The sequence below is a fragment of the Beta vulgaris genome, chromosome 3 (genome assembly GCF_026745355.1).
Source record: "Beta vulgaris subsp. vulgaris cultivar EL10 chromosome 3, EL10.2, whole genome shotgun sequence".
NCBI lineage: Eukaryota > Viridiplantae > Streptophyta > Magnoliopsida > Caryophyllales > Amaranthaceae > Beta > Beta vulgaris.
The window spans coordinates 3,071,083-3,197,226 of NC_079204.1; the positions used below are offsets into that span (position 1 = coordinate 3,071,083).

At 34.2% G+C, this 126,144-nt stretch overlaps 9 protein-coding genes across 12 annotated transcripts in view; 4 read left to right on the forward strand and 5 right to left on the reverse strand.

Annotated features, from left to right (window-relative positions):
- LOC104888150 (caffeic acid 3-O-methyltransferase 2) overlaps positions 1-1,134 on the forward strand; it is a 3,569-nt gene extending 2,435 nt beyond the window's left edge. The window contains exons 3-4 of the mRNA XM_010673031.4: positions 401-465; positions 602-1,134. Coding sequence (XP_010671333.2) covers positions 401-465; positions 602-910 — 374 coding nt within the window. The 3' untranslated portion in view covers positions 911-1,134. The remainder of the gene's footprint in view (positions 1-400; positions 466-601) is intronic.
- A 2,628-nt stretch (positions 1,135-3,762) lies between these two features.
- On the reverse strand, positions 3,763-18,261 carry LOC104888151 (protein DOWNY MILDEW RESISTANCE 6). Its single transcript, XM_010673032.4, has 4 exons — positions 17,879-18,261; positions 17,386-17,633; positions 6,383-6,707; positions 3,763-4,937 (listed from the first exon to the last, which is right to left on the reverse strand). Exons 1-4 carry the CDS (start codon positions 18,074-18,076, stop codon positions 4,689-4,691), a joined length of 1,020 nt encoding a protein of 339 aa, XP_010671334.1. The 5' UTR covers positions 18,077-18,261; the 3' UTR covers positions 3,763-4,688.
- A 9,340-nt stretch (positions 18,262-27,601) lies between these two features.
- On the forward strand, positions 27,602-46,580 carry LOC104888153 (protein TRANSPARENT TESTA GLABRA 1). Its single transcript, XM_010673033.4, has 2 exons — positions 27,602-28,840; positions 32,202-46,580. The coding sequence occupies exon 1, from the start codon at positions 27,790-27,792 to the stop codon at positions 28,837-28,839; it is 1,050 nt and encodes a 349-aa protein (XP_010671335.1). The 5' UTR covers positions 27,602-27,789; the 3' UTR covers position 28,840; positions 32,202-46,580.
- Positions 45,247-46,746, reverse strand: LOC104888155 (bZIP transcription factor 11). Its single transcript, XM_010673035.4, has one exon. It carries the CDS (start codon positions 46,044-46,046, stop codon positions 45,525-45,527), a length of 522 nt encoding a protein of 173 aa, XP_010671337.1. The 5' UTR covers positions 46,047-46,746; the 3' UTR covers positions 45,247-45,524.
- Positions 46,747-71,062: 24,316 nt separating this feature from the next.
- LOC104888156 (uncharacterized) lies at positions 71,063-78,968 on the forward strand. Of its 2 annotated transcripts, none has more exons than XM_010673037.2 (14): positions 71,063-71,206; positions 71,579-71,677; positions 71,792-72,099; positions 72,179-72,257; positions 72,409-72,620; positions 72,723-72,786; positions 72,871-73,154; positions 73,266-73,647; positions 73,719-73,819; positions 73,933-73,976; positions 74,748-74,937; positions 75,564-75,708; positions 78,258-78,388; positions 78,557-78,968. In XM_010673037.2, exons 1-14 carry the CDS (start codon positions 71,098-71,100, stop codon positions 78,698-78,700), a joined length of 2,292 nt encoding a protein of 763 aa, XP_010671339.2. In that variant the 5' UTR covers positions 71,063-71,097; the 3' UTR covers positions 78,701-78,968. The 2 variants fall into 2 exon arrangements, with proteins under 2 accessions (XP_010671339.2, XP_048496804.1); XM_048640847.2 differs by having other exon boundaries at positions 71,070-71,206; positions 71,545-71,677.
- Positions 78,969-79,381: 413 nt separating this feature from the next.
- Positions 79,382-83,200, forward strand: LOC104888157 (hypothetical protein). Of its 2 annotated transcripts, none has more exons than XM_010673038.3 (2): positions 79,382-80,641; positions 81,678-83,200. In XM_010673038.3, the coding sequence occupies exon 1, from the start codon at positions 79,665-79,667 to the stop codon at positions 80,565-80,567; it is 903 nt and encodes a 300-aa protein (XP_010671340.1). In that variant the 5' UTR covers positions 79,382-79,664; the 3' UTR covers positions 80,568-80,641; positions 81,678-83,200. The 2 variants fall into 2 exon arrangements, with proteins under 2 accessions (XP_010671340.1, XP_048496805.1); XM_048640848.2 differs by having other exon boundaries at positions 81,748-83,200.
- Positions 82,594-83,879, reverse strand: LOC104888158 (acidic endochitinase SE2). The gene has a single exon (XM_010673039.4). It carries the CDS (start codon positions 83,679-83,681, stop codon positions 82,800-82,802), a length of 882 nt encoding a protein of 293 aa, XP_010671341.1. The 5' UTR covers positions 83,682-83,879; the 3' UTR covers positions 82,594-82,799.
- A 7,772-nt stretch (positions 83,880-91,651) lies between these two features.
- On the reverse strand, positions 91,652-93,431 carry LOC130590871 (NDR1/HIN1-like protein 26). The gene has a single exon (XM_057393481.1). The coding sequence runs from the start codon at positions 93,332-93,334 to the stop codon at positions 92,702-92,704; it is 633 nt and encodes a 210-aa protein (XP_057249464.1). The 5' UTR covers positions 93,335-93,431; the 3' UTR covers positions 91,652-92,701.
- A 20,683-nt stretch (positions 93,432-114,114) lies between these two features.
- Positions 114,115-118,051, reverse strand: LOC104888159 (two-component response regulator-like APRR5). Of its 2 annotated transcripts, none has more exons than XM_010673041.4 (8): positions 117,711-118,051; positions 116,545-116,706; positions 116,319-116,449; positions 116,074-116,229; positions 115,817-115,979; positions 115,281-115,614; positions 114,613-115,186; positions 114,115-114,479 (listed from the first exon to the last, which is right to left on the reverse strand). In XM_010673041.4, the coding sequence occupies exons 1-8, from the start codon at positions 117,898-117,900 to the stop codon at positions 114,348-114,350; spliced, it is 1,842 nt and encodes a 613-aa protein (XP_010671343.1). In that variant the 5' UTR covers positions 117,901-118,051; the 3' UTR covers positions 114,115-114,347. The 2 variants fall into 2 exon arrangements, with proteins under 2 accessions (XP_010671343.1, XP_010671342.1); XM_010673040.4 differs by having other exon boundaries at positions 116,074-116,232.
- Between the last annotated feature and the right edge of the window lie 8,093 nt (positions 118,052-126,144).

The following is a 126,144-nucleotide window of genomic DNA, read 5'->3' on the forward strand; positions in this document are numbered from 1 at the left end:
GTTAGTAAATTATAATATGTTCTCTAAACATGCAAACAAACGAGACAACTCATAAGTTATCGAGACCAATGTTGTTAGGATCGGGATCTCACTTTGGATTGGTAAAGGGGACGGGATCGAATCGGTAGAATCGAATCGTAGGATCGTAAGATCTTACCAAATTGCAAAAAAGAGTAACAAGAATGCTTCCAAATGAATAAGTACACATCTTTCAAAAAAATATGAAATACGTATATTTGTTTTCTCGCAAAAAGTGGTACTAAAAACTCATAAACTGTGGTTCAACACCAAAAAAAGTTATAAAAGTTTTCTCGCAAAGAGTGGTATATAAAAGGTTTGTTTTGACAAATTATCGTTATTATTAATATTAATTAATACTAATTATTGTATTTGTGTTTAGGTGTGGAACAAGTTGGAGGAAGCATATTTGAGAAGATCCCCAAAGGTGATGCCATGTTCATGAAGGTGAGATAATCTTAAATTGTATCACCAGATTATATCACAATGTTCTTATTAGAAACACTCCGTCACTCGTGTAATGATATGTTGTTGTTACTGTATATCCTTCGTAGTAGTATACTAACTATTTCGTTACATATAGTGGATTTGTCATTGTTTCAATGATGAAGCATGCATAACCATCCTGAAGAACTGCTACGATGCCCTTCCAGAGGACCATGGCAAGGTTATAATATGTGAAGCTCTTCTTCCAGATCAAAGTGAAACCACCTTTAACTTAGCTGCCAAAGCAGCCTACCAGTTCGATGCGTTGATGATGGCTACGACCGGCGGCCGAGAAAGGACAGAGAAGGAGTTCGAAGTGTTAGTCTTTGCTGCTGGGTTTCAAAGCTTTGATGTTGTTTGCTCTGTTCATAATTCAAAGATCATGGAGTTAATCAAGAAAAACTAGGCCTTACAAATCCTTCTTTAATTCCAGTATATCATTCAGACATTCACTATCAAGAATAAGACCGATTATATGTATTGGTCACTTAGGATTTCTGTTTCTTTCATTTCTTGAAAGTTGTGTGCATTTATTCTATTTTTATGATTGCTCAACAATTAGTATGAATAATGTATGATGTTATGTGTTTAGCGTCGTCTAAAATGTTAAGTGAGGTTTTACATTATTCACTTGCTCGCATTTTAACTTATCATCCAAGTTATTTTGACCACTTGAAAATTTATTTTAGGTACTTCCCAAACATTATTAATCATTTTAGTATCTAAAATATTTTACTATTAATCTTTATGCTCAAATTAGTTTATACACACGTCTGTACGATGAGCTAGCACCAGACATACAATGAATATCAAACATTAGATTATGAACATAAAAATCAATGCTAATAAAAATGTACAGACGTAGATATGTCAGAAGTTTTTAGAAAAGTTTAAAAGCTAAGTCATGAAGTTTTAGAAAAGTTAATTGAAGATAAGACAAGTTTAGGCAAAAATAAGTTGAATAGAACATAGTCTAAGCGTAGATATGTCAAGACATTGTCTACTAGTTCAGTAACACATCTGACACGCTCCTAGCCCTTGGTGAATATTCGATTAATACCGAAATAGACACACTGCAAGTAATTAGTGAGTAGACTTGAGCATGGGACAGGCCTGTTCACAGGCTCGACACACCACGGGGCGGACTAGTCTTGAGCCTATGAGTGACGGACTGTGCGGTGCCAAGCCTGAAATTACCAGATTTTGTCTACAACTCGACTCAGACTCACAAGCAGGCGAGCCTAACCTGTGTTTTATGTAGTTTTTTTCGATTTTTGTTAGTTTTAGATTTATAAACAAAGAGAAAGGACGTTGGGCCCACAGACTATATAGGCAGGCTCGTGCCAGACCGAACATGAAATAAAATTTATTGACCGTGGCAGACGCACGGCCCACATAGCTGGCCAGACTTATTCGAGCCTAAGTCGTGCCAGGCCGAGCGGGCCCGCGTGCTAGCCCGACCCACACCCACGTCTACTAGTGAGCACTAATTATTTTCTTCTTTTTTTTATTGTCACATTGGTGTGCCGCTTGTAGAAGTTAAGAACTCGTAGACTCAACGTGAGCAGTTATTTGTCACCTTGCATTTATTTATTAGTTTATCCTTTTACCTTTTTACAATCTCTAAAATATACATTTGATCTTCAATACCTTTTATCGTTAATTAGATATTAATTGAGAATAATCGCATATTATAAATCTACGCATGAAAATGAAACTATGAACGTCACAGCTAAAAATGTTGAGTCTTAGAGATTAGTCAAATAACACGACAAAGTTAGTAAATTTTGATTTAAATCAAAAAGATTTGTAAGAAAAAATATATTTTGATAAGGTCTAATAAAATAAGTTAAACAAAAATAAGGTTCGACACACTGATAAAAATAAAATCTAATAAGTTCATATAAATTCAGATATAGACGTATAATAAATAATAAAGTATAATAAGTTCAGATAAATTCAAATAAGCATTAAAAACGGACCGATAATCATTATAAATGCTAACTTGCTAAGTAAGGCCTAAGAGTGGCGATCGATTGCGTTGGCGGGTCGTCTAAGGGTATCATTATCGCAAGCCTTGTAAGGAGTCTTGCATAGAGTCTTGCAAGAAGTCTTTACAAGACTCAGCGTTATTGTTGGAACAAAAAGCAACAAATTCTCATGCCGGCCTGCCACTCCGGTCCAACCCACTAAACCCACGAACCGCCAGAACCGCTTCCAGAACTGTGAAAACCAGTAACAAACTGGTGTGGTCCAAGATTTTTCAGCCCGCGAACCAGCACGTCCAGCCATGAATTTCATGGTACGGTCCTGGACGGTAATATATCATCCCAGCCCACTATGACCCACGATCCGACCCGCCCAGCCCGCACCAATGACCATCACTATCCTAAGTTACGCGCTTGTCGCACGCACCCCATAAGGGCCACTTTGGTGATCGTAAGGCGATTGATATTAAAATCCTTTATGTCCCAGTCATGCTCAAACTCAGGCCCAATATGAGATTTATTATCGATAGAAATTAAATTGAATTTATGGCAGCATGGGAGTACCTAGTCGTGATAATAAATAAAAAAGAGATCCAAACCTAACTATGCATCCATAAACACATAATAGAGATTAGAGGAAAAAAAATTAGGATACAAATAAGTGGATCATTTTGGCAAACATCTGAAAAAATGTATACGAAGTTCAATTTCAAGGGTAATTTTATATCAAAAATTATTAAAATACGCGGTTTTAGTTTTAATATAAAAGTTGACCTAGTCACTAAATGGATTAAACTAGTTAACGAAGGACATAAACCTAGTCATTGTTAAGCTAATATTCTTTTTAATATTGGACTTACCATCGTCTAATTTTAATTTAAAAGTAGGCGGTCTCTTACAAGATAGACTTTTTCTATATTGGTCGACGATAGTTGGTAGAGGCAGTGGATCATCGCTAAATTTAATATCTCACTATCAAAGGCATCAACCTCCTATATTATAGCCTATGCTACATCATACCATGGCAAGTAATTTTATTCTCATACACATTTATTTTTGGCCAAAAAAGTCATTTGTATATTTTAATTGTCAACCTGTCTTTTCATTTTTCCCAATTGGCAAAATAAAAAGTATTCCCAATAATTTTTCTTTACAATCATCGTGAATATATTGGAACTTATTCAAATTATATAATTTAGGTTCCAAAAAGATATTTAATCGATTATCAACAAACAAAATAGAGCATAAATTCACGTCTACTTATGAGAAATGGAGCTCAAAGAGAATACTATTATATAATCACTAACAAATAGTTCTTTATTTTTTGAAAGGAAACAAATTTTTTATTCAAACATTAAGACTTACGTCTACTTATCAACGTACAACACAAATTTAACCAATGAACATAATTATTGGTAATAATTCACAAAGAACATAACACAACATAACCTAGATACACTTATCAATAAGAAAAGCATTAAACTTACACTAAATATATAGTAACCATCAACTTTTGCATTTTTTATTTGTTACCCAAAAAACATTAAACTTTACAAAACAGCCTCATGTTTTAGTTTAACAATTTTCGTACTTACGTTATGAAAAAGGTTGAACGTCTAATTGTTAGATATCTAAATGTAAAATAGATAGTATGGTGGATTTCACACTTAATGCATATATATAAATGCACTATAGATTCATATTTCAAATTTAGACACCTAACAATTAGATATTTAGCCATTCCCAAAAAGTATAATTTTGTTGAAACGAACATTATTGAAAACCCCTTTACCGATCCCTCCCACCATCCATCACAGCAACACAATCAGTCACCACCCACCCCTTCCCCTGATCACCTCCACTACCCCCCTTGTCCGCTGACGACACCCCGCGACGCTACCTTAACGTTCGTTCGGGGAGGTGGGGTGGTGGATAGGGTGCGGTGGTAGAAAGGTAGCCAAGACATATAGTAGGAAAGATTTTTCTTTTCAGGAAAAGACTTAAAACGTTTGCAAAACAGATTTGGCATTTTAAAGTCACGTAAATTGTTAAACAAATTGAAAAGGCTCATTTGTGAAATTAATTTTTCTTTTGGACACCAAACAAAAAGTGCAACAGTTGATGGTTATATTATTATATAGTACCATTATTTATTGATAATTATGTAGAAGACTAGAAGCTAAGGAGGTGATATACTTAGTTTTGGTTCTTAAAAAGCTCCAAGCAGTGTTCCTGGTCCAAGTTCCTACTCCAGAACGTCTTGTAGTACTCCGGGTATGTAAAGTCCCTGTAAACGGCCGATGATCCTTCGGCAGTCAGACGTCGCGGCGCGCTGATCAATGCACTATCAGCAGGGCAAAGGAAAGAAGCTATTGATAATCTGGGCTTATCTGCATTCACAACTGCTCTGTGCCATACACTCTTGTATAACCCATTGCTCAATGCCTGAAAATAGCTAGTCACTAGTTACTATTCAAGTTGATCACACCACATGTTAGAATTTGCATTAGAGGGTAAAATTTAGCAAGGTGAACCGGTAAACAGGGGTGGCCTAATTAAGGCCATGGGTAGGGTGAGCAATTGCATAGAGCTCCCAAAATATAAGAGTCCAGTTCTCCGCCCAAATAAAAAAAAAAAGAAATAAATCTAATTACAAGGGTTCGTTTCCAATTTATTGAGTCTAATATTGGATGCAAATTCAAATAAATTAATCTCATTTTGGTGTTTTGCTTCGTTCATCCTATTCTCCCAAAAAAAACCATTGATGATTCTTCGTCTCTTTCCATTCACAAAAAATTTCAATCCTTATAATTTAATTTAGCACAGGATCCCTAAATTGTAGGAGATAGCCCCACCGTTAAATAATTAAAGACAAAATTTCCTCTAGTTTCTAGATGTCTTATGACACTATTTTTGGTCATATGGAGAGGACTAGAGGGCCATGATGTGTAGTAATGTAGTAAAAAAATTAATCTCATGGGTGCTAATAATAAAGCTGAGTTGAGTACAAGTTGTCACATGCCCAATTTTGCTTGAAAATCATTTGACATAAGGTTAACTGCCTCAATTTTCAAGAGTTTGAAATTCTCTTGCTCGGCTCAAATCGATAAGGTTTCAAGTCAAGTTCAAGTCATGATTTGATCGAGTTAAGTCCTAGTTCTTGAATATCTAATTTTTATCAAGAGAAAAAAATTAAAGATTGTTGTATGCTTTACTACTATCACTGTATGTGGGTCAACTAGCTCTGATATTAATTGACAACTGACAAGAAAATTAGTTTAAAGGTTTGCTTGAGCTTGACTAACTAGGCACCGTATAAATTGTCACATGAGTCACGCTTATCTTTTCCTCTTAATAATAGAGGGCTACAATTGTTTGCTACAATGTTTTTTGGTCATGTCTTCTAGGGAGCACGAATTTCGGATTCCATGTCATGATTGTGATGGTTCTTGCCTTTTTAATCCAATCTTAATAAAACTCAAATTTTGAAAAAGATAAAGTTTGCTTCAATGGAATTTTACTTCAGTGGCCATTTCAAGCTCACTTCTTGAAATGGTTCCTATTAGGTTTCCACAACCAAGATGGAACCTCTTTATACTTCACCATACATTCTCGATGTTCTAGAGAAATTATTTAACTTTGTTTTGTTGAGTATCAAGACACGATCTTTTCAAATTTCTTGTTCTCGTCTTTCCATTGTTGCCCCCCGTAAAAATTGAGGGGGTGTATTACAGTCTACAGAATAGTAAATATGCTAAAAAACGATAAGCCATAATAATCCTAGTTATCGTACAATAGTTAGTCAATAAAATGTGTAGGTTGGATACCGTGAAAAAACAAATACTTAAGAAAAAAAAAACAGATAAACAAATACTTAAAAAAATTATTACCTGCAACTGATCACCAATATTAATAACAAAAGCATCAGGTTGAGGCTTGACAGCAAGCCATATACCATCCTTTAAGATTTGAAGGCCAGATACATGCAAGTCTTGAAGAAGGATTGTAAGGGCATTCGGGTCAGTATGACCCGGTAACCCGTATGTCATCTCAGGCTCCGGGCACTCCGGGTAATAGTTAACAGCCATGTGTTGTGCTTGATCTCTTAGGGCATTCTTAAGGTAATCTTTCTCCAACCCTAAGCTCTCTGATATTAGTTCCTGTATTCTGAACCCAAGTTCCCGAACTTCTTTAATGTACATGCTTACTATTTCCCTGTCAAAGTAAATAAATTTTACATGTAAAATATCATTTTTCCATATGATGTAAGCCAAATTAAAGCTTCAGTATGTTCGGGTATCTTGTTAGTTGTTAAATATTGATTATTGACTAATCATAGTTGTGTATATAATTTGTATGCTACTCTAATTTTTTCAAGGAAATAATTGATGACAGATAATCTAGGTGAATTTGTGTGCTACAATTAGGCTCATTTCTTTTCGGCTGAGAGAATCTAAATTGAACGGATCAAAATGGAACAGAACTAAGATAAACTGGACTGTAAAGAGAAACTGAATTGAAAATAAGTCTAAAAGAACATGGCCTTAATCTCCTTATATAGCGTTTGGAATATGCTGGATATCATCAAGGAGCACTTGTAGATTCCAAGGACTCCGACAATAAATGACCATTATGAAATAATTGGTGTTACCTAATTCGCAAATTTCTGCAGACGGTAGACGAAAACATGTAAATTGATATGTGCTAATGGTACACTCCTGCAGTTATCTAAAACAGAGAAGCGAATTGTGTTCCTATATCCACTCTCCATTTCTCCTAACACAAATTAAGTAGTAGTTTAGAATTCAAGATAAGATATTACTGCATTTCGAAGTAAGCGTTTGCAAATAATCCTTCTATTGTTGGTAGAAGAAGCTACTCCAATTTGGACGTAACACCCATAGGTATGCAACTTGGGTTATAATCTGCAAGGATTTGCTTTCGTGCAGGATCGAAATACTATTCAAAAAGGCTTCTACTAGGTTGAGGTATCCACCTCTATATATAGGTGGTTTCATTCTCCTCAACTTTCGATGTAGGATAACCAAGATCTGATGCACTTTCTCCCCTCCTTCAAAGAGTCCGTGTCCCTGTAGGCACTAGAGGACACTAAAATGGGTATTCAATACCATGAGGGTAAGGCCAACGTTGTTTCTGATGCACTTAGCAGGAAATCCTCTCATTGTTTGCAGACCATGCGTTCGAGGAATCATTTTCAAGAGCAGTTTCAATCTTGATGTGGATATTGTGAAGTCGGGAACTCAACTTAATTCTCTTATGATCCAATTCACTTTGTATGATGAGATTAAAAACGCACAAGTACATGATTGGTTCTTGAAGGACAAGCAAGTTAATGAGCCCCTCAATTTTACAGTGGCTGAGGATGGTAGCGTGAGATTCAAGGGGAGATGGTGTGTTCCTAATGTTTCTGAGTTGAAGGAAAAGATCATAGAAGAAGCTTTTCAGCACAATATTCAATGCATCCTGGAGGAGATAAGATGTACAAGGATCTCAAGCAGACTTTTTGGTGGTCGCATATGAAGACAGATGTTGCTAAGTATGTCTCGAGATGCTTAACTTGTCAGAAGGTAAAGAGTGAGCACAAGAGGCCTCAAGGGATGATTCAACCTCTAGAGGTTCCTGCATCGAAATGGGACTTGATCTCAGTGGATTTCATTTGCGTACTTCCGAGAACACCAAAGGGGAATTATATGATTTGGGTTATTATGGATCTTCTTATCAAGTATGCTCATTTCGTTCCCGTGAATGATACTTGGAAGCATGAAAGATTGGTCACTGCTTATAGAGAGCGCGCATGTGATTATACTTCATGGTTTTTGAGAGTAATATTGTTTCAGATAGTAATTGCAGGTTCTTGTCTAATTCTTAGCAAAAAGCTTGAGGAAACTTTGGGACGCACTAAGTTAAAAATTAGTACAACTTTTCATCTGGCTACAGATGGCCAGACGAAACGCACTATTCAAACATTGGAGGATATGATGAGGGTGTGTGCCTTAGAGTTCCATGGCCCATTTCGATGTCCCGTAATGTCTATGGGACGCAAGCTCTTTAAATGAGGGGGGGAAGATGCCTAAAACCTTGGCTATCCCATATAAGAAGTTGAGGAGAACATAACCTACTTTATTAACAGGTGGACACATCAACCTAATATATGTCTTTTGGGTATGACTTCGATTCTGCATCAATGCAAAACATTGCGGGCTAGGTCCAAAGAGGACAATATGTACTAGTGGGCTCATGCACACCTAGGTCTCTTACAAGAGACAACTGAGTTGGTTAGAGTTTTCCTCCCTATTTTAAGATATCTTCGACTTGATTCTCATCACACGCCCTAGTGGCTCTCTAGCACCAATAAGATATCGAAGTGTTTGAAAGTGTCTGCTTTGGCATAGTCAAATTAAAAGGTTACGTTCACTAAATCCCTATTTAATCGAGATTGAGGTAATAAACAAAAAAAATTCTTCCATTTCTCAAATTTTATCAGTTCACCCCTTGATGTGAGACAACTATTTTCAATATTTATGTACACAAATTTTAGTACGTAGTATAAAATAGAAATGTGACAGAAATTAGTCAACCTATATTAAAAAGAAAAACAAAAAAAATCGAACAAAATATGTGTATATTATATACATACCACATGGAATAATTTCTTTTTAGTTTTATTTTAAGGTTATTGAATAACTTTTTACTTTTATTTTAAGGTTATTGAATAAGGCTTGTAAAGTGATGTACTGTAAGTGGCTCCTCACTTAAGAAAATCAAGGAATTTGAAATTCATTCTTTTATATTAGACACATTAATCGTAATCCATTAAGTTATGTGCTTTAAAGTGTAATATTCAATTTCAACATAGTAATTCCATTAATATATTTTTCTAAATTCCAAAATTTTGGAATAATTTTTATTTGTTTAGGGCTCAAATTTATAATTAGTACTGAGATTTCTAAGACGACCTTGGTTTCATTACTTAGCAACATTTTGTGAGGAAGGCTGGTGAACCAAGCAAAAAGGGATACAATATACACTATAATACTTTACATACTAGAAAATTATACGGTCAATTTTAATTATGACTTGTAATTTTGAAGAATCGCTTCCTAAAACGGTTACCTTAAAAACCCGCTAAATATTGATAATCTATCAATCCTTTTTTTCAATTAGCATAACTCAATTACTTTTAGGTAGAGGTGATCACGAGTCAGACTTAGCCTAAAAAAGTGCCCCATTTTGAGCTAAAGCCTCAAGCCGGGTCATGTCGCGGGCCAAAATCACGCATCATAACCCATAATTCGAGCCAAGCGTGCTTTTCGAGCCATTTTCATACCAGACCAATATTTAAACTGGCTTTGCATATTTAAGTTGTCTGCGGCTCTTTTTTTCCCATAATTGGGTTGGACTCAAATCATAGGTTAAAAGTTGTTTCCAAAACCCAGCTATTTTCAAATCGGGCCCATATTGATCGCCTCTGCCTCTAAATTAAGCGGCTTGAAAATGATTAAAATTTAACACCTTTTAAGTACCCCCATGGCCCATGTATAGTTAGAGTGGGTGATGTCATTATTTTGATACTATCATACATGAGGCAAACAGTATTGTTCACGTAAGTTGGATTCTTGGATATAATGAATTAATGATTAAAGACAGGTGGTCCAAAGATTTAGACTTTAGAGATAGGAACGTATTGACAATTCGCATGTGGTTATAAGGCCGACATTTTCTATCGACGTTAAACCTACGTTGCAACTTCTTTTTATTAAGAGGTCCTACAATGGGCCTTTTTCATTGGGGTCCTTATGGGCCACAGAGTAGACTACTATTCTCTTCTTCTAATAGACCCAAAACAATGCAGAAACCGCGTAAATATGGGCCATGTATTTACCATCCTTGCCAAAAGTGCCAAGTTTTACGAGGGGATAGATTGCTAGTGGTTGGATATTTTGAAATATCTTTGATGACGGTAGCTCCACGATATGTTGTCCCTTGACTAAATATATATGGTGTTTTTTTTGTTTGTCGCAAATTAGATGGTACACGCGGTTATAGGATAACTGTTATGTGACAAATCGAAATATGTGAAAACAAAGAAAATAAGCGAGTTGATTTAGAAAGGCAAAACAAAAGATTGAACATTTGAAAGTTCTTCAAAAATCAATTACGGTGAATTTGTTTTTAGATTATAATTGAATATTTGAATTTATATTTTGATAATTAATTTATTTACAAAATTCGTTTATTAAGTGGAAAATAAGAATATTATTTTAGATTTTTCTCATTTCAATAAGATAGTTTTCTTAAGTAGAAGATCTTGTTTGTTGTAACATTACACAAATCATTAGGGCAGGGATAATTTTGAAGGAGAAAGTAACATGAGAAATCCTTGGTTTTTTTTGCTTTACTATACTGTTTTACAGCTTGATCTCAAACCAAATACAACACTTAAATCTGTATAACTATAACAATACCTTATAAAATTGACACATACTCTTCACATAGTTTACTTAGATGTTAGCAAAGGTAAAGAGTATGTTTTAATTTATACCCAACATCATTAGCCAACCAAGCTTACCACATGACCCGCTTTATTAGTTTATTATACAAAATAACTCAGGTCAAGGTCAACGTCGATGCAAGTCAACAATTGATCGGGTCGTAAACGGATCGAGTCATAAGGGGTTATAGCGAGCCGGGTCAAAATTATTGGGACATGTTATTGATCCTACAATGACTTTGTCCATTGATTCTTATTCAATAAAAGCCATATAAAATTAACTTTAACCCGTTATCCATTAGACGATTATGTTCAATAACTAGGTCTATTTAGAAGAACTCGCGGTTCAAATCTCATTGGTAGGGAGATACTTCAAAGTCGTGACACAAAAATGGAAATTGGTGCAAGTTCCATAAAGCTATGCCAAATTCACTATGTTTAACTAATATTTTAATATTAAGATATTAGCAAATTACAAAAAAAAATCGATCTGTTTATTATAAAATTATACAAACATAAACGGTAAACCTACAATCACTTAAGCCTATTTCATTTCACTTTAATTTAAACCATCTCTAAATATCTCGCACCAATTTAATTGTCCCTTTTCTTTTCCTTTCCTGATTTTCCTTTAAATTTAAAATAACAACCGACGATTTTTAAAAAATATACAAACAGTCTTAACGAATATATTAAACTTCTGACTAAATGGATTAAAAAAATATAATTATTAAAAGGATAAAACTGATCCTTAAACTAAACAGATCACTAAATCTAATCCATTAAACTAGTATTTAATTTTAAAAAGGTGTTCAATTTTCTTCTTGATATTGGATCTTGATTGTTCTCTAATTTAAATCAAAAATAAGTAATCTCTTACAAAACCATAGTAGAATATTAGGATCAAAATACCAAAAAAAAAAAAAAAGAAGTGCTACTCTCGTATCTCCTTTGTTCTACAACTTGCTTATTCTTCGATGCAGAAACACTTATTTGTTGATATTATCTAATTACATGTATATCACTTGCCCTTTAGTTCAACATGCATACTCTTTTGAGGACATTAATCCTTATCTTTTGAGTGTAAAAATCAAACGGCAAATCTTATCGGAAAAAGACTTGCTTGTGTTGAATTTTTCAACAACTGTGGTGAACTGAATGGTGATTGGACCCTACCCAATCTCCTATGTGATCCAATTCCACGTCTTGTCACAATTTAATCTTGCACTTCGCACCCTCAACAAGAAATTTTGATCTTGCAATGGGTCCAAACAAAAAAAGGCATGACTTTTTGACCAACCTTCTAGAATTGGGTGTTCATATTTGACAATAAAATATGCCGTTTTAATTTATTTATCATTTGATAAAATGTAAGAAGTATAACTTCTTAAAAAGTGTGAATATTTAGAAATTTTTACTTAATTGGATCTAGGAAAAGTTGTTTGATTGTATATGAAAAATAAAAGTTCTCATATGCAAGCTACTTTTTTTTTTGAAAGGATATGCAAGCTACTTACTTGAAGTAGGTAAGTGAAATAATTCATTTTGTGAGAAATTAAAATATTATGTTAGTGAAATAATTCATTTTTTGAGAAATTAAAATTATGTTGATGTGTAACTTCCTCTACTTATGTCAATCAAATTAAACAACTCTACAAATTTTCATTTTTTATGTTTTTTTATGTCAATCAAACACATTACATATGTGATACGGCATTTTTTGCTTTTATTCTTAACTATTAATATTTTAAAATATCTATTAGTAGAATTAAAAATTGTTGATATTCAAGCATACATAGTATGTATAAATCCAACATCTTCTTTCAATAAGATTTGTCGGTTGATTTTCATACTCAAGAGATGATGATAAAAGTCCTCGATGTTGACATTGAGGCCAAGTGTTATATCATAATTCATAATACTAATCAACTATCAAAAGCTAGCAAAAGGAGAAGAAAGAAAGGGGATAAAAGTATAAGTAGCACTTTTCCGATATTTTGATCATTAATATTTACAATTATTTATTAATGAAGTCTATATAAATATAATATCTTGTAAAATTCCATAGAGATAAATCGAACGACACCTTACCTACTTTATGTTTTATAAAGTAGTAAATATTCAAACATTCGATATCATTGCTAGCTAGCACACGCATGATATATTTGAAAAGAATGCCTTATTAGTTATTACTTATTACCGTCTAAATTACATGGATAATGTTATATCTACCCGTTGGGTAGTTAACCCACTAAAAATAGAGCATTAAAAAACTATTAAAATTAATATTGGATTCCACTACTTTTTTGTTTCTATTAGTAATGGGTCAACCATCCACGAGATAGATAAAGTTTTTTCTAATATACATCAATAGAAAATTGATAGTAATTTAGAAGTATACCTACGTCATTTTACCGATTAAATCATGGACATTGACTAATCTTTAGTTGACCTATCGCCTCACACACATAACATTCTAGATTCTGGCCTCAAGTCAGTTATTATAAAGTGACTTACATCTTTCCTTATTTAATGTACGACAACTCAGCATGGGACTTATGGAACCCAACAAACACCCACTCGGTAGAGTACATTGCCATTGATATTTGAATTGATATGAAAGTAGGACTGTAGGAGTACGATTTCGGAAACTTCATGTTCATATTGTTTTAGTCTTTTAGAGATCAAGTGGTTGAAAGTAATATTTCTTCCGTTTCATAATAAGTGAAACACTTACTATTTTAGAACGTTTTAAAATAAGTAAAATATACCTTAAATGGAAAAAAGAAAGTGACAAAATGACAAGAGTACCCATCATAAACTTGTGTAATTTGCTTTTCTCTCTCCTACTTTTGATAACATAAAAGAGTATTTTATGACTTTTTGGCTTTTGAAAGTGATGTTTATTAAATCTTGTGCCTAATGCTTATGTTTCACTTATTATGGAACGGAGGAAGTAAAAGAAAAAGGGTACATCTTGTACGTAGGCCAAGTATTAGAGCCACCTAACTAAATGTATACTTCTAAGTTTTAATTTCATAAACCTCCAAATCAGAGAATCATGTAGAAATTCAATGATTGGAGCTTCCACCTCCCAACTTCATGGTCGGGAGTTCGACTCTCATCAATCTCATATTTGAGGTGTTTGTGAAAATTTATGCTTCTGGGTATAAATCCTTAGCTTTAATTCTCTGAAAGTTTTCTTATGAGTTGGGATCCCCTTCTTACCCCATAATTTATGAGAGCTGATGAGCCTGCTTGAGCCAATAAAAACCTCGAAATTAAATAAAAAATATATGATCTAGTCGTTAAGATTGAAATACTGTACACAATAGGTCACAGATTCGAATCCTCTTTCCCAGTTTTGTACTATCTTTATGGTTCATATAGATCAAAATCCATAAAATGCGTTAAGACCCTTCATGCATCTAGCAGATACAGATAAATACTAACTAGTCAAGTTCCGTTACGCTATTTTAGTGATTGCTAACTTCGAGGGTTTGGCAGTACTAGTAGACAAGACATTTGGCATAACTAAAAAATTGCCGAACTTTCAAGTTTCAAAGCACATACCCCAAAGCTTACGTCATACGTAAAACGTCATATGTTATCATAATGCTTACGTTTTTATATGATGTCATGAGTGACATGGTTAGTTCCTTGAGATCGTAAGATTGATCCACGGCTAGAATGGTGGATAGTAGGTGTATCGTGTATAATGTATTCAGGTCGGTGGGAAATAAGAGGCAAAGACATGTGTACTGGTAAAAATGAAACGAGGCATATCATGCAGTGATGCAACTAATACTTTATGATTGCACTAATCAAAATTCCACCAATTACTCCACGTGGAAAAGACGTGTAAAAATAGGTTGGTAAAATTAATATTATATGTCCCTAAGTAAACCTAAGCCACATATATAATGTACTACCTTCGTTCTTAATTAAATTAATTATCTTCTTAGTTCTGAACAATTATATTAGAGTAATAAGTAATTAAGATCAAAATACTATACTGAACAATTATTTAAGGATGAAGGAAATAATTATGTATCTCATTAAATTACTATTAAAATGGTTTGCATGTACTTATGTCTATGTATATAGGTAAGGATGCATGATTTATCAAAACCTTGCTTAAGTAATTAGTTAATTCGGCTTAACATATTTTCAACGTTTCAAAATATAAGATATGTACGATGTTCGAGGTTGAATTTTAATAGTTAATTACTCTCCATTTAGGTTGATTGAAAATTGAAGAAAATAATGTTACTATAGTATTTTTCAAGACAAATTCATTGGTATAATTTTTATAATTTCTATTTATCAAATTATGAGAGATATTCGTAATTAAAGCAAATTTTCATAAACTTGAACGCCTTATATTTGAGAAGTGGCTTAAAACGAAGTAATAGGACTCAAGCCTTCATTACATACACTTTAAATTGTCTAAAATTGAGTATTTATTTTTCTCGCCCTAAACGATTTGTAAAATCAAAGCTTATTTATGACTTTTTAGCAATTTTAGAAGAGTGGAAGGTCGTCTAATTGCCTAGCTTAGAAAGGCATTCGTGTTAAATGACTATCACATGGGTGATGGGTTGGGTAATAGGCACATCCAATCCTTCCAAAGATAACTACTTTTCCACAACCCATAACTTGTATATCAACCACTAATTTACAAAGTTTGTTCGGACTTAATTATCATATATCATTGCTTTAATTATGCAAAATAGCTACAATAATCGCGAGACTAAGAGTTAAATTGTTTTTCATCAAGAAAAGAAAAAGAATACCCTCGAAAATTCTCAACATGATCAATATAATATGATCATTATAGAAGTCATTTTTAGCAATTTGTAATTAATGACTAAGTCTACTTTTATATTAAAATTAGACCGTCTCGTTTAATAATTTTTGGAAACATAACATAACTTTTTAGTCCTACGACTTATTTTACTCTTATTTGCGAAAAGTACATGTTAAAAATAGCTACTCTTCTAAGGTGAAATTTATAGAACTCATTTTACTAATGATCATCTTTATAATGAGCAGTACAAATTCACTAATTTGATATCCCAGATAATGGGAGTTGAAAGTGTAAAGTAGGGCCAAACTTATGATTATGAGTATAGTAGATGAACATTTGCTAGATTGAAAGTGTAAATTAAGGGGCCCAATTAATGTCAATATACTACTCATTAGTATAAGCACTTTAGCACTATATATATACTAGAAGTCTAGAAGATCTATGTTGCTAATTTGCTATGCTATTGTGCTAAAGTCAACGTTATTTTAGCGTTTGTCTTTTACAATCAACTTGGTCAGTATATTATATTCTATAGTATGTGATTCTTATGTATTTAAGAATAAACAATCAAAAACTATATATACAAAGAAAAAGAAATGATAACGTAACAAATCCCTCACTAGCCTGACGTGAATATAGGATCTCTCATTTAATAATATATCTCCTCGTCATACATGTGTCATATGGTTATCTTAAATAATGGGATATTGTACCTCTTGTGAATTAATGTTTTTTTGTTCTTTGTCTTTATAAAGGTTAAAAGTAAATATATTTAACCATAAATTTATTGTGTAAGAAAAAATAAAATCTTCTTAGATCATGTTTATGATGTATTTTAAAACATCAACTTATTATTATATTTGAACTTTGATAAATAATAATATAAATTATATATTTATTCTATTAATGTACATTTCTGACTGCTGGATAAGAAACTTATTTTAGGAAAAACTCCTGAAAATCTTGAACATCCCTAAAAGGGATAATTAAGATATGACAGAATAATGGCAGTTAATTTTAAAAGTACAAAGATTCTCTAGTTACCTTTAGTTACTGGACCCCATTTACTATATTAAGTTCAAAAAAAAAAAACCGTTTGTAAACGTTCTTTTATAATAGTAATCTATTCTCTTCAGTCTTTATTAGTTATTCGTTTTTTTTAAATGTCTCTTGTTAGTTTATTTATATCATTTTATTTCTATTTTTAAAACGAGACCACTAACTTTTCATCACACATATATTTAACTTTAATATAAAATAATAGTTTTTCTTTCTATTTATGTCTCACAATATTATTTCTCCTAAAGGTTTATGCAAAAGAAACAGATAAACTAATAAAGATCGAAGAGAGTACTATGACAAGGACATATCTCTTAATTTAAACATGTATTATGTACTTGCATAAGTAATTAAGTACTCTTCTAGAATCATTTTCACTTGTGAAATAACATGGAACCGTGGAAGGCAAAACCAAAACTAGCAACAAACTTGCCTTCTTATAATTAAAAAATTAAATTTCACCCATAATTTGATTATATTAAAACTAATAAAATTAAAGATGGATTACTTACTTGAATGAAGGAGGATTAGAAGGCCACTCAGGCACATATTTCTCAAGAGGCCAACAATGAAGTCTAAGATAATCTCTCCAATTATGAACTTCCTCTTTTTTAACGTTAAAACTTGTTGATAACCTCAATGTTTTTGTCGGATCATCACTATACAACTTCATTTTCTCCTCTACTGGTAACTTAAAGAACTCTTGAGCCACCTTTTGCATCTCCTCCGTCAATTTTTTGGACACCCCATGATTCTTTACCTACCAATAATTTTTAAATGGTAAATATCAAATAAACGAATATATATATATATTTTTATTATTCATACGAGTCACGAAGACATTACAAACTACGAAGAAGATGAGGGGATTTGAACTTGTAACCTAACGTTCACATCACTTCAATCTTAACCATTAGTTCAAGACATCGTTGATAATAAACGAATAAATATATACTTAGTGCGAGCACCACATGCATACATTATAGCGTCGGAAAAAAAGTTTACCTGGAAAAACCCGTAATGTGTACAAGCATGAGAGACTTGTTGGAGTATTTGAGAATGATCCTCAGCAGCTAAGTTAATAACTGGGACATCTTCACAATCTGAGACTTGTGATAAATTGGGTCTCTGAGATTCGGGTCGGGTATAATTATCGGGGAGGGTTTTGTGAGGAATTCCGGTGGATAAAAGTTTATGATCCATTCCTTCATAAGGGTAAAACTGTTAAAAAAAAAAGTAAATAAAAGAACGAAAGCGACTGTGGATACTTTAGCAGCTTCGAGGAAGATGGCAAATGTTTGTAACGCTGCTTCAAGTATTTATAAGTATTACATAGAAGTTTTTTTTAAAAAAAAAATTGACTTCGACAAGTCTTCTATAATAATTAGTTCAACATAAGTGAAAAGTCCAAAATACCCCTCTATATACATAAGTACTTGCAAGGTCATACACTACTAGTACTAATTAAAAGGTAAAGGGAGTTCATCTAAACATTTAAGTTAGTTGAACTCAGTTGTAATTTGTAAGAGTGTGGTTGAACTATTTGTATGAGTGAACTAGAATGAGCTAAAATTGTAATAAAATAGAGGATAAAAAATATTATTAAAAAAAAGAAAGAGGGGAAAGGGAGGAAAATGATTGATCAATGGGTTGATTACCATGACTTAAAAAAGGGGTTTGCCTTATGCCTGTGCTCTAATCATCTTTGAGTGACTAAGTCAACAATGAGTGACAAATTGTGAGTAAGATATATAATGAAGATCTCATAAAGGAGCAAAGAGAAGTTTCCAAAGCATGAATGGTTGAAAGTGGATGGGAGATGATAAGAAATAGGGACAATATGAGTTCACTCATAGTCATGGTACACTCGGGTGTACCATGTCGAGTGTACCATGAACATGGTACACCCAGGGGTATTTTTGTAATAAATTAGAATATCAGGTGTTCATTTGACACCAAATTTGCTATATGGACATTTTGCTCATTTACTCATTTGCTCATTTTGTAATAAAAGTGTTTGCTCATTTTCTTAAATGAGTAGAATTGTTTGTTCATTTGTTCATTTTGCTCATTTACTCATTCGCTCAGTTTGCTCATTTGGAGAAAATAGTCTTGGGTGTATCATGAGCATGGTACACCCAGGTGTACTATATATATTCTCGGGACAATATCTAATATAACTCGTGACATTTAGGCCATTTTTTAAATAACTCTGGTATTTTCACTTATATCGCAGATAATCTTAATCAAAATGTATTTATTTGTCATTAGAATTGACTAAATGGTTTTTGGGTGGGGGGTTGGGGAGGTTTCTGGGTGGCATGTAGGGTGGTTTTGGTGGAAGGAAATGGGGTGGCTAGTGGGTGGTTATGGAAGAAAGGTTAGTTAGAGTTAATTAGTTAGGGTTATTAGGTTAGTTAGGTTTAATTTAGGTTTAAGAGTTAATGACTAACGAAGTTAGCCTTCCGTTATTCAAAAGGTTATGCTGCGTTATTTTTGTAAAAGTCGAGGATATTTGGTAAATTTTTGAATGTTTGGGGATATATTTCTATTATATAAGGGAAGGGCCAAGGGGAGTCATGGTGTCCCCAAATGAACAGACTATTTTACCCCCCTTTCTTTTTGTAAATTACAAATTCGCTTATAAATCAAAGGGGCTTCAAAAAATACTGGGAAATAAAATTACAACAATCACTCACAAGTCAACTAAAATCATAGAATTGCATAATTTTACATTATACAAATCACTCAAACGAGGAAACCTTACAAAAACTAAAAAGTCACTTACAAACTATAACCAATACACAACAACGTCAATACATACTTATAAAAATATTCACAAAAATTTGACTTGCAATCAAATGTCCACTTTTTTGAATTTTTTCACAATCTGTGAAGTAGTGTACTTAATTCAAAAATCAACTAAAAAATTATAATAATAAAAATCATAAATAAATTCAATAAAATTTCTATTTTTTTTTCCATAGAATTTAACTTTGAAAAGTAAAAAAAAAATATTGGTGAGAGACTTAAGTGACATAAACTAAATCAATCAAATTTTATAACTAAAAACAATTATATATGTCTAATGTTCAAATTTTGACTCTTACTTATGTCGAATAAAATCGAGTTTCTGTCTTGAAAAAAATCCAAGCACGCATCACGTGCAAAAAATGCTAGTTGTGAAGTAACGTGAAGACTCGGGAATATATTGAAATATAAAAGGTCGATATATTGAAAGTGTATATATATCGAGATGAATCTAATAAGACCACATATGACTATATTTTTCCGTACATAAAAATCACAATTGACGTGATCAGGCTGTGTGTGTACAATGTAAAAATCAAATTGTTGCTATTAATAAAAATTGGAGGAATTATAATAGATTTCGAACTTAGGCTCCGTTTGATTGGGTGTAAAACATTTCAGCATAAAATAGTTTTCATGGAAAACAATTTACAATGGAAATTACAATCCCTAAATTAGTTTTTCATTGTTTGGTTGAATGTAAGAAAAATGATGAAACTAAAGGAAAGTGAAATGGAAAGTAAAGGTGTAGTGGGAGGAGTGTATAAGAGAGGTAAGGAAAAGGAAGGAAAACGTTTTCCCTTCATTTTAAAGGGAAAATGATTTTCCATCATTAGGATAACAATTTTACTCCTAGAAAAAATGAATTTACAGTATTTTACAATCAAACAATGTAAAATTTTAAAATAAAAGAAAACATATTTTCAAGAAAACGTTTTACACCCTATCAAATGGAGGCTTAACTCAGATAAAAAATTAGTAAAATATAAAGAGAAGTCGCCCATCCCACGTTTTTGCACGATAATGAAGTTTTCGGAAAGTGCCGCACCGCCGCAAATCACTGCCATAACGTCTCGGTCGGGGCAAATAGTGGTCGGCACTCGGCCGGATTACCGCACAATCGTTTTGTGACACTAACGCGCACCGGCCCAACAAAAGTTATTCCCTTTCTTATCGGTAATAACTAATACCCATCTAGGATTATGACTTACAAGTTCCTAGTTTGTAAGTTTGTAAGAGAATTTTATTATCCATTTCATCTTTGTGCTTTGACTAGATTTTCTCTGTTTTTGGATATATAATGTTTTAGTTTTTCTTACTTATAGATTTGACGTTATATTTCTCTAAAAAAACGATGATAAACATACGAGTATCTAGACTATTATGATCATGATAGAATTTTCTAAGACGTATCTAATTATGTAATTTTGATGTCTCCTAAACTAACATGTAAGTTAAGATTTTATTAGAATCAATGTTGTCCTATTTGGTTGAATGCCCTCCTTCCATGGCGAAGGTTTGATCCTTACTCCTTATAAAGTGGGATCCCCAAATTGCCCAGCCTCCACATGTTCATATTACCTTTAAAAAAAATTAAGAATTTGTTGTAATTGAAGGAAGGCTTATAAGTTTAAACAATCATATTGATTATCAAAGGAAAATTAGTTTATATGGTACGAAATTAAAAAATTTATCCTTTGAAATTTACTTATACGAACTAATAAACTAAATAGAACATATTAAAGTTTCTTGAATTTTATGTAAACTTATCTTAACATACATATGAGATGATTGAAATTTATTACATCTATGGATCATCAAACATTAGTAACCCTTGTAAGAACAAAATGTAAGCAATGGGTAATAGAACAAGATTTCAAGGTTGTGCTGTAGTAGGAGACCACTCACTTCTTGAAAGCAATTACGGCCCAGACAACCGGGCCCGAAAACTATTGACAAGCCCAAACATTTTAAACGGAGGACGGACTACACTTGATAAGCTCTATTTTTTGGCACAAAACTACATTTTATGATTTTTTTTTATAGATAAACCTGTTGTCAGATTACGACAACTAACTTTCATATTTTAAGTGTTGACTGACAGACACACCTCAAATGACCCACTTGAACTCCAGTTTCATTTCTTTTTTACCCTGATTTTCCCCATTCTCATTTTATATCCTTACTTTCATAACTCAGAGTTCTTCCTCTTGGAAAAAAAAAAGAAATTGAGAGGTTAAGTGGGTCAGGTGAGGTGCGGGTACGAGTTAACACCTAAAAATGAAAGTCAATGACCAAAGTTCGACAACAAGTAAACATAAAAGTTGGCTTTGTGATACAAAAAAAAATTTAACTCTTACAAATAAGTAACACTTATAATTTGGTTTTTGATAAAAAAAATTCCAAGCTTAATGATTATTTTGAGGTGAAGTGATTGTTTTTGGTGTTAGAGAGCTACTTAGTGCAGAAATAGAAAAAATTTGATCCCATCACTTAATGATTATCTCTTACGAATAAGTAACACTTATAATTTGGTTTTTGATAAAAAAAAATTCAAACTTCATGATATTTTGAGGTGAAGTGATTGTTTTTGGTGTTAGAGACTAAGTGCAGAAGTAGAAAAAATTCGATCCCATCACTTAATTCAGTACCACCTTTTCAACACTTTACCAACTAATCTAGATAGCAACATTCACAAAAATAAAATATAAATATAGTATAAACTAAGATTACTTAATAATTCAATCACCTTATTATATATATACTCCTCGAATTCTTTTAATAAAAAGACTTGGTTAAAGTCTCCCTCATATTCCAGAAAAAAAAAAAAGGTATCAATCTATCTCACAATAAAATAGTAGTTAAGTGTACTTTGGCATGTAAAGGCCATGATGATGACGTCCTCTTTGATTCAAAACTCATGAAAAATGAAGGTATAGTGAAAATCTTCATAGACTTCAACCATGCATGGATAAAAATGTTAAATTCTAAATTCTGACCCAATCAAACTGAGTTTAAATGAGTGCTAAATTCTCAATTTCTCATACTTGATTATTCTCGTCACATACTCATAATCTTCTTCGAGAGTTGATCAAATCAGATTTGAATCTTTTGAAATGTTTTGTCCTTGCTAAGATTAGTGCACTTTTTGCACTAATATTGTTTAAGAAAACTTTGGGCCTCGCTGTCTCCATTACTTATAAAACACAAAATACTAAACATGGACTGTCCAATATGGTCTCCTAATGTATGTTCCTTTCTTTAACTTAACTTATAATATAGGAGTAAACCAAAAACAAAAGAGGTGCTTCTGAAAATAGCATTGAATTAACTAGTGAAAAGTTCAGATATCGGTTGATCTAGTATATTGGTGCTTTTTTTAGGAAGTGGGTGCGTGTTTTTTTGAAAAAGTAAATGGAAAGGCTAGTAATATAGGTGCTTTTGAAAATAATTATTTTTTTAAGGTAGGAAGAAGGCGTCCTAATCGGATTGAAATCTCGCACAGGTTAATTCGATCCAGATTTGTAGGCAAGGTCCCTTGGGAGTAGGGGGGAAGGGTAAGGGAAAAATCCCCAGCCTCAAAGTGTCTCTACCTCAAGGTTGTGAGATACAAACCAAACTACTGACCAAGTAATCATAAGAGGGAGAAAAAGTTCAGTATTCTGGGGATTTTTATTTTTTAGGAAATATTATTTTTGTAATTTGACGGACCAATGAGTAGGTATTGAGGATGTTGGAGAATTTTTTTATAGGAACTATCAAAATTGAATAATTAGAGAGAAATTGATCAATATATAAATTGATGGGTTACTCCATTGATCACCAATTGGTTGTATGATGGAATTCTATCAATCTTGTATGTGATCAAACTCTTCTCCGGATGGTAAGAAGGGACCCAGTTGACCTCATGCTGGAAGTCTAGCAATGGCCCAACGAGGATGTTGTGAATTATGATGGATTGAAAGACCCCCGATCTTTCATTAATATCTTATGATTCGTACGATATGAAACACTATGATTCATACGATTATGAAACACTACATCCGTTTCTCAATAAGTAAAACACTTCCCTCATTACAAATATCACACCAAAAAGCAAGAGGTGATCACAATTTTTTTTTATTTCATCACTTGGATTACTCTACTTTATTTTGATCCTAACTTTTTCTCTCTACATTTCTTGATATTCCTCACTTTCTCCATGTTGCATTTATTGAGAATCAGATGAATGTATTATAAATTTGAAGTGTTTTGTAGGCTTGTATCTTTCATCAAGACAAAATGCACATGAATTTCTTTTTGGTCGGGCACCGGCCACTGAGAAAGGGAGAATCTTTCATAGATAAATTAATGGAGATTGGAGTCTCTCTTATTCCATGGATGCTCAATAAATTCTCCACCAACAAATACAAGACTTGATTTATACATAAATAATGTTGTCCAATATGGCAATGTGCATCCAAATTATTCTTAGCGTAACAATGGGGTTCGGGCCTCATTCGGCGGTACACATTAACGTGTCTGATAAGTTTATAAAAACATTGCGGCCCATATGCATCACAAGTCAGTCAATGGTGTGATGGTATGAGGCGTGAGCTTGGGTTTAGAAGTGAACGTTTTTTGTTGGCATGTGCAATAATTACAATCGTAAGGGCCCAGAATAAAAGGGCCGAAAACTATGTAAAAAAAGTTATCCTCAGAATAATGAGCTCCACATTTAATGTCAAGTACCACTTTTTACCATTTCTTTACCACTTTTTACCATTTCTTTAGAAAATTGAATAGTAATCTTGTATTATGGAATATTTGTAATGATAAATTATTTTTTTAGTTGAAAAAATAAGTTTATAATTTAGTAATATTATAAATCTTGATATTAATAATGATTAAACCGTTAATTCAATAATTAGTTTATTGATTTATCTAATCCAGGTTAACTCCGAACCCCAACCATCACCTTACCCACCGTAACCTAACCCCAACACCAGTGTTCCACCTCTCTACCTAAACCCCCTCCACCACCAATGTCCTACCCCTCCACCTAAACCCCACCCTACCACCATGTCCAACCCCTGCACTTGAGCCCCACTCCGGCCACCAAAACCACCAGTTTACCACTTGGAACCACCAAATGTACAACAGAGACGAGAAAGAGGATCAACAACGACGCAAGTAGAGGAGGGAGAAAGACTCGAGAAAGAAAGAGCATCAACCCCGACACCACAGAGCACCACTAATAGCAGCAAGGTGAAGAGGGAAGGGAACAAAGCGGCGACGCAGGACATGAAAGCTCCAGCGAGTGAGGAAAATAGCGCTGGAGATCTGTGGAGGCAACAATAAAGAAGAAAGAGATAAAAAGTCACGGGGATGGAGATAGTGACATGGAGAGAGAGAATTCTATGGGGAGGGAGATAGTGGCGAGGAGAGAAAGAAAGTCACGAGGAGGGAGAGAGTGACAGAGGTATGGTGTTTTCGGTGGAAGGGTGGTGGTGGGGTAATAGTATCAGTGGGTTAGGTGGTGGGGTATTAGTGGGTTAGGTGATGGTTTAGGGTTAACTTAGGTCAGGATAGCAAATGAGGTTAGCAGTTGAATTAACAGTTTAAGAATCATTAATATCACGGTCGTATAATATTACTAAGTATATGGTTAATTTTGAAACTAAAAAAGGGTTTACAATTCCAAATATTTCATAGTACACTGTTACCAATGGAACTTTCCTTCAAAATTATTACTCACTATTTATATCATATAATAATGTAGAAGCTATTAAAATAAGTTTTTTCTCATAAATTTCTTTCAGAAATATATCAATAAATGTTTGGAACGGAATTCTAAATGAAGTTTTTATTGAACCTTAATTGAGTACATGTGCTTTGTAAATTACATTTAGATATATAACAATTATTCAATAGCTATACTGAAAACAAGAGTTTTTTTTATGTTTTGAACTTATATTTATTTCAGACTAGTTGTATATATTTTTTTCTCAAAGTTATATACTTCTTCCATTATAAAATAAATGTTACACTTACTATTTTAGACCGTTTCAAAATAGATGAAACATTACTTTATTTGGTACGTACTTACTTCTCTCTATCTCTCTCCTCATCACATGAGTCTCTCTTTTTCTTTCTCTTGATCTCTCCCTTGTCCTAAATCCTCGTACCAAAAGCCCATGTTTCATTTAAAACAAAACAGACGAAGTATATTTATGTGGAGTAAATAGCACATCAAATAGTTGGTTAAGATGGTAAGATATGTCGACTTTACAACTTATTGTTCACATGTTCGAACCTTACTACACAAAGTCTTGTAGTACATATTCCTTGTTAAGCACACGACATTAAATATTTCTAGTGAATAGGGGATTACACTTGACAACATTATTTTATCAGAAACTCCTTTTAATATATTAGTACTAGCCTTCATATGCATGCGATGCGTGCGTTAATTTCAAAATTTGTTATTCTATTAGATACTCCATTTGTACTTTATTTATGATTAAACTTAAAGTGAAAAATTCAACAGTTAGATGAATATTAGATATATTAATTTGCTAATGTAAGAAAATAAAAAGGTTGTGAGTGATTGTTAACATTAATTTTTTGTGAATGAATATTGAACAGAAAGAACAAAATAATGAGTTGGTTTAACTGAATTAAAGAGTATCAAAGGTAGTGAATGTTCAGACTTTTCTGTGCACGTTATGTATGCCATCTTTTTTTTATAAGGTATAAATATTTTGTCCATTTAATTTTTTGATTGAAGTTTTGATGCATATACCATTTTAAACTTGTTTTAAATGGCAAGTTGGAATGAGAATTTTTAATGATTTGCTTTTGTAATTTTTTTCATTATTAATTAGATAATTAAGGGTATTTTAGTCACTTCAAAAGAGGACACCACACCTCCTCCCTTGGCTTATATAATAGAGATAGATAATGAATGAAATAAAAATTTCTCTAAATTGTTCCCTTTAGGCTTCAACTATTCAACTCATTATTACATGCTCTTTCTGCGTTGTCTTCGCAAATGTCTAATCGCCACCATCGACTTGGTCCTCTCAATTAAGAAACGTGTAATGCTTATGTCTTTATAAATTGGATTGACATATGTGGTATAACGGTAGTTTGATCTTGAAGATGATTTAAAAATAAATTTTAATCTCTATTTAATTTTAGTTGCGTGTTATTTGGTTACACCAAAAGTCGAAAAATAGTTGGGCCATTATGTTATCCTTGACTTGACTTGGTCCTTTCAATTAAGAAACGTGTAATGATTATGTCTTTATAAATTGGATTGACATATGCGGTACAACGGTAGTTTGATCTTGAAGATGCATGATTTAAAAATAAATTTTAATCTCTATTTACTTTTGTTGCGTGTTTTTTGGTCACACCAAACGTCGAAAACAGTTGGGTCATTATGTTATCCTTGACTTGTTGTTCTTTATTTTCTAGACAAATTGTACAACTAAATTATATGGTGTGTGTTTTAAGTGAAACATGACATAATAAACTAATGAATAAAATAGGTTGTTTAAAGTTTAAGTTCCCCTAAAATGTCTATTTTTTGGATAGAAATTTTTGCTTAAATTATTTTATGATATATGTCTATAAATATGTATAATAATACACATGTAATGAGGTATGACTAACCTCGTTCCTAAAAAAAAGGTTATCACTAACCTATTACATCGCCCTACACGGCTACACCCATAAAATATCATCATCGAACCTACTGTTAGTTGTGTCCACATAATTTAAAAATATTTTGCATGCCTCATATGTAGAAGTAGTATTTGCTCATCCAACTCTTATTGGTGACAATTCATGTATCGTCCTTTTGCTGTGAACCCAAGCTGTGAGCTGGGCTTGGTCCATTACCAAGTCCAAACTTCACATACCCAACAAAACAAAGACTCTCTAGCGTTGACTATTGACCAGTAGGTAACCGTTACTCTCCTCCCTCCAAAAATCACCAACTCTGACCGTTGACCATCATCGTCTACATTTCTCAGTCCTCCTCCTCCTCTTTCCTTCCTCCAGAAATCCCCATTTTCTCTCTCCAAAAACCCTCGAAATTTCAAAATTGATTCTCAGAAATGGAGAATTCAATCGAAGAATCTCATCAATTCTCAAACAACAACAACAACAATCTCGTAACCTACGATTCACCATACCCTCTCTACGCCATGTCATTTTCTCTCTCATCCGCCGGAATTTGTCGCCGGAGCTCCGATCAAATCATCGCCGTCGGAAGTTTCATTGAAGAGTATAACAATCGCGTCGATTTATTAACCTTCGATAAAGAAACCCTAACCCTAAATTTAACCCCAAATCTCTCCTTCTCACATCCTTATCCTTCGACAAAACTCATGTTTCAACCTTCTTCTTCATCATCATCATCATCATCTCCGCCACTTTTAGCTTCTTCCGCGGATTATCTCCGACTGTATTCTGTTAAGAATGATTCAATTGAGCTTGTTTCTCTTCTCAACAACTCGAAATCGAGCGATTTCTGCGCGCCGTTGACTTCTTTTGACTGGAATGACGTCGTTCCACAACGAATTGGGACTTCGAGCATTGATACAACATGTACAATTTGGGATGTTGAGAAATGTGTGGTGGAAACTCAGTTGATTGCTCATGATAAGGAGGTTTACGACATTGCTTGGGGTGAAGCGGGGGTTTTTGCTTCGGTTTCTGCTGATGGAAGTGTTAGGATATTTGATTTGAGAGATAAGGAGCATTCGACAATTGTATATGAGTCGCCGGAGCCTGATACGTCGCTGCTTAGGTTAGCTTGGAATAAGCAGGATTTGAGGTATATGGCAACGACTTTGATGGATAGTAATAAGGTTGTGATATTAGATATTCGGTCCCCGACAATGCCGGTGGCTGAGTTTGAGAGGCACCAGGCGTGTGTTAACGCTGTGGCATGGGCTCCTCAGAGTGGACGCCATATTTGCTCTGCTGGAGATGATGCTCAGGCGCTTATTTGGGAGCTTCCCTCAATGCCAGCTCCCAGTGGGATTGATCCTTTGTCTGTGTACAATGCCACATCAGAGATTAACCAGTTGCAGTGGTCTGCTGCTCAGCCCGACTGGATTGGTATCGCCTTCTCCAATAAGTTGCAGCTGCTGAGAGTTTAAGGTGTGCTGAATCTTTTTTGTTTTGGTTACATTTGTGCCTGTTTCGTTTAGTATCTGGTTTTGCTTGAAATTTTGTTGTGGTTACTTGACACATTGTAGGTATTAGCTTTGAGTGATTGTTGGAGAATAGTTCGCGAAATAGAGTTACTCATGTTTTTCTTTTGGATGAAGTTTGAGTAGATGTAGGAATTGTGTGAAAATACTTTTACCATGTAGGGTGATGCAGGGGTGATTATATAGTAAGTTGAATAAGTCGTTGATGAACGCAAGGGGGAAGCAGGGTAGGATAAGCTAAGGACTGATTGCCATACATATATTTTGTACATTTATCACTCAGTGAAGAGGGAAAGGAAATAATTTTTTGCTGTTTTGAGATGCAATTAGAGACCTGTTTGTTATCTATAGATACCTAAATGGTATAACCGTATAAATTATAATTATATATGCTTGATTGTGTTTGGGCTGAGAATGCTGAGAAGACTTTCTAGAAAACGTTCTTCATCGTCAGGTTCTCATTACTGAAGATGTTATGCCTTTGTAAATGCTCTTTTTGCTTTCCTTGTTTGCACTTTGCAATGGTACAACTGTACTAGAAGTTGTTGATGGAATTTCTAGTTATCCAAAGTATTTGTAGGAAGTTAATTGTGGTGCAATTGCTTTTAAATAATATTTTGACATAAAAACTCATCAAGGCTAAATTTGCCTTGTGTAAATGTAAGCTGGGTATTAGTATGAACTTTTTTTGAATTGTCAGTCAGGTTTTGGAGTTACGTGTAACCTTCTCATAGAACAATTTTGTGAGAGGGATTGGTTAAAAGATAACCATAATCTTAGAAAGCCTTTTGGAAAATCGCGAAAAGTAAATTACTCCGAAAAAGTTAGAATTCACCGAGAAAATAACTTTTTCTTATTGGGCTAGCGATGAATCAACTTGCCATGCATTGATTGTCTGCATCTCATACAAAATTCTAATGGGAGTTGGGACCATCTCATAGCAAAGGTGGCATGCAAGCATTGGTGTTTACTTACAAGAGAACTTCAAGGTGAAGGATGTATAGGTACACTATGTGTGTTTGAATGAAGATTCTGTGATATGATTCCTGTAGAGGTGACAAATGTGCAAGTTTGGATCTAGCAGATTGAACAATCTCGATCAAAGCCCATGTTGAAACTTGATAGTTCGGTTTCCTTATAAAAGTGATAAGTCTGGTTAGTTGAATAGGTTTTCTTAAGCACAATTGCAGAATATTTGAAAAGCATGACCTAGTATTGCTCAGTAATTGGCCCACATATGGCTTAATGCTCGGCCAAGCCTAGATCCAATCCGTCCTGCCTGGCCTAACATGTGATTGACGCTAGTTCCTTGTTTGAGCAATTAGGTTTGTGTTAAAAATGGAAGTGACTGGACTCGTGACGAGCACTTTTCAAAGCTTAAAGGTGCATAGTTTTTTTTTGTCATTCATCCTTCTCGTTATTGTACAGAGATTACGGAAAAGTTCATAATGTCATACAACATAAATATGGTATATTGTGCTTAATCTCTTTCTCCCTTTTTTTTTGGCTGCTCATCGTCTCATTTCAATATTATATCTATGCTAAGATAAAGGAAATGTAAAGAAGTTATTGTTGACAAGCAGCCACCTACAAACGATTTACGCCCAATCATTCCGGATAACGCTTGCATCATCTGTCTTACCGCAGCTGCTGGCACATTTGTGAGGTTGAAAATAGCAAGTTTCAAAAAACAAACGCAATTCAAATCAAAAAGAACAATATTCGTTAATCCATGAATAGACACCTAGGTCCATGGATCCATACATCTCGATCGGAAAAGAATCAATATAAAAAGAAAGAATCGGAATTGCTCAATATATATTTTTCTTTTCTCGAAACAAATGAAAGATAAACCATGGATCAACTAGGCCCTTTTGGGAACCGGCTCAAGAATAAGAACGAGGAATCTCATGTATACCATGCTATTCATGGCGGTTTCGTAAATATTCCATTTTATTGAGATTTTTTTGGAGATTGGGTGCAGTACTAATTCATGATCTCCAAAAACTCCATCTACTTGATTTATCTCAAAAACTCAGAGATGAATATGTATGGAATAGAGAGATTCCAATCACCTAGGTAAAGAACGATTACGATCTTTAGGCTTCTATGCTGTTAACATTAAGATTGGTCTTTACTCCTACTTTTGTGGTGCTGTGGGCCACCTATCTAAAAGACAATGCCAAACAGGGAACTTTTTTCTTATGGTTTGGACTTTTTCCTAGGAATCTGATACGGATACATCCTTTCCAAGTCCGAGTTCAAAGCTGTAAAATGGGCAAACTTGATGCTTTCGATTTTTGGTTCTGCCGCTCAATCACTTCAATAGTTCAATAATACTTCCTCAGTTTTGAGTGATAATGATTTGCTTACGGAATCAGTTCTTGTGTAGTTTTCTATCTGTTTGTGGCTGAAGTCCGTACAAGGATGCCAATTTGAGACACGGACATTTTGTTTCTAAGGGCTTATGTGATTGTTGATACGTTGAGAGTGTTTAATGCTGAGTATTTATCAAAATAATATCAGGTTTCAGAAAGTACTTTCTTTAGTTTTTAGTTATTTATTAGTAGTCGCTAATTTAGAGGGCTGATATAAGTGAAAATTATTTGGAGTCAGCTATGTCAAACCACAGCACACCACTGCATTTGTTAAATCAGTTACTGGAAACTCAGAATGGAGTCCGATTTGCCTTAAGAATGCATTGGCTGCATGCAACCATCAATGTCTCTGCTTCTAATCTGCTAAGACCCGAAGGTTAGAGATGCAAATTAAATCCAATAAACAGAGAAATTAAGCTATAAGATAGTCAGTTGTATGTTCAGGGTAAATCAATCAATTACTACCCCTCATTCTTTCGAGAGGATGATGACTCTGCCACTTAACTTCTCTCTACTTTCTGAATGATCTCATCCCTATACATCTGCTGCTATCTATTGCAACTTTTCCCTTTCTCTCTCTTTTAGCAAACTAACTGAGACCAGAATGTTCTTCCCGATCATTACCTACTCACTCTCTTCTATTCAGTAAATGACAACAGTACTCTTTCTTATGCCTTCTAGAATGTGTAGAGTAAGGGAGGTGTAGCTGAGACTTAGAATAGTCTCTGTACAGCTATTATCCTTAGTATTGGCTACTAAAGTTTGAGGAGTCAAAATGCCTGTAGGTGTTTTGTGTAATTTGGAGATTAGTTGATTTCGCAATTTGGTAACATATGTGCTCTAAGACTACACTTTTGGTGGTTTTCATGGTAGTCGAGATGATATATTGATATCTGATGATGCCAACCTTTTATTTGTTCCTATGTGCAGATTTCTTGCTGGCCATAAACCTACAACTTTGTATAGCTGAAACTTGCTTTTTCTAGCTGCTCACTATCTTCCTTCTGCTTCGCGGAGTGCTGGAGCTCTCTTTAGCTGGGTTAGTTTGTCTCTGACTTCACATATATATCTTGGAAGCAATTGCTATGTTAAGATACTTGTGGATAACCTGAAGTCTCTTTCTCAAACTGTGGCTGCTGTGTGATTATATTAGGATATAGGACTTCATAACTCTAAGAAGCTTTAGCTTAAAAGAAAGGCTAAAGTTAAACTATGTTGTTGTTTTTCCCTTTTCTTCATTTCCCCTGGGGGGTGGTGGCAACCTTGGTTGCCAGTATTGTATTATTATTAGAACTTCAAGCTTGTGTATTTCTTGTTAATAAGGAAATGAAAACTGAACTTTTAGGTAACAAAAATTAGCATTTTGGAAGCATGTTTACTTCCAAGTTTTTGTGGATAACCAGCAGGCTGTTTCTCAAACTCTGGCTACTATGTGTTGAATTAGGATATACACGGACATCAGGCTAGTCTATTTAATGTTTAGATAAGCTATAGTTGTGTGAAACAATTTATATTTTCTAATTTGATCGCCCAGTGGGATCAGAAACTTCAGCTGCTACAATTGTCCTAGTACTGAAAATTAGAGAGCTTGTGTATCTCCATGTTATGGAGGAGATCAAGAACCACTTTACTTCGAGAAGCAAATTTCGACAGCGCTAAAATCTGTATACTGGAGCTTCGCCCGTTGTCGAAGATCTTCACCCAGTCTCTGGCATATGCTTGGAGCCTAAAGGTAATAACAAACATACCTGACTTAACTGTTCTAGGCCGACTCAAGATTATAATAAGCTAAGCCAAGCGGAGCTAAGCTCGACTGGATAGGCTTAAATTATATTCATTACTTGTATGTACGGATTATTAGTTTTCTATGTAGTTACTAGTTTGCACTATACCCTATGAAAGATCTCTACATATCAACAAAAAGTTCTAATATGAATGTTATAACCTAAAAGAATCTCTAAATATTAACAAATGTTTTATGGACTGAAAATTTCAAGATCTGGCCTGAGCCTGGATCCTTTGCCTTGGCTTAGGGTTGAGGATGAGAGATAGATGCACATTTGCTTTCTATCTTTTAGAGGGTAAGAATTTTGGGTAGTGTTTTGCTTAAGGTGCCTTCTGTGCACTATTTTAGGAACAGTAATATGTCTCTTTCAGCTTCAAGAGGCTCATGTATATCTGTGAGAAGCCAACAAACGTATCTTTCTAGCTATTGTTTCCAGAACAGGAAGCTGGGGATTAGCTTCTATGACTATCTCCTTAGGTTAGGTATCCTTTTGAACAGTATGAAAATCAAAAAGATAAATCAAATCATATGGTTTGGAGTTTCTGAATATTGACTTCTCCTATGCATAAATATTCCATTTGAAGAATTTATAGCTTCTTTTTAGTGGCATGATTGCATACATAGGCCTTAGAGCATCTGCAATCATGATATTTTTGATCACAAGAATATGTAATGAACCTTAACTTTAAAAAATTACCCACTCATGATCCTTTTAGTCATTAGAATAACTAATGGTATGACCAATGGGAAAAAAATTCATTCCCATACAAAAAGATCTTGGTGATCATGAAAATATGTAATGTACAATGACTTTAAAAAACTCAACCACTCTGTGATGAACTGACATCTTTAGGCAAATTAAAGAAGAAGTTTATGGACTTAAAGGGAACTTGATTGATAGTTTTCTGAAAAACAGTAAAACAAAGATAGTGATTACAAGCTTTTGAGTGTCTGTTCTCGCTCATTGAACTCTTAAAAGTTCATCCAAAATACTACTCAATATTCAACATAATTTCTCTCCCTATTTCATTTTATTTATAGAGATATATCCTCCCAAACTCCCTAACTTATTCTTCTAGCTACTACTAAAAACTAACTAATTATAGTAATACCAAAAGTACCCCTCTCCCTAGGTTGATTCATTGCATTACCGGCCACCCAAACATTCACCATGTCCTCAAGGTGGATAGTAATTTGCACTTAATAGTAAGCATTCTAGAGCCCATTTCTTTTTTGACTCATTCTTTTTCCAACCAAAATATTATTCTGTCGACTCAGTTTTCTAAACCCAAACCATTGAACACTTTTATTTTTAATGTCCTCTTCCCACAACTTACCATCTTACATCAGAAAGTCCAACTCCAACCCACAAATTTTTAAAACCCCAAATTTCCTATCATGATCCTGCCCAACACCCCTCAACTCACAACACGACACACCAAATGTCACCCAAGCTAGCAAGAGGTCTATCTCACAAGGAGTTGCAACTGGCTCTTTGATCTGTGCATGAAGAACTGAACAGAGGCCAATAATCCAGGTGCTAATTATGATCCACCTTGAGACAAGGTAGAAGTTTGGCGGTCCGGTATTATAATAGACTAGCCTAGCAGGGCATAGGTATTTTAGTAATATACATTAGTTAATATATCAGCTTGGGGAGTAAGACAAATACACTATGAATAGAGGAGAGGATATGAAGAATATATTTGAGAGTTCATTTTAGTGATTAGCTTTGCGAGTGTGTCAAGACACTCGAACACTTGATAATTATTCTTTTATTTTCTATAATTCGCATTTCAATCAATCAAATATCATCATCTTCTTCCTTTATGTCTCTCCCAACAAACTCGGTTCATTACACACTCGTGATTTTTTTGTCAATAGTATAACTAATGGCGTGATAAATAGGAAAAAAAATTCATCTCGTGATCTTTTTTCATGGTTAGTCATGTGGTGTTTTGTTATTTTGTAATCAATTTATCCGATTAATTACAAAGTAAAAAAAATATAAAAAAATACCAATAATCATAACCTTTTGAGGTCTATCGATAGACCCCCAATTTGCTATATTTTGAAACCATTCTAAGAATCATTAATTTCTCTCTAGATATAGTGAAGAAGTAGGAGAAAGATGGATGTTAATTTTTTTTTCTTATGAGTCATCAATGGGATGCTTTTGGCAAAGCCATGACAAATTCCGTGAGTATGAGAGAGGAAGTGGTAGAGAGAGAAGGGGATGAATAATTATTTTAGTCACATGGGTGAGACCGTGAGAGTGCTCTCACAACTTTACCCATGACAAGATCCATATAATATTGGGTGGTATTCTTGTAGTGTGAATCCTAGAAATCCGAAACTCAAATTTACCGTTTAGGCCAGGGATCAAAAACTCGTCCGTTTCGTTACGGAATGGTTGTTCAGTAACGGATTTAAGACCCATCGTTCCGAGAAACGCCATTATAATGCCGGGAGTTGGAATTCACACCAAACTCCCCGCGACGTCGTTCCGTAATGGTGGAACGCCGTTGTGTAACGGTTTTTTATATAAGAAAGTCCGTTATTTCTGAAAAAAGATAAAGGAAGAAGAAGCGAAAGAAATAAGAGGCTCATGATCATTTGATAACTTAAACTGAAAATTTAAATCTTACATGATTATTAAATCTTAATTTTGATCAAAACCCCTTTATTAATTTCTTTGAAATACTTCTTATAAACCCTAAATTAGATCCCACTTTCATAAAAACCCTAATATATGTGTGACATTGAGGGATGCAATTGACGGCCACTATGTCGTCGGTGAAGGGAGAATATGCCAGCAAGAGATGTGTGGTCGGTTCTGGCACCATCTCTGCCGGTGAGAGTTTTTTCAGGTAAGTTTGCTTCTCCCACTCATATATCGATCTTTTCTCCTTCTCTCTCTTCTTTTTTTCCTTTTTTGTTTTATTACTCCATAGTCCGTAACTTGATAATTATTACTCAGGTAATATGATAATTAGATATAATTATCACTCCACAGTATCCACTATCATAATCATAGAGTTCTATCACTCCATAGTATCCGCTATCATAATAATTAGATATAATTATCACTTCATAGTATCCGCTAAAGGGACTATGATATACTCAGGTATATGATATTATTATCACTCCCCTTGATAAAGCATAATTATTACTCCATAGTCCATAGCATGAAGTATCTGCTATCATAATCAAATATTAGAGCATAATTATGCTGTGAGTATTGAATGATATACAATTAAATAGGAATATTGGATAGTCCAGATGAGGGTGCTCGGCTTGAGCTCAATCTCGAGTCCGAGTGCGATTTTGGGCTCGAGTTCGATTTTGGAGTAAACTTGCTTCCAATATTACCCAAATCATATAAACCACATTCATCCATGGTATCTTTATACTTATGCATCTTGTATTCTTTAGGAGCGTTGCCAATAATTTTTTTATGAGAGTATGTTACTTCATCGAAGTCACCAAGAACCAAGGGAGATGAATATTATGGCTCATGTTAACCAGATTATTCCACATTTCCAAACTACCATGATACTAAGTATTATCATACAATGCAGAAATAGAAGGGGGGGGGATTTTGAACCTCTATTACTCCATGGATGGCTCTAGGCTCTTTAGTTATGGAGGTGAAAGAGTTGAGTCCTTCATTCCATAACATAAGAATGCCACCAGAATATCCTTGCGGCTCCACGGTCTAAAAGGAATTGAATGGCACGCTACTCACTATTTCCTAGATGCTTTCCCGGGCCACCTTCGTTTCATTGATGATAATGATCATTGGGTCATGGGATGAGTTGACGAATGTTTTGCCGGAACCCTGCCTAGCAAACCCCTTGTATTCCATAAGAGTATCGACATTCCCGGGTTGAGGGGGAAAGGCTCGTGAGTTCCTCTAGCACTTCCGGGTGAGTGTTTTGGTCCGAGGTCACCGTTCTTTGTGCTTTCAAACCGAAGAGGATATCGCTGTTTACTTTCGTTTTGACCCCCGATATCGTTCCCCCGTCCTTTTTCGAGGTTCCCCACGCTAGCTTGAAGGTGATTTGGGTGCAAACCTTTATAAGACAAAGCCATTTGACTTTGTTGGTTTCGCTTCCCACTTGCACCATTAGCCAATTCTTGGTAATTGATGGGGCTTTTCGCTCTCGCGGAAGCAGGGGTACGGGGTCAGAGAGGAACTGAAGCTCCCATGATAGTGCCTCGTCCGAGAACTCGTCGATCGTTTTCTTCATCCACATCTTTTCACATGGGAAGAGGAGAGATAGAGTTAAATAAAAAGTAAGACCCATGTAATAGGAGAGAGATAGAGAGAAGATATTACCAAATAAAGAAATTTTACAATCAATATGAAATTCGCAAATAAGGGAAATGTTGCAATTAAAAACGAATTGGTGAAATATTTTTTAACGAAAATTGGCTTCTTTTTCTAGAAGTGCTAAATAAAAGTGAAATTTCTATAGATACAAGAACAAGTAATGATATTAAAAATTGAAAATACATTACCCTTTCATAATCTTATAGCAACCTCAAAAAAAAATCTCTTCACCCTAGTTCCACTAATTTTGTTTCTCTTTCTTTCTCACACTTTTCTTTGAAAGGATAGCTTACTCTCAATTCTAATGCAACGTCAATTTCTTTCTCTTTGTGAATTTGTTATGTGGCTATGGCCTATGTGTTCAGCTTATTGGTTTGCTAAACTATACTACTTGCTTGTGATATGTTTCTTTCTAAAAGTTCATGTTGGTTGTTCTTGTTGGCGTTGATTGTTTATCTGTTGTCATTAGAGAGGAGCTCTACGTGTTAGGTAGCGCTGCTCGTTTTCTAGAAGTACATATTCCTCCGGCCTGTAAGCAAGCAGTAGCATTGATCTATGGTTATCTGAACCAGTAATGAAAACTACTGGTTCTCCTTACCGGTAGTTGTAATGCTTTGGCAGTTTAAACTGCTAGTTTTCCTTAAAAATGTCTTGTAAGAATAATTAGCATGAAAGAATTCATAATCATATCTATATACTTTTCCTGTCCATTCATCAAACTCAACTTACCAGTCCAACTTCTACGTTGAAACTAGAGATGTTCAGAGATCAAAAAAGGTTTTGAAAAAACTTTAAGTTAATGTGGCCATGTAGGGGGAAGAGGTGGGAGAAGGAAGGGAAACTAAAACAAGGGCTACTGGAGAAAGTATTATTATAATAATCATTAAACTATCCTGTGTGTAGAGAAACTTGAAAATGTATATAGGACCACTTTTTCTTCTCATGCTAGAAAGAGTTTAAAACCAAAGATCATTCATTATGTTTCAGTTTTACCCTGTTGTGTTTTGATATCTTTAGTTGCTCTTTCTAATTTTTTTATCTCTTCTTGTGGTCCCAGATATGTTTGGATTCTTTCTTAAAGGAACATTCGGAATGTCATAACTCATAAATTAATTATAGGCCTTTCAAATCTAGGTTATTCTCTGTAAGTAGTAGACTAGGGTAGCTGTGCATCTAATGTATTTGGACGCGTTAATAAGTAATTTATTGGCTAGAAACAAGTCCAAAACAAGCATGATTATATATGAGAAACACTATGTTAATGCACCAACTCTGGGCTTCTTTTGTATGTTGTTGCTACTAGTAGTGAAATGCTATATGTGAGATTACATGTTCTTGGTAGTCCGAATCTCCTCTCCATACCCAACCTAGAGAAATAGTGTACACAAAAGAATAGAGGAACCTAAGTGATTCTTGAACAATAGTAACAACAAGAGAGCCATAATCTCAATATACTAAGTTTTGCGCCGTCACCTTCCGTAATCCTCTTCCTTTATCTAGTAGAAGTTTAAGTGATTCTATTGTTACATTTTTGCCTTTGATCTTCCCAATCAAGTAGAGTTTATGGTTTCTAATTCATGGCTTCAATCAAGTGGAGTTCTTGTCTATGTTCTGTGTTTCAAGTCCCCACCTTAACTTGAAAAGCGAAAAGAAGGAAAAAGATATTATTGTCTGTGATCTTACTCTCAGTCTGTGCGCTGAGATGCTCTTTCTTATAGTTTTTTGTCTCTCTGTCTCAGTGATGTCTACCTATTAATATTTTGTTATTGCAGTTCTCCTCACCTACCATTTTGTGCCCTTTGCTGGAAAAGACAACATTCTCAATCTAACCCCATTTTTCATTTCTTAGAATAATCATTTCAGGAACACATCTAGATGCCAATTCCATCCTGCAGCTAATTGCATTACTAATCACATCTTTAATTAATAATACTTCGTTATTAAACAAAGGTTATGCTGCTTTTTGCCTTACTTCATGTGAGCCATTCAATTAGCTTGGCTGGCCACATGCTCTCTCTATCACCCAACTAATCACTCTAATTATATGAAAATATTTCCTGATTTTCTTTGCTCTGATGTACCACATATTTAAAAGAGCAAAGAAATGATGATGTGAGATTTCATCACCCTTGTCATCCCCACTTCTAAAGTATCTAAAATACAAAAAGTAAAGTTCGGCATACCTAGTAGTTCCACTTCTTTGATGGTGAACTCCAAGCAGAAAAGATAAAAAGGCATGTCATTTGGGAAAAGTAGATAGTAGAAAATCACTGCTACTTTTTTTTTTTTGCTTTCCTCTTAGCACCAATGCCTTGATTTTGGTTTCCCCTATAATGTTTGCATTCTCTAATATGACTTGCAATGTAACTTTCAAGTCCCTGTTTGTCTGGTGAATATGTTTATGCTATTTAGGACTCGTCTTCACCCTTCTTAGATAAGTTTTCTAATGCTTTTGATAAGCATTGTTTAGTCTAATGAGAATGCAAACTTTACTCTTTCAGTAGAAAAACCAACTTCAGCAATTCAAATTCTGTAGTGTTAAGATACTTAAGGACCTAGATTATTGTATGTAGTTTTGTATGCTAATCAAAACTCGTTTTCCTTTTCCTAAACGAAGTTCCTATTTTGGCCGATACCATTATTTTCTATGTAATGATAATGCAAACAATATAAAGATTTAGTGCATGTTTAATTCGTATCATGGAATGGGAAGGGAATAAAATCAAATTGAGTGGAGGAATACTGGATGCTTGTTTCACTATGGAAATACTCATAACTAGCTATGGGATCACTTAAGGATGTAATGAGTTACGTTAGGGTTTAGGAATGTAATAACTAGGTGGAAATACATGAAATGGAAACCATTACCCTACCCTCATGTACAGACTACTTGAACATCATTTAATTGTAATAAATTCGTAGCATCTTGGTAAAACAGAGACCTATTCTATTACTTTACTTTAAAAACATATCTAGTGGCAAAGGATGTGTGCATATATAAGGACATCTGCCCTACAGTAATTCCCTTGCTGTTCTGTAGTCATGAGACTCTGCAATGACATTTTAGAATATTGGGTTTTTAAGTTTTTATTGAACTTTTTTGGTGCTAGTTTTTATTTTTTTTTGGTTTTTACATGAGACTTGACTCTTGAATAGTTTGGTTCATATTCAGAGCCACTCATTCTCCAAATAAGCTGAAATCTTGTCATGTTAGTATTTTGTAGTATACAGGAAAGACAGCTTTTCTATTGTATACTCCTTGCTGATTTAATTTGATGCTACTCTGGTAAACTTAGTACTGAAGTTTTTGACTTTACTTCCTTTTTCTGAGAATTAATAATGGCCTTTTACTTGGATGAACTTGGGTAGGCTGTAAGGAGATTTAAATTGTCTTGCTTAGTGAGTTAATTTGAAATATTGTAGATAAATTTTGACTCAGTGACTGGGAAAGAAGGATTAATAATTATCTTTAGGAAATTAAACACAACTATGACCTGCGGGCTTGTTAGTGATGTAGTTACCGTCTACTGCTTAGACTCGGATACTCTTGTCACACGTAAATGCATCTTTAAGTTTACGACTTAGCTATTTTATGGAACTAAATTCATAATTTTTACCCAAATTGAAGTATTAAAGTGTATACCTATGTTGTAATGTCGAGGATCCGATATATAATTTTGAGGTAAAATAAGGAGTGCATATAACATAGTTTACCATCCAAAAATCGACACCTAATGGTATATGCCTGATTAAGAGGGCGGCTATATATTTTGATGTAGTTGTTTTTTCAATTTCGGTGCATTATTCTGTGGACACTTTGAGCTGTGATCATTGACTTCCTTACATGGTACAAAATAGAAAAGATAAACAAGAAAGCGAGCTTCATAATTGCTTACGGAACTATTTTTCGTATAAAACTAGATTGTGACTAATTAGGATTCTTTTGTCTGATAGCAGTGTGTGTATTTTCTGTAGAAGGAAATGATAGAATTCATGACCAAGTGGGTCTGGTGGGTGATTGAGATCTCTACACTAATTATTATGTTTCGTTGGTTTTCTCTATTTGAAATGGAGGTACAGTAGTTACTGGCATCTTGTAGGAAATGAAACCTTGAATTTTCTCTTCATTCATCAAATTTGTACTATTTTTTCTTTTTTCTGCTTTTTCCTATGAAAAACTGACACAGGATCAAGTTGGACACCATATATGATTTACCCTTTTCTTGGCTTTTTCTTCACATGAACATTATGGAAAGTTTTTACTATCCCTTTTCTTTTGCTTCCCTCCAAGGCTCTTTCACTTGGTCCATCTAGACATGTTTGATAGGTGCTTTTACAGTTTTACTCCTAAACATGGGAAATTCGCTTTCATTTTCTTGCTAATACATTCTTACATTTTTGTATGCTGTGTGTTTTTCAAGTTAGTTTTTTTCCTATAGCATTGAATAGGTACAACTATCAAGGGTGCTTACTCTTCACGGAAACTCCTCGTAGTAAACTTATTAGACCTAGTTGCTCCTATGAAGTATGGATCCTTTGTTGGCACAGTCTTATCGTACATTACTCGGATTCTTCATTACACATAATGACATAAGTACTCGTGATAACTCCTCGACACTCAAACGTGGGAATAGATACTTGACACTTTATTGTAGACCAAATCATAAAAGTTTCCATTAAATGGTGAGTGTGAGTCTTGTAGACATACCTGAATATGACAAGTACCCAAGTCTAAATAACATAAGTTTTATATTAAATGACCTCATGAGTTATGTCAATTAATTGGAAAGAGCAGTAAAAGACTATGTTTATAAGACCTCAATGAAAAAGACACAGTTCTCTGTTCCTAGGGGGTATAATATATCATTATACTTGTACTTACATTATTTTGTCAATAGTTTAACAAGATAGGACCCTTCTTAAGCTAGGAACTGGAATTATGGAATCTTGGGTTTGCAGTGTTTGCTCTCAGAATATGGTTCCCCTTGCACGTGGGATCTTTCATGGTTTCATTCTCTTCCCACCACCCTTGAAAGTTATCTTGGAACCTTTTGTTTTAAATTTAATCAGATCTTTGATTGCCCCTTTTAATCTGATCTTCACTTCCTTCGATGTGGTAGCTTTTTACTAAAATTGCTTTCTAATTAATAATATACTTACGTATGAATGTGTTCTTTTAACTTTTCTATGTAATTGGTGAAATAAAGTTTCACCTTTACTTTTTTTTGTTGCCCTTTTTTGTGCCTGGCTTGATTTCTGTAGGACATTCTAGCAATCAGGCTGGTCAGTAAAATTTGTAACTTTGATCGTGTCTTCCTTGATTCATGCTGAAGAATAGAAGTAAAAGGAATCCTATGCTAAGTTGCTAAGATTTAGGGATGGCATCAGTTTCATGTATGGATCTAGAGGATCCCATCTATCAGTTACATGTTGGGATCTATCATGTAATAATTGACGAAACTGTCAATACCTCTAAATTACTGAATGGTATTATTAACTCGTCAATTGTTACTATAAACCCTTTCAATGCTACTACGAGACCTACAAAATGGTACTAATATATGTACCAATGAGACCCTTCTAGAGTACCATGGGAGGAATATCAGTACCAATATTAAGCCGTCTATGGATCCAATGGTTTGTCTCAACTTTTAGCGAATTCAGTGTTACCTATTTCACAGTGTGAGAAGGGTACAAATTGTAATTCGCTATCTAATCTTGCTAAATTAGCCTCAGTGTACTACACTTGCATGTAGTGATTTGCCTTATTCATATTGCATTGGATATCACTGATGTCTGATATGATTTGAGGAGTAACAAAACTTAGAGTATAGTTCTCTTCCCATCCCCTAACTCATTATTATGCCAGTTTATGGTGCTGTCATTCTGTTACTTCTCTTGGCAATATTAAGGATCTAATTTGATGTAGGACAAAATTTTGTTAACATGACGAACTCGAAGATTTCCTGGCATAATTTCTAGTTTTTGCCTTATAGAACCATATTGTAAGCTTTTATGATCATTTAGAACTAGCTGAGATTGGAAGATTGATGTGACGAGATTGGAGTTTCTTAAGAAGGCGCGGTTATGAAAGGGGATTGGTTTAAGCTCTTGTAATCTTTCTTGACAGTCTAAATTAGCTTTTCAGCCACTGCGTTTGACTTCCGTATCCTGGGGGGTGCTAGAATTCCTAAGAACACAGTAGAAATTCAGTGATTGTGTCTTTAAGTAGCAGGAAAGGAGGAGGAAAGCAGGAAAGACACCTGTTTTATCATAGATGACAAAAGGGGGAGGAAGGGAACTGTGGAGAAAATAAAGACTACAATATGCTGCAATCACTATCATGGTGGTGTCTTTATATTTTTTGTCTTATTTGGTAAATGTTTCTAGGTTTTAGTTGAGGTCATGCTTCTACTAATGGTGGAGTCGTGTAGATCTGGACCTCCCCACACCCCCATCCAACGGCGGGTTCAGTGCTAGGTGGCTGTTGTTGCTGTTGGTAATAGAATATAACACCAAACTGTTCGGCATCGAACAACTAATTGCAAGGACATTAAAACCCTTCCTTTTTTTTTTACTATTTCCTCCGGTTTTTTTTAACTTGCAACACTTTTTTTTTTTTTATGAACTTTAATGCAAAATTTAGGTAGGAGAGAGGTAGAGAGGGAAAAAAGAGAGGTCCCATATGATTGGGAGAGATAGAGAGAAAGGAAAAACAAAAGTAAAATGTATTGCAAGCAATTAATTATTTCCCTTTTAGAAAAGTGTTAGCAAGTAAAAAAAACGGAGGAAGTATAACTTTTGAGCGTAGGGGTACGCAACTTTTCACATTCTTGTTCGCCATCTAACGGTTTAGTGTTTAGCTATACTCTTGTTGAGGTTATGTATAGTCAATATGCATGGAGTATTTGTAGGTTGGACTTGAATTAGACTTCTATCACTGTGTCTTCTGTGCAGAAATATCTGAAACTAGATTTACATTTCTGTCATGCAAGGGAGGATGAATTGGAGTAACTTTTCTTTATCTAGGCTTTGAAAGATTCTTTTTTTCTTGTAGTTGGAAGTTTGGAGTCAAATCGAACACTCCATCCCAGTCCGATACCTGAGTATTGCATGAGCATTGAGCAGTCTTGTGAGACCATAGATAGCAGTACAAGACTAGCTTCACACTTTCATGATCTGTTGATCGAATTATGTCGTGTATCTCTGTGGTTTGACCATACCCAAATCATTCATTTGGTAGCTAATTGTTCTTTCTTGGAGAAATTACTTCACTTTATACAATTTTCACTTATTACAAGGATCTGTTACAAGGGTAGATTTTAACTTTTGAGATCAATGGACACCTTGGGTTTTGTCTGATTTTTCATCTAATTTTCTACTATTAGGTGCCGGATTATGTTCAGTGCAGAATGCAGATATCTTTGAAATCAATGATACCTAATTCATGGTACAAAATTGTTACGGTAACGCAATACGTTACCTAATTTTTTTAAATATCCTTTGATCGATTTGGCAAATTAGGTAACATTGGATCAATTAGTGGGTGCATACGTTCTTGAGAATACTAGCATAGCTTTTGAGGTAAGAGCATAGCATACTGTTTGTTAGTCATAGGAATCAAAGGTTCACAAGTTTTTGTTTTGTGTAGGATTTTTATTTAGATAGCTCCTAGAGTGGTTAGCCATGATTCAAGTACTTTTAGACTTTGGTGGACAAACAAGGAAAAATGATGCTGTCAAACCAAAATGAGTAAATGACATTGGTAAAATAGGGAAAACTTTTGATAGGCAATTTTCACCTGAGTTTTGCTGGGAAATGAGTAAATCAGAAAATGACAAAGTGGAACCACATTAAACCTAAATTAAAGATCTTGAAGATATAACATGCAAGCTTATACATAACATAGCTACAATGAGGACCCTTGAATAACCAAACTTGCATAAATTAATCCCATTTACAGAAAGATCATACCATAAATCCATAATAACCATATACCCCCCTTGTAGTAACAAGCTACTTATTTGATTATTAACCCTCCCCAGAAAAACCCCAAAAGGAAAATTAGAAGGATTAATAGTGAAAAATACCTCCCTATTTTCTCTCTCCTAAGAGTTAAGTAGCATGTCCACTAATACTGGAACATGTTAGCTGAAGCCATGATAGGCTGGTTTACATAGGTAGCAGAATCCCATGGATTAATCATGAAGCTATCACTTGTAAAAGGCTCTGGAATGATAGGAAATAGGCCTTCTCCTTGATCATCACCCCCATAAACTCCCATAGTTTGATTGTTAGTGCAGGAATTTAGTGCATTGATGATCTCATTGAGTGACTGCAACCTGCTGCTGAGCTCTGACATTTGTGCTCTGAGTACTGAGTTTTCTGCTTCAATTTTCACATACTGCTGTGAGGTGATGTTTATGCTGTTCAACAGCTGATGATTTGTTTTCCTCACATTGGAAACTTGAACCATTAGATCATCCAAATGCTTCTGCTTCCTCATCCTTGACCTCCTTGCCGATTCGCGGTTCGACAGCATCCGCTTCCGCTTCCTTTCATCCATAATCTGCATCTGCATCTCCTCCTCCGAACTCGAGTTCTGTTGTAGAGATGATGTCCCAGAAGATGTAACTCCCCCAGGTGAAGCCATTTTTACGTGAGTGAAAATTTTTAGTTTGCTGTAGCCTAGCAGTACCACAGATACCCAGAAACCTAGCCAATCACTTACCTTACTCTGAAGATGAAAAACCAGGGATTTTTATTTGCGACTATATTGGTATATATTTATATATATATATTCTGTTTTGAGTATATAGATTATAGTAGTAGTAGCTAATTCTAGTTAGATGGATGAGAAATATGTAGAACTATGAGATGAAGTAGAACCAGTAGAGAAATACAACTGAGAAAGATTGAACAAGATGAGTCCTGCGCCTATATGTGGAATTTATCATCAACCCAGAAACATAGAGTTCACTGAGAATTGGAGACATGAATCTCAAACATCAAAACCCACAAATTAAGCATCAAGGTTTTTTTTGTGAAAGATAACAACTAAAACCAACCTCTTAATCTAGTTTATGTCCCAAAAAAGGGATGAACTACTAGAAAGAAACACACAAGATTGAAGAAACAAGGAGAGCAGAATTAGGACAGAGAAGAGAGGAAGAAGAAGAGAAGGGGGGAAGAAACCTGTGTTTTGGGTGGGAACTTATAGAGCTAAAAAAATGATTAAAAAAAAAGTGAAATGATGAAATAAAGAATTTAAAAGAGAAAGTGATATCAGAATCAGAATGGAAATGGACTAGTGGGAATTGAGCAGAACAGAAACAGAGTGAGGAAGAGGGAGGAAAAAAAAAGAATAGTTAAGAACTTTATTTTTTTTTTTAAAGAAATTTGGTAAAGAGGAAAACTTTGCCATGGGGAATCTCTCACTGTAAAAGAAAAGTATAATAAGTTAGTACTTGTGTTAGAAAAGATGATGGAGACATGTGAGGCTGCTGGAGAGAATTTCTGGACCGTCCAAAATTTTCCCAGCTGGGGAGTTTGGCAACTTGGAGCTCACAATTTAACTCTCATGACTTGTAATAGTAAATTACGTAAAAATATCTATGTACGAGTATTTACGACTAATCTCTATTATATAAGACAACTTTCGAGGAATTTGATGTCCATCTGAAATACCTTAAAGTGTTTTTTATGTTTTTTCAAAATATTTTATAATTTGATATTAATATATTGTGATTGTTGTATATCTTATACTCCCTCCGTCTTTTTTTATTTGCTACAAGCACTTTTTCACAAAGACCAAGGAGGGAGTGGGGACCATTGACATAAATGGAATTAACAAAAAAGCAAATAGGTAAATTGTGGGACCTATGTATTATATATGGAAACATTTACAAAATCAAGAAGGAAGTGATGGCAAATTTGTAAATAAAGTGTGGGACCTATGTACTATATATGGAAATATTTGCAAATGTAGCAAATAAATTGAAACACCCCTAAATGGCAAAATGTAGCAAATAAAAAAAGACGGAGGGAGTAATAATTTAAAACACGCATTGCGTGTATTTGAATCTAATTACTTAATGTAGCGACGTTATTATACAAGAGAGTATTTCTACCAAATAGAAGTATAGTATTTCTTGTTATTGGTTTGTGAGTGGTCGTCAACATTAAGCCAAATAACCCAATGTTATAGACTATAGTTATTCAAGGTTTAGACTTTCGACTGTTTTCAAGTAACTGCTATTCTCTGGCATGCAAGATGCAACCACCATCTATGAAAGATTGCTTGATTTTATTTAATTTTTCTTGATGTTAACAATATCGTATTCAGTGAAGAGGTGTCTTGTCATCTTTTTTACTGCCAATAATCTAACAGTCTTAGGAGTACAAACTAGTAGTAATTTTTTTTTTTTCTTCAGATTTTCACCTTCTGTAAAGGTAACATTTTTTGACACGCCTGAAAAAGAATCTAGCGGAATATTTTAAGTGTGGCATGGGGGGTACTTGGGAAATGGAAACCATTGATTTTTTTAAGTCTAGCATCATTTTTAGCATCCTTCTCTTTAATTGCTTGCCATTACTTTGATTTGCCTTGAATCTTGATATTCCTTGTCAAAATTGGTCGTGGAGTACCATTTTAAGCTGTGGCATCCTTTTAGCATAAGGTTAAGATTATTTGGCAAAAATTTAACTAGCTAATTTTTAATTTTATGAATTAAAGGAGGGGATATTTGTGGCAGTTGTTGTCTTATTAATTAAAGATATGTCATTAGTTATTTATAGGGTTATGCTATATGCAGCCCTTAGGACTGCATATAAGACATAAATACATTGTTTAAAATGGAAATTAGTTGTTAATTTATGACAAAAGTTTGCATTAATCTATGTAATAAATGATCAATTAATGCTTGTTTTTTCCATTTTTAGCTTTTATATGCAGCCCTTAGGGCTGCATTTAGCTTTTCCCTTATTTATAAAGTTGGTAAATGGGAGGAAGAGTTGCTAGCTCATTGTAGTATCATTTCGAATTACAGGGCATTGCATAGGGTTTGGATCTTCATCCCAACAATAGGTTGGGATATTTACTTCTAGACTGTTTATCTTTGTACCCAACTTTTTAGTTGGTATGCTCTGCAGGTTAGTAGCCAAGCAAGGGTTGGTCTTGAAATCAATTAATTAAAAAAATGCAATTAGTTATTTATAAAGTTGGTAAATAAGAGGGAGAGCTAGTAGCCCATTGGAGTATTACCCCGAATTTCAGGGGATTGCACAGGGTTTGAATCCTCATCCCAACAATATGTTAGGGCATTTAATTCTAGACTGTTTAGTCTTTACCCAACCTTTGAACTGGTATGCCTTACACGCTAATAGCCTAACAGGCGTTGGTTTTGAGATCAATTATCTCTCCTAATAAAAAAAAATATTTGGTAAATGGGTCATGTTGTGTCAACTTTGTGTCGAGTCTACCGGAATGCACACCTTAAATTCTAAACCGACCCGTTTATTAAACGGGTTATCCGGCCCGTTTAATAAACGGGTTATCCGACCCGTTTATCAAGTGCGTGTATGCACAAAACTAAACAAATGTACATCATATATTTCTTAACCCGCGTCTTATATTAATATCCTACTTAAATAAACCAAATAGAACAATCAAAGAATAAATTTTACATGTTTAGGAAAAATATTCAAATTATTTAAAGCCCAACTAAGGGCTTGTTCTCTTCGGCATAAAACAGCTGAACTGAACTGAACTGAACTTATTAGAGCTGAACTGAACTGAACTTATTGGAGCTGAACTGAACTGAATTGAATTGAACTGAATTGAATTGAATTAAATTGAATTGAATTGAATTAAATTGAATTGAATTGAATCTAATTAAATTAAATTAAACTGAATGTAATAAATATATAAATAATATTTTAAACAATAATAATATGAATATTAAATAATAATTATAATGATAAGTAATAATAATAATAATAATAATAATAATAATAATAATAATAATAATAATAATATTTTGGATATTTTTAAATGATAGTTATAAAGAAATAATATTAATAATCATAAATTAATAATAATAATAATAATTAATGATAATAATGATAATTAATAATACTTATTTTATATTATTTGTATTAATATATTAATACTTGATGATGATATATAATAACAATAATATTAAGAAGTAAATTAATATTACTATTTTAATAATTAGATTTAATAACATAAAATATTTAGTAATAAAAATAATGATTGGGTTGGACCGCGAAAATTACATCATAAACCGTCTTGACGCAATTTGATTGGTTTATGGGCTAAAAAAAGTGGGTTTATTTGTACTTTGACCTAAACCATGTTCTTCCTAATAATAATAGTAATAATATTGAGTAAAGCTATAATAAACAAAATAATATATAGAAACAACAACAATAATAATAATACTTAATAGTAATGATATATATTTAAATAATAATAATAATAATCATAATAATAATGATAATAATAATAATAATAATAATAATAATAATAATAATAAGAGTAATTAGTAAAATAAATTATACCAACATAATAATAGTATTTAACAAAATTGTTATAAAAGAATGGAGCTGAACTGAACTGATCTGAACTGAACTGAACTGATTGGAGCTGAACTGAACTGAACTGAACTTATTGGAGCTGAACTGAACTGAACTGAAAATAAGTTGGGGAGAACAGACCCTAATAATATTGATAGTAGGATATTAGCTAAACGAATTATCATGTCGAATTTAGGTTAAAATGTTCAATCTTAACCTAATCCATTTAGTAAACGTGTCGTGTTAGGTCAACACACTTACTTAAACGGACTGAAAACCTTAACTTGAACCCACTAATATCATGTTAGATTCTGGTTAAGTTAGTTGATCGTGTCAATTTGTACCACCTTTAGTTATTTAGCTAGCTCAAATTTAGTAAAAAAAATTCTTTTAACAATAAAGATAGTATAAAAATTATGGAGGGCTCCATAGAAATTTGTTCTTTTTTGGCGGGGGCGTGTACTTTCTTGACATCAATTTCCTGTTGGTTGGTATTATGTGCTAGTTGCCATATTGTATTGAATATCTAGATAGATTATTAGAACAAGAAAACATCCAAATTTAGTCAATAAAATATAATATGGCTCAATATAATTCAATCTAATCAACACAAGTGTTTTCTGATAGTGCTATTCAGTAAATATTAGAAGAGTTTTAAGTTTTAACAAGTAAAAAAAAAGTATCTTGACTCAAAACTAACCACTCTAATAAAGTAATAATAACAAGCTGATATTTTTTTTGGAAAAATGGGGTTAAAGTGTATCAAATCCTATCAAAAAAATGTTCCTCTCTAGTTTTACTTGTAAACTTTTTTATATTTGAAATACTCATTCGATTGTAATTAGTTATACTTTACCTAACTAATTTATTCATGTGTCAATTCAATTGCCATCACAAAATTAATGATAGTATGACACCAAGTAGTTCTTAAAAAGAAGCTCCAACTCTACTTTGGTGGAGAGTAATCTAGATCAATCACTAGTTAACATGATGGGAGATTCAAGACATGTTTGGATTTTTCAATTTGTAATAATCTACAAAACAAAAAATTAATTTGTCTGTCTAATTTCTATTGGTTGATTCTGTGGACCTTCTCAATCTCTTTAATTGAATATGGATCTTTCATAATTAGCTTGTTCTAGTTGAAGTCTTCTTACTTTGACAAGTAAACAGTCCCATAAACCAATACCATAATTATATAATTAATTAATTATGTATTTTTTAGATTTTAATCTATACAAATATATTAAAAGGCGTGCATAAACAAGAAATTGTGCCACGTGGCGCTCTCCTTATGAAGTTTTAGTTCATGTAATCCATGTACAATAAAAAATTTAGAAAATACGTAGTATAGGATTTGATCCCAAAACTTTAAGTACATATACTAAAATCTTAACCACGAGGCGAAGTTGTATTTAGTGTTATTATCATAAATTATTACATTGATAAATGATTTTTTTTTCTTACCCGGGATATAACTCAGACTTAAACTAGTTATTATTATATTTACCGTTTAGCTTATTATTAATCATATATTTTCTTAACATTAAAAAAGAAAAACCAACTCATAAGCCAATACCATAATCATATACTTCCTCCGTTTTTTTTTAGATGTTACACTTTTGAAAAATGTGGTTCCCTAGGCAAAAATTGAAGAAGGGATTAAGAGAGGATTAATATGGGGTTAAAGGAAAGGGAGGAGAGAGAAAAGAGGACCCCAACAGCCCATAGAACTGCCACCACCACCCCACCACCCCACCACCCACCCAAAATTCGAACCACCCACCCAGCCACCCAAAACCCCACCCCACCCACCCGAAAATCCCACCCAGCCACCGAAAACCCCACCCCACCCGCCGAAATCCTCACCCAGCCACCGAAATCCCTCCCCCAGCCGTCGAAATCCCCACCCCACCCGTCGAAATCCCCACCCACCACCCGAAAACCCACCCAGCCCGTCAAAATCCCTACCCACCACCCGAAAACCCCACCCCACAGCCGAAATCCCACCACCACCCGAAAACCCTAAACACGCGCCGAAAACTCACCCCAGTCTTGCAAAACCCCACTTCTACCGCCGCAAAATTCCACCATAGCCTCGAAAACCTCACCTCTACCGCCGAAAATGGAGGATATGTGGTTTTGCGCGAAGAAAATTGCATGATTTTCGGTGGGTGGGGGTGGTGGGGAAGGTTTCGTGGGTGGGGTCGGGTTTTCGGGTCGGTGGGTGGGTTTTGGTGGCTGGTGGGGTTTTGGGGTGGCTGGGTGGCGATTTTGGAGTGTGGGGTGGTGGTGGTTCGCTGGGCTTATGTGGTGATGGGTAAGGAGGCTGCAAGGTGGGGGAAGAGATGGGGCAGCTGAGGTGGTGGGGGGGGTGGTGGAAGAGAAGGGAGGAGGTTAATTAATTTAAATTAGTATATAATAAGGTTAAATTAAGTGAGTTTAATTTTGATTAACCCTTATAAGTAAGGGTAAGTGAGTAATTTTACAGCATAAAACTTTCCAATTTAGGAAATAAAAAAAAAGTGTAACATCTATTTAAAACCATGCAATTTTAGGAAAGTGTAACATCTAAAAAAACGGAGGAAGTAGTTGATATGTACAGCTTGTTAAACTTACCATTAATATTATGAGTATGAACACATCAAACCCTAAAATGATTTGGTAAATCAATGGTTGCAGACAACTGTAGATTTTTGCCTTTACCTAATAGTGAAACGCTTGGCACATTCTGGTTGATGAATATATTGTTGAGGCTGACAGCAGTTAACAAAAAGCACACCTTTAATACAAGAAACCAGCACAATCAAATACTATATTGCTTCGTTAGACTTGTACGATGAAGACAAGCAAAACATTATTAGGTTTGTTTTATATTGTGAAAGGTAAAATATCTACCCCTCTGTTTCAAAATTACTGCAACATAAACATATAGTATTAATATTTTTTTTAAAAAAATTGATAAGAAGAATTTCTTTGGACTGTCTTCGCACAGGATCTCCATTTAGAGGCTTATTACAAACCAGACCTCTAGGTTCCAACCCTCCTTCTCCTTTGAATTCTTGGGGTAGGAATTGAACCCTAGATCTTATTAGGGAAAATGAAAAAGCTCGCCACTCAAGCCAACCTCAATTTCTAAATATAGTATTAATATGGGCCTATGGCACGTTTCAAGATTTCATAGGATAGTGTAAATGCTAGCAAAAGTTAGTATATGCAATTTAATTTGTACTACTTGTGTTTTGAATATGTGTACGGTGTACCTCAATGCTCTAGTCTCATTTAAATGGTTTTGAATGAGCAAACTTAGCCTCAATTGTGCAATATACAAAAGATTTAGGTGCTGCACCAAAAAAAGAAAGGGTTAGGAACGTCTAATTTAGGTGTAACCACTCCATATGATAAGCTACCTAGTTTTTCAATTGCTTTTCATTTTTTTCCATCTACTACCATCTTAATGGTAAAAGATTAATTTTCAAACTACCATTCTATTTTTCCTTTTTATACATTTTCTCAACAATTGATTGAGGAAATCGACCATTCCTTTATATTAATGGAGTGGATTTCAATTAGTTTTTTAGAGATCAAATAGAAAACGTATTGCTAGAGATGACAACATGTCGAATTTGGATTGAATAGTGCATAATCCGACTCCGATCATACAAGAAATCGGATTTAAATTTGACTCTGACTCCCGACTTAAAATCATAACATCCGACTCCCCATCCAACTTTTTTTTTGTCCTTTTTAAATAGAAAAATCTTATATAACATAAATAATCTAATCATCACTATAATTTTGACAATCATATGGCAATAGTTTAACTTAACTAAGCATTACTTATATAGGACTCGGAATCAAAATTGGACCGAATGAGTAAGATTTTTATGAAATTCGACTCCGACTCTCCCTTAAATTGAATTCAAACTTTTTGAACTGAATCAGATTCGGATTATTTTTCAAAGTTGGCTTAGACTTGTTCCTTCCGATTAGATCGGGTTCGGACTAGATTGACATCCCTACACATTTCACGCAGACACACACTTATTTTGGGTAAGGTGGAGTAACATGAAATGTCAATTTTTTGATTCATATAAGCCACGGAGGCGGTACAAAGTACATTTAACCTCTTTTATATGCTTTCGCTTCTCATACTAGTTTCATCTCCTTGTCCTAGAACTTAAATAAGGGCATTCCTATCAATTTCGTTTATAAATATGGTAGGCTCTCAACAATTCTTGCTACTGGTGAAAGGAAGATTAGCAGTTTGCTCTTGAATGTTGCTTGTTGCTGTTACATTAAACTTCTACTTCATATGTTTGGTATAATGTAGGACCTTTTGAGAAAGGTTCTTTAAGTAGTAGTTCTATTTTATTTTATTTTTATTTTTTTTTTTATTTTTATTTTTAGGTATGTTGCAGTAATTGATGGTTTCCTTTTATGGCGCGAGGAACCAACTTGGTCATGGGGTTTAAATATGAATCACTCAAATATATTTTCTTTCTACCCCATTCCCATATGATATTTGTCAATTGTCAATGTGTTTTCAATGTCTATTGGAGATTGTATATACTTTTGATAAGGTTGTCTGAAATGTGTCGGATGGTCCATGACCTTTACTTAGTGATGGGAATTGGTGATGTACTACTATTTGATGTGAGATGATATATAAAAGATAGCAATTGTATGTATTATTTACTGTCTTGTTTGATTTGTCTTATGATATATATTAAAAAATCAATTTTTTATAATTTTTACTAATACTTTCTCTATTATTTTTTATTTGCAATATTCTTTTTCATAAATTCTAATAATGTAATTTTCGGGTATGAGAAAGGTAGGAAGGAAAAAAAAAGAGAGGACTCGTGTAATTGGAGAGAGATAGAGGGAAAGGAAAAGCAAAAATAAAAAGTGTTGCAAGTAATTAATTATTTCTCTTTTAGGAAAGTTTTACGGGTAAAAAAAATGGAGGAAACTATGTAATTAAATATATTAACGATACAGAATGTGCATTGGCAGACGTGCATTATAAAAATTAAAAATCTTATACAGGAATAAGGTCGTTGCTGTGGGTGTGCAAAGAGCCCCTTTGCATAGGCCCCAGCCCAAATATTTTTGGTTTTATTTGAAATGGCCAAATTTGAAAAAAGTATGATGCTTTCGTAAAGGGCAAACGCTCACATCACCATTATCCGAACTCCATAATTCACGCCATCACCTATTATCTTCTTCAATCTCTTTCACCAAAAATTCAACCTTCCATATTTTTAACTTTCTAATTAACTTATTCCATCAATTACTGTCATCAATACTTTTTCATAATTATTAAAAATAAAATCAATTCATCAATTAGTATTGATTCTCTTTACTCTCTATGACAAGTTGTGATCTTCTTCTCTCATTAACGGAAAAGAAACGGTCCAATCTCCATTTTAAAACAAGCCCCATAAATCTCCAAGACGGTCTTGTACAAGAGGGTGTTGTGCATTAATAAGTGTTTACAAGATAGCTGATGCAATAATATGCATTAATACTCTTGATCCTGGACTTTTGAGGAGGTGGCTTGAACTTCATATAAATTTGTTTAAGTTTTATTAGGATTTTGTTTCTGAGAAAATTTGTCAAAAAAATCTTTTAATTTAAAGTATTTTTAAAAAAAAACTCAATTTTTTTTTTTACAAGATGAAACTTTTATTTTTCGGTGTGGTTTTTGAGATGCTAAGGATGGTGCTGCAATTAATGGAAATAGGAGGCTCAAGGAAGATAAAAGGGTCAATATCGAAATTGAGATGGTCAACACCGTAATTGAGATGGTTAATACCGAAAAATAAGAATATATTTTATCTTGCAAAAAAAAATTAAGTTCGTGGTATTTTTTTATTTTTTTTTACAAAGAATGCTTCGAAAGGATTTTATTTTCGAAAATTGAACTTTAATTTTTTTTCTAAATTTTTCTTGTTTTTATTCACTTCTTTGAACCTACCTTTTTTAGAATAAGTTCTGAGTTTTGATATGTGGTCCCAAACAAAAGGTAAGGCTTAAGTTCACTCAGGGTGCGTTCTATTCAACTTATTGGACCTGAACTTATTGGAACTTATCTGAACTGAACTTATTGAACCTGAACTGAACTTATTGGAACTTATTAAACCTGATTGGACCTGATTGGACCTGATTCAACTTATTGGACCTGATTGAACCTGATTGGAACTTATTGGACCTGATTGAACCTGATTGACCTTATTGGAACTTATTGACCCTGATTGAAACTTATTAGACCTTATTGGACCTGATTGAAACTTATTAGACCTTATTGAACCTGATTGAAAATTATTTGACCTTATTAGACAAAAACATTGACGATGAATAACATAAATATTACCACTAACGTAAATACTACCCCTCAAAATTTTTTATGGAATAATAATTATTATAATTCGTCCTTTAAAAAATAATGATTATTAATTATCTCTTATGATAATTAATTTAACAAAAAAATTACTATTTATATATTTGCCTATACATAACTTTCATCACTAATGTATCTAATAGTGTTGTTTTAATTTTATAAAACACTAGTAGAAAATCAAAAAATTAATTTTATAAAGTACATAGCTCAGATATGTCTGGCTCCTTTCACATTGCTAGTTATTGGTGATTTTGTTTGCATAAATTTTGTAGGGGTTGTTCTGTGATGGTTAATCATCACAGAAATATGATTTTTTTTTTGTGATGGTTAATCATCACAGAAATATGAATGAGTTCGTAAAAATATGAATGAGCTTCTTGTTCTTTTGATATGCTTTTCATGTACATTTGTGTCGGGTTCGAAGGAACTGCACATGACACAGTGGTACTTTAATTAAAATAATAGACACTAATACAAGTATAATACTATATAATCATTGTGGTACTTTAATTAAAATTCTAATAATAACATAATCCGCTAATAGTGATATGAAATTATGAATAACAAAATAGTGGACAATAATACAAATGTTTATTAAACATTGACTATTTGGACCTACAAATGTTTATTAAACATTGACTATTTGGACCTTATTGGACCTTATTAGACCTGATTGGAACTTATTGGAACTTATTGGAACTTATTGGAACTTATTGCACCTGATTGGAACTTATTGCACCTGATTGGAACTTATTGGACCTTATTAGACCTTATTGGAACTTATTGCACTTATTAGACCTTATTGCAACTTATCTGAACTTATCTGAACTTATCTGAACTTATTGGACCTGAAACTTAATTTTTTAAGTTGAACAGAACGCACCCTCAATGCTCCATGATTTACAATTGTTACTTGTTGGGATTTGATTTATGCCTAAATTGTTGAAAATTGTTAAATTGCTACAAACGCATGAATGCATAGTTAATGACTACTTCATGTTAAAATTGCATTTTCATTTAGGCTCCGTTTGGTAGGGCGTAAAACATTTTCAGTGTAAAATGATTTTCATGGAAAACAATTTACAATGGAAAACACAATTCCAAAATTAGTTTTCCGTTGTTTGGTTCGATGTAAGAAAAATGATGAAATGAAAGGAAAATGAAAGGGAAAGTAAGGAGGTAGTGAGAGGAGTGTACAAGAGAGATATGGAAAATAGTTTTCCCTTCATTTTGAAAGGAAAATGGTTTTCCATCATTAGGAGAGTAATTTTACCCCAAGGAAAAATGGTTTTACACTCTTTTACCAACCAAACAATGTAAAACTAAAAATAGAGGAAAACAGTTTTCCCGAAAAACATTTTACGCCCTACCAAACGGAGCCTTACTTCAATACTTAATCATATTTAATTATCATCATTTTATGTTATTAATGTAAAATTATGCTGTTAAAATTGCATTTTTATGTACTTCAATAACTATATTTTTCTTTGAGGGAAATACTTCAATAACTATATATCATGTTACTTTTTGTCCAAAAAATAAAATATATCATGCTACTTTTCCAATTCTTTGTTTATTTTGTAATATTAACACTCCGACTACAAAATCCTATATCCGCCACTAGCAGCGAGTTCAATTGGTGGAAAAGAAAATTAAAAATCCCAAAAACCCTAATCGCGGCAACGAAGGAGGAGAAGGAGGAGGAGAAGGAGAAAAGGCCGGAATGTGACAAGGCATAGCATCAAGATTTTCCTTAGCCAACATCAACAGATTCAACACCAATCCATACAGAAGAAGATCATTATGGTATTGTTTCGGCCGTAATGGTGATCCACAACTCCTTGAATTTATCATCCTCTTCGAATTCACTATTTTCCAAACATTACACACAAATTCATTCCCATTACTACCATTTATGACCAACTACCAAACGGGCCGTTAAAGTTCATCTAAGCAGGTTTATGTCCAACTCTACTACTACAATACTACTTGTCATGGTTGTCGAAACAAAAGAAAAAACAAGTAGAAGGAATTTCAGAGGAGAAAGTCGGAAAAACATTGTCTTTGCCCGAAAGTGGTGGTTTTTTTTAGAAATAATTCCGATGAGAATGATAATGATGTTTGTCACACAATACTGCTTTTCAGATAAGCCTCCTAAACTGGCCCATGCTATATATGTTGCTGCTAAAGAAAAAGTTCCTGTCAAGGGTGTTTTATCATATGATACTACGTTCTCTATTGAAGCAGGATGATTAATGATACCTTATGCTTAGCTATGGATATGCTATCTCAACTGTCTTGTGAAGCTCGCAACAATAATCTGTCATTAGGCTTTGTGTCGAAAGAGCGATATTGATGCTAGTTGCAAACAAGTTGTTGCTAGAGATGATAGCCAAAGGCCCGTCTCCTGAGCTTATTAGAGTCGTGGTAAGTATATTGTATTAGAGTCCTGGACTGATAAGGGAACGAGCTAATGCTTTTATTTACTGATATCATCAATTCTATATGTAAACTCCGGAGATTTGGAAGATGGCTTAGAGATGTTAGAACTTATGGAAAGTATGGGACTTAAGCCCAATGTGATGCTCATTGTCGGCACCAATCGGCTCATATTCAAGGTATGATGGAACTAGCTTGTAAAGTTGTTTCGATGGCCGGAAACAAACATCCCATGGATCAATATGTGACAAGCATGTTCACTTTGGATGTCATGTAGCTTAGTTGGTAAAGTCTTGTGAGGTGGTACACGAGACATGAGATTGGATCCCATCTACATCACTGCGCTTAAAAAAGAAAAGAAAGCAGGTTTACTGAGATAGAAGACTATATATGGAATATCTTTAGGAAAACTAATAAGTTTGTTCATTATCAATCTTATTGTTGTCCATTTTTTTTTTCTTTTGTTTATATAATTACATATAAGATAGTTTTAAATTTCTATCTAAAAATTTGCTTAGCTATCTGCCACGTTTGGTGTTTCTTTCGTTTGTTCTCGATCTCTTCTTTGAGGTGTGAATGTAGGTTCAATAATGTGTTTCGAGAATCACGTCAATCATCAAATGTCCTCTATGATAATAATAGTCACAAGATCCGGATATTTCATAAGTAAGAATTTTTTTAACAATTAATCCAATGATTCATATTAATAATGTACTATGTATGGCTATTATTTACGGATGGACGAGAGGGAAATTTTATAGGAGAGATGGAACATGTGACTTGTGAGCAATAAGAGACTAAGAGGACATAAATTATTGGTTGATTGAATGTTGAAATAAATTATTAAGAGAGAGCCTTTTTTTCCCAAAGGATTTATTGTACTTGGAGATGATGATCAACTCTTACATTATCTCAATACACCAATACTCGATAATATAGGAATTGGGGTTGACTCAAGTGGTGAGTTTTCCCATCTTTTCTAGCAAGGTTTAGGGTTCAATTCCTACCCCAAACATTTGCTTCGAATTTAAGAGGTGGAGGGAGTTGGGGGTGTTTAGCTTGTAATAATGAGCCTCTGGGTGGGGGCCTTGTACGAGGCAGCCCAAAGGAATTTTTATTACCAAAAAAAAAAATACTCGATAGAATTTGTGTGATTTTTTGTTATCAGTTAACTAGTGATATAATTATTATTAGCTACACATAAATCATAATAATTAGTATAGTTTATTTGCTGACGAATACCTACAAACTATGAATGAGAATTCTATCATGGTGAAAAATCATGACCATGAAAATCTAGTGATTCAAAATGATTTTAGGTTTTAGAATGTGAACTCAAAATGATTCCGATCCACTAGATTTTCATGGTCATCTTTATTATGACCATGATAGAAACATTCGGCTATGAAAATTCATTGACAGATTAATGCAAGTGTTTACCTACCGTTTTAAGGGATTGTAGTGGTGTCATGCTGAGAGATACAAGCTACGAAGGGATATTTATGAGTGGATATGTACTCTCCAAGCTTGGTCTAGTGGTTTGGTTTAGAGGCACTTTGGGGTGGGGATTTCCTCTTACCGTCCTCCCCTACTTTCAAGGGGCGTTGTCTGACAGGTCCGATTAGAGCGCCTTCTCCTTACTTTTTAAAAAAAATTATTGTACTCTCCTAGCTGCTATAAACCACTAACCCCTAAAAAATGCCAAACTTTCCATCATCCAGTATTCCAGTGGGAGCTTGGAAACCTTCAAGATGAAGGAAACAAAAGTGGAGACCCTACTACATACAGTCCCACAACTTGGGAATAGGGTTTGCAATTTGCAAAGTATAATGTCCTTTAAAATCCAAGCAGGGTCCCGTTTAGGTGACAACCATTTCAATCCTAGAAGGGAAATTAGATATTATAGTAGAGCTACTTGTGATATTGCCTATTGGTGTTAAACTGGTGAAATCCACCAGACCTGAGGCCACCACTCGTGATTAATACCAGCTTATAAGGGTCTGTTCTCTTCGGCATAAAACAGCTGAACTGAACTGAGTTGAACTAAATTGAATTGAACTGAACTGATCTGAACTGGACTGAACTGAATTGAACTGAACTGAAATGAATAGTGATATGTGAGAGTAAAAGTATTGTCAAGAGCTGAACTGAACTGGTCTGAACTGAACTGAATTGAACTGAATTGAACTGAACTGAACTGAACTGAATTGAACTGAACTGAAAATAAGTTGGGGAGAACAGACCCTAAGTAAAACTAGTTATTAGGCTTGGGTTATGCTATGGATAAGAAAAAAAATTCATTTATTAGTATAATACTTTATGATAATAACACTAAACATAACTTAGTCTAAGGACTTTATTATATGTACTTGAGGTCTCGGGATCAAACCTTGTACTATACAATTTCTAAATTTTTTTTATTGTACATAGATTACATGAACTAAAACTCCCTAGGGAGAGCGTCACGTGGCACAATTTCTTATTTTCGCACACCTTTTAATATATTTGTATAGATGGTAATGCTTAGGGATGGCAATGGGTCCCGGACCCGACCCAGACCCGCTAGGACCCGACCCATTTATAAGGGTCTGGGTCTAGAAATTTTAGACCCAATGGGTCCGGGTCGGGTCTGGGTCCCGAAGAACGTGGGTCGGGTCTGGGTCCGGGTCCACATATGCTAGACCTAGACCCGCCCTGCGGACCCATTTACATATTAGAATTTTTTTTTTTTTACCTAAACTCTAAAATTTTATGAGAGACATTAACTTTATAAGTTGTAACATTTTAATATTTTATCAGTTAATTCTTAAAATTTTATTTAGAGAATGCTTTAACCATGGATACAAGAACCTATATATATTAGGGGGAAAATTTTTAATTACATATATTTAGAAATGTGATGAAAACTTAAAACTAAGAAGGACCCATTTAGGACCCAGTAAGGACCCATGGACCCGCTAGACCCAGCGGGTCTGGGTCTGGGTCTGAAAAATTTAGACCCAACAGGTCTGGGGCGGGTCTGGGTCTGTGAAAAATAAACGGGTCTGGGTCTGGGTCCAAGTGGACCCGACCCAGACCCGCCCCATTGCCATACTAATGCTCGATTTATGCATGTTTGCTACTTAATCTAGTACCAAAGATCATCCGATCCTTTAATTCGGTACCAATTTATCATGGTCCTTTTTTGCTTTTGATTTCTAATGTCTTATAGGTCGATCGTATGATATATATTTTCTCGGTTATTTATTAAAATAATATAATTACTCATTAGCGTATGACTTGAGCATACATATATATACACTAAATTTTAGGATCCGCTAAAACGTTCTTACAAGCTTGAATTCTGTTTTACCCTTAATTATTACTGCTTTCACCTCAATTTGTTAATGGAGGTCATGAATCAAGCTAGAATGATACTGATCCAACGTACTTTTTTGTGTGAAAAAAATTCTTTATTCGTAAGCTACATGCATTTATATATATATATATTTTAGGGGATTGGGTAGGTTTTATTTTGTCTTCCCATCATGACATCAGGACGATGTAACTTGTTTGGACGGTGGTGGACCCATAACCCTAACCCGCATACTTAGGAATAGATCTATATTTTATCAGTTTTGTTTTCTTTTTGCTAATAAGTCAAAAGTACCTGAAGTTTTTCCACAAAGGATCTCTTATTGTTTGATGTTCTGAAGTATTTTTTTAAAATGGTAACCTCATGTTCTAAATTTCTTAGCATTATTTCTCGTTGTGTAGGATTAAGTCTATCCTCACACTCGGTGTGCGTAGTCCATGCTTTGATGAGTAAAGTGGCTTTGTTAAATTTTTGGAATGAAATAGAAAGACAATTTATAGGATTTTTAACCTTTTTAACTAGAACTTAGGTTATAAATTTCTTTTTCGAGAACATACTGAACAGTCAACATCCACTATCAATATAAGCACATAGTTCATATTTACTTAACTACTTTATTTCTTTGTTGTCTAAACATATCAATTTACTATTCTTACATGTATATTTACGTGAAGATTATACATCATACATTCATACATGGTTAGGTTTCAAATCTTTTCCATGTAAACCATATTCTTTTTTATTTTTAAAACATATAGAGACACTTGTAAAAATAGTCCCCCAAGTGTCCATTCGTGAATGAATTTATTCGGCTATTATATATATTATATACACTATCCAGTCTATTCTTGTGATCCATGTATTACACTGGTCAACATTAATTTGTTATAAGATTAATATATTTCTTTGTAGATTTTTTGAGAAAAAATCCTTTAAGTAAATAGCTGTAAGTACTTTTTATATAATACAACAATTATTGATCAAAAAATCATGTCATGAAAAGATTATTATTCAGAGTGAGATATTTTGGCTTCACTATAAATTTTTTACGAGCATAGAAAAACAATTGTTACTACGACATAAATTACTATATTCTATATCAACTTTTTATAATTTTTACTATAGTTAAAATTTAAAAAAAAATTATAAGTTATCGAAGTTATATACTCCTTTCGTTTCTTTTTAATCTACACACTTTTCTTTTCAGTCTGTTTCTTTTTAATTTACTAACTATTGCTTTTTCTATTTTTGGTAACATATCACATCTACTTTCTCCTCTTTTTCCACTCATGTCATTTACTTTTTAATATTTTAACCTATTCTTTTGTTTCTCTCTATACTTTTTTAGTTTCTCTCTCATATTTTTGTACTTCCTCCTTGATTCTTCCCAAAGTAAAGTGAGTAAATTAAAAAGAAATGGAAAGAGTATTAACTATCAAACAGTAAAAAAAAAAAACCTACAACTTATGGTAAATGGAGTACTTTATGTTATGTGCATGGTTTCAAACATTAATAACATCTTGAATGAGCAACAAGTGATAGTCTCGTGATATTGTCATCACTTCCGATCCCAGAGGTCACGGAATCGAGTCTCACCCCTTGCAAAGATGGATCTTCCCCCCTTCCTTGCAAGGGACTTCATATTACCTTTAAAAAAAACTAACATCCTGAATACTTCATACTTATGATACTAAGATAGTCTAAAGGTGAAGACATTTAGACAAAGAAAAAGAAAAAAAAAGCTCTGATAAGGTGGTTCTGTTATACTGTTGTGTGCCCATTTTCAAGTTATAAGCATAATAGCATATGCTGACTGCCTATAAAGTAACCACTGTGCTTACTTTTGTTTCTTTCTTTTCTATCATATGGTGATTGGTGAGATTAAAATTGCCAACCATAAAACAATTCTTCGAGTTTTGAATGTGACATTTGTGGTGGCTATAGCTTGGAGATCAGAGAAAAGATCTGGATTCTCATTTTTTCTTGTTTTTTTAAAGAAGGATTATCGTGATTTCTAAAAAGTCCTTGAATTATTATTTGATTAACAGAGATTCTGAGAATGTATCAAACTAAATTTCTGCTTCTTAAAGATGAAAAAGATAATTAAAAAAAAAGAGACGACAATTATAGGTTAGAACAAGAGAAAGTATTTGAAAGCCATCAAAAAACAAAAGAAGCATGGTTTGTGAAGAGGAAATTCAAAAAGCACGTACAACTTTATGGACTATCCTTCGTCTAATTATTGCTGATTGAGTTTTATCATAACTTGGTCATATAATATGTTTAAGGCTTATCTTAATGGAAAATTTGGCGCAAACAACACCGACTATTGGTTTGGTGTACAGGTGACAGGACAACACAAATTAAACGATGGGTGATGCACAACACAAACTTTATGGCATAGCTACGCAAATCAACTAGAGGTGATCATGGACCGGACCGGGCCTTAAAAATGTCTATTGGTCGGGCCAAGCCAAAATTCGGTTCAAAATGAGTGCGCTTTTCGGGACAAAATATAGACTAAAAAGTCATTTTTAGCTTGCTCGAAGTTCGGCCGAAAGCAAAAAAAAATCGGGTTGGGGCCTATCGCGGGCCAAAAATTCTGCCCAAACCCGCCAAAAAATCGAGTCGGGTTGATTTGATCAGCTCTAGAATCATAATATGACGATTTTGGACACTGATACGTTTACCCAAGCCTTAAAGTTTGTGCCATGAAACCACGCCAAAATCGTTGTTTATGTTGATTCATGCACTCATGCTATAAAGTTTGTGTTGTACATCATACCTTCTTTAGTTTGTGCTGTTTTGTGCACCAAACCAATAGTTAGTGTTGTTCATGCCAATTTTTCCTATCTTAATTAGTTGGTAAGAACTTCAATATGTTGGAACTTTACACTTCTATAACTTTATATTGTTGGAATTTTTATTTATTTAGCTTTATTAAAACTTATTGAAATGTATTTGAATTTTTTTTTCTTGAATCAAGTCAAAAAAAAATTGAGTGAAACTATTACACCTTGTTAGAATTATCAAAATATATATGAACTTTTCGAAACTTAACTAAACTTTTTACACTAACTTATAACTTATTATAACTCCTCTAAAAAAATTAATTTATTGTAGCTAAACATATTAAACTTATTAAAATATAGTATATTGAATTTCAAGTTCTTGAAACCTTTATTAAGATAAACAACAAACTATAAGTGAAAAGACAAAGACAAAGACCGCTTTAAACAATTTAAAAGGAAGAGGTAGAAGCTGCATATGGAGCACCACCCCAGATATCGATACGTCTTCAATGTTCGAATCCTTATCCTTATGTTATGTTGCGAAATTTCTCTCATGTTGTGGTGTAATTGAGCATTTAGATATATTGTCTTTTCAACTATAAAGTCTTTTACCCAACTTTGTATGTGCTTTGCGGCCTCATGTCCTAACAAGGGTTAACCCTTGGGTCAATTGTCTTGCCAAATAAGGCTATGTTTGGCAAAATTGATTGAGATGGAGCTGAAACTGATTAGATAGCAGCTGAAACTGTTAAGGTGCTGAAACTGATAAACTAGTTGATTACATAACCTGTTTGGTAATATTATTTATGACTGTAGCTGAAATATCTTTTTAGACTTAAAAACATAAAAAGAAAAATATTTTTTTAGGCTTAGAAAGATAAAAAGAAAATAATAATAATAAAAAATTTCAGCACCTGATCTCACAAGCTATATTTTACTCCAACTCAATTTCAGTCAAATTTTGGACTTAAATTTTATTTAAGTTCCCCCACCAAACACCACTAATCATATAAGGTGACTTAAAATTGTAGCACCTTATCATTTAAGTCACCTGAAATGCTTCCCCAAACAGAGCCTAAAAGAATTGGTAAAAAAAAGTAAGACAATAATACCATCCTCTCAATATCGGACTCCGACACACGAGTACACGACACCCTAACTCTTGCATTGAATATTGGACAACTGGGCTTTTAACAATCAAATTCCAAGTACTAATTTAGTGGAAAGGCCTAGCGAACTAGATTAACCCAACTGACAAATTATATTAGTAGAGCCCAGCCCAAAATGAAGAATCCAACATATCTTCGTGTCTAAGCACTATTCAACATATCCTTAGTAGTAGTACTTTTTTTTTAGTAGTGACTTGTTTGAAAATTATAGGTGAAAAATATGAGTTTTAAGCTTGAATGCTTGATGTGTTTATTATGTAAGGTGATGGATATTATGGAGGAAGGAAAAAGTTTCAAATTTTATGGTGTGATTCTTGTTTTTGTATGGTTGTTTACTTGTTATTCAATTAAAAGAATCTTCGTTTCAAAACACTAAAACAGTATGTGAAATTCATACGACTCCTCCTTTAAATATACATAATTAATTTCTTTCAAAACAAAAAAAAAATACATAATTAATGAGAACTAAAAGTAAATGAAATAATAACAAAACATTGTCATTATGGACTGGCAAGGCTAGTGGGATTGTGAGATGAGTTTAAATTTCTAACAACTTGTTTGGTAGAAAGAAAGAAAGTGAAAGGAATTTTATTACTTTTCAATGTTTGATTTATTAAAAAAAAATAAGTGAAAGGAAATGTAAGGAAAGACTCTCTTTAATAAAATTTCTCTTTTCTTTCCTAAAAGTGGGGAAAATTTGGAGAAAAGAAAAAAATTATACCAACATGAGAAGTTAAGGTTTTTTTTTTTTTTTTTTTTTTTTTTATGTACATAAGCATTACTCAACCTTAATTGTTCATGTGAAAAAAAAAAACGCCTCCTCTCTCCTTCTTTTTCTCTCTTTTCTCTTCTCTCTCCTCTTCCACAAAACCCTAATTTTCAACCTAGGGGCTACCACCACCCCTTTTGGGCGGTGGTAAGCCCCTTTTCTCATTTTATTTCTAGCTTTTTAGGTTTATGTTTTCAATAAATCTCAGTCTCTTTCTAATGGAGAGTTTTTCTACCCATATATTGGGTTATGTCTACCCATATATTGGGTTTTATCTCTCTCCATGTGAGAGTTTAGAGAATTTGTTTTTAGGTTTTTGTGTATTTCAAAATGTTGATTTGTTGATCGAAATTTGTACGGAGTTGCAACAGATGTCAAGACTTCGTTTACAATCACTTGAATTGAATTCGGTTCTACTTCAAAACTACAAAAGATCGACAGACCCCCTTGCAGAAGGCTGCATCAGACAGCGATGTGAAAGACAAGGGTTTTCAGAAGTGTTAGATCTACTCAACGATCGTGGTTTTATCATATTAGAATTGTATTTCTTTCATTTGATATGTATTTGTGTAGTTTTGACTTTTATTGTAGATGTCGTATGACTTTGAATCAATGGATTAATATTAATTTCAAAAAAAAAAAAAGAAGTAAGGTTTTTTTTTACTTTATCTTCTCTTCCTTTCCTTTACTAAAAGTTAACCAAACATATTGTAACTTTGTAAGTGAAAGATACAACTTTATTTAAGGGTAGAAGAAAATCAAGTGCTATTGTCAAAACGAGTAAAGAAGGAGATAAATCTTAAACCTTTGACCTCTTACTTTAAATCTCGTGATCTTACAACCAATTACATTCTTATACAATTATATAACCAAAATCAATTATTATGTCATAAGAATTTTTTTTTAAAAAAAAAAATACAAAAAAGCAATTAAATGAGCAATACGATTTACGAAGTATTTGCAATGATTATTATAAATGTGGGTAAGAAATGTAGGCTTCCAATTGTAATTGTTGGTTAACTAGGTTTTAGGTAGTACAGTACAGTACAATACAATACAATACAATACAATACAATACAATACAATACAATAAAATACAATACAATACAATACAATACAATACAATACAATACAATTATGTTTTCTTTTGTTAGTCCTGTATTACTCATCGGAATATGTCAATATGTTGTTCCTATTTTGAATCTTTCCATAAATAATGCTCAGGGGTGGGGGCAAACATAGCAGGGGCCCTATACGCTCTTTTAAAATTGGGCCCTTCATATTTAGTTCATAAAAGATATTAGATTCTCAATTTTAAAAAAATACTTTTATATTGAAAATAATATCTAATTACATCATATTAAAATAATTTAAATAATCTAAATAAGCAAATTTGTTGAATTGAAGTTTAAGAGTAAATTTTATTGGAAAATTGCAAAAAAAATATAAGAGTATGAATAGAAATTAATGAGAGAGAGAGAATTGGGAAGAGAGAGAAGAGAGTAACAGTAATGGAAAATTATTGGGGATTTGAAGCGCCAAAGAAAAAAAGCATGCGTTGTTATTAATGTGAGTGGTGATCACTGATGAGTCAGCAGTCGAAACAACAAAAAGTTAAAAAAATCTGCTTCTAACTGGAATCGAACCAGTGCCCCTTCCCCATCCTCTACCACTTTACCACTGATCCAAATGCTTTCCTTTTGTTTTTCTTTCAAACATTTAATACATATCATATATTTCGGCCGGGCCCCCTCTATTTTTGGGGACCTATCCCGTCGCCTATACTGCATGGGCCAAGAACCGCCCCTGATAATGCTTCATTTGTCCCTAAATAGAGTGTCCATTTTTCCATGTATGTTTGTCCCAAATAGATTTCCCATTTTCTTATTTAGGATGCGTTCTTTTCACCTGAATAATCCTAAACTTACCTGAACTGAACTTATTGAACCTGAACTGAACTTATTATACATGATTGGACATGATTCAACTTATTGGACCTGATTGAACCTTATTAACTTGATTGATTATTGACATGATTGAAACTTATTAGAACTTATTAGACCTTATTGGACCTGATTGAAACTTATTAGACCTTATTGGACCTGATTAAAACTTATTAGATCTTATTGGATCTAATTGGAACTTATTTGACTTTGTTAGACAAAAATATTGATGAGTTATAACATAAATATTACCCATAACGTAAATACTACCCCCTCAAAATTTATTATGAAATAATAATTATTAAAATTTGCCCTTTAAAGAATGATAATTATTAATTATCTCGTATGATAAACAATTTAACAAAAAACAATCACAACTTTCACCACTAAGACATCTAATAGTCTTGTTAATAGTAATATAAATAATAAACCAATAAACAATAATACAAGTAAAATATTATACATTGTGGTATTTTAATTAAAATTTGTAATAATGACATAATAAACTAATAGTAATATGAATAATAGACAATAATACAAAAATTTAATAAAATAATAGACAATAATACAAGTATAATACAATATAATCATTGTGGTACTTTAATTAAAATCTTAATAATAACATAACCAGCTAATAGTGATATGAATAATCAAATAATGGACAATAATACAAATGTTTATTGATCATTGACTATTTGAAACTGATTAGACCTAATTGGAATTTATTGCACCTTATTGGAACTTATTGCACCTGATTGTAACTTATTGGACCTTATTATACCTGATTGGAACTTATTGCACTGATTGGACCTGATTGAAACTTATCTGAACTGAACTTATTAGACCTGAAATTTAATATTATTAAGGTGAAGAGGATGCACCCTTAGTGTGGGTCCATCAATTAAAATATTAGTTTACTTTCAATTTTTTTTGTATCACCCATTTTCTCATATGGTCCACATTATCTCTCCTTAATAAACAATTCATAAAAGGTGTACCAACTTCTATATTTATTTAATACAACTAGGTACTATACATAATTTCTTCTTAATATTTGTTCCCAAAAGAAATGAGCACTATTTTTAGGGACGGAGGGAGTATAATTTATGAATTAAATTTCCTATTTCTATTATGTTGCAATAAATGTGTTAATACTATTTAGTAGTCATTTTTTTTTACCTTTTAACCCCTTAAACTTTTGTCTAATTGGTTGTCTAACATAGAGTAACTCAAAGAGCATTAGACGTGTTCACACTAGTTTGTAGCTATTTACTCTTTTTGTAAAGCCTCGGCTTTTAAGCATTCTTATCAACTAAATTAATCAAGATTAGCAACGGAAGACCTAACTTAGTTGGCGCGTTACCACCGTACTTAACACTTAGGGAAACTACAAGGTGACATTCAACATGTTATATAGTGACATTACTTTAATTTTCCACTTATTTAAAGAAACATTTCAAAAATGAAATAATATATTCTAAAAATTCTGACAGAGTTTCATTTGTAAAGTGGACAACCCAAAATGGAAAAATGTTTAGAAAACCTGTTACAATTAAAAATATTTTCAAATCCAGATTTCAACACTTTCGTGGAGCAACCGCTAAAGAGAATCAAGTAAGAGTTGAATAACCAAGAAAGGAAATATTATAGAAAAAAATAACAAAAGAAGAAATTTGACAAAAAGAAAACATAAATAGAGAGAATTCAGAGAGGATTTAGAAGAGCTTACAAGTTACGAGTTGAATAGTTGATGAAGACTCGAGGAATTTCGCACACCTTGAAGAAATTTGCACGAATACAACAAGAAAATCACCCTTTTCCTACGGTCAAAATCCGTCGGTAAAGGTGAGAAGTGAGTTGAAAAGTGGAAAACGGTGGATTGAGTAGGGTTTTATATTTTATATGTTTAGAAATCCTTAAGATCCAAAAACCGAGCTTGACCCAATAGAATTAAGAACAATATTATAACCTAACCCAACATGATATAAGTTATTTTTAAATTAGGTCATTTTTTATTTTCAGGTTGAAAAAGTCAACCTGAATCTAACTCATTATATTTTCAGATCGAATTGAATCCACTATTTTTTTTTTTTTAGATCAAGAATTTCAACCCAAACTCGGAATTTTCAGGTGAGTTTCAAGTCGAGTTATCAGTTTGGGCAGTTTTTACCAGCCCTAGTATAATTGTACAATTACAACACCCTCACGGACTCACGGTGACGAGCCCAACTCATATGCAAATTCCTTTAGAACCTCTAAAACCTCTCATACGCAAATTCGTCACTCATCGGCAAATTCCAAAGCTCGAATTGCAGAAGCTTGAACTGCAGAAGCTCGTTCCAGGTTCTTGTTTTGTTACTTAGATGAATCTACTTGTTTTGTTGCGGATTTTGGTGTGGAATTGCGATTTTTAAGACCTACTTCATGTGATTATTCATGCGATTGGTTTTATGCGGTTGTTATTGTTTGTTTCATGAATTCAACTTATTTTTTCTTTATCTCATATATGTTATTAATGTTTTTAGGGATGGATAATTTACATGTTATAAACTTATGATTCTAATTTCTGGTATAACTTGTTAATTCATGTTTGTTTCATGAAACTAAATGATAAGAAAATTTATGTTACAATTCGTAGATGCGCATATTTGTGTTCACTTGTTCTTGTTTAATTTCATCAGTATCAATTTTTCAAGTGTTGTGGCCGGAAATCAGGGCGGCCTCCCCTCCTGCCCTGGCTCAGGGACGGGCCTGATGCTCTTATGAGAATGGACTTTCTAGATGATCCCTTTTCGGAACCAACGGTCGTCAAAGGTAATTTAATGACCCGTGTCTTTCGTGTAATGAGTTCGTTGTGTCCTCGTGTGGTTTTTGTTGTGTAATGTAGAAATCAGGAGATTGAGAAAAGGTATATTTGATGTATTGCAGCTCCAACTGCTGGCAGGTTTCAGCCCAAGGCCAAACCAAGACCCAAGAGAGGACCATTGCCCGCTGTAAAATCTACCAAGGAGCCTTCTGTAACGTCGATTTCACAAGATTCTGTGTCAGTTCAGTCAAATGGGAATGTGGAAAAGAAGTCAGATGCTCCTATCAGTTCATCTTTTACAGTCGTTGATAGTTTGGGAAAGCCCCCTAAAGATGGGAACTTATCAACTGAAGCAAGAGAAGTGTCGGGCTCAGCTGTTACCGGGGATTTAGAAATTGATGTTTCCATTCCTGTTGGAGGCATTAATTTGGTAATAGCATTTTGCTTGTTAGCTTGGTAAATTGTGATTCATGTATCTTTTCCCCCCTTCTGAAATCTGTTGTTTTTAGAGTGTGGATTCCTCAACGGAGTTGCAACTGCCCCCCAATATTGTTGGCCTGTCACCTAATGCAGCTGGATTCCCTGCTGGTAATATGATTAAAATCTTCTTCCTAGCTATTATTTTTGAAGAACTTTAGTTATTTAAAAACGCTCTTGAATATCTGCAGTTATTTTTTTTTTATATGTAAGATGTTCTAGGCTATTGGTACTGACTGAGATCATCCCCGCTGAACTTTAGAGACTCCCACACTCGATGCATCCAATGTCCAGAATGAAGGGGAGCTATCAGGCTTTCCTGATGTTTCTTTTATCGATGCTCCGTCTCTCAAACCCTGTAAGCCTCAAACAGTTCATGATCAGTCTATAGATAAGACATTGCAAGATTCAGAAAGCTACAAGGGCTCCTTTGTTTGTGACGATGCAGACATTCAGATAGATGTGGAGCAGTTGGTAATAACCACCTTGCTATCAGTTTTGATTTTGTTTCAGTTTTTGCAGTTTTCTTGGATGTGTGATGTTTCGCTTATGTTTCTGTTGTGTCAAATGAAACAGGGAGTGGGTGATTTTTCTTGCTTCGATAGTATCGATATGATGAGCGAGGGTGCTGCTGCTTCTGGTATTGCCAAATGGTAACTTTATAGTTCTGCTTTCTCCTTCAAAAATTTTCTCATTCTTATTGTTGGTGGGATTATGGTGGCAGGAAAAAGAGCTGTTAAGTTCCAGCCCAAGCCTAAGGCACAAAGTGATAGACTGAAAGCTCCCACTGAGGCTGGTTCTCATCATCCACATGGGTCAGAGCTTCATTCTGAAACTCTTCATTTGGCCAGGGATAGTTCAATTCATGCTGGACAGCCTGACACCGTTTCTGATCTTTCGCATATGAGGCTTGACAGCGAGTTTTCTATACATTCTTCTGTGTATCAGGCTGATTTTGTAGGCTCTGAAGAAACAGATCAGTTTATGACAGCTGATTTACCCCAACAGGTATCGAGACTGTTTTAAGCTGTAAACAATAATCATTGTAAATTTCTGATTGTGATGTTTTTGAAAATATGGTTCTTGCATTTTCAACATTTTGTATTTGGTGTGTCTTAGGGCGAGGAGCATCATGGGGAAGATAAGTCATATGATGCGTTAGACTCTTCTGCCAAATCGGTAGATGAAGGATTCTTGTCGGGTTTTGATGTAAATGAGAATGGGTATGAACTGTTTGATGGAATAAATGGTGAATTTCATGACAATATTAATTCTCACAATGAAGCACCTTATGGATCAGCCTCAAATCGAGACGAAAATAATGATGTTGTTCACTTAGCAGAAGAGTCTTCTCAAAAGAAAAGACCACGAAAATCTAAGAAAGTTGCTTCTGAAAATGATAAACCAGCTAGAAGAAGGAGAAAAGCCACTCAGAATCCTGCTGAATCTACTGAAAAACCTCCCAAGAAGTTTCCTCGTGGAACTAGGCGAAAAAGATGTGGTAATTACCTCTGCCGATAATATGTTTTTAGTATTAGCAATGTATACACACTGATGGATGCTCTGATGTAGTGGACAAGTCCTTGCTCGAAGCACCAGAAGATGAACTTGACCTTCAAAGGGTGCCAATCAGGGAATTGATCCTACTAGCAGAGCATAAAGAGCGCCAAGCAGTATATACTCTCTCTTTCTCCAACTGCTTTGGTTGTTTGTTTTCTTTATGTGGTAAATATGTGGTATGATCTAATTTTTTTTTCTCATCTTCTGTGTTGGTTACTCATTGCAGAAGAAAGAAGCAGCAACTACTCTACCATCGTTAACTAGTGAGAGGTAACAGAATAAGGGCCTGGTCAACTTGGATGTAACTCTAAACAGTAACTTGTTTGGTTTTCATCTTATCGTTTCTTTTTTCTTTTTAAATTCACTCGTTGATTTACTAGCTTGCATTTTCTAGTTAGTTTTTTTCGCCTTTGAAGGTGACTTTTTTAACAGCTTTCTTGGTTTATTTGATGTGTATGACTACTATCACTTAGTCTTTCTCGCCTCTGCACGTTTTTCCTGAACATCCTTCTTTGTTGTAGTTGACAAATGTATGACGAGTGTCATAACTTAGCCTGACTATATTTTACAGCTTCAAGCCATATCCAGAAATGGTGTTCATATATTAGCTGCTTAATGCCTATACGCTAGTTGAGCTTTGTATGTATCTCTTTCTATTTGATCCTGTCGAGCAGCTATTATCTGTAGCTGCTGTAGTCTCCAGGCATCTTATCACAATTAGTTGAAGCATTAGTTGTTCAAGATAAGAGTCTCATTACTTTTATAAGCCCTCGTTTATCAAGTTTATGGCCTTATTCCTGAAGATGTTGGTTAATAGTCGAAAGGTCTCATTGTCTTGTATTTAGATTCCTAGTGTTAATATTTTTGGATTTTCTTTACATTCTGTTTTTTTAATCTTTCAGCTTATAAATATTAATTATTGTTGGGACCAAGGGCCGGACAAGTTAATGCTTAAGCTGTCATTGGGTTTGATTCCCCCTCTCCTTCTTCTAGGATTGCCTTTTCCTGTGCACCTCTGATCTCACGAATTCTCCTCTGCAGGACTGACAACACATTGTCAGAGGACCGTCCTTATGATGATGAGGGATATGGGTTTGACCAAGATGATGCTTTTGATAATCCATCAACTTCAGAGGTTCAGAAAGATACCGGCTACTTTAATTATCAGTCATTCATGCAAAGAGAACCCAGAGCGAGGTGGACAAAGCAGGACACCGAATTGTTTTACAAGGTGCTTAATATTACTCTCTCCACCCCTAATTATATGCTCCATTAATCCATTTTCTTAGCTGGAGTCAAAAATTTATCAACTTTGGCTACTTAATCTCATGAATATATAGGGAAAATATTATCATGTTGGATCTTGTTAGATACATCATGACATCTACTTTCAAAATATTAAATTCTTATAATATCTGTTAATGTGTACAATATAGATATTAATGGTCAAACATACACTTTGAAGACCGCTAAAAAGCAAATGGAACGTATAATTAGGGATGGAGAGAGTAATACTTTTAGATGTTGAAGCTATATTTCCTCTCAAGTTCTCGTAATCATTGAAGCTAGGAAAACTGTTGTAAGGAGACCTGGCCTGTAGACACCATACAACAGACTAAGAATTATTGTATTTTGCAGCTTTGCCATGTTCATTATGCTCTTGCTGACTAAGCAACAATCTCTACCTGAAAAAAATCTAAATAGAAAGGGATGCAAAATTAAACTCCTCTATAAGATTAGAGAGTTATATTGTGTATTTTCTTTTTGACATTTTCCAACAAGCCCTGAACTCTTAGTTTTATGTTTTTGACTTCTTTTATTGCATATGCATTAACTCTGTCTCGATTTTTGTTGTAGGGGATCAGTCAATTTGGGTCAGACTTATCAATGGTACAACAACTATTCCCTGGGCTTACTAGGCATCATATAAAATTGAAGTATAAAAAGGAAGAACGTCAAAACCCTATGAGGCTTCATGATGCTTTGTGTAGTAGGACACAAGGTAAGTTTGTCTGCATTTGTCTTTTGTGCATCCAGCTTTGATCTTGTTTCTCATCTTGCCTGCTTATGCTGATCTATTAATTCTTAAGTCTGAAACTTCAGTGTCCATATTCTTAAGGTTTTACGTGCGAAGTCATCTGCCATGCTTTATTGTGGAGAGTAAGAGCATATGGAATAAGTCTTTAACTTTAACCCCCTCTTTTCAAACATTTCAGGTCCTTTTGTTGTTGTTGTCCATGTGATGTTTAGTACTAAGTTCACGAAACCAAATGTTTTGTTTTTTTAGGGTGCAGTGTTGCATGAATTCAGGAAAAAAGGTTTGCGTAGCCTGTTCTTGTTGATTAATTAGAACATGAGGACACTAGAGTTTAAGAAAGAAAAATCTTCATGTTACCTCTGCTGTGAGTATGAAATCCTAGTATATACAGTATATCCCAAGTCTAAGAAGCAAATGGAGTATTAGTGGGGAACTATGAAGTGTTAGGGTATCGCCTGAACAAAAACTGACACCTTTCATTTCTGGAAAGGGTATCCCTTTAAATTTCACGAGGGCTGGTATCTTAGGTGCGTCTAGAGGTGGTATACTAGAAGATCTGTCTTATTAAGAAGCTTCATGCTTCCCTAGGTCCCAGTTAATGCGTCCTATAGCTTCTTTTGATGTATGGTGATGTTGACTTTTAATTTGTTTAAAAGAAGTCCATTTAAATTAGACATGTCTTAACATTTTTGGCGAGGGGTAAAATAATTGTCAAAGTTTGGGCTGAAACTCCCAAAAGGGATAGAGAGGACAACTTACTTTTGGCCACCAAGAAAAAATGCCTTCTCTATGTGGTGGTGTCCCATTGCCCAGGATGAGGATTGAGGAAATAGGGGTTGTCTGGTGTATTCCAGCCTTCCAGGATTAAGGAGTGATGGATTTGGCTAATAGGTCAGACTGCAATGAGTAGAAGCAGTGGGAGGAGCTTTTATATGTAATATAGAACAAGGAATGAAGAATTAGAATAACGAGTTTCAGAATTTGAAGTCAATACAGGGATTCAGCCTGAAAAAGAGCTTTCCCAATAGGAATACGTTCTTTAGGTTGTTATGCACTGGAATTGTTGTCTCAGGAACTGGTATTCTCATCTGGTATTTGTTTCCTTTTGTTACCATACTTGTTGAATAAGTGCTGTCTGGCATTTGATTCTCATGCACAGGGAATCCTCAAATATTTAATTATTACTTCCTCTGTTTTATCATTTCCCTAAAATGGATATTGCATGTTACTTGGATTGTTTCCGAAATTGGCAATATGTTCTCTCTATCTCTCTCGTAGCACATGAGGTCTCCTTCTCATCTCTCTCTATCTTTCTCCTTCCTTATATAATGTTCCCATGCTAGATGATGCAAATATAAAAAAAAACTTAGGAAGTATTCGTATTGAAAAGTGCTGTCTGGCAATTGCATTAGTTGTGTTTCCGGAACTTTGTTTGTGGCGTCTTTTAGAATTTAAGAGTGTCTCCTAGAATGGGAAAATCCATAGTCTTTCTACAGTAGTCCATCTGTTAGTGAAAGTTAGACATACTTCAGGAGATAATGAAGAGCAGATGCAGGTCTGTTTGTTGGTAAGTTATACTTGTATTTTATCGAAGCATTCTGCTGATCAAGCAAAGTATATGGATGATAGTTGTAGAGTGTATCTTTCTAAAATTTAGTAACCGAGAGCAGCAAATAGATGAAGACAAAATTTGGGTATTATGTATTGACAAGTTGAGATTGATTTGACTTGCGTTGTTGTAATTTTGTAAATGCTGGGCATCATGTTAGCCTCATTATGATTTAACAATCTTGAACTTGGTGAATATTAGCAACATCAGACCCAGAACTTCTTATCATGCTATTCACATTGGCTGGCACCTTTGTATTTCTTGTCTGATTTGAAATAAAACAATGGGAAACCTTGAGTGTGATTTTACTCTGGTTTCTGTTGTGATTTTCATATCCTGCCTTCTTGACTTAGAAAGATTATAGCCAGTTAATTATAAACATATAGAAGTATGTTATTTGCCGAAAGCTACGAGTATTGTCCAAGGAACTAGAAAATACGTTGTTGTGATGTATCATGAAGTGATCTAAACAACCTCACCAGTCTGTATATGCAGTTGGTAAGATCATATTTCAACCAGATTCCAAGGTTTTTAGTACTATTTCTAGTTAGCGCGCGGGCATGTTTCTCCATAGAAGAGCACAGGCTGCAGGGATCCTTCTATGAATAGAAGACCTCTTTTGCTGTATAGTTCTGAGCAAGCAGTTAACTTTAGAAAATAGTGAGATTGTCAATGTAATCTATTTCTGAGAACCAAGTTCTTCTCTTTTATCTGTCCAATATTGATGTACTTTATCAATGAAAACAAAGCAAAGATGACTCCAGTAATTAGTGAGCCTTCCAATATGTGAAAGAAAGAGGAAACAGGGCCAACTGTCGAAAATCTAGGAATTCACCAATCTGTGTGCTCTTTCTGATGCTTTGAGTTGGATCATATTGTGATATATAATTCCATTAATGTGCAGATCTTTCACATTTTGAACTCGTGATTGGAAGGCTGAAAGAACAAGCTGCACGAGATGGAAAGGCTGATATAGATGATTCCGTTTACGAAGCAGGCGAGGCCGAAGGGCCAGAGGAAGTTGTCAACTCTCATGTATGGACTTCTTTTAAGTTTCCTATTCATTGTATCTTAAGTGGTGTAGTTTGTCTCATTTTTGGCCAGCTTGCAGTATACTTGGACGTTCTAATCTTGACTCTTGATGCTTGCATTTTAATATCTTATACTCTTTTGAGCTTTCGCTTATTTTGTTGGTGATCTCAGGAGGATGTTGCAAAACCCGAGCAGAATGAAGAAGATAAAGTTGCTGATCAAGAGCCAGATAAGCATCTAGCCGAAAGTCCTCCCAAGTCCTATCACAGTGAAGAAGAGGACTTTGATTGGAGTGAATATAAAAGTGAATTGTAGCATCTAAACAACCACTCCCTTTTCTTCTTATCTTATGATTTGATTTTTCAGATTTTTCCTACACCTAGAAACCACATACTCCATGTTAGTTCCGGGGAAATTCCGATGATTATCCCCTTTCATAGTTTCTATAGTTTTTATGGCTAATAATTGTGCCTCTATCCGTGAGAGCTCTTGTAGTCTCTCATTGATGGAGAATTTTGTTTATTGTATTTTGTAGGCATCATGATATCTTGTTAATGATAATGGCAAGTATTTTAGACTGGAATCTGGTTCTACTTAGTTGATTCTTTCTCGCATCTCTATTTTATCTTTGACAAATTCTTGCAATCTTTTGGAGGTCTGAAAGGCCTATGACTTTGGCATTGATGCAAAGTGGAAACTGGCAACCAAAGTATCAAACCTCCTGCTATTATTTTTTTGTTGGTGAAGAGAAATCTTAATCTCAACTTATCAAGAACGAGAATTGATCTTAAGTCATCTTACAAGCGAGAGAGATGCCATAATCACCAAGTTAGCAAAATTTTATACTATACTTATACACTCAGGGTGTAATTTTTTATAAAATAAAAGTAAAGAGAAATAAAGTTGGAAAATTATTCGCACGAGGGAAACTCCAAACCTATTATTGTCCCTATTTGGTATCTCAATTTTTTTTTGATTCGTTTATTCGAAGTGGGAGAGCTCCATATGAGCAACGAAATACTCCTCGTCGTCGCGACACACAAATCTTAAGATAAGCCAAAAGCCAGAACGCATATGTTGCGAGTTGTGACCAGATAACACAAAAAAGGAATATGTGATTCTGAATTCCTCAATCACTACGTGCAACCACTAATTTCCACATCTTTTTGTGTACACAATCTTACCCAAAACTCTCTACAAAGTACAAAATCTAAAGTCTTACCACTTTCTCCATTTTCACCCCCAAAATTCAAAAACATGCCACCACCAAATCACTAACATGCCCCACCAACCACCACCGCAACAACCACCGTCAAATCCAACGGTCACAAATCAACTAACGAAATCTGCTAACTTACCCGACTTTCTCCTCACCGCACTCTCTCTCTTCCTTTTCATCACCGCCCCCAAACACCACCTTCCTCCGCGCGCACTTTCTCTCTCCTCCCCTCCTTCCTCAACTAATCGTCGCTTTATTCGTCTAACTTCCACAATGTCCCAAAATTTCAACTCAAACCCTAACCCTAATTTTAATTTCCGCGCTTTTCCGACGCCTCAGTCTCTCTCCGATTGGCTTAAACCAAGATTACCCTCTGATTCATTTGCTTCTTGGGGAACAAAACCCGGCACAAAAAACGTCCATAATCTTTGGCTTGAGCTTGCAGATGGTGAAACTTCACTCGTCGATGAAGTTCCCCCAATTCGTAATTTGGAGGTTGTTTGTGTTAGAATTTTGGGTAGAAATAACAAATTGTTGATTGAGTCTCATCAGGAGTTATCTGATGGGTCGATACGTAAAAGGGATCGTCCTTTATCGGAGAAATTGAAGTCTGGTGAGGATATAGAAGGTGCTGTTAAACGGGCGATTAAAGAGGAATTGGGGTCTTTGATTTTTAGGGTTAATGATAATGAAGAGAAGAATGTGGATTTTGATGAGATTGTAAGGGTTGTGATGGATTCATATGAGAAGAAGGTTGAAGAGAGGGTTTCGTTGTCGTACCCGGGTTTGCCGGCTTGTTATGTGTTGCATATAGTGGATGCTTTTGTGGAGGGGTTGCCTGAGGATGAGTTTGTGACTGAGGAGGGGATGGAGTATGAAGGTTTTGATAGTAGTGGGTTTGCTGATGAGGCGGTTGCTGTGAAGAAGCATTTTTGGAAATGGGTTGATATTGATTCGTTGTGATACTCCGGTGAGCAAGATACGAAACCATCGAATACGAGGAAACCAGGGTGTGGTCATTGCTTGTGGGGGACTTGGTGAGTTTTGAGAACCCTCTCTATTGTTGTTTGAATTTGATTTTAACTAATACAGTAGGAAGTAGTTGTTTGTTTTGGTGATTGTGAGGAGGAGTGATAATACCATATTCTTTTGTGCTCTATATTTGGTATGGGATGTATGTCATTTACAGTTTTGATCCCTTATGTGTAAATATCAGGTGTTTGCATTGTGGAGATTGAGTTACTTATACTGAATGAAATGAAAATGAAATAAATTTGTTTCTTGGTGTCAATCTTTGGAACTTTTGTTGTCTTCAATGGTGAATCATACTTTTCTTCTTCTTATGCAATTTTGTGTTCATATGTATAGTCTATGACATATGAATAATGGTTATTCGGAGAAGACATTGATGTAATTAGTAGTATATCAGAATAGTTTTGACGGTATACCCAAGAGTTAAATCGTCTCTTTCTCTTGTGCTTATGTTTCATTCTCTGTCAGAGGCTCGTCTTTTATGTCTTGAGCTTATTTGGCATTTTTCTTCATTTCTTTTTGCTTTTACTAATCTGGTATGACTGCCTTTACCGATTCAATTGCTTTTCGCTCCTCTGTTTATTTACTAGGCTTAGTCTAATGATGCATTATTCTTGGCTTTGGTTGAAATGTATGTACTAAGGCCCTGTTCTTTGGACTGAATTAACAAAATTCCAGTTCAGTTCAGTTGAGGAAAATTCAATTCAGTTCAGTTAGTTTCCTCTCACCATTTCGATTCAGTTCAGTCAAATTAAGTAGTTCAGTTCAGTTTAGACAAATTAAGTTCACTTCAGTCCAGTCCAGTCCAAAAGAACAGAGCCTAGTCTAGGCCTTCTAGGGAAGTTAGGAGCCTATTTAATTAGGGGAGGAAGTGGCTTAAGAAAAGTCTCCGGCTCAGGTGGAACTACTATGTGTTTGGGGGTTTCATAAAGTACTATTTATATAAGTTTGCTCATGATCATGGTTTGTGAAATGCCTTGAGAAGATTTTAAAAGCATATTTGATCTCTTAATTCGTGGTTGGTTTTTTCACTTCTGCTAGCTTGTTTCATTCTGTTGGTGGGATTCAACAATTGTTTTTTCTCCATGGGCTATATATCTCACCCGGACAGGTGATTGTAAATCTACTTAATCACTGTGCGGTGGGTTCTTTGAGTTCCCTGGACGTATCTGATCTTGCATCCGCATAGCCTTTGATCAGTGATTTTGTTGTTCCTTGCCAAATCAAGTTTTCAGCTTCAAGGAAGTAAAGGGGTTATGCATAGGCAGGGAAGTGTGATTGATAAATTTTCCCTGTCATAAATTGGTGAAATTGGAGGTCATTACAATAATTGCATAATGCTCTTTGCTGGTTGAATGGATTCTTGATGCACCTTAAATATCTTTCAATTTTGGCAATAAAGAGTAGAAAAGAAAAAAATTATTGAACAGATCATATGTGCTAGCATGATACTCCCGAGGATGTGAATTGCAGATTGCTGATATAAATGCATATTTGCATATATGTATTTTTGGTGGTTTAATACTTGTTAAATAGTGAATTCATTTTGAGTTAGCACTTAGAGGCCGGTTTTCTCGTGCTCTATTGTCTCCCGAGGATGTTATGCAGTTAAGTATTTTTTTTTTAAAAGAAAAGGTAAGGAGAATTTCCTTGCAAAAAGAGGGGAAACTGGGAATCTTTTTTGCAAGGGGGTGAGTATCGAACCCCTATCACAAGGGTGGAAGGAGGGTTGATCCTCACTTATACTGAAGTAAATGCTGAAGTTAGAGTTAATATATTTGAATGCGGCTTGAAAACTTCAAGTTTGTATCTCTTCCACTTATATCTAGTATAAGTATATAGATTTGCAGTTTCAACTTTCAACTACAAGCAAATCATATGTATCTGGCCTTGGTGGGCTTTCTAGATGTCTAGATGTATATAAAATACTCTAGTCAGTAGATAGTGCAAACCTTGCTTTAGAAAGACTCGCATAATTGCGAAGTTGTAACTGTGTATATAATAATCACCAAAATATAGCGAGGCAATAAGCCATTTATGATAATAGTATATTAGTATTACAAGCTTTTGTGGTGCATAAAAAATTTAAAACTAAGATGGTTTTTTGATGTATCTCTATAACTTATTTTGTACCTATATCTTTGGATACACTAGTAATTTAAATTAAACACTGCTTTTAATAGCACTGCTGTACCCACTGTCATATGCCTTTGACCATAGCATGACTCCTCCATATTTAGCAGAACCCTTGATAGTGGGAAGGACTTGAGATGTAAGAGCATCTGCTGGAATAAAACCACTGCCGGCAGCATCAGTTGATGCTGGTAGTCCGAGGAAGATCTGGTTAGCTTGTACTGTAGTCCACTGGTTCCACGAGCTCAAGAGATTATCAGCGCTGGTATCATATTGACAAGGGGGGTTGTTGTAGAACTGAACCCATACATAGTCGAATAGGCCTGTGGCTATGGCAGTGCTTAAGCTGGCATCTGGGAAGGGACATTGAGGAGCTGCTGATAAGTACACTGTTTTCTGACCATTGTTATGACCTGCCAATGCTCTAGCTAGGTCATCCCAAAATCTGCCATCACCACTCTCGATATCGAAATCAATACCATCCAAAACTGCATCTCCAAGGGGTCGGGTGCTGGACTGACCCCCAAGATAAGTGTTCCAGAGGTAATCAGCAAATGTGTTTGCATCATCGGTTGAGGAAAGAGAATAGCCTCCGGCACCACCTCCTATAGAGAGGAGTACCTTAATGCCTGCCTGTTGGCATGTTTTGATGTCACTGCTCAGACTGTTACAATTTGTAGCAGGGTCACAGTGCCCAGCTAAGTTCAGCGCCGGGGTTTGCCCGTTACCAAAGGTAGCTACGAAAGCTAGGATCACGGTACCGTAGTTTCCGGAGTTACAAGTGTCAGCAAGACTTCCTTCATCACCATTTTGGCCCCAGTATATGACAATTTGGGAGCCATGAGAGGACTCGAATGAAGCAAAGATTAAGAGAGAAATCAGGAATAGAACTGACACTATTTTGGCTGCCATGCTTGTTTTGGGTACGTATGTGCAACTATGCAATGCAGTGCTTGGGTTGTGAGATTTAAGGTTGGGTAAGTAGGAAATTTATAGATGTTAGAGTCAATGAGTCAATGAGTTTTGCGTATTCGAAAGGCTGTAAAGTGGGAGGAAATTGTCTAAAAGAGTTTGCTTGGAAAGTCTAGTCAAAGAGGCTCTTTTTCTACAAATGGGAATGCAGAAGCTTAAATGCTGTAGGGATACTTTCTGGAATTGGGCTCTACAGTATGCTGAACAAAAATAAGGATCCTCCTACCAATGAGTTGTAGGCCTCTAGCTCAGTTGGCAGCATTGCTCTTCCTCTTCACGGAAGGACATGCTGGGCGTAGTCTTAGTACCCGAAGGGTAGACAGAAAATTCTTGTACCTGTTAAAAAAACGCGTGATCTATGTATGCTATTTATATCCTAAACTTAAACAGTGTTTCATGTAGCAATATATTTTGTCCATCCTAAATTGCACAATAACGATTTTCGGTACTAGTCATTTTTACTACACCAATATAGTATTTTTTAGAGCTTGCCACATCAAAATCACTTACCTATATCGACTCGTGCCTGCACTTAGTTTTAGACTTGTGAGCCAATTTATCTTTTTGGTTGTTATAATAACTGGTTCACCACATTATTTGAATTCTGAACACTTGATACAATCAATCGATAAGGAAAAGTGGCACATAAGTATTAAGTGCTACACAAATTGTGGGAACTGGGGATAAGATTTGAGTTCATTTATTAGAGGGCTTTAGTTCTTGATATATCTTGTACCTGTATTTGTTTTGTTTTGTGGGAATGTTCTACCAAGGTGAATTTGCGCATAATTTTGTTTTCATGTGTTGCTGCTAGATTAAATTTCTCTAAATTTGTTGGAAATTTCTGATCTTATTCATTTTTCGCTTTGCAATTTGAAAATGTTGCCACTGCCTATGACAAATAATGGATATTCTGCACTTTGGAAATTCTATACTGCCTAACTGCCTAACAGCTCCAAAATTTAAGAAGTGGGGTTGAGGAAAGGCATCTTCTTGGAAACAAGTGACAACATTTTTCCACTTTTTTGGGTTCACATTAATCGCAAATTTGTTAAGTGGAAAATTGATCTACTCTTTGGCCTTTGTTGTGTTTTGGTGTAATAGCTAGATAAGATTGAAATCAATTTTTTTTGAAAATAAACAGAGTTTAGAACTAGCTATGCACATAGACTAGACTTATGAGTTCTGATGTAGATCAGTTTGTCCATTCTTAGACGAGGCAATGCTTAGAGATGAAGCATCAAGTGTTCTAGCAATTCTGATCTTTTAGAAAGAAACATAGGAAATCCTTGGACACTGTAGAATGGCAATATCGTTAACTATCCATATCGCTTACTTATCATCGAACTATTTGTTAGTATATACTCCCTCTGTCTCCGTCCCTTAATATTTGCGTCATTCCTTTTTGTTTACTTTTCTAAGAGTTGTATTGAATAGGTAGGTATATTTGCTAGTATGTGAGGTATAGTAAAAATAGTAAGACGCGGTAGGGACCAGGATAGTAAAAAAATGGAAATAAAACAATTATTCAGGGACAAATCAAAAAATGAAAGTGATGCAATATTTTAGGAATAGAGAGAGTGAGAAAGAAAAAAATGGTAAGAAATGGTTCGTCATTTAGTTTCTTAATATAATTGCTTGTAGCTGTTTTGTATTGCTTACTCTCTGTTTAAGTTACGCAGCATAAGTCTGCTAGCCATTTCTTTTGCTGTCAACATCAGGTTTACTGCTAACATCTTTGCTTATTGCCTTTATAATGGATTATAATCCTAGAATAAGCCTAATCTTATTCGTGCAGTGGCAAAGAGTTGGTTTTCCAGCAAAACAACTCTTACTGCTCGTTTGGTTATTGGTACGAAATGGTGGTAATTGTAATGCTTTTTAGTGCAAATTTGTGAAAGCATTCCCATGTCAATATTCATGGTAATGCTAATTTACTCCAAAACACCTATTTTCTTCCTAGAATTTCATTACCATCCATTACCACTTAGGAAAGTGGTATTGGATGGTAATGAAAATTTATGAAGGAAAACTCATGTTTTGACCTCAAGTTTCATTACCATGAATATTAACATTATAATGTCTTCACAAATTTACACTTAAAAGCACTACCATAACCACAATTTAGGGTGCGTTCTATTCAACTTATTGGACCTGAACTTATTGGAACTTATCTGAACTGAACTTATTGAACCTGAACTGAACTTATTGAAACTTATTAAACCTGATTGGACCTGATTGCACCTGATTCAACTTATTGGACCTGATTGAACCTGATTGGAACTTATTGGACCTGATTGACCTTATTGGACCTTATTGGAACTTATTGACCCTGATTGAAACTTATTAGACCTTATTGGACCTGATTGAAACTTATTAGACCTTATTGAACCTGATTGAAACTTATTTGACCTTATTAGACAAAAACATTGACCATGAATAACATAAATATTACCACTAACGTAAATACTACCCCTCAAAATTTTTTAATGGAATAATAATTATTATAATTCGTCCTTTAAAAATAATGATTATTAATTATCTCTTATGATAATTAATTTAACAAAAAAATTACTATTTATATATTTGCCTATACATAACTTTCATCACTAATATATCAATAGTGTTGTTTTAATTTTATAAAACACTAGTAGAAAATCAAAAAATTAATAATCATTATTATTATTGTTAACCTTAATTATTATTGTGTAATTATTATTATTATTATTATTATTATTATTATTATTGTTAACCTTAATTATTTGACCATGATTATAATTATTGTTAACCTTAATTATTATTATTATTATTATTATTATTATTATTATTATTATTATTATTATTATTATTATTATTATATGTAATTATTATTATTATTATTATTATTATTATTATTGTTAACCTTAATTATTTGACCATGATTATAATATTATTCAATAGCAATATGAATAATCAAATAATAGACAATAATACAAGTATAATACTATACATTGTGGTACTTTAATAAAAAATTCTAATAATAACATAATCAGCTAATAGTAATATGAATAATAAAATAATAGACATAATACAAATAAATAATAAAATAATAGACATAATACAAATAAATAATAAAATAATAGACACTAATACAAGTATAATACTATATAATCATTGTGGTACTTTAATTATAATTCTAATAATAACATAATCCCGCTAATAGTGATATGAAATTATGAATAACAAAATAGTGGACAATAATACAAATGTTTATTAAACATTGACTATTTGGACCTTATTGGACCTTATCAGACCTGATTGGAACTTATTGAACCTTATTAGACCTGATTGGAACTTATTGCACCTGATTGAAACTTATTGCACCTGATTGGAACTTATTGGACCTTATTAGACCTTATTGGAACTTATTGCACTTATTAGACCTTATTGCAACTTATCTGAACTTATCTGAACTTATCTGAACTAATCTGAACTTATCTGAACTTATCTGAACTTATTGGACCTGAAACTTAATTTTTTAAGTTGAACAGAACGCACCCTTAGGGTGCGTTCTGTTCAACTTAAAAAATTAAGTTTCAGGTCCAATAAGTTCAGATAAGTTCAGATAAGTTGCAATAAGGTCTAATAAGTGCAATAAGTTCCAATAAGGTCTAATAAGGTCCAATAAGTTCCAATCAGGTGCAATAAGTTCCAATCAGGTGCAATAAGTTCCAATCAGGTCTAATAAGGTCCAATAAGTTTCAATCAGGTCTAATAAGGTCCAATAAGGTCCAAATAGTCAATGTTTAATAAACATTTGTATTATTGTCCACTATTTTGTTATTCATAATTTCATATCACTATTAGCGGATTATGTTATTATTAGAATTTTAATTAAAGTACCAAAATGATTATATAGTATTATACTTGTATTAGTGTCTATTATTTTATTATTTATTTGTATTATGTCTATTATTTTATTATATTTGTATTATGTCTATTATTTTATTATTCATATTACTATTAGCTGATTATGTTATTATTAGAATTTTTTATTAAAGTACCACAATGTATAGTATTATACTTCCTCCGTTTCAAAATAGATGGTACATTGTGATTAAAACGGACTCCTAGGCAAAATTTCATAAGTATGTTTAAGTAGTATAAAGGAAGGTAGATTAATTCTAGTGGTCCCATGTGAAAAGGAGGGAGAAAGAAAAAGTTGGGGACCACATGTATTAATTAAGTAAAATGGTAAAAGTGTAAGGCAAAAGTTACTAAATAAGGAAAGAAAAAACAATGTAGCATCTATTTTGAAACACCCATAAATAGACAATGTAGCATCTATTTTGAAACGGAGGAAGTACTTGTATTATTGTCTATTATTTGATTATTCATATTGCTATCGAATAATATTATAATCATGGCCAAATAATTAAGGTTAACAATAATAATAATAATAATTATAATTACAATATTTTGCAATTCGCTCGTCTTTAAATAACTAGAGATAACATGTTTTCGTTACTAATAACTATGAAAGATATAAATGTTATCAATTGATTGCTTCATTATCATCACTGGAGTATCTTTCTTCATCTTCGATAATTAATAATAATTATTTTTTAAAGGACGAATTATAATAATTATTATTCCATAAAAAATTTTGAGGGGTAGTATTTACGTTAGTGGTAATATTTATGTTATTCATGGTCAATGTTTTTGTCTAATAAGGTCAAATAAGTTTCAATCAGGTTCAATAAGGTCTAATAAGTTTCAATCAGGTCTAATAAGTTTCAATCAGGGTCAATAAGTTCCAATAAGGTCAATCAGGTTCAATCAGGTCCAATAAGTTCCAATCAGGTTCAATCAGGTCCAATAAGTTGAATCAGGTCCAATCAGGTTTAATAAGTTCCAATAAGTTCAGTTCAGGTTCAATAAGTTCAGTTCAGATAAGTTTCAATAAGTTCAGGTCCAATAAGTTGAATAGAACGCACCCTTAGTACCACTAACCAAACGTGTCGTTAAGGGTTTGTTTAATAGGTGGTATTACTTCCTCCGTCTCTTAATGCTTGCTACACTTTTCATTGTGAGAAGTTTCACATTACTTGCTATACTTCTTTTTTGGGCAATAAACTCTCTCTATCTCTTTCCTCTCACATGGGTCTCTTTTCTTTTTACTTTCTACCTCTTTCTTATCCAAAATTGTCTAGGAGTCCGTGAATTAAGAAATGTAGCAAGTAATATAAAATGGAGAAAATATATAAGGTTGATGGTACTGACAACTATATGTAAATTGCATGGAAAATTCCGTTTCATTATGGGCATGGAAACCCATATCCAAAGTTTCACCTTCACCCGCTACATCTAAAGTAGAAACAAAATTTCGTTATAAAAGAATTACAAGTTTTAGAGTAGACGAGCATTATCAGATGAAATAATATTTCCTACACAAAATTATATATGAAATTATTCTTAGTACTATCATTTATAACTATCTACATAATGATATACAAATGCTGACATGTTAGCCACACGCCCACACATAATAGTTTATCAACTGTTACATTGACAAAAATGTCCTTAAGACATGTGAAGTATAGATTGAAGTGGCACCTTGACTAATTGTTTGAATTTATCTCAATATATATGTTTATGTTATTATTTTTTTTGTAATTATTACTTGTAGATAATTATTAATGGTAAAAATTACGATTTGAAGAGTGTGAAAGTTAAAATGTTTCTAATTTTTTTTAAAAAAAAGAGAAAGCAAATATAGAGAGTTATTTCGTAGGCTAACACTTGGCTACTTAGCTTCCGAGAAAAAATAAACCAAAAGGCCGGTCAAGTGAAGTTTTAATTTTGTAAAGAGTCAGATTATTTGAAGAATTGTACTCGAGAGTCCATGAACATGTGAAAAGAAGGAAACTTAGGTAAATCTACTTAATATGAGCCCACACCATACCAATTATTCCTCTATGTTTGCTAGAGAATAAATTTTCTAAATAGTCAGACTCTTTCTTACACGTATTCTACCCTTTTTCGCGGAACATCGAATGTAATTGTCTCTTTATTGATATATCATGTCATAGCAATTAGCACCTTGTCGAGAGTGAGGGATAGTCTAGTGGCTAGTGCTTCTCTCTCGATCTCAGGAGGTCCTGAATCGATTCTCACCCTTGATAAGTTGGGATCCCTTTTATTCCTCCAACTTGTCACCTTGTCTATAACTGTTAAGTTAGTATTTGTGTTTTATCTTGAAATGTTAGTTATGCTGCTAAGCTCTTATACCTTCAATTGTACCTTTTCTTCCTTCTAAAAGAAACATACAACTGCTATAGTATATTCCATTTTAAATCAGCCAACATATCTTTTCAATACCCTGTACAATTAACCCTTATTTGGAAATTACTAAGGAACATTCTTCCATCACTTTTTCACAATATTCATCAGTTTTAACTGTTTACCATGACTGCTGAAGATGACAGCACTGCTGTTAAGCTGGGGATGTCGTAACCGCCTCAGCTTCAGAGCCTGAGAGGGACATGCGTGCCATACATAGCCCAAAAACTTCAAGTAAAGAGACATTGCTTTAAACTTTAACCAACTTGATGTTTAGGACCCTTCATAAAATAAAAAAAGTTGATGTTTAGGAAAAAGAAGATAACGACATTAATTTGGTTTTTCACATGATCTAGGCACACTCTAACATCTTATTTTTGCATAATATCTTCCCATCACAATATGTGATTGCTTTTACAGTGAAAAGCATACACTTTAATCAATATTGATGTTAAAGATATGGTTTTCATAGTGGTGCAAATGTGCAATAATTGCAGCTATACATAACTGAATTTGGGGTCTGGAATTCTTAGTTTTGCCACCAGGATTTTCGTTTTACTGAGGGCATTAGCTAGGCGTTATATATGTCCATTATGCCAATATGTAGTACCCTTGTGGTTGTAGGCCATGTAGGGTGCCCAATGTTTTTTCGTGGTTCGTTACATGATACATTTAAAATTAGAAGTATGATGTGTAATATGCTTTACATTAATGTATTTTTTGTTATACATGCGTGTTTTTTTATCGTACTATTATATTATGAGTTGGATGTTCTTTTATAAATAAGAATGAATATTTTATTATTTTGAATTGTATAATCTTTTAACTTTCGAGAGTATGATTATGAAATTCGTCATGCTCTTGAATTCAATTCAAAGATTATACAATTCAAAAAGAAAAAGCTTAAAACCTTGGTTTGAGTTTCTTTTTCTTCTCCTCTTTTGTTATATTAGACTAGATTTTGAGCTTTTTATAGGAGTTATTTCTAGGATTTGAGACCACCACAAAACCAAAGGGATATGTTTAGAAAATAGATTCTATTCTTTTATAATTTATGTTTAGACAATAGATAAGGCAAGTCTTTTTCAGCTTTCCCACACACACATAATGATTTGAGTAAAAAAGCCAAAGAAAAAAAGGTGGACAATTATATTGCACATAATTCTGAATCTAAAAGTTTTCTTATTGCTCAAAGGTTGTGCCATGTACATTTCTTACTCCTATAGTTGTTTAGAAAATTTTATATTGTTATAGATTGTGAATAGATTATTGCTTGGTCAAGTTAGGTAGAAAGACATTAGCCTTTGAATCCCTAGGTTATCTCCTAACCTTTTTAAGAAATTTTCTTGCTCATTTTTATTCCTTTCCCTTTTGCTCTTATTGTAAAAGTCATGCCTCAAATGGGAAATGTCCTACCAATATAGTAATACATAAAAAATTCAGCTTGTTTATAATGTATGATGCTTTGAAAATCATGATTTTATGTGATAAAGAGATTATTTAACAGAGTTTAATTTTCACCTTTATATTAGCTTTTAATTAATATTTAGGAGTCGAGGGAGATGACAGTACGTAACCACAAACGTCAGTTCTATTAAATTGTATAGCTATTTATATTACTTGAACTCGAGAATACAATCATACAATATAATTTACAAATGTAGATTCGAGCAACAAATATATATATCACTACATTTGGCAATTTTCACAATTATTGTAACCCCCAAATTCGAAGTGTCCGATTTTCTAATTGAACACATTCAAAATTTTCATCTTAATATGTGACTACTTGAGATTGTAATGAAGAGTACGAGTTACATAGCCTGAAGTGCATAATCAGGGGACATTAGGCCCCAACCCTTGTTTCTCTGCATGAGACTGTGAAGAGTTTTTATGGGATATAAGATGACAAATGACTAAATTTGGAGGTGAGTGATTCACTTGTTGATACAAATATTCCTTAGTAGCAAAGATTTCACTTGCGCTCTTTTGTGTTTGCCCTTTTCTTCTATTTGGAATCTTCATTTTTTCAGCCTCCTTATCCCTTCTTTTCTCTTTGCTTGAAATCAATCAATCATATCAAAAGTGTAATCAGACAGTATCTTCTCATCCTTTGATTCATGATCCTCTTTTTCACCTCTCCTATACTGATACCAACAACTAACATAAAGTAATCCTAAAGTAAACTTTCTTTTTGTTTTACTACTTCTACCTATCTATGTTACTCGGACTCAGGTATTCGTATTGGACATGGTTACATACTTACATGTACAAACTATGTCAAGGTGTCGACAACTATGAAGTGTCCGAATAACATAGCTACTCATATCAATCATTATCATATTGTTCACTATATATATACCAAGACAAAGAAATAAACTACTCGCCACACTTCTCAATTCACGGACTTTTAGGCAATTTTTGAAGAAGAAAGAGGTAGAGAATAAAAAGAAAAGGGACCCATGTAAGAGGAGAGAGATAAAGAGAGTTTATTGCCCAGAAAGAAAGTGTAGCAAGTAATGTGAAACTTTCCACAATGGAAAGTGTAGCAAGTAATGTGAAACTTTCCACAATGAAAAGTGTAGCGAGTATTATGAAACTGAACTAAGATTTGTTAGCTAGTGGATCCGTTGCTTATTCTATAAGGTGGTAGAACACTGAGTTCCCTGCTTAGAACTGAGAGAAGCTGCAGGATTAAGTGGTGTAAGAGGAAGAATAGCAACACAATTAACATTAACACGATATCTTCCTGAAACCCAAGTTGCTATCTTCCATCTTATCCTGCCATCAATCTTAAGGACTAATATCATCTTCCCTGATGCCTGATCTCGGCCTACGTCGTATCGAAGCGACGGAGCCACAGGCAGGCCATTTCCTACTAGAGAAGCCGAGATTAAGTTGCTATTTTGCTGTTCTTGATAAAATGGAGGAATAGAAGTTTGTAGAGTTATTGGTTGACCTTTGTATGATGCATAAGTTTTTAACACATCGTAGTAAACTCCGACTTTTTGGTTTGGGTTTCTTGTTTCTAAAGTGATTTCAATGGAGGAGTTTAGAAGGTGAAGTGATGAGAAATTAAGCTGGTAAATGTTGATTTCTTGGAGGATGAACTGAGGTTTTACAGGGTGAAGGATGAACCAAATAAGAAGGATTAGTGAAAGAATAGAGAATGTAAGAGTAGAGAAGATTTTGAAGAGTTTTTTGTTGAAGAAGTTGAAGTTGAAACCTTTTTTGGCACAATGTTTTGGTGATCTTATGTCGATTTGAGACATTTGGAAGAAATTGAATGTGTGTACTGTGTATTAAAGTGGAAGAAGATTATAGAGAGAAAGTTGTAATAGGAGGTTTTTGCATGGTAGGGTGAGGTTCATGGGTTTAAATAAAGAAGGCCAGGGTAGTAGCAATACATCATACATGCACTAAGAAAGTAACAAAAAGTAGCAATAATTTTGCTCTTGCCCTCTTGACTGTCATTGCCTTGTTTGTGGTGGTGGAGATGTTAATTACATGATATTTTTGGGCTTAAAAAATTAGTTGTCATACCATCATCAAAGCCTCTATAGTGCTCTCGGGATCATCTAAAATTAGGTGTTTCCGCTCACATTTGTGCACATTTCATATTTTGCTCATTTCAACAAATTTTGTGACAGATGTTCAAAAATATGTGCTTGAGATTTAGGAGCATATAGTTCTACATGCTTCCGGAATCGCCTAAAAATTTCTATCTATATCATAGTATTAATTTAATATATTAAACTTTTTTTGGTTCGAAATATTTTAACATTTGTTCGGATATCTTGAATTTCTCTTTTTCATATAGAGTTCTTAATAGGTTTTCTTAACTTCTAGAGTGCATGCACTCAATGTAATTGATTAATCTTGTAAGTATATAAATTATAGAAATTTTAAGAAAAGGTGATTTTAATCAACCTCCTCCTCAATCATGTATTTGTATGAGGTGGGTCTATAACTAAACTTCTGTGGACCAAATGCTGCAAAACTTAAATCGTTTGATAAGGTTTGGAAATAACCTCCTTTTTTTTGTTTGTTTTGTGTGTTGGGGGAGACTTGGGAAATAACTTAGGTCTCTGCCTTTTGGGAAAAGTGCTACTAATTATTTACATGATATAGTGTTTTTTAGTTGCAAAAGCAATTTATATATTACACATATAAGCAAAGGTAAATCAAATCACTTTTAGCTTTTCTGCACTTTAGAATGAGTGTTCGTTACGCGACATATTCAATCATTTTACCAACAGTGCCTTAATCAGGATTTCATGGTAATTAAAAATACAGAAAACTATAAGGTATGGTAGAAAACTACAATTTCTATAACTTTGAATTTTCGGTTTATTCATCAGGTACTCTCATACTTTTCAAAATTTACCAGGCACCCCTCAGTTTCTTAATAATATATCAAAATGTCCTTAATAATTAACGGTGATTAATTCCGATCCATTAGTCATTAGTCCATCTAATCCTAATTAAGCCTTAACCTCTACCTCGTAACCCAACCCTAATGCCCTACCCCTAACCACCCAACCACCACCCCACCCCTTACCCCACCACTGCAGCCCTACCCTTCCCTCCACCCCCGCAGCCTCCCCTACCCTAACCCCATGCAGCTTCGCAGCCCCCAACCCTCGCTGTAGGGGTGGGATGGTGATTGGGTAGTTAAGGTTAGGGTATTAGATTGGGGGTTAGAGGGGTTAAATTTAGATGAGATAATTTGAGTTAGAGGGTTTAATTAACCATCATTAGTGATTAAAGACATTTGGATGTATTACCATGAAACTGAGGGTACTTGGTGAACTTTGAAAAGTGCGCGGGTATTGTGTGAATTTTCTGAAAATTCAGAAGTAATTGGTGAAAAAACGTTCTTTTTATGATTGAATATTGATGAATAACTACAATTTTGCAAATGTATTAACATAATAGCAACAACCCAACCATAATCTAGCATTGAAGGAAACATCCATCACTAAACTTCGATTAAAGTAGATAATAGTAGCAAATATGAAAAATACCATAATTCCTGGATTCAAGCTCCTTGAAATCAACCGATGAAGAAGATGATTTTTCAAAATTAAAGAAATTATTGGGTAATTATTGGGTAATTGAGCGTGACATGTATAACTCATTTTCACATAAAATACAAGAGAATTTTACCATATTCAAAAGCAATTGATTCAGAAGAAATGCATTTAAACAAGTGACCGCATTTAGGTGGTGTTTTGCGGCTTTGACAAAATGACGAATAACTATTGACATATATTTAGGGAATGAAATTTTTTTAATTTATTTTTTAAAATGAGATTTCAGTTTGTTAATTGTTAGTACAATTTAGAATCTTAAAAGTTAGTTTATACAAAGTTAAGGTTGATCATCAAGAATGAGATAAAATGACACCATCTAAAAGTCTCTCCAAAATACAAAAACTATCTAAAATTTCCCAAGAATTAATTTAGATGCTAATTTCTTAAACTTAGTGCCTCCCATTTTCAATGTCCCTAGCTATAGCCTATGTAGAATTCGTAGTGCACGTTTTCTAAAGATTTGTACAAACGAAATCAAAAGCAAACATGAGCAGGTAAACCGTAAACGTCAAGATTTTCACCATTTCAACAAAAACTGGATCATTGTACAAAAACTGGTTGGAACTCTTAGTGTGCCTTTACTTTAGAGTTGTATCCAATATAGTTGAATTGAGTACCGATTTGAGACACTACATAAAATTTGACTATAATAAACCCATCTGTTTGAACTTTGAACGTTCTTTTTCTTTAATATTTTATACTTCCTCCGTTTCTAAATAAGTGCAACATTTGCATAGTGTTTACTATTCACAGTTTAAACTTTAATTAGCTTTGGTGATTTATGGTTTAGGAAAAATATAGTCATGTGGGATCTTGTTAGATTCGTCTGAATGTGAATTTTTTTAATGTCAACTTTTTATAATTTTTACTTATTGATAATTGAATATATTAATGGTTAGAATAATGCATTGGCAAACGTGAAAACAAGAAATGTTGCACTTATTTAGAAACAGAGGAAGTATTATTGTTTGAGGAGATATGACTTTTTGGGCAGGAAGCTCATATACATACATAATACATTAAACTAAATCCAGCCTTACAAGCCATGCTATAGGATATGGGGAGAAAGATAGAGGAAGTCTATAACGTTAATTAAGATTATATTCTTTTGGACTTATTTTCAGTTTAGCAGTTCAGTTTAGTTTTTCTCAATTTAATTCAGTTCAATTTATCTCAATTCAAAAAAATGGGACCTGATAAGTCATATTTATATATAGTTTTTAGGTTCATTTAGGTTGCATTTTAGAGCATTTAGTTTCATATTTAGGTTCATTGTTGCATTATATTCTTAAGTTATATTTTTCTACTCCTATTCGGTATGCTTTCTTGTTTTTGTTGAATTTCAGGCATTGAGGACGTATTTGGAGTATGATTAGCTAAGCTTAAGGATTAGGAGCACGTGGAAAGAAGCTACAATGAATAAGGATCGTATGGATATGTCATAGTACGAGTTTGAGCAAAAACGAAGCGGAAAATCATTAGAAGAAATGTGAAAAAAGAGTCATGTCTACTCTTCTGATCATAGCTTTTGATGTACTTCTTAAAATCGAGTAATTCCAGCAGATTTGGAAACTAGACTTGAAGAGCTTTCCAACGATAGGTGGCACGCTCCGAGGAGACTTCTAGTCAAGGAGTTATGCTTTCCGGAAGATTGCACTGTTTCCGCTGGAATCTGCCACGCGTACGCGCAGATGACTAATCCGCCTATTAATGATTTAATTAAGACTTTCCTTATCTTGTAAATTACTTTCCTAGTCATATTAGGTTAAAAGATATTATTTAGATAGGTTTTTATTCTTTTTCTCTCTCCTCCTCCCTTCTCACGTTATTTTTCATATTCTAGGTTTTAGTTTTCTCTTTCTCTCTTTCTCTCTAGTTTTTAGTTGTAAACCCTAGTTTTCATTCTTCTTTATTAATTCATGAATTCTATTAGTTTCTTTCATTGATTTCTTCAATTATGTTTTCTTTTATAGTTTTAGATTTGATCTTTTATTTCATGTTAGAGTAGTTTTTATTTCTAGGGTTTTGGGAATCCATGTTTATATGCTATAATTTGATTGATATTTATTTATGGTTTGATTAGTTATTGATATCTCTAATTGATTAGTGTTTTATTGTTAATCTTGCAATCTGATCAATTGTCTGATTAAATATTGTTAATATCGAGTCATAGATCGAGAGATAGTACTCTTTAGAGGCTTACCTACAATTAGCAAATCTGATTATGTTGAGCGATCGTACTAGCATATGTTGATTTGAGAGCGTTAATGCCTGACCAAGGATTAACCTGTGCTCTAGATATCTGATTGATTGAACTATTGATGATATTTTGATAGATTATAGTTATAAACATGGTGAACTATTACCCTAGATCCTTTTTAGTTTGATTTTCGTAGTTTGATTAGTTTAGAACTTTAATTCAATTATTCATGATCTTGTTTAGTTTCTCCATATCTTAGAAGCTAGATTAAACGACCATCTCTCTGTGGATTCGACCCTACTTACCCTACTACATTGTTAGAAGGTTTTGCAGGAATTATTTTTGACGGGTGTACGACAACCTATCAAACTTTGGCGCCGTTGCCGGGGAGACGGTATTGTTTTATTTAGTTTTTATTGTTGGTGAGACTAAATTGTATATATATATTTTTTTCCTTTTTGTGAATATTTTTATTTTTTTATCTTTTTTTTTTTTGTATCATGGAGTCATGCTATTTTGATGATGGGGATAATTATTTTGCTAGGCAACATAGTAGTAATTCTTGGAATTCTCATGTTTACAGTTTTGATGCATCATATGAAAATCCTCCAATTTTTACATGAGTTCTCCTGAATTACCTCATATGTTATGTGAACCCCATGTGCATGGTAGTAATTCTAGAGCAATTTTTTCTTTTCCTCAGTATGAGAATGAAGTGTTTTGGAAGTATTATCATAGGCTTGGTGATTTTATTGGTCCTAATCATGGAATTGAATTATGGGATATGTGCCTAGTGATTTATGAGGGGTTAAATGATGAAACTAGGATGGTGGTAGAATCTATGTGTAATGGAAGATTTTTATTCCAATCACCTGGTTATTGTTGGGATTTAATTATGTGGTTGGCTAGGGATACTTATGAGTGGGAGATGTCTTCATCTGCTCTTCTACCCCAAACTTACATGACACCACCTTTAGTAGATGGTTTTGACCCCTCTTTCCAATTTGAATGTCAATCTGCTCAAAATTCTAACCCCAACCCATTTACTTATGATGATAATGAGGGGTGGATTTTTAATGAGAGCTATTTGGATGATGATAAGATTGAGAGAAGTGCTAATGTGATGGATGTTTGCAGGAGGAAGAAATCATGGTTGAAATTTTCTCTTCGGAGGAAAGTCAAGTTGAGAGTGAGGTGATTTATGAGTCTTTATCGACACCGTATACTGTTTTTGAGTCTCATGTTTCCTTTTCACAACCATTTGGCCTTATTCCTTCTTCTCCTATATTATATCCTTCATCGTTCCTTCTTTCTCCCCCTTTGAATGACTCACGTGATAACGTAAATAATGTACATTTAGTTTCTTTTTCTTCTTTTGAGTCATGTAAAAAGACTAACGATTTTTCTTTTTCTCCTTCTTGTAAATATAATTTTTCCTTTGATTTTTCTTTTTGTAGTTTTAATAATTCTTTAGTATTAACTTTTTTCATTTTTCCTTTTTACTCTTATATAATCTGCTCTGAGATGTCTGCAGGAATATATGATAAGCTTCTTAGAGCATTGAACTATTATGAGTGATCTACTGGTCTTAAACGGTCATGCAAGACCTTAAATTTGCACTTCTCGGGAGGCAACCCGAACATTAACTCATTTTCTCTCTTCTTTTCTTTACTTTTTTTTTTGTATGATTTTTGTCTTTGTTTCTTTTTTTTTGAGTGATTTTACTGATTATGGTGTGTTTTGTGTATTTGTTGTAGGTAGAACGGGTTTAAAAAAAAAAAGAAAAAAAAGAAAAAAAAAAAAGAGACTGGACCGGGCAGAATAGCCCCACCGGGCGCGCAAGCACATTATGTAGATCTTCAAAAATTTGTCCAACTGTTTCTTGCCCGGTTGACCGGGCCAAATGGACTGACCGGGCGGATTTTCAAATGGTCGCCCTGCATCGCACCACACCGCCGGCGACCCCCCTGCGCGGAACCACCATCTCCGATACCTCGAAATCCTCGCGACCCCCTCCTGGTCCTTGCACCACCAGTAGCCCCTACTCATTCTCACGTTCTTATCTTTCCTTCTTTCGCCACCTCTTCAGCGCACAACACAACGCACCACCCTCACCCACCATTGCACAACCGCCCCTTCTCCTCCTCTTCGCGTCTGCTGCTCTCCCTCCTTTCTCCGCCTTTCTCTTCTCTACCCACGCCTGGTCCTGCGAACCACCGCCCCATTCTTCCCATCGCACCTGCGCCCCGATCGTCACCTCCTTCGACCACCTACAATAGCCGCAAACCCACCTATCATCTCTCCTGCATCCGACCACCTTCCATCCTCCTGCCTTCGACAACCCCAGCCAGCCTTCCCCTGTTTTCTGCTCTCTCTCTCTCTCCTTGCTTTACTCTGTTTCTTTCGGTTTTTCTTTTCTTTTTCCTATTTTTTTTTCGATTTCTTACTATTGTTCCCTAACTTCCCTTAATGAACCCAACTTTTCTTTTTCATTTTTTTAATCTAATTTTTTTTTTATCAATGTTGTTTAGGTGTCTCTTCAAGTGGCTACAAATTGATTCAAGTTCGTCTCCAAGAAGCAATGCCATGTGCTTTTTAAGCTTATTCGACACATCAGTTGGGTAGTATGCCTTCGTATTCTATCTCGTTGATGCTTTTGATGTTCTTATCAATTTTTGCTTGGATTTGTTGTACTTGTTGAGTTCTTACGACTACATTGATTTAACTCTTTCATTGTTGGGGTTTATGTGCGGGAATAGTGGTGAATTGTGATGTTTGACGGAGTATGTGATTTGGTGATTCCGGGGTTGCTTTTCATTCCTTTTCTAAACTGGTTTATGCAGTGAGGACACTGCAAATTCTAGCTTGGGGGAGGAATATTCTATCTTTTATTGCTTTTTAGTGTAGATTTCATTGCTTTCGTAGGATGTTGCACGGTTTGTACTGCTTATTAGGAGTGGGAGTTTACGTGTAACCAAAAAAATTGTACTGCTTTCTTAGTTGCATTAGCATATTTCATCTCATATTAGATTTCATCTCATTTTAGTTGCATCTATGAGACTACTGCTAAGATTTTTTGAGAACCTTGCTGATATTTTACTACATTTGTTAAGTGTCACTCATCTTGTTCATGATACTTCATAGCATGATTGTTTCGCAACTGATTGTTTGTGGTAAGATTGATTGATCTCTCTCTGACTTGATTTAACATTACTATGCAGACACCTTAACCTAAGTGAGCTTCTGTGCCTATAAACTGACGTATCTGTGTCAGTTCTGTTCTTTCATGTGTGATTAGTTCCTCGTTGTTGCATTGATCTTGACTTTGACTTGGTACCCTTAATATTTGATAGTGCATACATTTTAATATGATTGAGGCGTTTCATTTGATGATCTTAGCTCCAGAGTTATTCTTGTTTTCGTATTATCCTTCCTCTAGCCCCGCTGAGCCTTTTCAGACTTTGTTTGATTGATACCTATATTACAAGTCATTGGCCTCATTTGATTCTTGTCCCAAGCCTAGCTTGGGGGAGCGAGTATTGTTTTGGTTTGGTTTGTATTGAATTGAAGTGCTCTATTGTGGTTAGAAGAATGAAAAATATGTTTAGTGAGCTTGGAAATTGAAATGAAAGTTTGTAAAAAAAAAAAAAAAAAAAAGTGAAAAATGAAATGAAAAAGAAGTGAAAAAGAGTTGTGAATAAAGTGAAAAAAAAGGGTTATGATTGAATTTCTTAAGTGAAAAAGGTTGTTGATTAGATTTGGAGATTGTTGGTTGTTGCATGGAGTTGTTATGACCTTTTATGGTCATGTTTTCAGTTATATGATGCTCCCCTTCTTGGTTTTTCCACCACAATTCCCAAATTATTTTCCATACCTTTAACCTCAGCCCCATTACAACCCTTAAAAGTCCTCTTGATCATCGTGTATTGTATTGTTGAGTATTAAGTGAGTCAAAAAGTCAAAGTTAAAGAGTATTTGCTTCATCTGAGTCGACTTGTTTAGGTTGAGAATCATTATTTAACCCTTAAACACATGAGAGATTTGAGTGCACATAACTATAGTGAGGTCTGTCATGTTTGGTTAAATCCAGTTTGGGAGAGATGGTTTGTGGTATGATTGGAAAGTCGATTGCGATACATGACATGCTATGCAGCTTTGTTCGAGATTGTTTCGATGCTTGGTTTATGTAGTGATTATATCTCTCGTGTTCTCAATTGAGTGTTTAGCCCTGTTGTAGTCCTATATTGTAGGTTGTCTAACTTTTCCATGTCTATGTCTTATTGCTTGAGGACAAGCAATGGTTTAGCTTGGGGGAGTTTGATAAGTCATATTTATATATAGTTTTTAGGTCATTTAGGTTGCATTTTAGAGCATTTAGTTTCATATTTAGGTTCATTGTTGCATTATATTCTTAAGTTATACTTTTCTACTCCTATTCGGTATGTTTTCTTGTTTTTGATGAATTTCAGGCATTGAGACGTATTTGGAGTATGATTAGCTAAGCTTAAGGATTAGGAGCACTTGGAAAGAAGCTACAATGAATAAGGATCGTATGGATATGTCATAGTACGAGTTTGAGCAAAAACGAAGCGGAAAATCATTAGAAGAAATGTGAAAAAGAGTCATGTCTACTCTTCTGATCATAACTTTTGATGTACTTCTTAAAATCGAGTAATTCAGCAGATTTGGAAACTAGACTTGAAGAGCTTTCCAACGATAGGTGGCACGCTCGAGGAGACTTCTAGTCAAGGAGTTATGCTTTCGGAAGATTGCACTGTTTCGCTGGAATCTCCACGCGTACGCGCAGATACTAATCCGCCTATTAATGATTTAATTAAGACTTTCCTTATCTTGTAAATTACTTTCCTAGTCATATTAGGTTAAAGATATTATTTAGATAGATTTTTATTCTTTTTCTCTCTCCTCCTCCCTTCTCACGTTATTTTTCATATTCTAGGTTTTAGTTTTCTCTTTCTCTCTTTCTCTCTTTCTCTCTAGTTTTTAGTTGTAAACCCTAGTTTTCATTCTTCTTTATTAATTCATGAATTCTATTAGTTTCTTTCATTGATTTCTTCAATTATGTTTTCTTTTATATTTTAGATTTGATCTTTTATTTCATGTTAGAGTAGTTTTTATTTCTAGGTTTTGGGAATCCATGTTTATATGCATGATTTGATTGATATTTATTTATGGTTTGATTAGTTATTGATATCTCTAATTGATTAGTGTTTTATTGTTAATCTTGCAATCTGATCAATTGTCTGATTAAATATTGTTAATATCGAGTCATAGATCGAGAGATAGTACTCTTTAGAGGCTTACCTACAATTAGCAAATCTGATTATGTTGAGCGATCGTACTAGCATATGTTGATTTGAGAGCGTTAATGCCTGACCAAGGATTAACCTGTGCTCTAGATATCTGATTGATTGAACTATTGATGATATTTTGATAGATTATAGTTATAAACATGGTGAACTATTACCCTAGATCCTTTTTAGTTTGATTTTCGTAGTTTGATTAGTTTAAAACTTTAATTCAATTATTCATGATCTTGTTTAGTTTCTCCATATCTTAGAAGCTAGATTAAACGACCATCTCTCTGTGGATTCGACCCTACTTACCCTACTACATTGTTAGAAGGTTTTGCAGGAATTATCTTTGACGGGTGTACGACAACCTATCAGGACCTAAGTACCTTAGTGGTCTGATTTCAAACATGAACCTCTAAGTTGTAAAGTAGAACTCTTATCACTAAATTAAAATCTTTAATTATGCATTTGAGAATAAACAAAAGACAACAAAATTGTCAAACATGCAAACCGCCCCCATTCTAGATTTTTTGGGGAACATTTCTTTAAGTAGGAGGGGGTTTAATGGTCGCGATGAGATTTCCACTTATGATTTCAGGGCAACTCAGTCTGTATTTTCTCAGTTTGTCGATTTTGACTGTACGCATTTGCCAATACAATACTTTTTTATCTTAAATATATTTCGTTATTACATATTAGTAAGACTTATAACGATTGAACATTAATAAAGTAACAATTGACATGAATCAAACAAATCCCTGCATAACTAGATTTTTTCTTATATATTGAGAAGAATATCGAAGACTCTCTCTAAATGTGAAAGTGGTTAAGATTCCAAGTGAGCAAAGTAGCAAGCTAAAAACATAAAGAGGGAGTATTTGTCAAAGATATAATGCACACATAACACATCCAATCCTTACTAGTTTTGTGCCACATCTCTTTTTCATACCTTAATTATATATTGTCTCAAATCTCAACCCCTAATGGCATTTTTCTTTGCTGAATTTTCTTCTAGAATGAACTCGTGAACATAGAGATCCAAAAATCAATTTCATTATGGAGTTTTGTTGCTGGAAATGGGATCTTTCTTCTTACACAAAGAGAGTCTAATAAAATTAGCCTTTCTAGATGTTAGATAAAGGTTCAACCGTGAATATACATTGCAGATTTCTAATTTGCAAAAGAGAAGCACACTTTTAAAAGTTGGTTAGTTGTATAACTTTATGTGAAGGGAGGGGCATTAACAAATAACAATCAATAAATAAGCGGCCCCTCATTTTATCATGGTACACCATAACACCAACCTGATTTTGTGTAACATGCATGCATGGATATTGGATAGTACTAGTAGTCATATAATAGTACTCATTCGTGTGGCTACTGGTCCGGGTCAACCCCATCCTAACCGATGCAGCCTGAAATTCAAGTCACCTCCCAACTCAATCCAATCACAAGTCAAGGCTGAACACGTCCTGGTCATATTGAACGGTTCGTTCGGTTCAAGCTTTTAACCCACGGTTTGATTCGACTTAAGTCATTTTGACATAGCCTCGTTAACTAAAGCTAACTATAAGAAATTAGCAAAAAAATAAAAAAAATAATAGAAAATAGTATCTTTTTAAGTTGTCCAGAACCTTTATACGGAAAAACTATTAGTATATTAATGTATGTGTAATATGTGAATATTGCATATCATATATAGTAACATTTTTGTGATTTGATTTCAGAGAGAAAATAATCAAAATTTTCAAAATACCTCCTAATTTTTTTTTTTTAAGAATCCTTGGATCAAGTATATATATTTTTCTCAAAATTATACCACATTAAAATATGCATGTAATATGCTAATATTACATATCGATGTGATATTTAGGACATATTCCACCACATGTGTCTTAAAAAGTCTCATGGCAAGAGTTTAGGACTTTAGGCTTTGGCCCAACAGGCAACAACCAATGCTAAGTCTGGCATCATGCATGTATGCTATTGTAGGCTATTGGCATGTAAGATGGGAATGATCGAGGTCTCGTTTAATTTTTTGCCTACTATTTTGAATAGATCCTTATGAAATACAAGGAAGCCCATATAATTCTTTCAGTATTAACTACTCTCTCTGTTTTTTTTTATCTTTCTCACTTGGAATCTTGACACTATTCATGCATAGAGAGAATCTTCTCAAATGTTCTCAATTTATAAGAAAAAACATAGTCATGTAGGGTCTTGTTTGATTCGTCTCAATTAGTACTTTATTAATATTCAATCGTTATAATTTTTACTAATATATAATGAAATATATTTAAGTTTTGAAACGTGCATTGGAAAACGCGCACAGAAAAGTAGGAATGATAAAAAAAACAGAGGGAGTATTAACCTAAAACGTTATTTATCTAGTGATAATGTCTTGATGAAAACTATAAAATAAGCTTTAGCTTAACAAAGTTTCCCATCGGACAAACAAAATTAAGTCGTCAAATCTTACAATCTAACGTCGTCTATAGACGATGCTATCTAATTCAATTGATGATTTATTATATGTTACTCTCTTAATATAATTTTCGCTAATCTAAAATTTGATATAATTAATTCCCTAAACTTAGCTGGTTTGAACTTATTGATCGTCAACTTAACTTATTATAAAACTAATTTTATTTGTGAACTGAAATTGGGTAGCCTGTATTGACCATAAACTTAACTAATCGAGTAATTGGTACTTGTCAAAATTTAACTTTTATAGACTTATTAATCCTACACTATAGTCATATAATGAATTTATTTTTACCTCAATTAAGTGAAAATAAAGTCAAATGCATATTGTTTAAGACACAAAATTAAATTTCATTTATATCATTATCCTTTTTATTTATTTTGCTCAAATTATTGGAGTTATTCACAAACCATTCTTTTAAGAACAACATCTTCCTCGCTAGGGAGAAATCATCTCCATGCATGGGTGGCAGACTTGATAGGTTACTGTACAAAATAAAAGGAGGTTCCACCTTATAATTATACGGCAATAAGGGGAATAGCCCCTTAACTTTGCAATATAAACTTATAAAGTGAACTTATCCCTCTTCTTTTATATTAATGTGGGACACTCATATGTGTTGTGTGATATACGTACATCATAGCTTCAACAGTTACAACTTACATATACCTAACATGCATGATTAATCGGAAGATATACAAATAATGTTAAATTGATTCCAAAAAGAGTATAAATTGTTGCTAACCAAAAGTGGCAAAAGTTAATTAGGAAAAAGAAAAATAAAACTTGGCTGTTAAATGAACTTTAATTAATTAGCTTAAGTCTGGGATAAAAGAGGTTATAACGTATAAGTCATAAGTTATACTCCCTCCATTTCATTTTAATCTACACACTTACATTTTTCACGCATGCCAATGTAAAACTTTGAGGACATATATCTTTAGTTTTGTATTTGTAAAAACTATAAAAAGTACATATTAATAAAATACATACTAATACGAATCTAACAAGATCCCACATGACTATGTTTTTATTCACGTATAAATCACAAACGAGGGTCAAAGTGCAATTTATAAATAGTGTAAAATGTCAAAGTGTGTAGATTAATATCAACCAGGGGGAGTATATATGTTGATTATTGGATTCATCATATAGCAGTTGGGAATTTAGGATGAGAAAGAGTTACAAAAAGGTAAGAGAAGACATGGAATCTGTAGTGGCATACTTTTTGCAAGTCTCTAATGCAATAAACCAATCCTAATGGAGTTGAATGGGCTATATTATGTCCCATGTAGGATGTAGTAGTTACTTTTACATTAAGAAAATAGTAGTAGTGCAACCTTTGGACTTTGGAGCAATAATTTATTTAAGGGTGTGATGAGGGTCAACCTGATAACAACTAACGTGTAGTGTTAGCAATTGCACTTTGCACCCAGGAAAAACTGTACTTCTGTAATATTATAGTGTTTATGTAAATTATTGAATAGTAAGTGCATCAATAATATCCGCCAATCATGGACACTGGTGTGTTTACATTAGTCATTAGATATGAGAGGTCTGTAGCTAATGAAAATGACTCATTGAATCCAACCTAACCACATTCCTTTGGTCCAATCAATATTGTTTATCTAATGTATTTTATAGGAATGGTTAAATATTGTTTGATGTTTCATGGTAAATGAAAATTCTCATGGGAATTTCTACTTATGTAGGTTCTTAATTCCTCCATTTTATGGGAAGTGAAACTTCCTAAAAAAATTATATTTCCTATGAATTTGTCAACCAAACAACATCAACAAATTCAAATTTCCTAGATTTCTGCTGACTTTTGAGACTAACAATGTCAACCAAACAACACCTTAGTATTCAGAAATTGCTCGTGTTCTAATATATTATTATATATATTTTCCGTTTTTTTTACTTTGATATGGTTGAAATTATGTATTGTCAAGTATAGAAGTCAAATTATTGCAATTAAAAAAAACATAAAAAGTTTTTTAGTTTTTTTTTTATCATTATTATTATCTCTATGGACTACTGTCTACTTAAAAGCTAACGTACGTGGACCTTTGTATGATAAGAACTCTTGTCCCGGCCTCTTGACAAGCTCGTCACTTCACGTAACTGGACCAGCATGCTTTGGTTGGTTAGGTTTGGAAAAAAATGTTGATAATATGTAAAGTGCGTCGGACTTTTATCCCTTTACCTGAGTGATTAATCATTTATTGAGTTCAACCATATTAATGAAACTTATCAAAGTTATTTTCCCACCCCCTCAAAAAAAAAGTTATTTTCCCACATACCTTTCTTCGCGTCTCAATCCTTTTATTGCACTACTAGTACTATAGTTCCATGCGCAATCGAAAGCTATTGAAATGATTCGACGAAATATAGAAAGATCAACTTGTGAGTCGTGCCTTACTAGTTACAACCAAGTATTAGCATCCAGTATGAATCTCGAGTCCCGACATTGGCAAGGTTAAGCTCGTATCTGGTCCACGGACAGAACCAAAAAAAAATTTAGAGTAGACAAAAATATAATTTGTATTTTTAAATAAAGTCAAATATAAAAATTAACCAATTTTATTTTGAAATTACATTTTTAACCTTAAGTTCTAGGAAACTACAAAAGTTAGTCGAAGTTTGGTTCACTACTGACCTGGTCCAAACTAGAAGAGAGGTTGCTTCCGTCGTCAATCTTTGCATCATTAACAACCATCACTTCCCACTATGTGGATTTCATAAACTAGAAGAGGGGTTCAAATGCATTACTAACGACCACCACCACTAGCGACACTATCATCAACTTATGCATTACTAACAACCAACGCCACACCACCTATAATTGATAGGTCCATATGTACGTACCTTACGCATACTTCCTCTGTTTCTTAATATTTGCATCATTTAATTTGCACAGTAACTAATATTCATCAACTAACCTTATTCTATGTTCTTTCACAAATATGCATTACTAACCTTATTCATCAACTTATGCATTATTAACAACCACCACCACCTATAATTAATAGGTCCAAATATACGTACCTTACGCATACTTCCTCCGCTTCTTAATATTTGCATCATTTGCATAGTAACTAATATTCATCAATTAACCTTATTCTCTATTCTTTCACAAATATGTTAGAACAATATAGTCAAGTGCAATCTTATCTCATTCATCTTAATGCATAAACTTTTTATTTATACATAATTAAAGATATTAAATCCACTCAAAAAAAAAAGATATCTATACAAATATATTAAAAGGCGTATGTGATATTGTATACACGCCACGTGTCACCTCTGTTACTCCACTAGAATTGTCCAAAGTGTACATAAGTCATGTCGATTCACAAAACTAAAATTAGCTTGCAACAAGATTCGAAGTCGTGACCTCGTGGTATTATGACATGACACAATTACCATCTCAACCAACTTTAAATTATGCTTTGAGTGTCCACAATAAAATTTAAATTACCATATAGGAAAAGACATAATACAATAAAAAGCCACCAGAGAATCAACCCTCTTGGTAAAAATAAACCTAGAGGCCATCCCTTTGCATTATGAAAAAAGAAAACCTCGCTTACAGAATTACATAAGTGGAAGTAAGGATATCTGAATCAATAAACATTAAAAAAATATAAAAATCTATTTAGTATGGAAACTCTCATGAAGATCATGTTTTCCATTTTCGAAACTCGAGAGGACAAAATTTCTTTGAAAGACCAACAAGTTTCATGCCTCAATGATCTTCAGTCACAAGATAATATTTTCCCAACTAAAAATCTCTTAGCTAACTCTATAGCCTATGCCTTATTATATACATCTTTTGTCGGTAATAAACAAAACTACAACAGATTTCTATGCAACAATAGTTATTTAATCCTAAAATTTGAATTTTAAATGAATAAATGGGGTGTTGATAGACTTTTTCGAGGCAACACAAATGTGTCAAGCACCCGCGCAATGTTACAAGTCACATCGACTTTCCTAGAAATGTTTCGGGAGAAAATATGACCAAGCTCGGAGAAGTCCAAAAATGTCCCAAAAACAGCCAAAATTGAAGGTTATAATACATGTTTTCGTACTTTCTCGTTGCCCGAGCTCCAAAAGCCACGGGATGCTTCCTATGGCCTTGGGAGGTCATTGGAAAAGAGTCATGTGTCTTGGAACGAATATATGGATGCTTTTACGTTCATTTCGAGGCAATTTTGGGTTTCACAACAAATGAACAAATCGGGTGTTCAGAGGCTTTTCGATGCAATGAAAATGGTGTCAATCACACGCGCAACGTTACAAGTCACGTTGGCTTTCCTAGGAACGTTTCAAGAAAATATGACCATGCCTAGAGAATTCCAAAAATGTCCAAAAAAAACAAAAATGCCCAGAGAATACACGCTTTCCGATTTTCTCGGGGACAGAGCTCCAAACGCCATGGGATGCCTCCTAGAGACCTGAGAGGTTATTGAAAAGGAGTCATATGTTGCTTGGAACGAATATGTGGATATCTTTATGTTCATTTCGAGACAATTTTAGGTTTCACGAGAAATGAACAAATGTGGTATTTAGAGGCTTTTCGAGGCAACACAAATGGTACCAAGTACCCGCGCAATGTTACAAGTCATGTTAGCTTTACTAGGAACGTTTCGTGAGAAATATGGCCAGGCCCAGAGAAGTCCAAGCATGTTCCAAAAACAGCTAAAATTGAAGGTTATAATACACGATTTCGGACTCTCCCCGGGCTCGAGCTATAGACACCACGGGATGTCTCTTATGGACATGAGAGTCATTGGAAAGGAGTCATGTGGCTTGGAACGAATATGTGGATGTCTTTTTGTTCATTTCGAGACAATTTTGGGTTTCACGAGAAATGAACAAATGTGGTGTTTTGATGCTTTTCGAGGCAATGCAAATAGTGCCAAGCATCCGCGCAACGTTACAAGTCACGTCGGCACACCTAGTAATGTTTCGGGAGAAAATATGACCAGGCCCAGACAAGTTAAAAAATGTCCTAAATTATCCAAAATTGAAGGTTATAATACACTCTTTCAGAATTTCTCGGGGCCCGAGTTTCGAACGCCACGGGATGACTCCTAGGGACATGGGAGGTCATTGGAAAGGAGTCATATGGCTTGAAACGAATATGTGGATGCATTTACGTTCATTTCAAGACAGTTTTAGGTTTCACGAGAAAATGAACAAATGAGGTGTAAAGGCTTTTCGAGGCAACACTAATGGTGCCAAGCCCACGCGCAACGTTACAAGTCACGTCGGCACTCCTAGGAATTTGTCGGGAGTAAATATGACCAGGCCCGGAGAAGTCGAAAAATGTCCCAAAACAATCAAAAATTAAAGGTTATTATACACGCTTTCGAACTTTCCCGGGGCTCGATCTCCGAACGCCACGGGATACCTCCTATGGACATGGGAGGTCATTGGAAAGGAGTCATGTGATTTGGAACAAATATGTGGAAGCCTTTACGTTCATTTCGAGGCAATTTCGGGTTTCACGAGAAATGAACAAATGGGGTGTTCAGAAACTTTTCGAGCAATGCAAATTTTTCCAAGCACCCACGCAACGTTACAAGTCACTTCAGCTTTCCTACGAATGTTTCGAGAGAAAAAATATGACCAGGCCCGAAGAAGTCCCAAAAAGAGAAAAAATACACGCTTTTGGACTTTCTCGGTGTTCGAGCTTCGAACGCCACGGGATGCCTCGTAGGGGCATGGGAGGTCATTGCAAAGGATTCATGTGGCTTGGAACGAATATGTGGATGCTTTTATGTCATTTCAAGGCAATTTTGGGTTTCACGAGAAATGAACAAATGGGGTGTTTAGAGGCTTTTCGAGGCAATGCAAATGGTGCGAAGCACACGCGCAACATTACTGGTCACGTCGGCTCTTTTAGGAACGTTTCGGGAGAAAATATGACCAAACCCGGAGAAGTCCAAAAATGTCCCAAAAATAACCAAAGTTGAAGGTTATAATATACGTTTTCGGGTTTTTTCGGGGCCCGAGATCCGAACGCCACGGGATGCCTCCAAGGGAAATGGTAGGTCATTGGAAAGGAGTCATGTGACTTGGAACGAATATGTGAATGCCTTTACGTTCATTTCGTGGCATTTTGGGTTTTACGAAAAATGAACAATTGGGGTATTAGAGCCTTTTTGAGGTAATGCAAATTGTGCCAAGGACTCACGCAACGTTACAAGTCACGTCAGCACTACTAGGAATGTTTCGGGAGAAAATATGATCAGGCCCGAAGAAGTCAAAAAAATGTCCAAAAAACAACCAAAATTGAAGGTTATAATACACGCTTTTGAACTTTCTCGGGGCCCGAGCTCCGAATGCCATGGATGCCTCCTAGCGCCATGGGAGGTCATTGGAAAGGAGTCATGTGGCTCGGAACAAATATATGGATGCCTTTACGTTAATTTCGAGGCAATTTTGGGTTTCTTGCGAAATGAAAAAATAGGGTGTTCAGAAGCTTTTTGAGGCAATGCATATTGTGACAAGCATCCGTGCAACATTACAAGTCACGTCAGCCTTCCTAGGAACGTTTCAAGAGAAAATATGACCAGGCCCGAAAATGCATAAAAATGTTCTAAAAACAACCTAAATTGAAGGTTATAATACACGCTTTCGGACTTTTTCGGGGTTCGAGCTCCGAACCCCACGAGATTCTTCCTAGGAATATGGTAGGTCATTGGAAAGGAGTCATGTGGCTTGGAACGAATATGTGGATGCCTTTACGTTCATTTCCAAGCAATTTGGGTTTCACGATAAATGAACAAATGGACTGTTAGAGGCTTTTTCGAGGCAATGTAAACTGTGGCAAGGACCCGCGTAACGTTACTAGTCACGTTGGTACTCCTAGGAATGTTCTGGGAGAAAATATGACCAGGCCCGGAGAAGTCCAAAAATGTCCCCAAAACAGTCAAAATTGAAGATTATATTACACACTTTCGGACTTTCTCGTTGCCCGAGCTCCGAACACCACGGGATGCTTCCTATGGCCTTGGGAGTTCATTGGAAAAGAGTCATGTGGCTTAGAATGAATATATGGATGCTTTTACGTTCATTTCGAGGCAATTTTGGGTTTCACGAGAAATGAATAAATGGGATGTTTAGAGGTTTTTCGATGCAATGCAAATGTTGCCAAGCACACGCGCAACGTTACAAGTCATGTCAGCTATCCTAGGAACGTTTTGGGAGAAAATATGACCAAGCTCGGAAAAGTTCAAAAATGTCGCAAAAACAGCCAAAATTGAAGGTTATAATACACGCTTTCGGACTTTCCCGGGTCCCGAGCTCCGAACGCTATGAGATGCCTCCTAGGGACATGGGAGGTTATTGGAAAGGAGTCATGTGGCTTGGAAGAAATATATGGATGTCTTTACGTTCATTGCGAGGTAATTTTGGATTTCACGAGAAATGAACAAATGGGGTGTTCATAGGCTTTTCTAGGCAACACAAATGGTGTCAAGCACCCGCGCAATGTCACAAAATATTTCGGGAGAAAATATGACCAGGTCTGGAGATGTTCAAAAATGTCCCAAAAAATAGCCAATATTGAAGGTTATAAGTAGTAAAAACTAAATGTGATCCAATCCGATTAATATTTAGCCAAAATAATACTACCTCCGTTGTTTTTATATTACAACAATGTGCTTGGACACAATTTTTAAGGATTTGGAACTGAGTAATTTAGCATAAAAGTGATCTTTAATTAACTAGAGTATGAGAGAAATCATCCTTAGGAAATAAAAGCAATTTTATAAGGCAAAGTGAGTAATTAATGATGATTTTAATAAGATAAAGTAAGGACAATACGTCAATTAAAGTTGTTTTTATACCAAAATTAGAATTGTTGCAATAGATGTAAAACTACCCAAAATAGTAATTATTGTAATATAAAAAGAACGGAGAAAGTATATTGTAAGTTTGTGACCTCGTCTCATGTACGAATCAATAATATGTAAGCTTCTGCGTATTATAGAAGCTTTTGTGCTTTACCATTTAATACTACCATACATCATATATTCTAAAATAAGATGTTGATGGAGACTATGGAATTAAAGAAAGCAAAGAGATAGAAACAAAAATTTGTGAGCTAATGTGCAGAGAGAGTCCTATGAGATTTGATCCCTATACTTCAGGGATAACAGATGGGAAGAAGAGAACATACCACTATTTGAATACAGTGAATAGTTTAAGCTATATTGATCACCAAAAGTAAAATTAGCTTGCAACAAGATTTGACCCCATGACCTCTTGATATTATAACATAACACAATTACCATCTCAACCAACTTTTAATCATGTTTTAGGTATCCACATTATTATATTTGTATCTTTTAAATGTTGAGTTTTCTAAATATATTTTAGCGAGAATGGAAAAAAATGCATATCAAGTTCAGAAACACAATATCAACCCGAGGCAACGTCCGGGCCCAAATACTAATTAAATAACAATAGCGTGTAATAGGAAATGATGCAAGTATTAAAAAACTAAGGAAGTATTTATTTGTCTAAAGTAGAAGTGATGTCTTTCAAAACACTATTTGGCAAGGGAAAGCGGGACACGGGGAGGACTGAGGAGGGTTATATTGAAAACGAGTTGATATTCTATCATAGTATCCAGAGGGGTAGATGAGGGTGTACAAGGAGCCCAACAGCACATGACCCCCAAAAGCCCAAAATTATAAAGGCCCCAAAATATATTATTTTGAAAATTATACTTCATATCTGAAGAAATCACCCTTATTTCCCACCCTTAATAAATTTGTCAATGATTTATCTTTAGATTTTCAACTTTTCATCTTTAGAACTCTAACCTTCCATCTTTATTTTCTATGAATTTAAGGGCCCAATTTTTATGTTAGAACCGAAGCTCCAAAATCTTCAAGACGGCCCTAATAATATCATCTGTATAAAATGAGACCTCAAGTGATTTCAATGAAAAGATTGATGTTTTATCACCTGTATAAAACGTGACCTCAAGTCACACCGTGTTTTCTGTAAAAATCCAGAACCAAAACAAGCATGTCAATATGTCATTACATCTACACTCTACTGATCTACACTCTACATGTATATGAATTGATGATAAAAAATCTCATACTACCACTCTACCACCTATCTATATGTTCTATACATCAAAGCCACACAATGTGGCATCTCTGGCTAATTGGCAACTGAACTACCACCAGAATGGTCAGATTTCTGTGGTGGAGGATCTGGAGGTACTTGACGTACAAATTGCCCTTTTACTCGAGGCCTCTGCTCTGCAAGCTTTTTCCTACTTTCATATCGAACCTGCAAGCATAAATTATCATTAGAAGCTTTAACAATACTTCTCTTTTCTTTTCACATTCTTGCTCAGTGGCAAAAAGAGTTGTTAGAAGAACAGCATAGTCTATGAACATCATAATGTACATTAGCTATTTACCTTCTTCTCGTAGCATCTTTCCTTTCTCTTCAAGCGGAACTTATTAAGGGCGGCTTCTCTTTGTAAAGACCTTTGGCGTTTCAAATCATGACTTTGATCATTCCCTTCCTCGGATCCACCACCATTTAAATAACCTGCTCCTGATGTGTCATTTTGTAAAGAGCTGCTGGCACTTTGATGATCAGCAGAAGAGAAGTGAGCTCGCTCCTCCAAAAATTCCATCTTTTGAAGATTGGAGGATATCTTTGGACTTTGATCGAGGTGGTGATAATGGTGTCTGCTGTTCATCATATCAATGTTTAACTGATGGTAAGAATTGATTTGCTGGTTGGCAGAAGTTGGACTAGGTGAAGTTAATGGTGTGCAGACTTCTACTCGTACCCCTCTGACTGGAAGTGGGACAGGAAACAGTTTTTGTGAAGCATTTCTGTACTCATCTTCGACTTCTTTTGTGAGATCCGTTGGGAAGGATATAATCTTATTATTAAGATCATCAGAATTGGCATTGTAGTCTTTAGGAGCAGAAACAGAAGTTGGATTCCAATTTGACGGATGTGATGCTTTGTTGACATACCTAAGGCAACCAGCAATGTAAATTAGATTTTTGCCGGCAACAATTAATGGAAACCACAGTATCATCGAGCTGAAACGGCGGTAGAGACACTCACCGTGTGAAAGGTGATGCGTTGGAATGATTCAGCGTTTGATTTTCATTGCTAGTCTTATTTTCAAGAACACCGGGAAGAAATCTCCTCAAAGTGAGATCCAGTTGTTGAGAGGGCTCGAATCTATTTCCTTCATCATTTGAGCACATGTGGTGGTGTCTAGAGCGGCTATCTAGAGCTCCTATCAAATCAATGGCTTCTCTTGCATAGCTAGGGAGAGCATCCCTGTTGTCATTAGCTTCTGTGCAGACATTCACATTTACCTCATGAATTTGTCGTTCTGCATTATGTTCTTGAGCGATTGCATTGTTAATGTTGCAGGCAGCAGTATCTGATCCTACAATATAAATCATTATTACATGAAATTTCTGGAATCTACACTCCAAAGCAAACAGTAAAATGATAGTAATTGCCAACAAAAATCATAATTAGTTCAATATAAGTATAGGAAGAAATACCATGTAAGCAATGTTATATACTTATAACAGCACATGAAAGTTTAAGACTTGAAGTACAGGTATAGGGAATCAAGTATCTACCTGCAGCAACACTATCGGGAGTAGGTAAATTATGTCTTGAATTGCCAAAATTGCCCTGTTCTTGTAGTGAAACAGGAGAAATTCTCTGCTTTGACTGTGAACAAGCTTCGACTTCAGACATGTATGCGCTCTCAGTTCCCATATCTAATTTTCCACAAGAGCTCTGCACAAGACAGCAAACATTAAGTCTCTATATCTTAAAGGAAGAAAATCATGTAAATGCAGCAAAGACTTCCAGCAAGGAAAAACTTTCTAACCTGTGCATCACTTCCTTTTTTGGTACATAGCTCTTGCCTTGGAGCGCGAGTTTTGGAGCTGCTTGAGTTATCACTTGTAGCGTTGTTTTCAGCTGTGGCTTCGAGCTTTTCTTGACCAACGCTCTCATCCTGTGGGCCAAGTCCTCCTCTACTCAACTGCTGAGATTATACAACAGAAACTCAATAAAAAGCCATATATGAAGAGATGAAAGAGACTGCAAATCAGGTATAAGAAATACACATACAGATTGTCGTCTCCAGACATGCTGCCATAAGTTTTTCAGCTCGTTTATCCTTATAGGCTTAACAAGAAAGTCGGCCGCTCCTCTCAACATGCAGTTATAGACCATGCTAATCGAGTCGTGGGTGGACATCACTACATAACATTGAAAAAAAAAAAAAGAGCATAAGCTAATCTTCTTAGCATCAACAGATATGATACAAATTAACCACTAGATGATATTATCATACTTATAACTGGGATGTTCTTGCAGACTTCATGTTCCATAATCAAGGTCAGCAGAGCATAACCGGATACCGAAGGCAAATCAGCTTCTGTCAAAATGAGATCTATGTTATGAGGTCTAGCCTTCAATACCTCCCAAGCCTTTAGACCATCAGCAACAGCAGCAACTGCAGACAGAACACGGCAACTCGGATCAGTTCATGTCTCAATATATATCATATACATAAATTCTCAACTTTCTGATGTCGAAATCAGCACAATCATGAAAAACCAAACCATGGAGATTCTTTATAGCAGATCAAATCCATGTCAAAGGCTAATTTACAGCATTAATACACTAACATGTCATCGGAACCTTTGATATAACTAAAAGCATCAACAAGAACAATTCAAAGAAAAGCATAAAATTTTCAAGATATTCCTCAGATTTGAGTCATTCTTGGACATGTCAGACTCAGAGATGTCAGAAGATTAATATATCAACAACAATCACCAATTCATATAGATTCTAGTATTCTATGAATGTCTGAAAAGATCTAGTTTTTTTTTTCCAATAAAAGATGAGTCAGTTCCTCAGACCAAGTCCTAAATCCAATAAGTTGAGCTCCAAAGAACAGTCAAGTTACCAAACACAAATTATTGATGAATGTCCAATTAACATAGTGAGATTTAGAACAAAAAATTACCAGTATTGTATATCAAAAATAACAGAACAAATCAGAAACAACATTTTTCAGTTAAAAAAAGACCAACAGTAAACCCACAAGTAATCCTTCAAGCATCTAATCTCAATCAAAATATTTAAGCTGCAGCTAACATAATCTAATCAACCACTTTAATTAAATTTCATTCAAATTTCAAATAATCAGGGATAATTCAAACTTATAATAGAGAATCTTACAAACAGTACAAAATTTCCAATTTTCATCAAAATTCAAAACCCACCTCCTAATTCATCAAGTTTAGCCAACTAACAAACATTTATCTAATTATTCATAAAAAAAAATCACATCTTGCACAAAATTCAATCTTTTTCATACCAGAAAAACACAACCCAACTCAAAATTAAACTCATCATTCAATAAAATCACATCAATCAAACAATTCAACACCATAAAACAACATAATTAGAAAATTAACCCCCAAAAAAAAAATCAACCGAAAAACTAACCTTTATAATTGCATTTCCTAAGAAGAGCACAAATAATTTGTCTAGTTGAATCATCATCTTCAACCAACAATATTCTCAAACCCATTTTTGGTAGAAAATTTTCCCATTTCCCCATTGAAGTTGAACCTTCTTTCTTCTCAACCTCCATTATTTCTACTTCTCCTTCACTACACATCACAACTTCCCCCATTTTTGTACCTTTTTCTCTCTTCACTTCAAAGATCACCCACAAAAATTCACTTCATGTACATATCAAATTTCCAACTAAACTTTCTCTTCGTAAGGTTTTTTTTTCTTCTCTAAGTACCCAAAAAAAAGATATCTCTAAGACTCTTAAGTTTACAAAATAAAATTTCTTCCTTTAACTTCATATAGTCAAAAATATCTGATTTTGCATAGATTAGAATTCAATCCAACGGTTGATATCCTACCAAAACAAAAAGCAGCCCACTAATCCAACGGCTATAAAGAGAATACTTTTAGAAGGTACCAAAATATCTGCAAACGTTGTATGGCCCAAAATTGCCACGTCAGATTTTTTATTTTTTAATTATTATTTTTTTCTTTTGTGGGGTTCAATCAAAAAGACAGAACTCATTGGTCCATTGATTTATATTATTTTAATTTTAATTAGTGGTTGGCTCACAGAATTTTACATTTCTTTTTCTTTTTTTTTTTGTGCTTTCTCTGTAATTTTAGTTTGGGATATTTTAGGTTTGAGTATGTTGAGGGGACAATGTACACATAGATGAAAAAAAAGAAGAAGGTGGGACCTACCAAAAGATAGATATTATTTAATGGTAGATATATTGAAGATATTTATAATGTGGGACCCTTTTACAAGTTGGACTTGATGGACAGGACTTTGACACGTGGTTGTTGTGAAATGTTTTTAGGGTATTTTAGTTATTTACTTCATTGTTTTTCATTATTTTGTGGCTATTAATGTTACTAGTGATAATCTACAAGAAAGATATGTGCCGGCTCTTTTGAGGAGAAAGGACATGTTAATAGTATAGCTTTTATTGATATTTTTCTTTGTCATTAGGGTTTTACTTTCATCTCAACCTCATAAATAATCAAATGGAGTAGAAGCAGAAGTAGGTGAGAGAGTTTCGCTAAATTTAAGTAAGTTAAATAAGAAATCGGAATACTACAGTATGTTAATTCGTATAATGAAAAGATTGTCAAAAAGTCTTTTGGGACAAAATTTTAGTTAACGAAATTTAGCTAGATTATTTAGGTTATTAAATACTTGATTCTATTTTATGTTATGTAGGGTTCTTCATTCTTAAATTTATAGTGAATTATTCTTAAGAAAAATAATGAATGTTAATTAAATTACACTTTGAGCTCACTTGAATTTGAATTTTACTTTTTGTATGTTTTAAATCTAATTTGAGAATAAAAATTGGGTACTTGTCATTTGTCCAATTCAAATGGTTTTTATGTATTTTATTATACTCCTTGATATGACAATTTTTAGAATTTTAAAATGTAAAACTCAATGAGTGAACTTTGATCAACTTTATTGACAAAAATGTGGCAATTGATTGGCTACTTTGATCGAGCCTTTAGTTATTGCTTAAATGGTGTCCCTTTATAATAGAAATACTAGTACTGTTTTTATATTATAGATGCAAATGCAATAATAGTGCAAGTCAACTTAAAGCATACTAGAGTAATACTAAAGCTTATTACTATTTCTATCATGTTAATTTTAATTAATACTAGTATATATATAGTTCGACTTTTACGCTTATTAATGTATATTTGACTATTAAAATCTTTATTCATAAATAAACAAAATTTATATATATAAAAAAAGTTGTATCACATATATATATATATATATATATATATATATATTATAATATATATTAATATATATATATATATATATATATATATATATATATATATATTATATTATATATATATATATATATATATACTTCCTTTATTACAACAATATTTGCAACTACTTTACTTCCATGCATGCTTACCATTGCATATTTTTCTAACCACTGATATCTCTAATTATCAACTAATAAAGATTATAAAAAGATGTTTGAAAAATACTCCGTACATACATATAATCCAACATCTTAGATAATTAATAGCAACTTCGTTATTTTATAGAGTATATCATAAAAAGCGATAGTCAAAGTTACTTGATTAATACTGCAAAAGTCAAATGGTTGCAAGCATTAAGTAACTAAGGAAGTGTACGTGCGTGCGCATCAATATATTTGCAAATATATTAAGACGAATCTAATAAGACTACATCGATGCATGATTATGTTTTTCTTTACGTACGTGAATATTGTAAAAATGACAAAGTGTGTAGATTTAAAGAGAAGTAAAGAAAGGAGGAAGTAATTAATTATATTATAATTTTTTTTAATATAATTATGAAAATCGAAGAGAATTAGAATATGAGAATGTATGAGTAGTCAACAAAGAACTATAAAAATGAAGACAATGGTAGAAACTTGTCTGCTCCCTAATGGTGAGAATTGGAATTAGTTTAAATAGGAATTAGATACCCAAATTCCTATATTCTTATTGTCATAATCTATATCATTAGTTTATGGATTCTTCGATATGAGCCATTGATGCAAAATCATATGAGAACAACATTTCAAGATTTTGCAATGTGCGACAGCTTGAAGCCACAAATTATAAACCTTAGCTTGTTCACCAACTTGTTTTTTTCATTCAAAATATCAACAAAACAACCATAATAACAACAATACGTCAATACCATCCAATAATATCAGTTAAATAGATAATGTCCAAGTCAAAGTGTACGTTTATAAATCACAAACGTCCATTTGGAAACATTTTGAACAAACTTACGGCTATTAGTACTTCCTCTGTTTTTAAAGATCTTCTTTATTACTGTTCTACGTACATATACCAAGGAGGATCCATTTATGTGGAGTATGGAGTGGGTAAAGTAGGAGAGAGAAAGGGGTTAAGATAAATAAACAAATAGAAAAGGGGTTAAAGTAGGAGAGAGAAAGAGAGTAAAATTGAATTAATAATGTAATGGTGGATTATATGATAGGGACATGAGAGGGTAAAAAGGGAAAAAATAATTGAAAATAAAGAATAAAGTAAAAGAGAGGAGATCTTTTGAAAACGCACTTAAACGGAAAAAGGGAAGATCTTTTGAAAACGCACTTAAACGGAAAGATGGAAGATCTTTAGGAAACGGAAGGAGTATTAACTACTCATAATATGTAGTACATACAATCATACATAAACATCAATCTTTTTGAAAAAATTTGTTGTCATTATGTCGTATGTAAATTCATAGTGAAAAATCCCGTGCACCTTGATCAAGTGGTGATGTTTACTGTCGAGTGGGTCTGTCCAGGCAGGCTGGCTAATCAAGGAGAGTAGAGACATGTGGTGGAATAGGAGGCGTTGGAAGAACTTTATGTTTATGGATATCCAATAAAAAAAAGTTTAAAGTTCGTTTTAGTACTAGTTATGGTTGAGTTGATATTATATGTTTAAAGTGTTTGATCCTCCAGGGTACACATTATATCATCATTTAGTGTTTCAAATAGTTATCATCTTATAGAGGTGGGCATTAGCCGAGCAGGCACGCAAGCCAACCCGAGCGGATACGATTTGAGCCTGTCAACCCGATGCCCTGACCCAACCCAACCCGAGTTCACTAGAGGCCTCGCCTGTTATATATCTACTATGTGGGTTGTGGATTTGCCAAAGGTCAACAAAAAATTTCAGATTTGGTCCGGCAGGAGTCCGACTATATGGTCTCTGGGTCGGCCCGTGAACCCCCTACTATTATTTTTTAGTCTAAAACTACAAATTAAGAATCCAAAAAAAAACCTAAAACACAAGTTAAGTCCGCAGGAGGCACTAGTCGGCCCGTGGCTGGCCGTGGACAAAATCTGGAAAATTCAAGCTCGGCACGGACCACCACTCACAGGCTCGAGCCGACATGGCATACATGCCATTGTCCCAAGCACGTAGATCGAACCCGTGAACAGGCGCGGCCAATGCCCAATTATATCTATGTTACTTCGACACCTTCATTTGATTACCTTTATGATACAACATTTCAAACAAAAAATTTGACTTTTGCTACAGACTAACCGAGTTGGAAACTTGGACACACGCACATATCTAAGTTTCTTCATGTGTGAGTAACATTGGTTCTCATCTCTTACCACTTCACTCATCTACATAAATCATTTATGTTAGTTCATTGTAAAATGATAAGACGACGACATACACTCATCTACATTGTTTCGTCTAATGATATAGGTGAAATCGAGGGGTAAAACTCGAAACTATTTGGCATTAAGCCGAATAATTGTGCTGAATTTTGAATTGGGGCGGAAATAATAAATGGGTCTAATGACATCATTTTTTGGAAAAAATCGTCGAGAAATGAAAAAAAGGTCCCAATAGTAAATGTCAGATTGTTTTTCGGTTGTAATTAACAACTTTTATTTAAAAGAATGTAATTTGCAAATGTTTTAGGTTGTGAAGATATTGTCAAGGCAGAGTTCATGAAAAGATTTAATTTAATACAATATGTTATCATGTTTAGTATTTTGTGTTTGTGTATTAGTTTAATTTCATGTATTCGTTTAGTTGTTTCTTGGATTTGATCAAAACGAGGCCTAAAAACTGGATAGCTTTGTTGTTTTTGGCTGGGTTAATACACGTGTTCTAACTAAGTAACTATCGAATTAAAGTAATAATTAGCCAAATTTACTAACAACATGCATGTATCTTGTTAAAATTTTGTTGGAGTAGTTTAATACATGTACAACCTTTCGAAGGCAAAAAAAAAAATTGAGATCTGATTTTTAGTATCTAAGGCAAGTAAGTCTGATTGTTAAGACATAAGCTAAGGAACAATGTAAGGATTACATAGAGATATTAGTAATATTTAGAAGAATATAATAAAAGGTACTCTATGAGATTGTTCAAGTTTCATACAGGTCCAGTTGGACCGGTAAAGACAGTCATGGTCAAATCTTCAAGATATTTTTGGATAACCAGGGTGAGGACAAACCTAATATCGGTATTCCTATCATACCGGTCCTTATCGGTGTTCACTCCTTAGGTCATTCTCAATGAGCCTGGGTCTGATCTAATATTATCTTAACATGGCTTATGAGCCTAAAGATAAATATCAAAAGTGGATAGAATTATATTCGGCCAATAAAAACAATGTCCTACCTAGCTTGGGACACTACTTGGCTCCTATAAATACCCCCATGATCTGAATAATAAGGTACGTACACAATCAATTATACTCTACTTAAGAACCACCGGCGAAGATAGCGGTTCACTCCAACCCTACTTATTTCATAGCGGAACAGATACTATACAGCAATCATATGAAAAAGATTATATAGATGTTGAGAATCTGACAAGTGCCATCAAGATTCTTGGTTATAAAATGTCGATATAGATTTGATCGTGTTCTAATTTATGGTAAACTTGAAAGCTAGAGTAATGTGTAGTGGCCTAATAGGGTCTTGAAAGATTCAGTATGCTGTTTCATTTTCCGGACTTCAGTAGTAGTTTGTTATGTATATCATACATTAATATTCTCTCCAAGAACTCCCCTACTTTCTTTTTGATTACCACCAATGTGAAACTCATGTGTGATCATCAATGAGATTCAACACAAGTGGAGTAACACAGAGCACAAAACCAAAGCTTCTCCAGTCCTCCTCCTAAACTTGAAATTAGCACAACAAAGTTGTCGGAAAAAACCATTGAAATTTAGATCTTACGAAATGAAAAAACTTCAAGGCCACACGAATCTATGGCTCATAGTGAATTCAGACTCAGATTTCACCATGTTAGCATAATCAATTTCTTTCTACTATCAGGAACCTGTTCAATGTCCACTAAGACCTCGAATTTATATTAATCTTCTCAAACTTCATCACATATCGTCTGCTCCAATACAATGATAGATACATATACAAATAGTTAACTTTTAAAGATATATGATAATGGACTTCACAGCAACGCCCTCCAACAGGGCTATAAAATACAGACTGCTCGTAAACCTCCAACGAGAATCAAACCCCAACTTTCGAATACATATAAAAAGGGATTAAAGGGTGTTCCACCCCTAAAAAGAAAAGTTTAACAGTGCAGTAACTATAAATATTCGGAATTTCACAGCAAAAGAAAACTTGCCTGCAAGTCTTGAAGTATAAACAGAGAATTTCTGTGGCTTCTTTATAGACATCCTGCAGAGATGAGATTTCTCAGAGAATATAGATTCAACTTCCAATTTCTCTCCAGAATCAATAGTAGGTGAATCATTGTCTGCCTTCATGTTAGATACCATGGTATCAAATATCAACAGCCTTTGACAGAGCAAGTTCTTTATCAAAGATATCTGAAGTTGGAGAATTTCCATCATAAAAGTAAATTCAAGTATCATGCATGTCATAAACGGACCTAGTGACTGTCATTCCATATCAAGTTAAATACAATCAGTGTGACACTGACTGACTGACAGGCGACAGCAGCAAAGGAGTGTTTATAGCTTGGACAATTATTTCTGCAAAAATTAGATGGCTATTCTAAATATAACAGATTACAAATTCATCTTAATTAAATTGATAGCAAGTGAGCATACATAGAGCTTATGATCATATGGTTCGTTAAAGAATTGAAAAAAAAGTTATTAATCTTGTGACATAGGCAAGAGGAATGCTTAAGGGAAGGGTTAAACGTAGTCAGGTACTCTTTGTATTACATCAAGTGTTTATATACAAAGAGTTTCCTTAGTCTGTATACACCCCAGACCTACAAGATACCACCATCATTATCTTTCACTATGCATAATTCTGGTTGAATTTTTTTAAGAAACTAAACTATCATAAAAATTGATTTGATGTTGGCATAACAAGTCAAATAAAATTAGTACTTCCTCCGGAATCAGAAAATCCAAGGAGACAAGCTGGTGTAGGGGTCAGACGACCTCAGAATCAGCAATTGTCAAGGTTGATGATGTCTGGAAGAAATCTAAAAGAGCTGGCATGTGGAGAGCAGCTACTGCATGGAGTATGTGGTGGTTTCACCAAACCCGTGAAGGAGCTACACCAGTGTTTGCTTTGGACCCAACTCAAGCTGAAGTCTGAACCCCAAGCAACATGGAAAGGATTTACTCTAGCCTCAAGCAAACCTCCAGAGTTAAACTAATAGACTCCATTGAGGCCGTACAAGCAATCAAAAGTCCAACCAAAGTGAAGACGGAACACAAAGCCATTTCGAGGAGCATCATCTAATGGGCCTCATCGCTCAACTACCTATCCATAGCAAAAGTTGGCAGAGACTTCAGTGAAGCCTATGACATGGCCACACAGGGCAGGAGACTGCTATAAATTTTCTTGTTTTAGTTTTCCCATTTGTCAGGAAAATAAAATAAAAATCATAACAGATCATGTTCTTTGCAAAAATTGCAGAAAGCCTCCTTAGTGAACAGCTTACAAAACCAACTTGTTGAACAAAGGTTAATGTACTAATGTCCAACCATGGGCTCTAAGCCTCTAATTACGTACCATAGACTGATAATGACTGCTGAGGATAATGCCTAACAAGAAAAGAAGTAAAATATAGTTTATAGTACATACCAGAATATGGGATTTCAGCATGTACAAAATCCTCATGAAGTTGGAGAAAACTCCTTTGGCAGTCACTAAATTGGTCAGCATGGTAATAAGCTACTAAAGGATGTTCTAATCCATGATACATTATCAACATTCACATAATCAACTCCTTCATAATGCTTCAAAAGTGAAAGTGTTCAACAGGAAAAGAAAACGCACGCACACACACCCGCAAACGCGCACACAGCCACGCGCACCTGCACGTGCTGGCACCAGACACACACAAACATACAGAGAGAGAGAGACAGACGGACACACAGATACAGACAGGCACGCACATATCGAAGGGGGGGGGGGGATTCTAGCATTCCACTCACTTATCTTCGAATTTAAGAACAGTCGAGGACATTATCATTATAGGATTGAATAGGAGACCAAGATTGATATATATATGTAAGCGAAAAGACTTATCTTTTCAGAATAATAAAAATAAAGAACGACTACTCAATTGAAAGAAACTGCAATTGAGAAGAAAAAGAGCACCAGGATTCTCCACATAGTACTGATATTGAAGAAGAAGATTAAAATAGACACATCATAAGGGTATCATGAGTAAAAGACACATCATCATCAACACTAGGAACCATAACTGTAATTCGTTCACAGATTAAATATCATTGGAATGGAAACTGAAACTAAGGCACGAATTCGCAGCATTCATCAATCATTATTTGATTTGAAATTTCCAGCAATTGAAGGATAAACAGATCTGGATTCCGTCTCTTCCTTCTTCTTCTGGCCAT

What these genes read in the sequence shown, in the direction of transcription:
- LOC104888151 (XM_010673032.4), bottom strand. Translation starts at nt 18,076, where the DNA reads ATGGATCATAAACTTTTATCCACCGGAATTCCTCACAAAACCCTCCCC. An exon ending in CACATTACGGGTTTTTCCAG is followed by an intron (nt 17,634 to 17,878) that starts GTAAACTTTTTT and finishes AATTATTGGTAG; the next exon opens with GTAAAGAATCATGGGGTGTC. An exon ending in TCTAATCCTCCTTCATTCAA is followed by an intron (nt 6,708 to 17,385) that starts GTAAGTAATCCA and finishes TTACTTTGACAG; the next exon opens with GGAAATAGTAAGCATGTACA.
- LOC104888153 (XM_010673033.4), top strand. Translation starts at nt 27,790, where the DNA reads ATGGAGAATTCAATCGAAGAATCTCATCAATTCTCAAACAACAACAAC.
- LOC104888155 (XM_010673035.4), bottom strand. Translation starts at nt 46,046, where the DNA reads ATGGCTTCACCTGGGGGAGTTACATCTTCTGGGACATCATCTCTACAA.
- LOC104888156 (XM_010673037.2), top strand. Translation starts at nt 71,098, where the DNA reads ATGCAAATTCCTTTAGAACCTCTAAAACCTCTCATACGCAAATTCGTC. An exon ending in AGCATAAAGAGCGCCAAGCA is followed by an intron (nt 73,820 to 73,932) that starts GTATATACTCTC and finishes TACTCATTGCAG; the next exon opens with AAGAAAGAAGCAGCAACTAC. An exon ending in TTTGTGTAGTAGGACACAAG is followed by an intron (nt 75,709 to 78,257) that starts GTAAGTTTGTCT and finishes ATTAATGTGCAG; the next exon opens with ATCTTTCACATTTTGAACTC.
- LOC104888157 (XM_010673038.3), top strand. Translation starts at nt 79,665, where the DNA reads ATGCCCCACCAACCACCACCGCAACAACCACCGTCAAATCCAACGGTC.
- LOC104888158 (XM_010673039.4), bottom strand. Translation starts at nt 83,681, where the DNA reads ATGGCAGCCAAAATAGTGTCAGTTCTATTCCTGATTTCTCTCTTAATC.
- LOC130590871 (XM_057393481.1), bottom strand. Translation starts at nt 93,334, where the DNA reads ATGTCTCAAATCGACATAAGATCACCAAAACATTGTGCCAAAAAAGGT.
- LOC104888159 (XM_010673040.4), bottom strand. Translation starts at nt 117,900, where the DNA reads ATGGGGGAAGTTGTGATGTGTAGTGAAGGAGAAGTAGAAATAATGGAG. An exon ending in CAAGAACATCCCAGTTATAA is followed by an intron (nt 116,450 to 116,544) that starts GTATGATAATAT and finishes AATGTTATGTAG; the next exon opens with TGATGTCCACCCACGACTCG. An exon ending in ATGTCTGGAGACGACAATCT is followed by an intron (nt 116,233 to 116,318) that starts GTATGTGTATTT and finishes GTATAATCTCAG; the next exon opens with CAGTTGAGTAGAGGAGGACT.